The sequence below is a fragment of the Protobothrops mucrosquamatus genome, unplaced genomic scaffold, assembly GCF_001527695.2.
Source record: "Protobothrops mucrosquamatus isolate PMUCROS unplaced genomic scaffold, P.Mucros_1.0 scaffold633, whole genome shotgun sequence".
Lineage (NCBI taxonomy): Eukaryota > Metazoa > Chordata > Lepidosauria > Squamata > Viperidae > Protobothrops > Protobothrops mucrosquamatus.
The window spans coordinates 297683-441861 of record NW_015386925.1 but is presented as its reverse complement, the minus strand read 5'-3'; the positions used below and the strand labels follow the sequence as shown (position 1 = coordinate 441861).

Genomic DNA, 144179 nt, shown 5'->3' with positions numbered 1-144179 from the left:
TAACAAGTATCATGTGGGCACTAGCATCGGCCCATTTGCATTGCACATGTGCTCGCGGCTCAGTTCGCATGTGCATGAACATAAAATGCTTCCCCCTCCTTTTCCCTCCGGTCCGCCAACCGAGAAAATCTGGTGATCTCTGCCTTATACCATTTCAGACAAATGGCTGTCCAGTCTCTTCTTAAAACTCTCCAGTGATGGAGCATCCACAATTTCTGGAGGTAAGCTGTTGTACAGAATCAAGGCAATGCTGTAAAGAAAACTGCTTCCTTGGAGTGAGAAGCAGAATATCCTTGAGCTTCCAAGCTGTGGGATTTTGATGACCTGAAAGAGCTATATTTTTTAAGTTCAAGAAAGTCAATCTTTTTGGTCCATGCATTCTAATGGAGCAAAACAAGAAATGGCTCAACATTCTAGTAAATATTGACAGCTTTGTATTATGTTGGTCCATGCAATTCGATGCCTCTTTTAAAGCAATCTGTATATTCTGCTACCCCTTGCTTCCCCAGATTCTTCTTTCATTTACCTTTGCAGGAGGTCTCACATTTCACATTGTGGAAGCATTTGTCTTACATGCTGAATATTGTGGTTTGTATTTCCAATTAAGTGAGGAAAAATTGATTGGAAAAACTTATTTCTTTCTGAGATAGAAAATTGTTTCTTGTCCACAGGGCTCCAAGTGCAACTTCTTAAGGTCTGATGTAACTGAGCAGGGAGTTTTGGAAGATGTGAACTAAAATATCTTCTTCTACCAAAAAACCATGACCAACACCAAATCACTGCTCTAGAAACTGCTACGTTAAGCAGGATGGAAAAGTAATGTAGGTAATAAGAATAAGCTAGATATTTTACAGATACTATAGGTATTGGGTCCTTATGTAAAAGAACCCACTGGATTTTACTGAAAATGGAACATCCCCCCCCCCCCCATTATTGATAGAGAAATCGTATACAAATTGTTCTAAGGGATCCTGAGTACTGTAGTGCTGAAATGCTCTTTAATTAGAAGACTCCTGACTCACAACTGTAAATTGATACAGTAAGCTTTCCTCAGATCTTCACATGGCAATGGGGAGACTCTCTTCCTAAGGGCACATCCAGTTACTAGACAGATGTGCTGGTGACTCATGTCCCTCTAAGCAGGAACCCGTTATTGGCTAGGCTAGGGTCAATATGTTCTACTATTTAAATCATGGTTAAGAGCTTTTTCTCAATTGGCTCTGAGCCCTGGTGGCACAATGGTTAGAATGCAGACTAACTCTGCCCACAACCAGGAGTTTGATTCTGACGGGCTTAAGGTTAACTCAGCCTTCCATCTTTCCAAGGTTAGTAAAATGAGGACTCAAATTATCCCAAAGGGGCTTTTTCATGAGGCAACTGGACTTTCCTGTTTTTCTTTGAAGACATTTTGCTTCTCATCCAAGAAGCTTCTTCAGCTCTGACTAGATGGTGGGGAATGGAAGGATTTATACTCTTTGAAGACAGCTGATCATTTGCATTCTTTTAGAGAGTCATTGAGGCCACCTGGAGGTTTATCTGTGTCATCAGGGTCACCTGAATAGTGCAAATGGGTGTGGAGCCTCCTTGGAACTGCTGAAAGGACTGTGTTTGTAGACTGGAGATAGATGATGTCGTATCCCCCCCCCTCTGTTGAGAGAGGGATGTTCAATTTTGACATGGCCTCTTTGACCCTTCTTTCAAACCAGTGGTCCTCTCTGTCCAAAATGTGGACTTTGCTATCTTCAAAAGAATGCCCTTTGTCTTTGAAATGCAGATGGACCTCATGAAAAAGCACCTTTGGGATAACTATGACCTGGATGACTGAGAATCTCCGTAGACATTTAGCGAGGACTCAAACTGTTGGGGGCGATATGCTCAAACTGTTGGGGGCGATATGCTGACCGCTCAGAGAGTTCTGTAAAGCACTATGGAGCAGTACAGAAATCTAAGTGCTATTGCGATTCAGTACAATAGACTTCTATCAGACTTACTTGGAATCAAATTATTCAGAATTTTAAAAAAAGCACCAACATGTTTCCTTTTCAGGGTCTCCAAACAGCAGTTTAAAAATAAATTATTAACTGTCTGAATCTAAAAAAGGTTATTATTATACTATATGCTATGGATGTTTTATATTAAAATATCTTTATATTATGGTATTATAATTAATTGCAATGTATTACTGTTTCAATTGATATTTCATTCTTTGCACTATATTTCATTATAAGTGCACAATAAATAAAACTACTAGTACTACTGCAAGATGTGGAATATCCACTTCTTATCCAACTTGGGGTTCTCCAGGCATTATCCGGCGACAGGAAGTGACATATGTATTTATTAGAAATGTGTGTTGTACTCCAGCATCTCTGGAAGGCAAGATGTCACTTCACCAGATGTACATTAAGAAGCAGCCCACTCATCTGCTAAATTCAGGAAGTATTTATGATTGAACTATAGTAAACTTATAGAAGTGTATGGAAATGCCTGTCTACAAAACAAAATGTTTTAAAAACAATTGTCTATTTGAATGTTGTAAGTTGATCTATGGAGTGGTGCTATTTAGGATTTCAGTCATTCTGTTCTAATAAGGTCATGATTTCTTGGGCCCCATTGCTACATTAGGGAGTCAATAGTATATGTATTTTCTCATTTCATTTAACATTATCAGTTATGACTGAGTATTTTAGGGCAACTTCCCTTGCAGATACTTCATATTTCTTTAAAATTTGTGATTTTATAAAGCATGAGAAACTAATCTATTGAGCTATTTGTCTGATGTTGTCGTAAGCAACAACAATCAGGCCACCACATTGGAAACTAAAAAATATATCACCCTTATTTGGTTGCTGTTCTACAACTAGCTTATGGGACTTTTCCCTCCCCAGAATGTTAAGAAGATTATGCAACAGTTGACTTTTTCCATGGCTGCCTATAAATTGAAGATCCGAGCCCAATGAAACTTAAGTAGGCTTCTTTGAATCATAGAGGATGCTTGTCCAAGTTCTTCACAGTACAGAGACAAAAGGGCATGAAGCAAACAGTGAAGCACTAAAAGAATCTGGTTTCTCAATATTTTAAGGCAGAGACTACTAGAGTTTTGTCTAAGAAAGGGCATGCAAGCTCATCCTTGAGGCAGAGAAGATGTGCAAGTTGACTTTAGCACAGGGCAATGGACTACATAGCAGCTGCCCTAATCAACTGGTCCTATATTTGCCTAGCCAGCCAACAGACTTTGTATGGCAAATAAATGAGGCTGTCATGGTTCCGACAGATGACACCAATCAAATCAGAATTCCGAGGCTAGAGATTTCCTCAAAGAACATGTTTATTGGTTACATACTATAGTATTGGCACGGTCAAAAGTGAAAACAAGTCTGAAATTCCCTCCAAAGAGTTACACTATTACACAGTTAAACTTCCCACCCCAGTGCTATGCTATCAGCTATGTTTCTCAATAGAATANCCCCGCTTTTGGGGTGGGGGAGAATTGAGAGAGAGAGAGACAAACACACACACACACACAAAGAGGAGAGGGGAGCCGGCCGGCCCACCCGTTTTCCCCTTTCCCTGCGCGAGCGTGTGTGGATTTCCCCCCCTTTTTTTTCTGCCCGCCCGGTTCCAGCTTCTCACTATCCAGGCATTTCTGCAAAGCGGGAGGGGTCAAGCGAGGGGGGGCGGTTGGTGGGAAAAGAAAAGATGGAGCAGCAGCCAAGGATTTATAAAGCAAGCGGCGGAGTCCTGCAGCTCAGAGGCGACACGGGGGGAGGGAATCGGAGCTAACCGAGGAAGGAGGCTGCTGTTTCTGCTGCCACCGCCGCCAGCCGGGGCATAATACGGTAAATAAATACGAGCATGGGGATCCACGTGTGAACGAAGCCCCACTCCCCCTCCCCTTTTGCTTTCGCTCTCGAGCCGGCGCTTTTTTTTTCTTGAAATTTCCCTCTTAAAATGAAGGTGCGTGTTATACGCCTGTGCGCGTTATACGCCGATAAATACGGTAGTTTGGCGGGCTTTCTACCCAATTGATCCCCCTCCCAATCCAACCGGCAGAAATGACCTTGGTTCCCATGGGAGAGTGAATTGTTTAGACTAGCAGAATTTCTCCGCACCCCCTCCCATGTTTGTGGCAACCTAGAATGAGCAAGATGGCTGCAGTCAGGTTCATTGTAGAGTCGACAGAGGCAAAGTAGAGCTTTATTCAATGATAAAAAAGTGAATCCATACGCCAAATGAAATAAATTATTCCTGCATTGGTTACATCACACTGTAATGCACTTATGGTGCATCTGTCTGATAATTTAAATGCTTATGGTCTGGTCATTAGTAGCCTCTACTATCCTGGATTTTCCTCTGAAGGGTTATGCAGTTGATTGTATTATTCTTCCCTTTGGATTTGAACTACTGTATATAATTTCGTATTAAATAGTTTTATTTTTATGGCATATCCTGCTTTTAATATTTTAGTTCTGGACTAAAATTTTATTAAATAAATAAATTGCATTTCTAAATAAAAGTTTATGAGCACTGAGGGTCATATATTATTATTATTATCATTATCATTATTATTATTATTATTATTATTATTATTATTATTATTATTATTTATATCAAATACTATTACATATGAGAGTTAATGGTTGAGGACTAATACATAATAATTAAATACTATTACATGGGGAAATGCAATGAATTTTTTTTTACTATAGAATGTAATTGCCAAACTGAAATCCATTGCTTTCAAACTCAGCCTGCATATATATGAAGGCTGAGCTTGAAAGCAATGGTGACCCTGCCTAATGTTTATGCTGAGGATGACAACATTTTTTAGTATTTTTAGTATTCAGTCTGTTGTGCATTGCAGTTCATAATTGGAAAGAAATCTGAATTTCCTTTATAAACTGCCCTGATCCTGGTATCATTGAAATGTCTGATTGTTTTATGATGCTTTTCCCTGCCTGGAGTGAAAATCCTTTCATCATTTACTTGGACCTTCATTTGATCATATTTTTCTCTCTCTTTTAGAACTTTTGCAATTAGTCAAGGCTTGTCTTCTACTCCTAACCCTAAAGGGGTTTGGGATAAGGAAATAGGAAACTGCTAGAAAGACTTTTGTGCTATTGGAGACAGAAAGTTATTAGTTATTCCATTGCTCACATGCCATGAGGGGAACATCTTGGGCAAGGACAAATATTAATTGGCTAATTTATAGGATAGCAATAGCTATCATTATTTAGTTGGGTCAGCCAACAATCCAACATTCCTTACTCAATGAACTGTTTAGAGAAGAGTATTGCTGTTGGCATAGCTTCAAAGCTACAACTTTTCAAAGCTGACCCAGTGATTTTTTATATCACATTAAGAGGCATTAGATAATGGTATTGGATTGCATGAAACATATCAGGGGCTCACAAAATACTCAAAAAGTTCATTATTTGAAACCTGAGAAGAGCAGCAGAAATACAAACAAAGTTATCAGAGCAATTTAAAAGCTTTTTGTAAGAAGTTGATGCAGCCAAATCTCTGAAAATTGATAGAAAAGACATGAGGTTCTATAGGAAGAAAATTGTACAGATCTGATGCTGCCATGGAGAAGGCTTTGCAGTGAATAGTCCCTTTTCTTCCTTCAGAGAGTGGCATAGGGAGTAAACAGAGCTGGCTTTCAGGCTTTAATGCATGGATAAGTCCATGTGAGACTTATTATAATGGCCAGATCCCTTTGTGGATACCAAATACATCCATATCCATCTCTGGTTCGGTTCACATAGAATGTTCAATCCAGCCAATGTGATGCTATCACCATATAACTCTTTCCATCAGGGCAAGACTTCATTGCATCACATTGCATTGCCCCCTTTTCATTGGCAGAAGTAAGAGTGCCTTGATTATTGCAGCCACCTATTTAGGCAGTGTATTTGTTGTGGTTAAGCTTTCATATGAAGACCAAATGGGGAATGGGGAAGCCAGTTGATTTAGCTGCTGTATACAACCAGATCTTCCTTGGAGCTTTGGCTGAATAAAGTTTACAAATGTTACCATTTTTACTAGATTATGAAGTTTGCACAACTTGGCGGGTCAGATGAGGTTACTTTAATTTCAGACAAACCTTACATCTCACTTTCTTGTCACCTATCTCAATGTTTTCCAAGTTAGAACTGTACAAGATACTTATTCCATCATTCCATTACTGTCCTCCATTAAAGCATTTGACAAAGTAGATCACAATCTACTTCTTAGTAAGCTAGGAAAATGTGGGATAGGCAGCACCATCACCAAATGGATTTATAACTGGCTGACATACACAATGCGTAGTCCTTAATAGTACTACATCTACATAGAGGGAAGTAAACAGTGGGGTACCCCAGGGTTTTGTTTTAGGCCCAGTATTCTTCAATATCTTCATAAATGATCTAGATGAGGGAATAGAAGGGGAATTCATCAAGCCAGCAGGAATAGCCAACACGCCAGAAGATAAACTTAAAATCCTGATGATCTCAACAGACTCAAACACTGGGCCCTATCTAACAAAACAAAATTCAGTGGAGAGAAAAGTAAGGTTCTAAGGCAAGAAAAACCAAATGTACAGGTGCAGATTAGGTGAAACTTGACTCAATAGCAGTAACTGTGAGAAGGATCTTGGAGTCCTAGTAAACAATCATTTAAATATGAGCCAGCAGTGTGCAGCAGCCGCCAAAAATGCCAATGTAATCCTAGGCTGCATTAACAAAAGGATAGAATCAAGATCATATGAAGTATTAGTACTGCTTTATAAAGTTTAGTAAAACCATACACTTTGAATACACATCCAGTTTTGGTCAGCCCATATAAAAAAGATGTTGTGATTTTGGAAAGAGTGCAGAGAAGAGCAACATAAATGATTAGGGTCCTGGAGGCTAAAACATGTAAAGAATAGTTGCAGGAACTGAGTTTGTCTAGTCTAGTGAAAAGAAAAACTAGGGGTGACATGATAGTAGTGTTCCAATATCTGAGGGGCTGTTTCAAAGAGGAGGGGGTTAACCTATTTTCTAAAATACCAGAAGGCAAGACAAGAAACAATGGATGGAAACTAATTAAGGAGAGAAGCAACCTAGAACTAAGGAAAAATTTCCTAACAGTGTGAACAATTAACCAGTGGAACAGCTTGCCTTCAGAAGTTGTAGGTGCTTCATCACCGGAGGCTTTTAAGAAGAGAATGGACAACCATTTGTCTGAAATGGTATAGGGTCTCCTGCTTAAGCATGGGGTTGGACTAGAAGTCCTCTAAGGTCTCTTCCAATTATGTTATTCTGTCCTAGCAAAGCATATTGTATAAACAGGATCACTTACTTACAAAGATAACGCAGGTCTATTGTCCCAATAAGCCACCACTCCTAATTCTTGCAGAAACATAGTACCAAATACACATTATGAACATGTAATAAATGACCTGGTTTTGTTTTCAAGTCTTGTCAATTTTGGATTGACTATCATCACATATACCACATATAGGGCATAGAAGCAGTAATTCTATGGCTTTGGATTCAAAATTATTTGATTCTTTAACATTGTAAGAACATTATGTGGAGAGTAAAGAGAATGACTTTGATGGATAGAGGGAAGATTTGTAAGGCAACAAGTAGGTTTAAACCTACGTGCAGCCTGTTTCTTGATCTAGTCTATCCCATAGGGCTGAGGCATATGATTGCAAATATGAATATTTGTCACATTCTTGGGATTGGAGATGGGATGGCAATGTAGTTTGGTTGCTGCCTAATCATGCATACCACAGAGGCTCAGCAAATATGAATTAATTAACTCAATCAATATAAATTTGAATTAAGAAAATATTTATATTCAGTGGATTAAAGTCAGAGCTCGCTATCCATATGATGAGCCCAGCAGAGGAAAAAAAAACACAGAACTTTTAACACAGATGAAATACATATGACTGATCAGATCCGGGATCACATGATATGGTTTACTATGTCATTTAATTGCCAACTAATTGCATTTGAATATGCTAAGCTTAGTTAGTATTGACCTTGGTTAAAGGTTTTGAGTGTGTTGTGTAAAATGAACCAATTGATTAATCTATGATTTAATGTGGCATGCAGCCCCAGAAAATTGGGCTTATCTAATAATCAAATTATAAGGGCGTGGTGGTCTAGTGGTTAAGACACTAGGCTTGTCAACTGGAAGGTTGGCAGTATGAGACCCAAGTATCACATGACAGGGTGAGTTCTTGCTCTTGTTCTTGCCCCAGCTCCTGCCCACCTAGCAGTTTGAAAACATGAAAGGGAACTAGGGGATCAGCCATATTGGACTTAATTATCACTAACAGAGATGAAGTGATAGAAGGTGTTAAAGTTACAGGGACTGATCATGTAATATTGGAATTCAACATTATGGAAGCACAAGCAATAGAACACAGTCAAACTAGAGTCTTGGACTTTAAGAGAGCTAATTTCAATACACTTAGAGAGGGCTTGGGAAGGATTCCATGGATAAGAATCCTCAAGGGGAAAACAACTCAAGAAGCTTGGGAAATTTTGAAAAGTGAGATTATAAAAACCCAGTCTAGCACAATACCAATGAAGAAGAAAAATAATGGCTCTCGAAAGAAACCAGCATGGCTGCATAAAGAACTCTCTGATAAATTGAAAAACAAAAAGAACAAGTATAAAAAGTGGAAAGAGAGGCACATAATTAAGGCAGAATATCAGCAAATAGCCCGAGCCTCCAAAGATGAAGTGAGGGAAGCTAAGGCTCAAAATGAACTAAGGCTTGCAACAAAAGTAGAAAATAACAAAAAAAGCTTCTTTCAACATGTAAAAAACAAGAAAAAGGTTAAGGAAATGATTGGCCCATTAGTTGGAGAAAGTTGCAAGAAGGTGGCAAGCAACAGGGAGAAAGCAGAACTACCCAACTCATTTTTTGCGTCCGTCTTTACACAAAGGGAAGAAACAGTCCAACCTATCAAAAACAGTACCATAAAAAACAAATTAGAAACACAAGTTAAAATAGGCAAGAAAATGGTAAGTGATCACCTGTCTACCCTAGATGAGTTCAAATCACCAGGACCAGATGAATCACATCCCAAGGTTCTGAAGGGACTGGCAGATGTAATCTCAGAACCTATATAAACTATATCTTTCAAAGATCCTGGAACACTGGGGAACTACCAGAGGATTGAAAAAGAGCTGATGTAGTTCCCATCTTCAAAAAAGGGGAAAAAATAGATCCAGGAAAATACAGACATATCAGCCTGACCTCAATACCTGGAAAGATTCTGGAAAAGATAATCAAACAACAAATGAGTGAACACCTAGAAGCAAACAAAGTCATAACCAAAAGCCAACATGGGTTTGTCAAAAACAGATCATGCCAGACAAATCTTATTACATTCTTTGACCAGGTGACAAAATTAGTGGATCAGAGGAATGCTGTGGATATAATTTAATTGGACTTCAGTAAAGCATTTGATAAAGTGGACCACAACCTACTACTTGATAAGATAGAAAAATGTAGGTTAGACAGCATCACCACCAGATGGATTTGTAGCTGGCTGACCGGCCGTACTCAGCATGTGGTCCTCAATGGAACTGCATCTACATGGAGGGAAGTGTGTAGTGGGGGTGCCCCTGGGCTCTGTTTTGGGCCCAGTGCTCTTCAACATCTTAATCAATGATTTGGATGAGGGGATAGATGGGGAACTCATCAAATATGGAGACGACACCAAGCTGGCTAGAATAACCAACACTCCAGAAGATAGGCTTAAGATACAGAAGGATCTTGACCGACTTGAACATTGGGCGCTATCTAACAAAATGAAATTCAGTGGTGAAAAAATTAAGGTTCTACATTTAGGCAAGAAAAACCATATGCACAAGTACAGTATAGGTGGTATCTTGCTTAATAGTAGTAACTGTGAGAGGGATCTTGGAGTCCTAGTGGACAATCACTTACATATGAGCCACCAGTGTGCTGCAGCTGCCAAAAAAGCCAACACAGTGCTGGGCTGCATTAACAGAGGGATAAAATCAACATCACATGAAGTGTTAATACCACTTTATAATGTCTTGGTAAGGCCACACTTGGAATACTGCCTCCAGTTTTGGTCACCACGATGTAAAAAAGATGTTGAGACTCTAGAAAGAATACAGAGAAGAACAACAAAGATGATCAGAGGACTGGAGGCTAAAACATATAAAGAACAGTTGCTGGAATTGAGTATGTCTAGTTTAATGAAGAGAAGGACTAGGGGTGACATGATAGCAGTGTTCCAATATCTCAGGGGTTGCCACAAAGAAGAAGTTATTCTCCAAAGCACCTGAAGGCAGGACAAGAAGCAATGGATGGAAACTAAGCAAGGAGAGAAGCAACCTAGAACTAAGGAGAAATTTCCTGACAGCTAGAACAATTAAACAGTGGAAAAACCTGCTTCCAGAAGTTGTGAATGCTCCAACACTGGAAGTTTTAAGGAGAGACTGGACAACCATTTGTCTGAAGTGGTATAGGGTTTCCTGCCTGAGCAGGGGGTTGGACTAGAAGACCTCCAAGGTCCCTTCCAACTCTATTATTATTATTATTATTATTATTATTATTATTATTATTATTATTATTATTATTATTGTTGTTGTTGTTGTTGTTGTTGTTGTTGTTGTTGTTGTTGTTATTCCACTTCAGTGGGCAGGTAACAACATTCCAAGCACCTTGATGTATAGTCATGCTGGCCACATGACCACAAAAACTTTCTCAGACAATGTTGATTCCCTCAGTTAGGAAACAGAGATGAGCACCAACCCCTAGAGTCAGACACAACTGGGCAGGGGAAACACTTTTCTTTTTTCTTTTTGAAATAACCAAGTTAATTTTCAGGGTTTTTACAGGACTTTCTACAGCTGAATACCAATCTTTCTGCCCCTAATAGTTATTTAAATGCCAAGATTTTTTTTTAAATGTTTATCTCTTGTTCCTTTTTTGCCCACCACTAGTATTAAAATTTCAAGTTTTTCTTCACTGAGGACATAAGCAGTTAGTGTGATGTCCTTGTTTTGATTACAGTGTGGGTACCTAAATTTGTAAAGCTAACTATCCACTATCAAATCTAATGCTAACTTAAAATTTGGCAGGGAAAAAAGCATGACACCCAAAATAAGCAAAGGTAATTGGCATGTGAAACTCACTGGCAGGCAAACACTTTCCGGTGGACAATAAAAGGAACAAAAGCTTTCTAGAATAAACATTTGGAATAATATTTTGCATTTTATTTGTAAGTTTAAAAAAATGCTCTGCTCCTTGATAATTATCCTGGTCTATTAAAAAATGACTGTGTGGAGGCCTAGTTAGCTAGATTGCAGCTAACTGCCTGGAAATTGAGTTCATCTGTTCTGAACTGAGTAACAATTCTTCTGAGAGCAATAGCCAAGAACCTTTTGTCCCCATGTCTCAGTGGGATTGGAGCAACAGGCTACAAGGTGATAAATGACTCTTGAGCATTTAAGCAAACCAGCACCAGATGTTGCTTTAATAAAACCCTCATCTTGCTGCTTTAAACTGTGTTACAAATTAAGGTCTGGATTCTAGGAACTGCTCAGGAGATAACAACAGATGCCTTGTAGTGAGAGAGTCATGTGAACTTCTCAGTTTGACAGCTTCTAATGTTCCTGAATGCATCATTTTCTCATCTTCCCTTTGTGAAAGGAGTAAAAACTGTCCAAAGGCAGAACCATGTCCATCCTAAGAATTTTGGTAAGGTTTCCTTAAGCAAACTTTTTTTCTTTTTTCAATACTTTTATAAGATAAAACTTAAAGAAGCCTAATGCAAGAATCTATCTCAAAATGTGGGGAAAATCCCCCCCAAATAAAGTTAAAAAGAAAAATACAAAAAAATTAAAGATCTTACAAAGCTGAAAAAAATGTAGTTTCCTTTCTTTTGAATGGATGGAAGAGAATCTCACCAAGTGGCCTATAGTTCCAAAGGTTTTTTAAATGTTAAAGAAGCAGTACAGCAAAATAAACTCTAAAGTGATTAAAAAGATGAGATTTGGATAAGTTTTGATTCCATAAAGGCTGCTTTTACAGCTCAGAGCATGATGGAACTTACAATTCCCAGCTGATTGCAAGTAATTACAAAAATGAATTTCTGTTGCCTGCTCACAAAGATCAGCTGTCCAGAAGTACATGTGGGCAATCTCCAGATCTCTTTTCTTCCAGAGAGACAATCTGGATCTCACATCCAGCTGCCTTTTCAGCCAAAAAGGGCCTTCCAACCCAGGTGGAGCAGAGAAGATGCGGGCACTAATTTGCCTCACCTCACCAGAAACCCTCATCAAGCAAAAGTGCTCCCCCCCCCAAAAAAAAGACAACTGGACTGTTTTTGAGGAAGATGTTTCACTTCTCATCCAAAAGGCTTCATCAGTTGTGACTGGATGGTGGGAGGGATGGAAGGCTAGGTACTTCCATCTTCTTCTTCCTCAAAAACAGTTTAGTTGCCTTTTGGGAAAAAAGCATCTTTGAGACAACTATGACTTGGATAACTGAGAATCTCCATAGACCTCATAAGCAAACTTTCTGGAGGATCATGACTCAGATCCAAGAAGATGCAATTCCAGAATAGTTACAAATTGTCCTTGTTTAGCAACTGACTCATTCAGTGATTATTTGCAATTACAACAGTAATGAAAAAATAACTTTGTGACCAACCTCACATTTATGACTTTTGCAAGTCTATAAAGCTAAGGGAAGCTGACGTAAGATCCTAAGCATAGGTCATGGTTTCACTTAGAGAATGCTTCACTTAATAACTGAATTGCTGATCCCAGTTATGGTTGCTAAATGAGGACTATCTGTATTTTCACATCAAGTTAAATGAAGAACTACAATTGGATTCCTTCCAGACAGAAATTACCCATATGGCCATTAAAGAAGCAGTCCTTCTGCTTTACATTAGCTATCAATGAAATCACTCCTTGTAAAATTGGATTGCCTACAAAAATATAGTACATGATCTCTGATCGGCTGAGAACATAGTATTAAAAAAAACAGATTTAGTGCCAAATAATGATACAGGAGTCAGAGAAAAGGAATAATGGGCAGAGAACATAATAATCATCACCATCACCATCTATTCTGTCATCTCTTGGATAGGTTTTCCAGGAAATGTTTCAGAATCACTGAAAACATGACTTTTGCTTTCCAAAACCAAAGTGAGTGAACTTCTGTGCTGTTACTGTTTGTAAGAGTGCACAGTTCTTGAGATTTACCAGCAAATAACATGAAAGTATATAACAAAGTTTGATTTTGACATTTTCTAGTTTATCATGAAACTATTAAAAACTTTCATGACATTTTATCAATACTTACAGAATCTGTGTTTTTATTTCTCAGGAATAGGACAAATTAAAATATACTTGGTTGCAATAGTTCCATAATTCACTTGAAAATCAATTTTTGTTCTTCTTTGGCTTCTGTTATTCTTAAACCTGAAGCCAGGCCAGAAAAGACGGAGCAGGATCTATTGGAAACAGCGGGGTCTCTCAAGTAGGCATGTACAGCCAGTAGCAAAATTATGGAGAGCCATCAGATGGCAGCAAAGAGGTACAAGCATTCTATTTATTGTCATCTGATGTTGTCTGGATCATTGCAACCCAGATAATGATAGCCTTACCCAAGCCATTGTTGCCAAACATGTACCCATATCCCAGGCAATCTGAAACTGTCACAGCTGATTAGAACATGGATCTGTTCTGTCATCAGCAGCTATATTTTAGACCTTGCCTATCTTCAGGACTAAAACATTTAGCCAACAGATGCAGCTGACTAGAGATCAGATTGCAAACAAATGGACCCTTTAGTTAAGAGCCAGTTAGGATGCTTAGGAACACTGGCAGTAGCTAACAATATTTAATCAACAGCGATACTTGTCAACGGGACTGCAATATGTACTAACTTGGCTTGCTGAAATGAACTTTGGACCAGGCCCAAATGATCACCATTCAGTAAAGGTAATTTGGGAGCAGCAATTATTTTTGTTTGTGTCCGTTTATTGTGCCCAGACCCATCTTGTTTGGGTTTGCATTGGCTTTTGTGGTATTATATTGTGAGCTTCCCAGAGTCAGCTGGTGTTGGGCAGTGCCCCAATGGAAATTAAATAAAAAAGTAAACCATGTGAACATGAAAGACCAGAAGTGGATGGTACGCATTATGTAGAAAATAGAATGCAAGAGCAACCATCTGCTTCTGGTACATAGATAATCAGCAGTTACTTGTCTTATTAATTAATTTGCCAACAGGAGCCCTCTAGTCTTGATGGATTTCATATCCCATAATCCTCAGGAGAGCAATTTTGAAAGGAGAGGGGAGACCTAGCTTGGCAGTAGTTTATATGAACTTGGCTACTGTAGTAAATCACATGCAGAACATGAGCCAACAGTGTGAAGCAGAGGCTAAAAGGCAAATGCTATTTTCAGCCATCTGAACCTGAGCATAGAATTCAGAACTTGGGAAATGATTGATCTATTCTACTCTGCCTAGATTAGGCTCCACTACTGTGTCCCATTCCTAAAAAGAGCATTGACAAAGGGGAAATATGATAGCAATCCTAGATTGGATAGCAAATAAATGAAATGAAATGAAAGCTTTGCTATATAGGAGAGGGATAACATGCCCAATGTTGCCTTGGAGTGCAGATCAGAAGCAAAGCAAGTAGACTGAGGTTGAAGTTTAGGAAGAATTTCCAGAGGGTGAAAACTGTCACTCGGTGAAATAGTTTCTTTGGTAAAGTAGCATTTTCCCCTTCACTGAAGATCTTCAAACAGAAGCTGAATAACCAGCCATCAAAAAGGTATTAGCAGACCTGGCACTGAGCAGGATTGGACTAGATGACTTCTGAAGTAATTCCAAATACGATTTTGTGATTCTGTAATGATATCATTCAGTGCTTTCAGACTGCCTTTGTCTAGTGTATAAATGATAAATGCAAGCTATTGAGGAATTTAAAGTCCCCTATGCAGATGCTCTATCACTTGGGCCTATATTAGATGACTATTGGATAGTATGCATTTCATGTCCTGTGTGGGTTTTGTGATAAGGCCGAATAGGACCTTTAGTGGGGCGATCATACTTTTTCCTAGGGCAGTTACGTGCAGATATGTCCAAAGAAATGGAAGGACATGTGGCAAGACAAGGGAATTATAAATATAATCAATAAAGTTGATATGCACAGTCTGTAATTCTTATTCTGTACATAACATCTGTAACAAACCACAATGACATCAAAATGGCAACCTGTGTGGTGACATTACGCAAATGCCACCTTTATGTACTTGTATCCTGATGTCTGATGAAACATATACATTTTAACATTTGCATGAATTACAGTATTACTGAGTTAAAATACATCCTTTTGTTTCTCCTCCATTGATTTCCAATCCCATTTCAGCCTCAGTTTCTTTATTTAGTATGAAAAGCACTAAGTTAATTTTCAATTTATCCCAAATCTGCAGCATCTAAAGGGCATAAACAAAACTTGGCTTCAGGACATGTACTGTATTTCTACTGCTACTCTTAATTGATAGGACCTTCGGGAGTATAGGCCAACCTTTCACTACTTTGACACCCTCCATATGTCCAGATGAATCTCAACCTCCTGAATGGTAATAATATCCATTGCTTATCTGGAGATAGAAGTTCACATGTCTGGAAAATATCCAACTTGATGATGGTTTGCCTTTCCTTTCCACGTTCCCCATTGTAGAACTGGAACTGAAGCTGTCCAGTGAGTATTTTCTTGTTTTCCCTTTTAGGATGAATAAAGCATAACAAGTAGCCTTATTCAAGATCAGATTATGGTTCCATCTGGTCCAATATTATTTACATCCAATATTATTGACTTTCTTCTAGTATGGCAGCATTGGTTTAGCTCATTTGCAAATCCAACCCATTTTGTTAATTTATGGTGCAAAGTATTGTAAAACTGGGCTTGCCAAATAAATGAGTTGTATGAACACACCCAAAGATGGTTCTGCAGATTTCAAACAAGGTTGTGTTGCCCATCCCCACCCAACTACATCTGGGTTCTATAGATTCCAAATATGTAGGTTTTTTTTTTAAATGGAGCTCAGGTGCTTTCTTTTAGATCAGAAAACAAAAGGTAAAATATTAACTCTCTCCATTTGAACTTCACCACCCACTTCTCTTGTTAAAAGATTGATGGATTGGACATGGTGAGTCAGGTTCATCATCATCATCATCATCATCATCATCATCATCATCATCATCATTATTATTATTATTATTATTATTATTATTATTATTATTATTATTGATCATCGCACAGTCAGCCAGATGTTCAGACTGGATTTGGCATTTTTGTTCTACCTATTGAGTCCTTCCCAAGTACCTGGGATAGGCAGATGTGGATGTTTGATGGTATTACAGATATCGTTGCAGGATGGAAACAGTTCCTAGTAAGGCCGCCTTTTGCAATTGACTAATGGCGAATTTGTCAATGCCAATGGTGTTCAAGTGGTGCTCCAGTTGTTTTGGGATTGCACCCAAAGTGCCTATTACTATTGGTACTACCCTTGCTTGCCTTTGCCACAGTCTTTGCCTCCAAGGTCCATTCCAACTTTATTATTATTATTATTATTATTATTATTATTATTATTATTATTATTATTATTATTATTATTATTATTATTATTATTATTATTATTATTATTATTATTATTATTATTATTATTATTATTATTATTATCTTGTCTTTTTTTCCTTGTTCTGATTTTATTATTTTTTGTGAGCTGCCCAGAATTATGTTTTACAGAGTGAGTGCCGACATATATTCAATTAATCAATCATAGAAATAGGATTGTGGCTATCTAATCCACTAATGTAGTTGACACTTCTCACCAATGCTACAATAAGCAGATATTGACACAATGCCACAATAATTACATCACAATCCTGATGACAGCTATTGATGTTTTTGAAAATGGAAACAAGTCCAATATTAAATACTGCTTTTGTGGCCATTTTCAGATATTGTGTTGAAGTAAAAGTCAATGCTTAAATAGATAGAAACTGTTATTCATGATCACTGATCAACACAAAGCTAACCTATTCTGGAGCTCACCCATTTTATTTGAAGTATCCTGGGTCCTGAACTATTACTGTATCTTCTGCCTGATCCTTCTAATTAGAACTGAAGTCCTATCGCCCTGTTTTATTCATCTGACTGATGGCATCTTCTGTTATTTGGACAATATACTACATGACAGCAGCCTATCTTAAACAAACAAACAAACAAAAAATAAAAATAAAAATTCAGACATCTGATTTCATTTTATGCAAAATTTAAAGTAATCAAGGTGACTTGCAGTGATGTAGCACTCAAATGACATTAGACAAGAAGACAGTACAAATGAATAGCATTCTCCAAGTGGAATTGTTGATTAGATTGTTCTAATTCTTCAGAGAAACATATTCCATAGGAATCAACCCTACTACTTTATTAGAGATACACTGATCTTCGATTGCTCTGAAGGCTCTTGCAGAATAGTGGGTCATTATTGCTCGTAACAACTGTCATCTTTGTTTTTGTTCCTACATTGTGAAAGTTGGAGAGAGTTCTTGGAGGCATCATATACTGTATTTCTGTTTTCACTGTTGATGAGCCTGGGTTGCTAACACTAGACCTTGAGATCCTGATCAGAAAAGAAGCAATGCCCCATTGCAAGGAGGTAACACTTCTGGCATGGAATGTTCTTACAGATTCAAGCAAAATACTCTACCTTGGGGAATGTTCTACCTTTTTTCATTTATTTATTAAATCAGAATAAAATTAAAACCCTGTAAAAGAAGTGTGAAACTCAGAGAAGGAACAGAGGCTTGAAAAGTTTTGTTCTAATCATCTATTGCAACTAGATTAATAATAAATAAAATAATGCACTGACATCATACTCTTCTCTTATGTTTCCTTCCTGTTAACCCTGTTGTAGAGGGCTACAATATAAGAATTCAGGTGAATTTAGATGACAGCAAAAAGATAAATAAAAATCTAACTTTACCATCCTCTAGTGGTCATCTGGATCTTTACAGACCAGATATAGTTGTCGTACAATAAAGTACCAATTTTGTCTAATTTGTGTACAAAAAAGAAGATAAAATCAACTCATGATATTTTTATGCAGATGTCTGCAATACCTTTTCTTAATCTAGTATCCACCAGGAATGGTAAACAACAATTCCCATAATTCCCAAGACTACAGGAATTGTAAATTTTAATTATTGTTGCCAAAAACAAAAGGTTGAAGATCTATAAGATACAAATTGAGACATCTATTCATCGTCCTTTCAAATTTTTCTATACAATTTTGGTATCTATGCTATAAAGGCTCTTTAGGTTCACAACTCATAGAACACAAGTTATTTCTCTATCTGTTTTCAGATATGGAAGATCCCTTAGGCCAGTGATGGCAAACCTTTTAGAGACTGAGTGCCCAAACTGCAACCCAAAACCCACTTATGCATTGTCGAGTGCCGGGTGGATGTGGCCCATTGGGTGGGTGTGGCCCATTGGGTGGGTGTGGCCCATTGGGTGGGCGTGGCTGCAGTGGTAACGGCAGACTGGGTGGGACTAAAAAGTTCAATCAATCAATTCCAACTTTGCAAGATCTTTTTTTTTCCCGCGAGAAGTTGAAATTGACTGATTGAACCTTTTTTTTTCCCACATGGTGGCGGAGGCCTAAAGTGAAAAGGTTTTATAAAATCCATCTGAAGGCCTAAGACTGGGGCGATGGCCCCCGTGCCCACAGAGAGGGCTCTGGATGCTGCCTCCACTGCCTTAGGCGCTACAGTAAAATTCTGTGTATTTAGACATGTGTATATGTGTGTGTGTGTGTCTGTGTGTTTATATGCTACATCACCTCAAATATATGTATGGATCTCAATAGCTATATCTGGATATTATTTTAAGTAAGGGAGAATAATTTTGGCTGCTTTCTCTCTTTCTTGGGTGGTATTTTCTCCCTCTGGTTGACTGAATATGATCTCTTCCCTCTGGCTTATTCAGCTTTCCTGGTATTTCATCTGCAGCATGTGGAATAATCCTTAGCTGCACGTATTCCTCCTTTATTGAAGTCTTTACCAGAGTGCCCGCTCACCTCCACTTCAAGAGCCTTCCTCCAGGCTGTCCTGTGACCAGCAAGAATTCTTCAGCAGCCATTGTTTCTAGAATGCATTCTGCTTTACCAGCTATTACTCCTCCTCCTCCTTCTCCAAAGCCTTCCCTTTCAATTTCCACCTTCCTCCTTTCAAACACAACAGTACTCCCCTATTCTTATTGAAATATGCTGTCTCTTCTACTCTCAGGGTCTGCTATTAGCTTTTTTTTTAAAAAAAAAAACCATGTCCATCTAGGATTGCAGAGAATCATGTGTGACTGGTGCTATGACACACTCCCTTTATTAAGATTTGAGTTGGTTTTCCACAAGTCTTCTACTGGTCATACTGATATCTGCACAGCAGTTTGAGATACCTGAAATATTTCTTCAGCTAGATAGGAAAATCTGCAGGCTAGTGCTAATAATTTGGTACCATACACTGAACTACAATAAAGTAATCAAGACTAAAGTTAATCAAGCTGAATTATGCAAATTCAACGATTAGCGCTTTCAGTGACCTGGTTAGGCATTAGCTATGTGACCCTAGCTTCCGTGACTTGGTGCAAGAGGAATCTTGAGATATTTACAATCTCAGTTCCACAAAGGAAAACTGTAAAGACCAAAAGCATCTTTAGCATTTTAAAACCTAACCTATTTATTATGGCGTGAGTTTTTAAAAGTTCATTAAGCTTTAAAAATAGATTACAGTTAACATTAAAAAACATTATATGTAATGTGATAAACTAAATAGCAAAAACTATGATATAAAAGATAAAATACTTTATTATAGGGGGGAAAGGAGAAAGAAAATAACCCCTCTTCTAAGCTACGGAGAAGTGGGAGCAGGGTAAAGAGAGGAAAAATACACAAAACTTCTAGAATGTAATTCATCACATATTTTAACCAAGGAGTGGAATCATATTGTCAAAGACTAGAATTCTGGAATTCCACATACAAAGAAAGGAAGATGGGGCTGAAATGAGAGGAAGTAGTCCCATCTGGGTAACTTTGGACCAGTCACCCTCTCTCAATCTAATACCCCACAGGATTGGTGTTATGGGGCAAATAGAGGAGAAATGGATAATAGGTGTGTTTGCTGCCTTCAACTATCTATCAAAATAATAAAGGTACAAATCGTGCTCGCTTAATAAATAAAATAAAATAAAATAAAATAAAATAAAATAAAATAAAATAAAATAAAATAAAATAAATAAAATAAAATAAAATAAAATAAAATAAAATAAAATAAAATAAAATAAAATAAAAATAAAATAAAATAAAATAAAATAATAAAATAAAATAAAATAAAATAAAATAAAATAATAAAATAAAATAAAATAAATAATAAAATAATAAAATAAAATAAAATAAAATAAATAAAATAAATAAAATAAATAAAATAAATAAAATAAATAAAATAAATAAAATAAATAAAATAAATAAAATAAAATAATAAAATAAAATAAATAAAATAAAATAAAATAATAAAAATAAAATAAAATAATAAAATATGCTAAGTGAGAGGTTGAAGCCCAGAAATGCGTGGAGATTAATATGATGAGCCAAAGACTTCATAGGATTTGTAGGAAGGACTTGTCCATACCCATTGCACTATTCCCTTTTAGAATAAGCCATTTATTCAGAGCACCAAGCAGGAGAAAGAACAATAAGATGTGAGGTAAGGAAAATAAAATGAAACTGTTAAAATTATTTTACATTGTCAAGGGAAAAAATACCATGCAGTTTCTTCTCGCTTCTATTTCTCTGCAAGGCTACCTAGGAGGAAAAGGAGCTTTTTAAAATAATTCAGTTGTTTAAAACAGGGCCATTCCTTAAGTTGGCTTGCTGGACTGGAGGAATGATGCTAGCTTTCAAAGTGTTACAAGAACAGAAGAAATGAAGTTAAAGAGAAAAAAATGGGGGGAGGGAGCAAAAAGAGGAAAACTGGAGGAGTAAGTTTGGAAACAAAAGAAAGAGAGGTGTCCCAAAATGTTCTGGGCAAGAGGAGCCGGCAACATCTAAGTATGTGTGTATGGTACAAAGTGCTGAAGAATTCCTCTGAGGCAAAGGTGGGGAGGAAAGACAGGTCTTGACAGTCAGAGTGGCGATTCCAACTGTGGGAGACCCAACCAAAGTTGGAGAATAGAGGTGGTGGGTGATGTCAGGGTACATCTTGTGGTGGAAGTTCCCTGGAAGTCATAGGGCAACAAAAATATAGTAGTGGGAGGCTGTGGTCCTAAAGAATCCACCAGCCTAGAAGAAGAAGGAAGACAAAGGAAAGTGGTTAGCATAGCAATAGCACTTAGACTTACAGTATATATCACTTCACAGTGCTTTACTGCACTCTCTAAGTGGTTTACAGAGTCAGCATATTGCCCCCCAAAATCTGAGTCCTCATTTTACTGACCTTGGAAGGATGGAAGCTTGAGTCAACCTTGAGCCAGTCAGGATCAAACTCCTGGCAATGGGCAGAGTTAGCCTGCAATACTGCATTCTGACCACTACTCCACCACAGCTCCTACATTCCCTACCCTTAGGAGTGCCAAGTAACCAAGGGAGAAGTACTTGGTGGTATGTAGGACTGGGGCATCATGAAAGAGCTGAATCTAGCATGGAGAATAAAAGTCAGGTTGAGAAGAATAGTAAAGCAGAAGACAGAATAAGGTTAAAGAAAATAAACTAGAGTTTATAAGATTAAAATAACCTTTAGAAATATTAGAATTAGGATAAAATGGAAATTGGAAGATGACAAGTGGTCCTTTTTTGCAACGAGAAGCATTTTTACTAGTAAAACGTTTTTTTAATTAATTAATTAATTAATTCAGAATGAAAACCAAATGGAATTGATGTAGAGATCTTGAGATCTGTATCATCCTGATCCCATACATACATCATTATCTCTCTCCATACTTTTCTGTCAAAATGGTATAGGGTTTCCTGCCTTAGCAGGGGGTTGGACTAGATGACCTCCAAGGTCCCTTCCAACTTTACTACTACTACTACTACTACTATTATTATTATTATTATTATTATTATTATTATTATTATTACTAATTGATAAAATATGAGCCTTTAAGTCATTGCTAGCTCTTAGCGACCACATAGATTTTCCCCATGACCATCTTCCCCTAATCTGGTCTCCAGGTCTTCCAATAGTGTATACACCTCCACTATAAAAATCTATTTTAATTATCTCATTAACTGTATCCAATATTTTTTATTTTCCCTTTGCTTTCAGTCCATCCATCCATCCATTCTTTATTTGTTTTGCAATTCAGTTTTCATCTATTGAGCCCATATGTCCAAACCATCTCAATATAATTTTATTTTATTTTAATAAAATGTATCAAATAGAATAAAAGATAAGTAAATAAACATACTTCTTTTATACTGATTGCTTAGTGTTTTATTCAATTCATATTCATCACATATTCAGTCTCTTGTTTTAACTCAGACACATTTTAAGTACATACACCTTCTGTAAGCAAACCACTTTGTCATGTTAATATTTCTCTGGTTACACCATTTACAGAGGCAACCTTATAATACTTCCATATTTTCACAGCATGCATTATTTTCTTTTCATCAATTTTCTTGGACAGTAACATTTACAGTGTTCATTTCAGTTCCATTCATCAACATATAACTATATTCCTCATATAAATGTCTAAAATACTCCTTCCATAATTTCCTTGCTTCAGTTTCTTCCCAAATAATGTAATCATTTTTATTTTTAATTCAATTTGCTTTTCTGAAAGCTTTTTGTTTTGCCCTCTTCCGAATAAATGTTTCTTTTCATCGAAATCACTATGCACTTTCTTGGTCTCTTTTAATCTTAACCATTTCTTGTAATTTCTTTTTGCAAATAGATTTTCCCCTCCCTAGACATTAAATAATACCTTTCTCTCACCTCCATGTTTTTACTGCAATCATCCTGTTATATGTATTTTTTTCCTTTAGCCACTGCCCCTTTGACTTTATTATTCCACAACGTATTCTTTTTCATATTTCTCATACTTCATCTACTCCTGTAGCACTCTGTAAAAAAATTCTTTTCATTAGTTCCAAGTAGTTTCCACCTATTTTCTCTATATCTACTTTTCATTAATTCTGTTGGGAGATTAACTTATCATCTAATACTTTTTCATATATGACTCATGCATTCTCTTTTTGCTAGCATGTTACTTTCATTCTAATTTTGTCCCCCCTCCTTTTTCTTATGTCCCCTCTTGACACTACCAAAGTATGATCTTTCCCATATTCAAAATCTCTCCTATTTTTCTCAACTTTTTCTCATAAATATCATGTTTTTAGATTTACACTTATTCCTTTGCCACTAGATTTAAGTTTGACTGATGTATTTAATTTGTACACTCATCAATAACGATTCTCATCCATTTTGTTTTTTTGAATCACCCATTTTTTTGTGTATTTTCTTGTGCTGTTTTCACTCATCCATTCATATTACCTAGCTGACCAGCCCTGATTGTGTTCATTCAGAATGTTGCAGTTTTTCTCCTAATTCATCTCTGCTTTTTCCAGTGTCACCATTCACTGAAGTCTAACATGTAATGTGTAATTGTAACCAGGCTATGGATTCTTATTTTTATACATACCCTGAACAACCTAGATGACAGCAATTTATATTTTCTTACATATGGTTTAATTCTTTATTCATAATTAAAGCCAACTCTTCATTTTCCTGCAAGTATTACCTTTATTTCACACAGTCAGACTATCTTCATTTAGAACTACCTTTCTCTTTTTCTTAGTTTCGCAGACATAGAACATATATTTTTTTCTTTCATTCATTAATAAATTATATTTGTTTTTTCATTTCATTTATTTTTTGGATTTTGTGAACACTTATTCCAAAATAACTTTGGGTGGTTAGAGTCTTCTTATATCTCAAATTGCACTCTTTCTTATAATATAGATGTTACCATATGGGCCCGCAGAAATTGGTATTAATCAACCAAGATCAATTTTATAATTTTTAGTAAGGCAGAGAAGTAGGCCAGGTTAGAAATTTCAGTCATACCTATGCCACATGCAGTACTGCCAATAGTTTGACATTATTGCCCATATGCCATAACTTCATCCAAAGTCTAATTTTAGTTGAAGCACACTCATGCTGTTTTATGCAGGTTAAGATCTCTAGTTTAGGGCCAACACATTGCCCCTTACTAGGAGGTATATGCAATATACTCGTGTAAACTCAAGATACTTTCACAGTCCAGAGAGAAACAAGGAAAGTGATGGTCTGCAGGATTTTTGGAACCCAGTTTCAACCATAGAGTAATAAGTGAGAATAAGAATATTTTATGGAAGCAGGAATTAGAGGTTGATTAGGGAGGGCAATCACACTACAAGCACTGGAGTACAAGGCAAGTGAGGTGGGGTGAGTTGTAGCAGCAGCAAGGAAGAAAAAAAAAAAAGGCAACGGTGCTAGAATAGGAGACAGAGTAACAGGATAAAGGGACTTAGATGGTACCACTGGTATATACTAGGAGAGCGGAGAAGGGAGAAAGAAATCTCAAACAGGACCCTAGTGGGAATCTGGAAGTTCAAAGGCGAATCTGTGGGAGCCCGCCATCCAGCCTCCCCGGCCAGCCCAGTACAGTAGTCCTTATAAGGGAAGGCGGCGGCGGCGGCGGTTGTGGCGGTGGTGGTGGTGGCGGCGGCGGCGGCGACGGAGGTGCAGGGTTGCGACGGAGGTGGTGCTGAAAGGACAGCTCCCGTCCCTCCCCTTCTCCCTCCCCCTTTGGAGCTGAGCGGCGGGTGCTGCCTGCAGAACGCACCGCCTTGCCCAGCACAGCCGCCGCGGGAGCCTCAGCAGCGGCAGCAGGAGCAGGAGCAGCAGCCATGAGCCAGGCAACCGCCGCCTCTCTTTCAGCAGCAGAAGTAGCCGCCGCGTCCGCTCCCGCCTCCCGCGGGGCTCCCCAGCAGCCGTCCGCTGCCGCCGCCGCCCGCGTCTCTCCCTGCTCTGCGGGACCATGAAGCGGCAAAACGTCCGGACTCTGGCCCTGATCATCTGCACCTTCACCTACCTGCTGGTGGGCGCCGCCGTCTTCGACGCCCTGGAGTCCGAGGCGGAGACTGCCGACCGGACTAAGCTGGAGCAGAAGCAGCTGGAGCTCAAGAGCAAGTACAACCTCTCCGAGGCCAACTACTGCGAGCTTGAAGGGGTGGTGCTGAAGCTGAAGCCCCACAAGGCTGGCGTCCAGTGGAAGTTCGCCGGCTCCTTTTACTTCGCCATCACCGTCATCACCACCATAGGTAAGGCGGAGGGCAGCTGGGCTCCGGCAGCGCCTTTCGCTGAGGCCTCAGCCGGAGTGATCGCCGGCTTAGATTCCGCCCCCTCCTCCCCAGTCCAACATGCACCCACATCTTCCGCTTTCCCATTTGCAGTTCGTCTCCTGCTTTTTTGCGTGCCGGACCTTTTGGTTGGTTTAGGAGTCCCTTACTTTTCTCACGACCAGGCTGGAGCGGACCGACAACTTTATTCTGGGGAAAGAGATTTCCCAAGAATAGAGAGTGGACCTCCTTGTTCTCAGATAGGTGCGGCAGAGGCGCTATATCTTGCTTCCTTCTAGCCTTCCCAAAGCTGGCTTACTACTGTCCCATCAACCCAGCACACAGCCGCTCTTTTACTCTCTGGGTGTGATGGGCGTTTTAGTCCTAGAGTACGCCGCCTGTGAATAATTTTCTCTAGGTAGCTCTTAAGCTCCTGACTATATTATACCTCCTTTCCTGCTCTACCCCGCACTCTCCCCTCTGGTTTTCTTCCCTTGCTTTTGCGCTTTTCCCTCGGGGAGGCGCACTCGGGAAGGCATCCCGTTCCTCGGCGGTGCCTGGGCACCTGAGATTCTCGCTCTCGTGCTCTTTAAGTCAAGCCGTTACCCGCGAATGGCCTTGGGGCTTCCCCCCCCTCTTCTCGAGGCTCCCCAGCCTGGCTGTGGAAGAGTATGCGCGTGTGTGAAGCCTGCAGTGCATGCTAAAGCAGGGGGAACAATGGAGACAAAAGATTTTCAACCGAAAGCAGAGCCTTTCTCTCTTCTTTCCTCCACCCCGAATTTGTTTAGCCCGAGAGCGTGTGCGCAATATCTGAAGGCGTGTTGTGGATTTCCAGTTGCACTCTCCGTATATAATCCGTTGTAGCAGCTGCCAGTTGTGGGGCGTGGGGGGGAGGAGGAGGAGGAGGAGGAGGAGGAGAGCACTTGTGGGTGAAATTATCTAAAGGGTTCCAAGTAAGGAGCAAAGCTCAGCTGCCCCCCCCCCCGCGAAAAAACCTTCTTGGGCTGGGTAACTCTTTGGGCTAGATGAGAAGAATCACTGCATTTCAACCACATCCCTAAACTAGGCCCAATGAAACTCTTCTGAGTAAATATGTGCACAAGTGAGCTGCTAAAATATCTATTTTGGACATGTGCTTGAGAAATTAGAACATTCTTTGCCTGTTTGAATAAACAGACTTACTTGAAGTAAACTCCACTATATTTAATAGATTTCCTTCCTATGTGATTCTGTCCAGGACTACAGCCCTAAAGAGTTGTAGAATAGTTTCATTCTTTCCCTGCCCAACAAGGTTTCCCCTCCCTGCCTCTTGCTTACCAACCAACCCACTACTCCTGTCCCTCCCTTTCATACAGGTCCCTTAGAATTATTTAGATGTCCAAATATCCTCCCCCCTTTTTTTTTTAAAGGGAGAAGAGATTGCTTCCTGGTTCTCAGTTGTTGTAAAAGCATATGGGTTGTTTCGGGAAGGAACTCACCTTGACTTTTGAACAATGTCTGAATTGTTCAAAATGAGCAATATGGATAAAGCAAGAGCATCTTCTGACTCTGCCTGCAATGTATACATTCTCAATCTTTTACATACCATCCTGATGGGAATGGAGGGGGATTCCCTTGATGAGAAGAGAATCAGGAATCATGTTTCCACTCTGTTGCATAGCAAGCTCAAAAAGTCTTAGAAGAATATCTTCTATTAAGAGGAGCGATCTTCCAACCTTTTATAGGAGAGCAAGTTTCAGTGTGTGGAATGGCACTTATTGCTGAGTAAGCACACTCAGGATTTCACCCGTAGACCTCACCTGCCTTATCAGGTAGGGCATTACTTTTGGTATGATAAAGGAGCCGGTTATAGCAAGATTGTTTCTATTTTGTAGGTGAAAATTGCAAAGGGGAAGGAGCTTGCTCAGTGCCCATTAGTGGAGAACTTAGAAAACTCAGTCACTTCAATGCAGAATTATGCCATTGTTGGATACTGGCAAAGTTTTTCTTTATTTGCTGATAACTTTATTTGCTGATAATCCATGCAGTCTCAGCTTGGGGGTGAGGGGTTATGAGAAAAAAACCCATTAGATTGCCCCAAAGTTCATTAGTAAAACAGACTCTTTGTGGGGAATGGATAAGGGGCAGTACTGATGGTAACTGACAATTTTTTTTAACAAGATTTCACTTTTCTACTCTATTCGCAAATGAGTTCAATTTCACAGTAAATATTACTGTTGCATCTAAACAATTGTATTCATATCTACTTTAAAGTGAGTTCTGTTGAACTCAGTAGAGTTTACTATTAAGTAAACATCTACTCATGTCATCTGTAGAGTGAACACTATGTTCTCTTTATTTTTGTTCCAACATTTCTGTTCTTAACAGGACAAAATGCTTTTCTTTGATGCTTTTAAAAATAAACGTTATACATTTTGCAACATATTAAGCCTGCTTCAGATAGAGCATTTTTAAGGACAAACAAATGCAACTGGGTACAGTGTGACATGTAGGGGAAGAGATCAATTTAAGCTCCTAATTCTTGCTTGCAATCAGATTAATTCCTGATTTATGTTGCGGCTACATAACAGAGTGGAATTCTAGCCAAAGCCTCACAGAGACCAGACAGCCTTGAAACAGCTTTCAATGAGTCCAAATTATTTTTTGAATCTCTGGCTCTTGAAGCATTTCTCTACACCCTGTCCTTCTAAGACAGCTCTTCCTGCTCTCAATCATTGTGTCTTATTTTTAGAACATACTCTTTGCTTTGGATCATTTCTTCTAAAAGTGCAAATCTTTATAGACTATCTTTCTCTTCGTGTTCACAAAACTCTTTAAGAGGGACCATCTCCTGTCCTGCCTAATATAAGTAAAGTTCACCCTTCATTCAAAAGAATGAAATAGCACTACAGAAACAGCCATAAAATGATTAACGCCCACTAACTGATAAATGCAATTGCTGTCACCAATAACCAAAAGCTGAAATACCCTTTGAGCTTGCATCTTCTCTGAAAAAGTAGAGCAGTTGCAGGTCATACAGATGAGCATCCTTCTGCCACCCCGAGGCAATCAGAAGAAGGTCTTGTGACTTGATCCACAGACCTTTACATAGTATAGGCAGTAGCTCCCAATTTCAGGAAGAAAAACACGTAGGGCAAAAATATCTCTAAAGTTAGGAGATGCCAAACTAGGAAGAGTTGGAGGGTCATAACAAAGGTTCTGAAACTGCCCTCTGAAATGGATTGATAGCTAGTGGAATATTCCCATATTTAGCCAAACAAATCCCTGGAATTTGGACTTTAGCAACAGATGATCATTGTACTGCTATAACTTTCTGTGGGACAGGGGGAGTGACGTCACATGTGTCATGATATCACTGTTCCCTTGCCATCATGGGGGCTTAGATGCTTATGCCTCTGCTGGGTGAAGTGTCCCAGTCACTCTTAAGGACTATTTAGTAATGCAGTCTCTCTTCAAAGATGCAAAAGTATGGATCATTTGATGCCTGATTGAGTTCACGTCCCCACTGCCCTTTCAGCTTATGTTCTTGGGCCTTACTGGAATTCCGCATGCTTTGAAGTTGCAAATGTACCTTCTGCTAAAAATATTCCCCTTTGGAGGCTTGTGCTTGAATTTGATAAAACTGAATTTGTCAACAAACCATGGCGGGTTCATGTGTAATGCAAGAAAGGTATGCTTTACTAATTACAGTAATTAAGTTTAGTACTCTTGACCTTGAAAGAAACAAAGCAGATTTTGGTTTAACAAGAAATGTGCACCCAGCCAAAGACTTTATGAAAGCTTCCGTCTGAGATAACATAGGTTTCTGGTACAAGTGACGATGATTTCACATGCACCATGACAATAACACTTATGTAAATTACATAATTTGCATGATAATATCATGATGCACACAATACATATGTCTTTTTCTCTCTTCCTTCATGCCCTTGATCTTGCTGTTGCCACTTCTCATAGAAAGTAAAGAAAAAATATGAGCAGGAAAGTCATAATAGTTGCATTAACACAACATACTTCACCTGAAACCTGAGCTAACAAAAGTAAAGTATAAGATGCTATACTTTCATACATGCAAGTGTCCCGGATTTGAATCTCAGAACGGTATGGCTAGCTGATGAAAGCTAAATAGCTCGAAATATACTAGTCTCCCTTTATACTAGTCTCCCTTTAATTCTTTGTTGGTAAATTTAAATTTAACACACAAGTAGTCTGTTGTAGAAGTGACCTAGATTGGGGCTGAAAGGTGAAAGCGGAAGCAATATGCTCTGTCCCATATTGGGGGTAGACCAGGTTGCCCTGATAGACTGGACTCACCTGAAAACACTATAAGATGCTATGTTCAAAGAAACCATATTAACACTTACTGGTCATATTTTATACTGAACCCCCCCCTTCCCATCTTAATTAGTTTATTGTTCTGCAAACTTCCAGGGCAGATTTCAAAGGCAATATTAGCTGAGCAGCTGTCAGTGAAAGATTATTCTAGGATTTTTTGCAAAATTAGTGAAAATACTGAGGAACACCACTGGAGTTATCTGAAATTATTTGGGGGCAGTGACAGAAATGGGGGGGCAATCTTTATGTAAAGTAATTTTAGCCAGTTTTTAAAATAAATGTGGGCTATCAAGAAAGGTAGCAATTAAGCCAAAATCCACTACATCTGAAAGTAGGAAGCATGCTAAACTAATAATCTGAATCAGAGAATTTCAGGGGCTTTGCTGGAAGCGTTCTGTTCCCCTTCCCCAGTCAATAGAAAGGGGCTACAGAAGAACTGACTTTCTGCAAGTGGGTCAGTAAGAAGAGGAAGTGGGTCTTAGGTACAAAACTTGTAACACATGCTGGGGTGGAGACTGAGGCATGCAGAAAAGAGATGAAACAGTTAGTCAGTCACCACTCTATTTCTTTCCACAAGTAGGAAAACATTGCAGAGAGGCTAAGGGTAGACTGAAGTGAGATTGCTAAACGCAGGGTGGTTCAGCATTTTGTGGGAATCCAAATACACTCTTAGTATATTGCATGAACCAGGGCCTTAAACCATACCGGTATTATGGTTTCTTCAACATAGCACATGACCCTTGCTTACTCAGATTTAAGATTTAGCACGTTATGTGAATCTAGCAACTTCCATTTTTGCAAATCCTCTGTGCTGCTTACTTACCTCCAGTGAAGAGTGTGGCTATATGCAGATAATTCAGGCTCTCAAACTAAGACAGAAATCAGCCTTGGTTTGACTCGGGTTACAACTACATTCATACAATCTAAAGAGAAGGGATGGTCCTGGGTCAATGGCACAGCTTCTACTACAAAGTGCCAATTTCATTCCTCTTCTAACTTGCTCTTTTGGGGATATGCTGGGATCACAGCTGTCAGCTGAAGTGATAGGAATCATCCAGCACATCTGGAGGACCCTATACAGGGAGGGGGGTGGCAGAGAGGGAAGAGGTTGTTTCTAAAGAAGTTTGTGACTCTTCAGTAAAGTTCATTAATTGTTGCTAATGGTGATGTTGATGCATTAATGATCAGTTGTATGGTGTTACCCCAATTGCTCTTAGATATTTTATAAAGAATCAAGATCGAAATCTAATGATAGCAATCACAGCAACAATATTACAGCTTCTACTGCTACTACTAACTTTCAGCACTTCCAAAGGATCTGCCTTTGATGGCAGAGCTAATAATAATTCTGGGAAAATTCTCAAGTTGCTGTGACTGTGTTGAGCTTGGCTCCTGATGGAATATGCTTCTGTTTAAAGTATGATTTTTATAAGAAAGTGAACTCCACCGAGAAATGATTTTTAGATAAACATGTTAGGTTGAAGCTAGCTATACATTATGCATAAATTCACTTTTTAAAAAGAAAGGGAATGTTAAAGAATTTGAGAAGCAACGTGAAGTGAGTGCAAATGGCTAAGACTGATTGATCTTTATCATGTATAGAGAGAATTAAGGGTAATCCAAGTAGAGAGTCAGGAAGGAAGGAAGGAAGGAAGGAAGGAAGGAAGAAAGGAAGGAAGGAAGGAAGGAAGGAAGGAAGGAAGGGCTTTCCCACAGATTCTCTACTCTTTTTTTTTACTTTTTAAAAGTAATTTATGGGCATCCTTCTATGAATTTGTGCATATACATTGCTTCTTTTCTCCCACTGTAAATTCTCAAACTTAGCAACTTTAAGATGTGTGGACTTCAACTTCCAGGATTCCCCAGCCAGCCATGCTAGAGTGTTAGCTCCTAAAAATAGAGACCATATAGAATCCTGGCAAGATCAACATTTACTCAGGACTTCTATTCAGACCAACCAGAAAAGGATGTTATGCATATTTCATATTTCACAAAGTCACTGTGTGTGAGTTGGGTGGCCATATAAATCTATTTAATAAATAAATATCTCTGAACAATAATAAATTCTAGAGGGTACAGATTTAACTCCCTCTATAAGAAGATCAGTGGCATTCTGTAACCTTTTTGGCATATATGCAGGTGGAGCTAAAGTAGAGACAGAGTTTGAAATAAAAGTCTTATTTGGGCATTTATTTATTCACAGATTTCTATACTGCTTCCTATGTCAAAAGACATTTCATATTTTCAAGTTATTGATAGCTTCAGTTATTAAGAGTCATTTGCATATAATTTCCTTAATAAAGTGGAGGCTTGCCTGGGCCATCCAAGTATTCTGCTTATATCCTAGCTTTACAGGCATAGGAGGGTCACTAGCAAAGAGAACTGGAGTAGAAGGAACTGTAAGCTGAATGCTTAATCACTAAATCTTTTAGCAGCTGTTTTATTCCAGCAACTGGACCTCCTTTTGCAGAAACTTGTCTTTTCTTTCTTCTTTGCTGGGTTTCAGCCCAGGCTTCAAAAAGCTTGTTGGTCATTTACCCAACTCTAAATTCTATAAACACAGATTTATCCCCCATTTGAAATAAAATGTGAAGAAAAATAACAATAGAAGAGAATATTTGTAGCCCAAGATGGAACCATGAGTCTCTGGTGCTCTCTCTTTTCTTGCAGATGTTTCATTACCCAACTTGGTAACATCACCAGTGATATTACCTAGTTGATTAATGAAACATCTGCAAGAAAATAACCCAGCTCAGAGAGCACCAAGGACCCCCTGAAGAAAGACGGAGATACGAAGATCATTAGCAAAGAGAACATTGAAGGATAGCAACCAAACAGAGAAACAGAAAACTTGCAGAGTGAATAAAAGCAAAGCTTCTCTTTTCAAGAGAGGACCCGAAACTGATTTCCAACAGAGTTTCACCTTTAACTTTTAAACTCAAGAACAAAAATATGTCAACACAGTCCATTAATTTTGAGTGACATATTTATATCGGGCAGAACAGTCTTTCTCGCATTAAGGGACTTCGCCTTGACCTTTGAGAGATAGACTGGCACAAAGATGGGGGGGGGGGTTTCAAAAAAAATATCGTACACATGTAATTAAAGTTTAAATAAATACAGCTCATGCAATTAGACTCCATGCATTTAATAATTTATCCCCCCATCAACATTAAAAATTACAATTGCTCAGTACCATCAGGCAGGCTGCACTTTCATTCAACAAAACCTCTACATTTGGTTTCAAGGAACTTCCCCTCTGCCTGTTTCGATTTATTATTGATGTCATTTGTAGACTACATTCCCACATGAAATGGTGCTCAAGGGGACCAGTAATACATTATGATACAATAACATTTAGAAAAACATCATTTGCAATCAAGAGGAGTGCCCACCAACAGGCAAACATTCACATTTTATCAACACAATTGCTTAAACAGACCAAGTCTGTCTAGATAAAAATGAGTTTGTCTGCTTGGGAGAGCGACAGAAATGAAGTTAGCCTGATCTCCTTTTTCAGCTAAGTCCAAGAACTCTTTGGACTGCTTGTGGCCCTTGACTAGTACTCCTGCCTTGCATACATATGTTGGCAGAAGGAATTCCAAATAATAAGAATGGCAGGGAGGCCCCTGCATGGTGTCTGAAGAATGACATGGTGGAAGAGCCCCTGGGAGCAGGGTAGCCTGTCCAACTCTCCCTGTTCTCATCCCCATCCCGAGGACAGAATGTACATTATCTATGGCATTTCTGCCCTGGCCTTGACTGATCAGCACCACTCTACTGCCTGTTCAAAATTGCCCTTGGCTTCACTCTTTGGCCCTGCTTATCTCCTCAGTCATTTCCTGAATTGATTTTTGGATGGTCAAGGAAATCTTTAGTGGAAGGATGACTCTCTAGCTAAGTCTCTGTGGCTATTCTTTGGCCCCAAACTGTAATTCAACTTGTCAAAGACTTTGGCATAAGAGATGCTTACACGGATCCCCACTGTGCTTGCTCTGGTGAAGCTTAATTGGCCGAGAGGTAGTTGTTTTCATGTTAAGCCTGCACAGATTTTGGAAGGGGGTTTTCTCTTAAAAGCTTTCTCTGTGTTGCAAGGCATTATGTGAGCAAAAATCTACAATATTCAGATGGGGAAAAATCTATTTTGTAGTCAGCATGACTTTCTCTCATTTGGGGATGTTATTCATGTTCCAGTGTTCCTAACAACCCACCACTTTTCACCTGTAGATGCTATCTTTATTCTACTGATTGTAAAACTAGACCTAAACTATAATGTAAATAATTAAATCTGCAGCCTCATATCAGAAATGAATAGAAAGAGCAGGACTGCTTAAGCAATTGGTAATAGAAAAGTCATGTGCTTTTCTGTATAGCTGTATATCAGTCAGAGAGCAAGAAAAAGTGCCACATGTCACAGAACTGTGCAGTGTTTCAGATTTGATTTCAAAAAAGTTCTTTGGAGCAAGTGGTGGCACAAATGTAGCCCTTGCCTGCAACTCCTTAAGGCAACTGCCTTTTCTGGAAAGAGAACTGGGGGGAAAAATTGGAACTCTGATTTTATATATGGTGACGGCAGCAAGATTGATCGATGCACAAAAGTGGAAGGATGCCTCGATTCCTACCATGGACAAATGGTTACAAAAGCTGATGGAATTAGCAGAGATGGCCAAACTGACTGTGTTGATAAAAGAAAACAACATAAGTACTTTTGTGTCTAGTTGGAAACTGCTTCTGGACTTTGTGCTTGAGGTGGAAAAAAATGATATTATGATTTTGGGTTTGACTGATTAGACTGATTTGCTAATACAGAATTGGCTAGTGCATATTACTATATAAATGTAAAAAGTTGAGATTTTATTTTAATGTCTGATTTTACTGCAACAGAGAGAGTAGGAAGTCAATGCCTTTTGTTTATTCCCCTCCCCTTCTTCACACCTTTTTTGTTTCCCCTTTTTCTACTGTTATTCCCTACTATTTGCTTTTGTATTTTCACATTTTATGTTATAAATTAATAATAATAATAATAATAATAATAATAATAATAATAATAATAATAATAATAATAATAATAATAATAATAATAATAATAATAATAATAATAATAATAATAATAATAATGCAAGCAGCTTAAGGCAACTGCCTTTTCCTGGAATTTCCTGGAATTACAGTCCTGGTCTCTTAAAGGACCAGAGGTCTCATTTTGTGTAGGGGTTATGAGAGATTGTGGGGAAGCTGAGAAAAGATTGGAAGGGAGACTGGACATCAACAATCAAGACCTAGAATCCATTGGCAGATTATTGTCTAAATATGTCAGCCCGGGTATTGAGAAACCTGGGGGAAAGAGTTTCAAATCACTCAAAGTGATTCTGCTTTAATCATCTCCTATAAATGAGAGTTGGAATTTTCTCTTGCCATTGCTAAGATTCTGTATTTACTTTCAGACAAGAATGAAAGATACCTTATTGGAATCCATGTGGTTCTAGCTATCTTGATCTTGCCCAGCTGATCAGGGTTAAATTAACTCTAAGAAATATGGAATCAATTTAGGAGTAAAGTTAACCTCCTGGCAGCAAACTGACTTGATCACTTGATTCCTTGATACTGTTCCACAACTTAAGTCTCACCAAGTCAGTGAAGTGGATTGTGCGATACACTTTATTGTGGAAGACATTATTTTTTCCTGGTATTGTATCTGGATCTGGCAATGTCATACAAAGAGTTCCTCTATTCCATCTGCCAGACCATGGAGCAAATGTTTATTGTCCAAGTAAGACCCTGGAATTTCTTTCACACAAATTGAGGGTTCTCTTCTTTTTGCCAAAATTTAGTTCAATTTGCCAAATGATGCTTTGCCACAAAGTGATCATTATGACCACCTTGCATTTGTACATTTCCTTCCTTGTTTACCACGAAAGGCTAGGGATTTCTCTACTTTTGTCTGAGAATGAAAATATTGCTTCATTAGACCAGGGCTTTTCAACCTTTTCATCCATTGTACCACTTTTAGGATATGGCAATATCCGAGTACCACCAGTCGCCTAGCAAGGTGTCAAAAACCTGATGACACCCCCCCAAAGGAAAAAAGTGATAAAGTACAGGTAGTCCTTGACTTACAACAGTTCACTTAGTGACTGTTCAAAGTTACAATAGCACTGAAAAAAGTGCCCCCAAAGCACAGCCGAACAAGACATCTGCCTGCCCACCCGGCGGTGCTCTTCCTCCTGTCCGAGGTTTTCATTGTGAGCATTTCTGTTGAGGATTGGCAGCAGGGGTGGGGTGGGGGGTGTTTGGTTTTTATTCCCCCCGTCTTCTGGGTGGTTGCAGCAGGTTTTGGTCACTTCACATGACCCTGGGACACTGTGACCGTCATAAATATGAATCAGTTGCCAAGCATCTGAATGTAAATCACAAGACCCTGGAGATGCTGCAACATTCCAGCTGATCGGAGCTTCTTCTGGGCTCAGCTGGAGCCTGGCACTGATCCTGGCGCTTCCGCTGAGCCCTGACAGCCCTGCAGCTCCAGCCGTCTATCGCTCAGGCTTGTGTGATGTTGCCACCAGTTCAGTTCATTCCCCTCCTCCGCTACCACTTTTCTAGGATGGTCGCGTACCACCTGCCAGGTGCCAATGTACCACAGGTGGTACCCGTACTACTGGTTGAAAAGCCCTGCATTAGACAAAGCACAGATTACTGATTGCTAGATAGGGAGAAGATCCAAGGAGAAACAGCGTGAAGCAGAATTTTTTTATAAGTTCAAATCTCAGTTCTGTGAATAATCATAATTAAAGCAGAAGCTGCCTTGAGGAAGGCCCAGATTCAGTAGCAAAATACATGCTTTACAAGTTTACATCTATGATGTGGCAGCTTCTCCGGATTCTGAAGAAGATATACAATGGTATATCTTTCTTTCTTTCTTTCTTTCTTTCTTTCTTTCTTTCTTTCTTTCTTTCTTTCTTTCTTTCTTTCTTTCTTTCTTTCTTTCTTTCTTTCTTTCTTTTCCACCCATCTTGTATTCAATGGCTCTGGGCAGCTTACAACATAAAATTCAGATGGATTTGACTCCATTTAAGGCAGCTCTATGTATAAGATGCTTACCTGATATATTAAGTGTGTGTGAACTCTTAGGAAGGGACTCTCAAAGCAAGGTTTTTGATTATCAAGACCAGATTTCTTCCTATTGCATTTACCACCATTAAGAAATGTCTGATCAGGCTCTATAAGGCACTCTTCTAATGTCCTGTATAAACCACTATTCTGATGTTCTATCCAACACTTCTTTCATTTTGCGGCCTGAGGCAAGGTTATCATCCTGCGGGGCAGTCTTGCCAGAGGTGAGAATCTTGTTCGGTGATGGTGCTTCCATTCTACACAAGCCTCAGTGGAAGTACTTCATTGTCTAGACACGTTAGTTTGACAGGAAGCAGACCGTAAAGTTCTTGGATTCTCAGCTACGGAGTGATTTAAAGGTCAAAAACAGTAGCTTGAGTTGGGTTTTGAAACAAAACAGGATCGGCTTTTCTAAATTGGCAAGACATACACTTAATAACATTTTCAAGCCTAAACCCCACCCCTCACATTTGGAACCAGTTGACTTCATGGGTAGATTCACACATAACATAATTCAATAGTCAGACTGAAATTTTATCAAAACATATGTTATATCTGCACATGAAAGTTCTTGGTTGCTTTACCCACCTGGTACAAATCTGTTATACTACAATGGACATTTGTAGCTTATATCACAAACCTGAGTCACATTTTCATCCTAGTCTTTCAAAGAGAATGTAGTTCCACACTAAATGTAATTCCTCTTCCCAATGCACATACATATTGCCTCTTTTATCCGGATTTAGATTCCGTTTATTGACCTCCTCCAGTCCATAACCAAGTTCAGGTACTGATTCAGACGGCAAGGAGAAATATGGAGTGTCAACACTGTATTGATGGGATTTAGCACATCATAAACATGTTTTTAAAATATCATGAAGCATCCTAACACATGGTATAATTTTCAGTAGAGGTTTCAAAGCAGATAGTATAAAGAGGAGCAGAGAATTCACTCCACCATATCTTTAATTTATGTTACTGGTCCAGGAGCTATAATGATGGTATGATTTAAGCATGTAGATAAAGCAAATGTGGCCTCCAATGCTAAGCAACGCATTCATTAAGTGAGTCCCACTTAATTTGCCTGGTTGCCAAGCACCCAAATTTTGATTACCGTAAGTGACTCCAGGGACACTGCAATGGTTGTAAGTGCAAGGACCAGTTGTAAATCTTTTTTTTCAACACCATCATAACTTCAAATTATCATAGACTACCTATGCACTGTTAATTTGCAGTACCCATTCCTTACATTAATAATGTTCTAATTTCTCTATGACTCCTGGTAGATGCAGTTGCTACATCCCCTAACCTTTAGTATTCTTATAGGGATACTAAATATAAACATTGCTTCATATGACAAGATAGACCTAACTGGAACAAGAATCTTTTCCTAACAACAAACTTCGATTGTTGTCCTCTAGTTTGCTGGTCAAAAGCTGTTCCACATGATTGAGTTTCCTGGAAAGATTACCAACACTCCAGTTCTGCCTGAATGTTCATAATTAGAAAGAAACTCACCTTCGGGTGGATATATTATCAAGATGAATTGGGCAGACAATGACCTCTGGAGTGCACATAAGAAACTTGGTCGGCCTCCTATTGTAATGAAGTAACATGAGTGGGTGTGGTATTAACTGGCTATTAGACTAATAACCTCAACAGTTCCTTTAGCAATTGCAAATTATTTATAAGAGGCTGTCACATGCTGTCTATCCATCTGGTAATCAATATATGGCTCTTTTGCTTTAGTGACACTGTTGCTGTTTGCTGATTCAGGAGCTGTCTTTCCTAGGATTTTAATGTTATTAATGGTGGTTGGATTTATTGTTGTTTTAGAAGGCATTTCAGTTCTTTTGTCTCTCTGTGTGGGGCTTTTGGTAATGTTTTCTTTTCTAAAAAAATAAGAATTGCTTGATATAAATAAACAGGAATGGGTTTGCTGTGGGCTGCCAAATCACAGAAAAGGAGTAATGCTCAATTCAGTGATGGATGGCCACCAGGAATCTAATGGGTTGCCCAAACAGTAGGAGTTGGCAGGTGGACAGGTCAATCAGCTTATTTTTTAGAGGCAAAGAATAGAAGGCAAACAAGTCCTTCCCTTCCCCAGACAACAGAATTTCCTCTCCCTCAGTGGACATATGACACCCCAATCTATTAGTAGTGAGATTGGCTGGAATATAGCTCAGTGCATTGCTGGGCCCAAAAAGGAAGAATTTGCCTTTCAAAACATCCTATTCAAAAAGCAAGAACACTATGTTAAAAACAACAATAAAATATAAGAAATACACTCCACCACACTATTGTTGTTTAACCATAAAAAATCTGCAAAAACTTTATCAGAAACAACTGCCTATCCAAGGCCTCTGTGACAAATTGGGATAATGAAAAAAAAAATTGGACCTCAAAGAGGTCGCAATGACAATGGGAATTTCTTTCTCATCATACTGCAAGGCCACATTCCAAATGTGTTTTCAACAATGGTCAGGACCAGGCAACCAGGCCTCATAAATCACCTCTGACATGTCCCAGCAAAGGTCCAGAGGTCACAGAAGCTTGTAATGCAGTATTGCCAAACCATTTTATCCCCACCACTCCCCAAACATTTCTTGTTGTCTTACACAACTGTGATCAGGAACACTTGTGGAAAAGACAACTGACTTTCACTCCTGGAATTAAGGAGCACATGTTATCTGGAATGTAAGTGGTCTCTTTCCAAAAACAGAAATTCTCTTTATTATTGGAAGCTCAAATGACCTCTTTGGTGAAAAGCACTTCTTAACAGCTTTGGCTGTTCCAATGACTACAGCTTCTCTGCTACACTGTTCGTGCTGTGGTAGCACATACATTCATAAGGATTTTTGGGGTTCCCCTTGAGAACAGTTTGGGGACTCTAACTAGTGCAGAAGCTGGGCTGGAAAATCTGCCCTGGCTGATAATTGCTATGAACCAATGACAAGTTATTGTTGGTTTATAAAGTCCCAAATTTCTCAAGATCAAATTATCTTAGGAACTGTCTATATTTTTATAATCCTATATGATCTTCATACTCTGATGTTGATATAGCAGTTTTCTAATATGCATCTGTAGTGCAGTAGTAGATCCCCCTCCAATGTGGAAGGAACATCTAATGGAAATTGAAATAACCCCTTCTCCCCCCACTTAAAAAATTATCTACCTTCTTTTCTTTTTTTCATTATCTCTTATTTATTGTTATTTATTTCTTGTTCAGTGTAAGGAACCCAGCCATCATTTTAGATCATCAAGTTAAGATACATAATAGTTTATTGTGTGGAAGTGTGTGTGTATCTGTGTGTATGTGTGGGGAGCAGAACACTGTGATTTGAACACAGGTATTATGTTAAACTGTGTTTAGGATTAAATATGTCTTTGGTGGTATGTCACCACTTGGGGATGCTTAATGTATTTTCAGTAGCATAACCAGAGTCTGTGATTAAGGCTCTAGTGTAGAAGAGGGTTCAGCAGCAGAAATTGTTATGCTAGACCAAGGAGAACAGAGTGTCTCAACATTTTTCTCTTGAACCCATGAGTTAAATGAAAGGGACTCCATCATTCTCCAAGGATTTTGGCCTGTGTTGAGTGTTTTAGGTGGTAGTTACTCATGTGCAGACTTCAGAATGTATGTTATAAAACAGTAACTATGTCCTGCCCAGCCTCATCTGAAATATAACAAAATAATAGAGTTGGAAGGGACCTTGGAGGTTTTCTAGTCCAACCCCCTGCTCAGGCAGGAAACCCTATACCATTTTAGACAAATGGTTAACCAATATTTTCTTAAAAACTTCCAGTATTGGTGCAGCCACAACTTCTGGAGGAAAGTCATCCCACTGATTAATTGTTCTAAATGTCAGGAAATTTCTCCTTAGTTCTAGGTTGGTTCTCTCCTTGTTTAGTTTTCATCCGTTGTTTCATATATTGCTGTCAGGTGCTTTGGAGAATAGCTTGACTCCCTCTTCTTTGTGGCAACCCCTGAGATATTGGAACACTGCTATCATGTCACCCCTAGTCCTCCTTTTCATTAAACTAGATATACCCAATTCCAGCAACCGTTCCTTATATGTTTTAGCCTCCAGTCCCCTAATCATCTCTTCTCTGCATTCTTTTTAGAGCAGGGGTGTCAAACTGGCGGTCCGCGAGCCGGATGCGTCATGCACAGGCCACGCCCACCCTGGCTCTGCAAAGGCAAAAAACATCGTAATATGTCATGATATGTCATGTGACACGATCGAGTTTGACACCCATGTGCTAGGGTCACAACATCTTTTTTATATCATAGTGACCAAAACTGGATGCATATTCCAAGTGTGGTCGTACCAAAGCATTATAAAGTGGTATTAACACTTCCATTAAATATTTTCAGTTGTGCCTTGCCTCGCCCTATTACAAAGACCTTTGAAAAAAATGCTGGCTTGGTATTTATGCTTTTATTATGATCTGCTCCCAGGAACTGCAGCTTGTCTTACAACACATGACCAAATCGACACCCAATGTGTATACGTATATAGATTTGGGAAAGCCTACATTAGTTCTGGTTTCTTTTTTTTCCCTGAGGTTGAATTGGGAATTTTTTCCTTATGTGTCTGGGACCTCAGGTGGTGTTGCATAAGTTCATAGAGTTTGTACTACTAATAATAAACCACATTGTGAAACTGCCTGGATCTGGAGTGTGCTAGTTGGGGAGCAAAAGGGAGGGGTGGGGGAGACAAACAGAGGAGTTGTGGGGACCAAACATTCAAGATATGGTGCTATCAAAGCTGCCATCTTGATTCTTAAAGTCACTTTGTGGATGCCCCTGATTGCAAGAAACCTTACTATTGCCCTTTCCCTGCCTGAGTAGAGTTACAAGTGAACTTTGCCCTCATAGCTACCAAGACATAGATTTTCCCTTGAACAAATTATACAGTGTAGGAAAGGGTAGACCATTTTGCAGCTCCTTCTGAATTAAATCGCATTAGAAACTCAGAAAAGGGGAGAAAATGGAAACAAAGATTACAATTACATCTGCACATTATAAAAATGGGAATACAGACTTATTGTACTTCTGCACTGTACAGCACAAAAAGTTATAGAAATCTATAACAATCTCCCTAATATCTATGTGAAACCTGCAAAGAAGACTAACAAGGTCATGGGTATTTACAAATTGTTACGAGCCTAGGAGAAATCCTATTTTTGAGCTGTTCCAGTATGGCAACTTTCTGATAATGAACCAGGAGGGATAAACTGTTTTTTGGTCACAATGTACAGAGAAAAATTTAAGCATTGTGAAGTTGGGGCTGTATAAATCGCAATGCTCAGAAACAAAATTGCCTGCATACTCAAAGCAAACTTCTTAGATAGCCATAAATTAGCCCTAAGTGCAAGCAGCTGGTATCTATGGGGCAAAGACTTATCAGGCTCCAGTAATAGCAGTAGATGTGAAAACTAAACTCTTTGTTATTTTTCAAATGTACCTAAACCCCCTTCAATAAGGGAAAAAAGACTTGGGGACAAATTTTTGCAATGGATGGTCTGGTAACTACAAATTACAACCTTTGTGGGAGATGTTGTGTGCCTACAAGCCTACACATTGCCCGCCTTTTGGTGAAATCTGCTACTTAATGTTCAGTGAGGAAGAATTTTGCTAAAATGTTCAACGCATAACTTGACCATTCTCATTTCATCACAGACATTAATGCCCTGTTTTGGGAAGCAAAGACTAGAACCATGAACAAAACATACACATTTATTGCTGTAACACAGACATAATTGAGTCTTTGCAGTTGGCTTCCCATTTGCTTTTAAATTGAATATTGGAGCTGATGCCAACAAAGTTCCCCAGCAAATTACAAATTACCTGCAAGATGATGTGCATAAATCAAAAGTGAATTTTCCTTTGGAAGAGTAAAGGTTTTTTCCTTAGAGGAGGATGAGGAAGAGGAGGAGATATAGGAATGAGAAAATTGAAGTACCCATTTGGACCATGGACTCAGGTTAAGTAAAAAAAAAAAGGGGGGGGAGAAGTACTCCCTGAAACATCTCTCAAATGCAGCTCTGATCCCTACACTATGTCACAATTGCCAAATGAAGAAATAGAAGGTTGAACAGCACAGCTGGGTTGGATTTCTGGGAAAGAGAGACTTCTATGGAGTAAGAACCATGATGAGTACTAGCTGAGCCCAGGCAACGCCAGTTACTGAAAATTTTATAAGGCTAAGGCTGTTGCGGAAGATAACATTCAGTTTAGCTCATTTGAACATTCAGAACATTTGACTATGAATAGTTTCTATGGATATCTCGACCTTCATCTGGATCACTGTTGTAGCTTGACCTATCTTGAGTCTCTTACCATATTTCTTAGATTTGGGCTTGCAGATGGGTTTGAAAAATCCTTTGGCTTTATAGCCTCAATTAAGATTGATTTACTAGCTTGTTACATCAGCTATCTAACTATTTGCTCACATGCTCCCTGTATCTTCACGGGACAGAACTAACAGTCAGAGCAAGAAATTGCTGCCATTGTAATGTGGCTTAAATGGTCTCCGTGCACATAACCTACAGTAATTTCATATGTCACAAATATTGGCGATCCACCATTTCCTGACCATATCATCCTATACAGTCCTTGACTTGATCTATACATAACCCTGAGTAAATTAACGAACACAAGAATTTTTCAAATGTTATCTTGATGTTATGGCTGTTTTCCAGCTATATGTCACATTTATATGGGCCCCAAAATGGTATCAATGGTGAAAAAATTCCATAAAGATCCTAATTGTGGTATTTGTTCCCTGAAGTCAGTTCTGAGAGAGCCTGAAGCAAAGTCACCAGTAGACTGACTGAACTGTCATGCAGCTTTAGCACAATGTAGGTAGCACCATTTCAGAAGATTGTCCTTTGGCAGCCAATGAAGCTTTTTGACAAAAAAAAAAATCATGAGTACTTTGGTGACATTCCAAGTGCCGATGTCTTAATTTAGCCTGAGAATGACCTCCTTTGGTTTGATGCTGGGAAATTATTTCCAGTTACTGTATAGGGATCAGCCTTAGATATTAGGCAAAAGAGAGATCTCTGAGTAATACGTTCCTAGGATTGGAATTGAATATGGTGCTGAAGCTTCTAGGAAAACAGATAAATCTCAATCTATGGCTTCTTCCGAGAGAAACTATCCTATTATCTTATATGAATTGGGTACTCATGAAAGGGGGAACATATTATAATTAATCAGTTCAAATACAACCGAAAGACTTATTTCAGCATTATGTTTCCCCACACTTCCCTTTATTGGCCCAATGGCTTCAATCAACCATCAGAGAAGACGATAGGATGCAGAGAGAAGTAATAATGGCCATGCAGGGTGAGGAGCCCAAATGAATATTTTTTTTCATGGAACTCTGCAACATCTTGAAAAGGATTGGCACAAATACATAATTCCAGAACCTGCTTTTCGAACATTAGATACAATTACCAGATAGTCTACTTGAGCACTTCATGCATCCTAGTTCTTTTGACCTCATTTTGGGAGTAGAGCTCCCAGGTCTTGGAGGGAGGACCATTTAAAAATGTTTTTGAGCCTCGGACATCACCTTTGCTGAAAATATAAGTTCCAAGGTGAGGGTTGTATGTCTGATGGTGGGCAGTGTTCTTTGATCCCAGCTGCAGAGCACTCTGCCAAGTGGTCTGCCCGCTGGGTTTAATTTTAGCTCTACCTTCAACTGCAGCACAGAAAGGAACATCCGGCTGGTGTCATTAGCTCAGCTGGCATGGACCAGATGACAGCTGCTGCTGTCCATCAAAGGCCGGATCTTGGGGCTTTAGTGGCATTCAAATCCTATCCTCTTTGCCGAATTACACCAAATGATTCCAAGCTGTCATGATCTCTAGGACTGTTAACAAAGGCCAAGAATTAAAGCCAACAAAGGACTCCAATGGGACTATGTAGCCTGACGGCAGGCCAAAACTTTCCAGTGATTCCCTTTTCAGTCCTAAGAGCCAATGAGGAAGCTGCCTTCTATGGAATTGGGATTTAGAAGCCCCTCAGATTGACAGAATGGATTCCAAGTTGTATAAGATACCTGGAATGATTAAAGATTGGCTCTAGGATTTTATCTATGCAAAGTAGGTTCTTTGCCACAGAGTGGGGCTCCATTGGTCTGTGTGCTCATCCTGCTGTCCTCCAGTGTCATCACGGGGCAGGAGAGGTTTGCTATGAGTTTTATTTTCTCTGAGAGTATCTCATTGTTGTGTTATGAATGTTACTGATTTATATAGGAGAAGGCAACTTATCTCTGGCCTCATGCAACCGTTGGCCAATTTCATCCAGTCCTTGTTTTAATTTTAAAATTTATCTATATTGCCAGAGAGATGAGGAAGTCAACCTATTCTCCAAAGCACCTGAGGCAGGACAAGAAGTAACAGATGCAACTTATTCAAGAGAGAGCCAACCTAGAAGTAATGAGAAATTTCCTGACAGTGAGAACAATTGATCAGTGGAACAGTTTACCTTCACAAGTTGTGGGTGCTCCATCACTGGACGTTTTTAAGAAGAGATTAGACAGTCATTTTCCCAGAAAGGTGTAGGATCTCTTGCTTGAACAAGGTGTTGGACTAGAAGATCTCCAAGATCCCTTCCAACTCTGTTATACTGTTAGTGTTATACTATTAGATTAGTTCAATCTCTACTAAGAGCTCCTTCCCAGTAGCTGCTCTTTGGATGAAAGAGAAGAGGATAGCAGAGGGGCAAAGGGAAGAGAGAAAGGAAGAGTGGTGTTAGAAAGAACAAAAAGAAGGCCCACTACTTTGGCTTTGAATCCCATCCACTACTTGCTTTATCCTATTTACTGAGATTGTTTTTCAGAAGAGAAAAGAGTATTTTCATCTGTGGCTGTGACATTGTGATAGGTTCAGAGAAGGACCATGAAGATGATCCTGGAATTAAAACTGACCCCCAAAAGGGATTAAAGGGATACATATATTCAGCCTTGCAAAAAAAAAAAAAATAAGGTCAGGATAACATAGCACTTTTCCACTCCTTGAAAGATGTCATGCAGAAGGACATTAGGGCCTGGGTTTTTTTTTATTCCACAGTGTAGGACACAGAAATACAGGTATAAGCCAAGGGAGGCATGTTCTGGTTGAATGTTAGAAAAAACATTTAAACAGTAAGAACAGTTTGACAGTAGAATCAATTATCAGAGAACAAGCGAGTTTCCTTTCATTGGAAGTGTTCAAGCTGAGCCCAGGTAAATCTCTGGGTGGGAAGCTTTAAATTGGATTCCAGCTTTGAACAAAAGGCAAAAACTGATGATTTGAATGAACTCATCCAGCTTTGGGAGTTCATATGAGCTTAAACTTTGTGAGTTTGTCCGACGCAGAAGCTCATGCCTTTAAATAAAGGTTGGTAGTCTATAAGGTGCTATCAAGCTCCTTTATATTTGCACAAGTTGCTTAACTTAGGTAAACAAAGATAGCATGTGATGCAAAGACAATGCTCATGTGAGTTAGTTTTAAGCCTGGGTTGCTTTGGATTGTCATGTTGAATGGTTAACAGAAATGAGAATCAGGAGAAGCCGTGGACCAAGGGGCTGTTCTACGCATTCTGTGTCTCTCTTGTGGTGTTCTCTGCCTCAAGGTTCTGTAGGTAAATAACAGAGCTGCTTAAATCATTTATGCAGCCAAGCCAGCAGCATAATAATCTTTATGCCATGACATCTTTCACTGCACAGCTTCATTACGCCTTCCTCTTTTCTGATCTCTGCGCTTGCAGATTTTTCTCTTCAGAATCTCATTCAGTGATTTCTGTTAGAATTTGAAAGAGCTTATTTGTTTTACTTAAACCATTTGAATACCCACCCATCCTAAAAACCAACTCTGCGTAGCTTTCACCCAAGATAAGCAATATATGCAGCATTAGAACAAACCATACATTAAAAAAAATAATGAATTGCTTTTTTTTTTTGTTTTTTTTGCAGTCTCTCTCTCTCTATCTTTTCCTTTTCATACAGCTGGATTTCTTCTAGTTCAGTGTTTCCCAACCTTAGCAACTTTAAGATGTGTGGACTTTAACCTCCCATGCTGGCTGGGGAATTCTGGGAGTTGAAATCCAGACATCTTAAAGTTGCTAAATTTGAGAAACACTGCTGTAGTTGATAAAACGTTTGATCTTCTTTTGTCTCATACCTTCTGTCCCCTCTTCTTTCTCCCCCTCCCCCACCACATGTCCTCTATGTTGTTATTGTCCCTTGATAGCCTTCATCTTCTTCTGGTCTTTGGATAATTCCCAATAATTTCCTTCTGCCCAGTTCAACTCAGGTTTACTGGATCACATTGAGTGGAACATTTAATTGCAAGCCATTTCCTTCTAATACCATCCTCTTCCACTCTTTCTATTTTATGTGAGAACATAATTAGCTTCTTCATTTCCCTTTCACCTTCCCTGTCTCTCTTGACACTAATACTGTAATTTCAAATACTCTTTAGCCTGGCTTTTCTGTCTCTTCTCTGGACACTCAAGTTTTTTGCTTCAAGTTTTTCCATCTATCTCATCAGTTCCACTTTCCTAATACAATTGCAAAACCTGCCTTACAATTTCTCAAAAATTTTCTTCCCTTTTTTATTCACTTGAGAATTTATTTCAAACTTTTCTTACTACATTTGACTTTGCTTAGTTGTAGGAGCTGGCGGCTCTTTCTAAAGCTTCCTGGTTGCCCATAATTGGATTACAACTTTCCTCTATAGGAGAATCCCCTCTTTTAATGGAAACAATGAAAACTCTGGGAGAAACAGTACAGTGAAAGACAGGATGTTTACTCACAACTCTGTGAGCCACCACATGACTAGATCAGCACAAGAACCCAGTAGGCTATTAATGAGAATAAAAACTCTTCTCCTTTTAAAGACATTTCAGAAGCAATTGCTGTTTCATTAGCTTGAGTGAAGTCCAGTTGGAAACGGAAGAATGTTGATAGCACTAGGGCTGTGCACAAAACAGAAGAAGTGTTTCATACATGAAACAAAACAGTGTGTCTTGAAAGTTCATCCCAAATGGTCTGGCCAGGTTTCAATTCAGGCAAATCTGAAATAGGGAAATGAGGGCTAATGAAGGCTTTGATTAAGGTGCTGATTAGGGCCAGGGAAGAACAGGTTCCAGTTTGCTCTCAGCCATGGAAATTTACTTGGTCACTCTGGGCCATTTCAGTTTGTCTCAGCCCAATCTACATCGTAGGAACTATTATGGAGAAAAACTGGAGTAGCAAGTGCTTTGTATGCCATCTTGAATTCCTGGTGTAAAGGCAGGATTTAAATCTAAAATTATAAATTGTTCGGTTAATTATTTTTATTTTCTTTATTCAACTTCTATAGCTGCCCATCTCAGTCAATGACTCTGGGTGGCTTACAATTCAAAAAATGTATTACAATTATTACACTAAAGCAGTGGTTCTCAACATTTTCTTCACCACAGACTCCCTTTAAATACCTTTTGTGGCCATGGACCAAGGCCATGGACCCCCAAGACTTAAGATTTAAATTATAATATTTCTTTAAGCCTTCACAGACTCCCTGTGATGACACTGTGGCCCCCCAGGGTCCACGGACCACGGGTTGAGAATCACTCCACTAAAACATTTTAAACAATACAAAAAAATAAAACATCCAAAATAAATAAATATACGCAGCAGCCGAGATCCTTGGCCAGTTAGCAATACAAGCAGGAAATGAGGTCCTTAACACATTCAGCATCCCAGGCTCAGGAACATATCCAGGTTTTTAGTGCCTTACGAGAAGCAATGGGTGGAAACTGATCAAGGAGAGAAGCAACTTAGAACTAAGGAGAAACTTCCTGACAGTTAGAACAATTAACCAGTGGAACAACCTGCCTCCAGAAGTGGTGAATGCTCCAACACTGGAAGTTTTTAAGAAGCGACTGGACAGCCGTTTGTCTGAAATGGTGTAGGGTTCCTGCTTGGGCAGGGGGTTGGACTCGATGACCTCCAAGGTCCCTTCCAACTTTTATTATTACTATTAGTATTATTATTATTATTTTTATTATTATTATTATTATTATGGCCATTCTAATCTCCAAAGGGAGGGTGTTTCAAAGAGCAGGGGCCACTGCAGAAAAAGCCAGTCTTCTAATCCCCTCCAGCCAACACTCTTTGCTGGTAATTAATAAAGACAATCACACTTATTTTTAAAAAGCGCAGTGTCATCTAAATGTTGTCTAAAATACGCCTACTACAGAAGGCCACATTATAAGATTTTCCCCCACCCCCGGAAAGCTTATGAATTGTCTTTTTATGTTTTGGTGCCAGATAAAACCCCAACACACACTATTTTAGCAATTCAAAGTATTAATTGCAGTTGTGAAAATGGGGGACATTGGTGCACACTCCTTTTTCCTCAGGGAATAGAATAGAATAGAATAGAATAGAATAGAATAGAATAGGTTTATTGGCCAACTGTGATAGACACACAAGGAATTTGTGTCTCAGTATACATGCAAAATAACAAAGTAATAATAATGAAATGCATTTCAATGAAGTGAAATGGTGTTATATATTCACACAGGCAAGGAAGTGGGCTCTAAAGCAGCATTTTTCAAACTTAAAACCTTAAGATGTGTGGACCTCAACTCCCAGAACACCCCAGTTAGCATGCTGGCTAGGGAATTTGGAGCATTGAAGTCCATACATTTTAAAGTGGCCATGTTTGAAAAACACTGCTCTAGAGTATCCAGGCACATCTGGAAAACTATGCAGCTGTTTTAATGATCAAAACAAACCAAGCCTTTGCAGATTCTAAGGCACATTTTTTGCAGAGTATTTGTACTGCCCGCAATTTTTAAATAATTGCTTCTTTTTATTGGTGTTTTTGCTTACGGTTATTGGTGTCTTACTGTACTTTCAAACTCTTATTTATTTATAAATAAGTAAAATCTTTTCCTAGAAGGTGGGTAATAAATCTGACAGAAAAAGATAAATGATGAAGGCAGACAGCTTTTGCCTGCTTACAGGCTAACTAATGTGGTATATCTGAGGCTGTTCTTGTTGCAACATAGAAATAGCATTAATATTAGTCCCTTCCACGAGATGGGTGGCATAGATGGCTCATAATACAAATTAACATTTTTGAAACAGATAATATTCTGCTGCAATATTTTAAATTACATTGTAGTGGGAAATGGGAGAGAACGTTCATTTCTATTCTGCTATTTTGAATTTGCACAGGAAACTAATGTCTCATACAAATATATCTCTCTCTCTCTCTCTCTCTCTCTCTCTCTCTCTCTCTCTCTCTCTCTCTCTCTCTCTCTCTCTCTCTCTCTCTCTCTCTCTCTCTCTCTCTCTCTCTCTCTCTCTCTCTCTCTCTGTGTGTGTGTGTGTGTGTGTGTGTGTGTGTAAAGGAACAACCACTATACTATAATGGAAATACCTATTTTCTTATGGTTTAAGTTTTTAACATTTATTTATCATTTACCAATGATAGGAAAGCAGTTCTTGAATGGGAAATATCTTGGGGGTGAATGTGAATTTTCATCCCAATGATATATTACTGACCAAGCATTTTCTAGCAAGTCCTCTGCCCAGGTTTTTGCTCACATTCACTTTTCATTAGGCCTGCACTTGCGGGGAATGCTCTTTCTGTCCCTAAACATATTTTCTCCTTGGGTATAGCTGTTAATGCTGCTGACATCAGCAGGGATTTTGGCCTGAAGCAATTTTAAGAGAGATTGGTACTCCAGTATTAAGCCAGATGGGCGTTAACTCTCCTCTAGTTTCATGAGTGTGTTAGGTTTTATAAGGGAGGAGATTTCACTTCCCTACCCCACCATTCAATGTGTTGATTTGCAACTATGTTAAAGGCTGTCTATTTAAATAGCTGTGAATTGGAGGAATACAAGGTGGGTTTTTGAAGAATGAAATGGAGTCAAAGAATCCTTATTCATGGATCTCTTTGCTTTACATCCTGAAAATGAGTATTCAGATGATCAGCTTTTAAACTTAAGTCTTCTAGGCAAATGCTTTCAAATTTACATCATTCTGAATTGTTCAGTTTCTTCCATCTCTAAACTATGTGTGCTACATGGAGTTATATCTGATCTAAGTGAATTCTGATCTAAACCTGTGTTTCTCAAACTTGACAACTTTTAAGATATGTAGATTCAGCTCCCAGAATTCCTAGTCAGAGAGAGCAGGCTGGCTGGGGAATTCTGAGCATTAAAGTCCACACATCTTAAATTTGCCAAGACTGAGAAACAATTGATCTAAACAACTAATCATGTGATGATCTTCCTTTAGTTCTTCATCCATGTAGTCCAGTAGACTTGACTAGAGTCCAGCTCAAATTCAGACTTTTTTCCCTTCTCCGCTTCCTTTATTATCCCCAACTGGGTGCCTTCCAGATGTGTTGAGGCTATAATTCCCAGAATTCTTAGTCATATAGACATTCTGTTCCAGAGCTATTTCAGGGCATTATGTTGGAGAAAGCATAACACATGGTTCAGTACAATTAAAGAGAGTACCTAGTTTGTTCGGATCCTACTGTAACAATAAACTTAAATAAGAATTTGTCTCCTATGAATAGGATCTTGCCAAGATACCAGCAAAGTGCTTATCTCAGCCAGGCTGTTATGGGAAGGGAGGATTCTCACATACAGCCAAATATGACAATTTCCCATCCCCCCCAACCCACACACTCTTTCTCCTCTCACTTTTTATGTAAGTGGAAACAGACATGGGTATATTTTTCATCAACAATAATACAGACTACTAAAATATGGAGCTAGATGTTCTGCATCAGTCACCCCAAGGACTCATCCACACACACAGCTCACTAATCATTGGCTCAATCCTGTCCCCATAACATAGTTTCCATCTCATCACCTGCTACTGAGGCCCCCTCAAGTTGGCATGAAAATAGTGCTTTTCTGATTCTGCGTCACAAGTCTTCCCTTATTCATCCGGAAGAGAAGACTCTGGAGATTACCAATTAGCTGTACTCCACTTGGATAGCAAGATGGAATAGTGAACAGAGGAGAGGAAAAAGGACCATTGCAAAAGAAACACCTTAGCCCAGGGGAGGAAGAAGAGTGAGAAAGAGAGCAATCCCAACTTAATTGCACTACATATAAGTTGAGCAGGACAATTGCTTTGACAGACTATACTATTCTACTAGCAATAAAGATCTTCCCAGTGGTTTTTGTTTCCTGAATTTACTAGCCCCACACGGTTTGCCACCTGGCAGGTCTGCCTTGGGACTGTTCCTCCTGTCTGGTTGTTGTGCTCTGTGACTCATTTGGGGTCCAGTTGGGAGAAAGACCAGACACCTTGCATCCATAGCTATATTCTTCTTTTCAGTGGCAATGTGTGAGGTGGAAATATGAGCTTGCAGGAAGATCAAATGAAGGTTCATCGAGGTGTCAACAAGCCAAACCTTGCTGGTTTCTATGATCATGGGTATTAATTAAGCTGTAATGATCCTTGACACTAATACATTGTTTGCTCTACTTTGGAGGAAGAAACTCCATTGCTTTCCTTCTCCAAACAGTGCTCCTGGATTTTAAAAAGGTTATCATGGATGAAATGAAAGGCTGGATATTTGTCTTTTAAACTAGTATACTGCTGGAATGAAGATGTGATTAATCATTCTTTGTTTAATCAGTGGAAATTGACAAGAATTCCATCAATTTTTCTTTATAGTAACAAGAAAACTGATCCTCCCTCCCTTCCTGAAAGATTTCTGCCAGTTTCTCCTTCGGCTGTAGTTTGTTTAGTGAAAAATTACCATTGTTACTACTTTGTGTTGATGATGGTGCGCCAGACAGGAAGTCCCAAAGGTGCTTTTTTTCCAAAAGGCAACTGGACGGTTTTGACTTTTTCTTTGAAAGTTTCACTTATCCTTCAAGAAGCTTCTTCAATTCAGTTCAGAACTGAAGAAGGTTCTTGGATGAGAAGCCAAAGGTTTTCAACAAAAAAACCCAAGAGTTCAGTTATCTTTTGGAAAAAGCACCTTTAGGACAACTATGATCTGGATGATTGAGAATCTCCATAGACACCAGAGAGGAAGATGTCAGATAGGGAAAGAAGGGGGCTTATGTAAAGGGTCTATTGGTAGAAACCACATGCCCTCAAAGGCTCATCCATGCAGAGGAAAGGGGCTGGTGCTTGTTTTTCTAGCTTGGGATGGGAAGGAGAGGGAGTACAGCGATGGAAGAAGTGACAAAACAGGGACAATGATAAGTACAGGTCAGAGTACCATAGCCATCACATGAACCAAGCAAAATAAGATCTGTAATCTTGAAAGAGATTTCTCAAGCAGGCTTAGTGTCCAGGCAGTTTTCGCACGGCAGTTCAGCAATGTAGAAAAGTCCTTAAAGGATGTTTTAAATGGCCAAGCAAAGACTAGTAGACTGTATTTTTATATGGCTTGTATTATGAGTTGCCCAAAATCAGTTTGGAGTCATGCTGCACCTAAATTGAACAAATGAAGAAGTAAGTAAATGAAATTTCCTGTTTAGCCTTTCTGCATACAATTTAGCTTCTGGTTTCCTGATCATCTGTGTTGTTCTTTCATGAACCTGTTCTTCATCCTCTGAAATTTTCCTAAAGTGGGTTGCCCAGAAATGAATATAATATTCAAGCTGGGGTTTAGTCAGTGCAGAATAAATAGAATGATTATTTCCTGTGATTTAGAAAATACAGTTCTGCTGATGCAGCCTAAAACCATATTTGCCTTTCTTTGGATATCAACTGCCAACACATATTCAGTTTGTAATCAACTACCATTCTAAGATTTATTTTTTTAAAAAAAAATACTGTTGCAAACCAGCTATGCCTTTGCGTTTGATTTCTTTTTCCAAAGTCAATGACTTTGGGTATTCAATTTCATTCTGCTATTTTCAGCTCATTTCTCTAACCTCAAGATCATTCTGAACTGCATTTCAGTAAGAGTGATAAGATTAATAATGACCACACTCACAGCAACTATGTTCACACAACACTTTAAACATCTTAGTAACAATCTTAGCAGGCTCCCTTGCACAACATTATAGGTTTAGCATTTTACTTTGTTGGCAGTTGTAACTCTCCTTTGAGCATAACATTTTGGACTCCCCAATTTTTCTTTCTGGCTGTGGGCCTGGCAAATTTCATTAGTATTTCCTTTGTATGTTGGATTACATTAAGGGTGGGCAAATTGGAGGTGAGGAATAAAAGACACTGTAGAAGTGATGATGCATATCATACCATTTTCTTTTGCATGAGATCAAATTTGCTGCAGTGGTTTGAGACACAAGGCTAAAAATGGAAAGTTTGTGAATTGTAGTCCTGCCTTAGGGAGAAATCAGATGGGAGACTTTGGGCCAATCTTTCTCTCTCAGATCTGAAAAGATAGCAATAGTACATCTGAAAATGTTGCCAAGAAATCTTGAGGGACAAGTTCAGGCAGATGCCGGGAGTTAGGATGATTTGAAGCCATCCTAATACACACACACACAATTGCATATGGTTGGGCTAGAATTTTCTGTTGACCTCTGTGGTTTGTGGAAAAAAAAATAGGGTTTTAAAGTGGCTTTAAAAAATATTGGATCAATGTATGGCCTCCCTTTTTAGCAGATGTCTTCCACCTGCATGTCTGCCAGAGACATGGACTACACACAATACACACATACACACACATACACACACATACACAGAGAGAGAGAGAGAGAGAGAGAGAGAAGGAAAAAAGAAAGAAGAAAAAAGAAAGAAAGAAAGAAAGAAAGAAAGAAAGAAAGAAAGAAAGAAAGAAAGAAAGAAAGAAAGAAAGAAAGAAAGAAAGAAAATTTACAGCAATGGCTATATTGGTTGAGAAATTCTGGAGTCCTTTGTTCCTTGTTTTTGGTACTTTCTGCCTCAAAGTTTGGAAATTCTACTACTAATTTCCACCACACTTGTTTCTGGAGATGAATCCGTGGACACTACAAAGAAGATGGTGACAGACTTGCAGCTCTGAGGCCTTGAGTTGTTCACCCTTGGCAGGCTTGTAGGGCGTATTTTCATTGAAAATGGACATGCACAATGGAGTATGTTTTCTCTCTTTACATGCCAGGTCAGAAGGCAGATTTACTCCCTTTTGGCTGATTCCACAAAACTAAGTAAGGCTAGGTGATATTGTATCTGACACAATCAGAAAAACTTAGGGATGTAGTAGATGGGGCAATTGAAAAAGAAGAAGGCAATTTCCATGCAAAAAATGGAAAGAGTACAAAATGCAGAGAAGAGCAACAAAAATGATTAGGGGGCTGGAGGCTACAACATACGAAGAATGATTATAGGAATTGGATATGATTAGTTTAATGAAAAGAAGGACTAGGGGGGACATTATAGCAATGTTCCAATGTTTGAGGGGCTCCTACAAAGATGAGGGGATCAAACTATTTTCCAAAGCACCAAAAGGCAAGACAAGAAACAATGGATGGAAACTAACCAAGGAGAGAAGCAGCCTAGAACTAAGGAGAAATTTCCTAATGATGAAAGTGATTAACCAATGGAATAGCTTACCTTCAGATGTTGTGGATGCTCCATCATTGTCGGCTTTCAGAAAAGAGACTGGACAACCATTTATCTGAAATGATATACGGTCTCCTGCTTGAGAGGGAGTTGGGCTAGAAGACCTCCAAGGTCCTTTCCAACTCTATTATTCTATGTTTTATGTTTCAACAATTTTCATTCTATCAGCAAAGCTACATGGAAGAGTCCATATAGTTATTAGGAGCCCAGCCCCTAGCTTCTATGAACTTTTTTATGTTAAATCAGCCCTGAAGGATGCCTGACATCAGTCAGGAATGTGACTCTGTTGTTTGTAAAACAGAAGCTTTTACTAGCATGTGTGTATATATGAATGTGAGAAAATACTGTATGTCTTTTTTGGTGATATATAGTTAGACCTGTTGAATGAGTTTAAGAGGGAAGACACAACAAGAAAAGAAAGACAGTCTGTTAGAAAGAATCAGGCTCCAAGGCAAAAAAGAAAGAGACCATATTGTTATGATGGGAATGTATATTACCATATTAACAGTAATTCAAGAGTGGGTGGGATTGGCTTTGAATGTGATGGACGGATGACAGAGGAAAAAGGTTGAGGATATTCAGAACTCTTTCTATATGTGTATGACACATTCTCTTTTCTCTCCCCCCCCCAGTGGAAAATTATCTGCTGGTGACCTTCTCCCCAATTGCCTAGCAAGGGCCAAATGGAACAGCTGCAACAGAAACACCCCTCCCAAACTCTGTTACCCTCCCTATAGCTCTTGGGAGGGAAGAGCATTTTTATCTGTTGTTCTAGCCAGGCTTCTATACTTTCAACACCCAGGGCTACATGGAACAGCTAAACAGCTGCAGCATTTCCCACTTCTCGATCACCACAGCAGATGTGGGCTGGGCTTCACATGCTAAATGTGCAACAGTTAAAGAATGGCAAGACATCTCCTTTCTGCATCATTCCAGCAAAGGGCTTCATCCATTGACTTTTTGCTTCTCAGATGGCTTTCAAAGCCCTTTTGGAGCGCAACTAAATATCCCGCCTCTGCCATCTTTGTGGATGTACACAGGTTGGTTGTGGGAACCCTTTGCTTTTCAAAGCAAATGAAAACATCCCACTTGCAAAGGGATTTACTTGACAGCATTAGCAAAAATTATTATTATGGATGAAACTACAGTTCTCAAGTTTATTGCCTCCACTTAGGCTTTCATATCAAACTATGGCTGCTTCACTATTGTGAGCAAAATATGCATGTGTGATCATATCCAGCAAAGAAGACTGTAGCATGATACCTTAGATCAGTGTTTCTCAACCTTGGCCACTTGAACATGTGTGGACTTCAACTCCCAAAATTTCTCAGCCTGCCAAGCAACATTGATTTTAAATTTTAGAGCTGAGATACTATTAAATTTCCAAAACTTGCTATACTGCCAACCATTGGGAGGTTATAGCATTATTGAAGCCCCGTGGGAAAGTTTGCAAAGTTTCAAACTTATTGCACAAAGTCTCCCAAGTTTTTGGGATAAGAATTCTAAAATCCCATGAGATTTTGGGCAATTTTGACAAGCGCATGCAATGACCTCAGGGCCCCAAAAGAATGCCAGTTCCTAGAGTATATAAAAGCCAGGGATGAATACCATTTGCCAAATTCCTTTGCTGCATTTAAATTATTTTTAAAAAAGATAAGCAACTGTGTGCGAAGATCTTTTATATAAATCAGCAAGTGGATTACAAATGCTGATGGAGTCAGTCCGGCTGATCACCATTCCAGCTTCTGAGTATATAATTAGCAAGCAGCTCTGACTTCCCCAACATCGTGGGTGGCATCTTCTCATCTCAAAGGATATATTTTCCACTCCAGCAACTGTATTTTTGAGTACTGTAATCAAGGGATTTTATGATGATCCTGTGAGACCCTAATATTAAATGAAGGTAAGGATGACAAGGGATGGCCATGTTTAAAAAACAGTGGGGGAAAAAGAATATCATAAGATTTCTCCAAGAAGGAAGGGGTGGGGTGGAGGAAGGAAGACCAGTAGGAGTTTGCAAAGTTCATAAACTTACTTATGAGTTCAATTGCAAAGAATACCTAATTGGTCATTATTTCACAATTCTTTGTTTACAAAGGGTTCATGAAGCAAATCATGGAGGTGGGACTTCTTTTATTTCTCTCATGCATACTGCTTCTGAAGCATTATCACAGCTAATAGCCATTCTTATATTGTTCTCTGTCTACACTGGCAGCCACTACCATATCTAGTGGGAATGCATTCCATTGCAGTGTTTTTCTCCAGCAAAATTTTCTAATTTTTCTTCTCAGCCCTGGCAGGGAGCTGCTCAAATGAGGCTTTGTTATTACAATGTGATGACAAATAGGCCCTGGCTGCTACACCAAGTCAGGAACTGGTCATGCTTGTATCCAGTAACATAATGGAAAGAGGGAAAGTCCATTGGTCTGCAAGCAACATTAATAGCAATAGCACTTAGACTTATATACCACTTCATAGTGCTTTACAGCCCTTTCTAAGCAATTTACAGAGTCGGCATATTGCTCCCAGCAATCTGCATCCTCATTTTACCTACCTCAGAAGGATAGAAGGCTGAGTCAACCTTGAGCAGATCAGGATTGAACTGCTGGCAATTGGCAGATTTAGTCTGTAGTACTGTATTCTAACCACTGCAAGACCATCTTCCCTTGGTGTAGTCTTTCCAAAATGAGAGGGGGGCTTACTTCCAAGTAATCATGTCTAAAGCTGAACTCATTTTGTTTGTATTGAGGAGTTAAAACAAGGCAACAAAGAACACAAAAATCTTGTGAGGTACTATACATTATGATGGGAAGGAGCAATTGGCTCAACATAATCACCAGTGGACTTCATAACTGAGGGAAGCATTATACAGTATTTGGAAATTCCCAGGCCCAGACTAGCTTTCCTAGATTATACCATACTAACTGCCCTTTCCGTTCCCAAAAGAAAACAACAAAGCTACAGCCAATTTAGGCTATTCCTGGGGGGAGGGGGAGGAGAATCACTGCTCCTGCTTAGGATCAAATATGCCACCTCCTTGCTTGTCCATTCAAATCTGAATGGCGAGTGGAGTCTTGTGGGGCTTTGATGTTTTATGGATGAAGCCAATTAAATGTTTATTAAATGGAGTGACCTTGTCTGTCTACATTTCAGCAAGGTGTTGGCTCTGCCAATGAATCTTTCATGGGGTCAGTGGAGTGGGAAGTGACATTTTGCCAATGGGAAATGGAGGGAACAGAAGGAAAGCAACTGAGGAACATCAAACATGATCCTTTTTTGTGAAGGTCATGGACCTAGAACTAATCCCTTATCTCTGAGTCAGTTCTCTCTCTCTCATACACACAACTACCATGTTTGCTTTGCCTTAGTTTTCCATGTCTTTTGAGATTCAGAAGGTGAAGCTTTCTCAAGATCTGGGGTGGGCAACCTTTTTCAAATGTAAGACTGCACTTTGTACTTTTCTCCCTGGATTTGGATAATGTGGAACGGTGTTTATTTAAGGCCTGGTGTCTACCTTCTCACACCCTATGAAATTTAACATTGTTAGAGTTTTGTGTTTGTATGTTGTATGTGTATGTCTCAGAATAGTGTGGAAATTAAGTCTGATTCATTAATGCTTCAGGTTTTTCTTTTTCTTTTTTTTCTGTAAACCTAGAAATGAATTAATTCAATAAGGTGATTCAGTGCATTATGCACACCCAGCAATGACTTGCTGGAGTTAAGTCAAAAAATGGATCGGGAGGAGGGAGGGAGGGGGAGAGGGAGATCTGCATAAAAAAAAATAGACCAACCACACTCCTACACCAGCATTTAAACAGTTATCTTTTCTTAACATTTTTAAACATCAAGATTACTTTGAAGTTTCTGGTGTTTCTGTTGGGGCTTTGTAGCTTGGAACTCCTGTAAGATCTTCCAAAGATCTTGTACAGCCCCAGAGCTCCAATCCTTGCTATCAAAAATCACAAGCAGGATTTATCACCACAAACAGCAAGGCATGGCCCACCTACAGCCGAGAGAGAATCCCTGGAATGGAAAGAGCTGCACTCATAAAGGCTTGTTGGCAGTGCAGCTCTAAGCACTCCTCCACACTGCCCCAGCCCTTATTCCCATTGCAGTCATTGGTTGCCCTTATTAAAGTGGCTGCTTTGTATTCTTGTCTAAAGATTTCTTTTTCACCTTTAAATGTGCTGCTGAACCAAGACAAAAAGCTTAAAATTCTCTCGGTCATTTTCTGATTTCCTTCCCCAAATTCTCTTCATTTGCTCCTTTATCTGTCGGCAAGAGTGAATCCATTTCCAGGTGTATTTTGCAATTTGGTTGGCAATGAGCCAACATTTAAATCCTGATTAGCTCATTTAGTTATCAGTCTATTGGAGCTTGGAATGACTGTTTTCCACATAACATTATAGGGTCTGCAATTCCAATCTGGTTGCACTCAGTTGTTCTGTTTTTCAGGCACTGGTGGTGAAGATGGATGCTCTCCCTTCCTGGTTTATCAAACAGCTGACACGTCATGGGTTCATAGCCAAGCCATATTTGATCCCTAGGAAGCTTTATGATCATAGCTTTCATGCTTAGCCATTAGGCTATCCTTGTCTCAAAAGATTCTGAAAGGCATTAGAGAGTATGTTTTTACCTATGGATGTTTTAATGTAGTGCTTCTTAATCATGGCAACTTTAGTGTGAAGCCTTGCTGGGGAATTCTGGGACCCTTGCTATAATTCTGATTCTGTAATTTAGTAAGAGCTTTTTCTTGGGATTCAAGTAATTTGCCCTTGAGGTTTTATTCTATGTGCTTGATTTCACTTAAAGTTTTTCCTATAGTATGCTTTTCTATTTTTAAAAGAAGTCATCAAAGCACTGCATATTATATATGACCCTTTGCTATATGCTGTAGATTTTATATGCGTGTTTGCCCACAAAATTGCAGGTTGGCAGTTGCTAAGCTCTTGTTTAAGTGCCCAGTCATATTTTTATTTGATTAATTATCTGCACACGAGAGAGAAAATATTTGCCAATTGACCTCCCTGGAGGGATATGATGATTAATGTTTGCTAAATACACTGTCTGAAAGGAAATGTGCTTAGGAACTGATGGGCTTACTAATTCTGTATAGCAAGGATGGCATTTCAGAAATGGTTGAATGAAAGGCCCTCTCTGACTTCAGAAGCAACAGCACAAAACCTGAATGAAGAATGGAGCACAGCTAGGGAGTGTCTTCCTGACATTTTAATTGAAGGGAAAAATACCTCAGAATATGGCTATGTTGAAAGAAAGGCTATACATATGGTTTTGGGTGAACCTTTAAACCTGTTACTTTTTTATGGATATTGAATATTGATATTAAAAAATCCAAGGACAAGTTATTATTCAAATGTGCAATGGTCATAATTGATAAGGGCGAATACATCTATGATTAAATTTGACTCATTTGAAATGAGGGTGGAATTTATGACCTTTTGCCAAAGATATTCAGTAGAAACTGAGCAATAGGGAGACCGGGGTGTAAGTTTGAAAATTTCAAATACTTTTTTAAATTAACATGTCAAATGGAACACAAATATCCTTTAATTTTTGCACATTGGTCAAAACTAGTGAACAATATTAAATAGACAATGGGGTTATGTTAGGAGAAAGTGCTTGCTCAAATATATATATATATATATTAAGGGAAATTGCATATAAAAATACATTCAAACGGTTGTATGCATGAAAAAGCCTGTGAAGTTTTGTGCAGACTTAAACTAACAATAATCACAAACTCTTGAAGAAACAAGAAATAATAAACTTCATCCATCCACTATCCCCAAAGCCCCAATTATATTACATCCTTGTGTGATCCATGAACTTAAGAAGAGAGAAAATGAGAGAGAGAGAAAGAGAGAGAGAGAGAGAGAGAGAGAGAGAGAGAGANACTCATAAAGGCTTGTTGGCAGTGCAGCTCTAAGCACTCCTCCACACTGCCCCAGCCCTTATTCCCATTGCAGTCATTGGTTGCCCTTATTAAAGTGGCTGCTTTGTATTCTTGTCTAAAGATTTCTTTTTCACCTTTAAATGTGCTGCTGAACCAAGACAAAAAGCTTAAAATTCTCTCGGTCATTTTCTGATTTCCTCCCCCAAATTCTCTTCATTTGCTCCTTTATCTGTCGGCAAGAGTGAATCCATTTCCAGGTGTATTTTGCAATTTGGTTGGCAATGAGCCAACATTTAAATCCTGATTAGCTCATTTAGTTATCAGTCTATTGGAGCTTGGAATGACTGTTTTCCACATAACATTATAGGGTCTGCAATTCCAATCTGGTTGCACTCAGTTGTTCTGTTTTTCAGGCACTGGTGGTGAAGATGGATGCTCTCCCTTCCTGGTTTATCAAACAGCTGACACGTCATGGGTTCATAGCCAAGGCATATTTGATCCCTAGGAAGCTTTATGATCATAGCTTTCATGCTTAGCCATTAGGCTATCCTTGTCTCAAAAGATTCTGAAAGGCATTAGAGAGTATGTTTTTACCTATGGATGTTTTAATGTAGTGCTTCTTAATCATGGCAACTTTAAGATGTGTGAAGCCTTGCTGGGGAATTCTGGGACCCTTGCTATAATTCTGATTCTGTAATTTAGTAAGAGCTTTTTCTTGGGATTCAAGTAATTTGCCCTTGGGGTTTTATTCTATGTGCTTGATTTCACTTAAAGTTTTTCCTATAGTATGCTTTTCTATTTTTAAAAGAAGTCATCAAAGCACTGCATATTATATATGACCCTTTGCTATATGCTGTAGATTTTATATGCGTGTTTGCCCACAAAATTGCAGGCTGGCAGTTGCTAAGCTCTTGTTTAAGTGCCCAGTCATATTTTTATTTGATTAATTATCTGCACACGAGAGAGAAAATATTTGCCAATTGACCTCCCTGGAGGGATATGATGATTAATGTTTGCTAAATACACTGTCTGAAAGGAAATGTGCTTAGGAACTGATGGGCTTACTAATTCTGTATAGCAAGGATGGCATTTCAGAAATGGTTGAATGAAAGGCCCTCTCTGACCAGAAGCAACAGCACAAAACCTGAATGAAGAATGGAGCACAGCTAGGGAGTGTCTTCCTGACATTTTAATTGAAGGGAAAAATACCTCAGAATATGGCTATGTTGAAAGAAAGGCTATACATATGGTTTTGGGTGAACCTTTAAACCTGTTATTTTTTTATGGATATTGAATATTGATATTAAAAAATCCAAGGACAAGTTATTATTCAAATGTGCAATGGTCATAATTGATAAGGGCGAATACATCTATGATTAAATTTGACTCATTTGAAATGAGGGTGGAATTTATGACCTTTTGCCAAAGATATTCAGTAGAAACTGAGCAATAAGGAGACGGGGTGGAAGTTTGAAAATTTCAAATACTTTTTTAAATTAACATGTGAAATGGAACACAAATATCCTTTAATTTTTGCACATTGGTCAAAACTAGTGAACAATATTAAATAGACAATGGGGTTATGTTAGGAGAAAGTGCTTGCTCAAATATATATATATATATATATTAAGGGAAATTGCATGTAAAAATACATTCAAACGGTTGTATGCATGAAAAAGCCTGTGAAGTTTTGTACAGACTTAAACTAACAATAATCACAAACTCTTGAAGAAACAAGAAATAATAAACTTCATCCATCCACTATCCCCAAAGCCCCAATTATATTACATCCTTGTGTGATCCATGAACTTAAGAAGAGAGAAAATGAGAGAGAGAGAAAGAGAGAGAGAGAGAGAGAGAGAGAGAGAGAGAGAGAGAGAGAGAGAGAGAGAGAGAGAGAGAGAGAGAGAGAGAATGTGGTGTCAGATTGGCATGGAATTTTGCATGTTTCAAAGCAAATATTCCATATATGGACAAAAACAGTAATGGATGAGCATCTCTGGGTGCAAACGTTGTAAAAGTAAGATTTCCTTAGTACTGGCAAGAGGGAATCTGTGAAGACAGAAATGCTAAGGACGTAGAGGACCCAAGCAGAGTAGAAAGAAGATGAAAGCAGCTTGGTGATGAAGAACTACTGTAGTTGCAAACTATTTGCAACAGATGTTCAAAGAGGAAATGTTTGCAGACCATTTTTTTAAAAAAAAAAAATCATGTAAGCATATTATAAATTAAAAGGAGCAAATGAGTAACATATTGCTAGTAAGTTTCCGTTTATAAATACTAGCTGGAGAAGTTGTTCCCCATCCTGAAAATCTCCATATCTTATCCATCAAGGCCACTGTAACTAAGGGAATTAGGTTGGGAAACATTAATGTAAGCATGAGGAACCAGATCTGGACTGTGAAATTCCACACCAATATTAGATGACAGCAAAGAGATACGGATAATGCTAACTTTCCATTTAAGTGATTGTCAGTGTTTTTGCAGCACAATATAGTAAAATAGAATCTATTACCAGGAAAGATCATTGACCAATATTCTATCTCTCTTTCTGCTCATCTAATAGCAGGAATTAAAGCAATGTCCAAGAATTAAAACAGGCTAACGATCCAAGTAACAAATACTGAAGGTCACAAAAATAAACCCTAACTTAAAATACACACACACACAAACAAACAAACAATAGAACCAATTAACCAGCAGATCTCACATAGCCTCCTGGCCTAAATGCTTGAGAGAGCAGACAGGTCTTTAGTGCCTTGGGAAAGGCAAGCAGGGTCAGTTAAGGCCATCTGAAAGTTCAGGTTCTCCAGAGAAGTCCTGTTCCATAGAACATGATTTGCCCAAATAACATGTAACATTTAACTGTTACCTTGTTTAATGACCATTTGCAGTTACAACAGTGATTAAAAATAAATAAATTTGCAAGCAAACCCCACATATACAATCTTTACAGGTCTTTAAAGCAAAGAAGAGCTGAAGTACAGGAGGTCCTTGACTTACAACAGTTTGTTTAGTGACCATTCAAAGTTACAACAGCACTGGAAAAAGTGACTTATGACCGTTTTTCACAGTTATGGCCTTTGCAGCATCCCCATGAGCATGTGATCAAAATTAAGATGCTTGGCAACTGGTTCATATTTACAATCGTTGCTGTGTCCCAAGGTCCTGTGATCCCCTTTTGCGACCTTTTCACAAGCAAAGTCAATGGAGAAGCCAGGTTCATTTAACAACCAGGTTACTAACTTATCAACTGCAGAGATTCATTTAATAACTGTGGTAAGAAAAGTTGTAAAATGGGGCAAAACTCACTTAACAAACGTCTCACTTAACAACAGAAATTTTGGGCTCAATTGTGGTCGTAAGTTGAGGACTACCTGTACAGTAAAATCATAAGCACAGTCATTGTTTCACTTAGCAATCTCTTTGCTAATGTCTGGATTGCTGATCCCAAAAAAGGACTATCTGTAATTGAATCAGCCACTGTAGCCTGGATTAACATGCCATTTTAAACCATAAGCCACTGTTTGCAAACTGCGAATGGCTAAGTTCCTACATGCTAAACCATAAACATGAGAACTGTGATGTGTTGTGTGAACTCAAGAATAAAGTGGCAGAGTATCAAAAGAACAACTAAGTTCTAAAGGTAAGAAATTCCAGGGGCAGAATTTCACAGATAATAGTACAAGTGTGACTTCAGATTGTATAATTGAATGTGTTTCTGCAGGAAATTTGAAACTCTGTTGAGGCAACTCATAAATTCTTAAAAAGAAACCGCTTTTGATAAGATCTGAGTAGACAAATGTTTCTTTTTCATGCCAGCTCTCCCTCTTCTTTTCTTTTGCCATATAAACACAGCAATGCTCTGCTATGTTTCTCTTTTAAAATGCAGTAGTCCTTCCACTGGTTCTGTGAATGAGCAACTTTTGCTGACTTGGAAATGTTTTCTTTAACCTTGCTTTGGGAACATATAAGCAGCCCCTTTTTCCTATTATCCACAATGCTCAAGATAATCAAGGTTATGAAATCCCTCAGTGGTTTCATCTGACTGTTTTGTGTTCTGACTCATGTTTGAACCTAACTGGAGCAAAATCAAGGTTGAGAGAAGAAATTGGATTAGAAAACTGATCTTTTCCTGTTGCAGAATTTGATATTTTGTCCTTTATGTTTAACTTAAGTGCTTCTTGGGTAGTGTTTTTGGCTGCTAAGACCAACTGTTTTGTAAAAATGAGATGCTGGTTAGATCAAGGCAGAACACTTTGCAAGACAATTTAGTTTGTTTGCATGCCAATTAAACCTGTGCAGCAGTTCAGCTTCTTCATTTAATTAGCTTAGATAAAGCATCTAGCCATTCAGCTTCTTTTTTTTAATTAGCTTACATAGAGCTCTAGTCCTTTTGTAAAGTGATACAACCAAGTGGTTGTACAAGGGGGCTTAAATCAGTGCTCTTTACATGGTTTCAGCTCCTTTTTCAAACCAATTAAAAGAATCTGCTAAATCCATGCAAATACAGTAGTTAGAGCAAGAACTTAGCTGCCCTTTGATTAATGCGGCATTTATTTAACATGAGTGACAGTTTGGATTTAAATGATCCAGCAAAACTACCCTAAACATTTAATAGTTTGGGTAGTTCTATTATTTTGCTTTTGGTATGTACTTAGGCCTGTGAAACAAAACCACTGAGACTTTTTTTGATTCCCAAAATAATTTTAAAAACCCAATGAAAACCTAAGCAGGATATAGATATTTGATAGAAAATCACCTTAGGTCTCCATATGTCATGTATTTTTTCATGGTCAAGTAGAATGAAGGACAGTTGTATCCACATATAAACCACCTTGACTTCAAGTAGACACTCCTAAAATACTATCAGGGTCATCTTATTCATGTTTATTTAGAAATATTTCTGTCCATTTAGTTTCACTGGGCTTCTCTCTATGTAAATGATATCCACCTATTTTCAAATATTGTTGCCATGATAGGATGGCTTTGTGTATTTATCTTGATTTATATAGCTGCCCCTCTCACAAGTGCACCTCTGGGTGGCTGACAAGAATAATAAATACAATATATATAATTTCCAAGCCCAGCAACACAAAATGACTTCTGGATGTACTATTGACCCGTAATGAGACCGCAATTACTCTGCTGGCCTTACTGCCTGGGAAAACAGCCAGTTCTTCAAGGCTTTCTGAAAGGTGAGCAGAGTCAGGCCCAGCTGAAACTCAGGCAAGATGATCTTCAGAGGGCAGGTGCAGTCACAGAAAAAGCCCACTTTGTGCAGATGACAATCCAGACACTTGGATGGAACCTGGAACATACTCCACCTACTCAGTAGGAAGGGTAGAATATGGCTTTTCAAATACTCTGGTCTGTACAATGTAGGGATTTATAAATAATAACCAGCACCTTGAATTGCACCTGAAGGCAAGTGGTGAACCAGTGCAGTTCATGGAGGAAAGGTTTGTAACATGGACATAACAAGACACACCTGTATTAGCCTGCACTGCTGCATTCTGGATCAATTGATACTTCCAATGTTTGTCAAGGACAGGACCATTACAGCACATTGCCATAACTGACTCAGGAGGAGACCAAAGTATGAGTGACATGTGTGGAGTTTCCTGGTACAGGAAGGGAAGCAACTGGTGCACGACACCAAGTACAGCGGGAAGCCAAATGTGCATGTGCTATTTTTTAGCTTAGTGGCTTGTACAAATGTAGCCATGGCGGATGTGTTTATTGCTTAACAGTTTCTATAAGCCCATCAATTATGGCCAATTTGGTAAGCCATGTTTAAGTTAATCATGACTTAGCACGATATGGGAAACTACTTATATTTTCATCTAAAAAGAAAAAGAAGCAGAATATTGCATTATGAGCATTAAAATTTTCCTTTTTTAAGGGAAAAACTGGTTGGAGAATTGTGGTGTGTGGTTATGAGTGGGGAATGTCATGCTCGCTTGTGTATTCCCAGCAGAAAAACATGGGATCTTACTCCAGGATCACCTTGCTAGCACACATGTGCTCCTGCTTATGGTGTTTATTATCCTTTTGCTCTGCCAGATGACAGAACAAGTCAACAGCATGGAGCCTTAAATATGTCGTCTCTGCTTCGGAGAATGTAAAATGAAACCCAGAGAAAAAGAGAAGGAGACAAAAGGTGTCCAGATTTAAGCCTAGATTCTCTTCACTGAGAATGACCTTGGCATTAGCATCTGCTCCAATGCAGTAGGATTATCCCCCTCTCACACACACACCGACAAGTGATAAAACAAATGGAAATAGCCATTTCATGCATTTCATGCATTCTAGTGATATCTCTCACCATTCTCATTGAGCTATGGGCTATGGGAGTTGTAGTCCTGAGAGCAATAGACTGGAAAAATCCGTTCAGTATTAGTAGATTCATGCCCATCTTATTTTGTCTGCCAATGTGCTGGTGGTATAGTAGGATAAAGCACTTCTATTCCATGCAAGATCCAGAAAAGAGCAAAGATCCAAGACAGTTCTTTTATTCCTTCTTCCATATTTTCACACCTTCTAGTCCAAGGATGTGGATAGAGCAGTTTTTCCATGTAAGATATCGATGTAGTTTCTGGCATGTGCTGATTGACTGGAAAGATTTGTGCTGGGAGTCCAGACAGTGCCTGTAAGCCAGTGCTAACAATACTGAGTTAGATAGGCTCATGTTATCTAAGGCAGGGCTCACACAGCTGTAACATGGTTTCTTTGCCTTTTGACATAGTCTGTCATCTAAATTCAGTGTGATTTGCAAACTAGCAAATCACTTAGCATGAAGTGATGAACCCTATCAGTTATGATTTATTTGGAATGAAGGCAAAGCATCTTTATTGTATCAGCACCTTTACTGTACCTGCCTCAGTTTTTTGAACCCTGTTAAACTACATTGAGACAGGTTTAAAAAAAAAATCAAACATCAGATTAGCTGGCAATGGCTGTTCTCTGCCCCTCGATTCTACCTCCTTCAAAATTTTCTGCTGAAGAAAAGCTAAAACTAAAGTTGAAGCTGAAGGTTATTTCAAAAATAGATGGCTGTAAATGGAGAGAAACATTCATGCAGCCTTCCAGCTGAACTGGAATATAACTCCAATTCCCAGGGGTGTTGAGTTGGGTAAGGTTAAAAAAAAGTCAAGATGGCAGCCTTAACTATGCAACTGAAGTCTCACCACTTTTGAATATGCGTCATGATGCATGTAATGAAGAGGTGGGCTTTGATTGTATACTGGTAGAACCATCTTCACCTTTTTCACTCCCCCCCCCCGGTCTCCAGTTATCTTTGGCGCAATACATTTGGTGCATTTCATATGAATGAAAGCTGAAATGAATTGTTTTAATACTTCACTCAAAGTAACAATAAGAGGCAGGAACATAGGCTGGCTTAAATGGCCTAGGTAGAGAAATAGAGGTACATATTTCAATGGCTGTTAGCCAGGATTTTAATATATATAAATCAGGGGTGTCAAACTGCTGGATGTGTCATGCCAAAACCGCATCCACCCCATTGCCGGCAATGGAAAAAAAGTCGTGATACGTCGCGACACTTCACGTGACGTTGTGAGTTTGACACCCCTGATATAAATGAAACCTCCATGTTCAGGAACAGTGTATCTCTATCAGAAACTGGAGGGGTAAACAGTAACTCTTGACTTCTCATCTTTTTTCTTCAAACACCAGTTTAGTTGTTTTAGAGCCAAAAGGATTGCTAGAGGGAGCAATGGGATCCAAAAATATTTTGGCATTTAGCCCCCCCCTTTTTTTCTCAAATCAAGGTAGTCTCCTTACTTGATTAAATTGACTTGTTCCATTTCATAGTATTTCAACAATTGATCTCCTGTCATTTTTGCATCGCATGCCTGATAAATAACAGAATGATAACTTCGAAAATATAGCTATAAAAACATAAAAACACTGCTAATGATAATGGCTAGAGTCATTTGTCTGGATTTTCAATTATGTAAAAAGGTTCTATTCACGCTCCCATGAATAGACTAGAAGCTGCTGACAGATTTCTTCTCTCGATATGGAAAAGTTGGAGCTGTTAGCAATGTAATTGATGCTCATGTAACAGTTGGAGATAAAGCAAGTGTGCCCAGCTCTGTTGTTCTTGCTTATGTCCATGGCTCTTTTTCAGGCACACTAGAAAGTCAGGATATTATAATACAGGTAACCCTCAACTTATAACCATAATTGGAACCAAAATTATCATTGCTAAGCTAGGTGGTTCATGTCCACTTTGTTTGCCACATTTATTAAGCACTGCAGTTGTTAAGTGAATCACACGGTCATTAAACAAATCCAGTTTCCCCCATTGACTCTGCTTATCAGAAGCTGGCTGGCAGCGATGGTCAGAAACGGTGATCATGTGATCCAGGGACACTCAACCATGCCAATTGCCAAGCACCTGAAATCTGATCTGTGGACCAAGGGGATGCTCTGGTGGTTTTGGGGCATCAGAGCACACGGTGGCAGAACCTGAAGATCAGAGGTCACAAATAGGCAGTAGTCCAGCCATGGTTGGGCTTTTGGGGGTGAGGTCTTATGCTCCATAGCTAGAAGGCAGTTCACTGTGCAGAGAAGCGATAGTGAAAAAGAGGCCTGGTGCCATAACACCATCATCTTTCTGTCCATCACAATGGAAATAATAATCCCTTTGGTCTAAATTAGCTAGTGCTCCTCTGAGGTCAGGCATGTACTGAGATATATAGCCCCTAAATACTATCAAGCAAGTGCCTGAATTAAATTATTATTATTATTATTATTATTATTATTATTATTATTATTATTATTATTATTATTATTATTATTATTATTATTATTATTATTATTATTATTATTATTAGTTGGAAGGGACCTTGGAGGTCATCGAGTCCAACCCCCTGCTCAGGCAGGAAACCCTACACCATTTCGGACAGATGGCTGTCCAGTCTCTTCTTAAAAATGTTCCAGTGTTGGAACATTCACCGCTTCTGGAGGCAGGTTGTTGCATTGGTTAATTGTTCTAACTGTCAGGAAGTTTCTCCTTAGTTCTAGGTTGCTTCTCTCAAATGTTTATTTACTAAAGCTTTAGTGATGTTGAGTGGGCTATTAATATTTAGGTCAGGCTTTGAGTTCTTTCTGTGGCATGTGCACACACCCAGAGACACACACACCACACAAACACAGGCTACTTGCAATGCTGGGAATGGCCTAGGATTTGCACAAGCTGTGCAGTAGGATGTGTTAATGACATGATGTCATTGGATGGGAAAGATGGGATGATCTTCTCTAGAAGGAGAGATTAACAACTTCATGCTGATCTAAACAAGTTAGTCCCAGAACCACAGAATTAAATTCAGGAAGGATAAATAAAATCCTATAGCGCACAAAAAGGAGAAACAAGGATGGATATTATGGAGTGGAAGGGCTATAATTAGAGATGGATTGATAACTTTGGAATTACTACTCCATTATATGAGAAGAGCAGATCTAGAAGGAAACAGTTTCTTATATTCTGGATGTAAATGGCTTCTGTATCTGGAGGTTCTTCCATAGGGATCATACTGTTAAACAAATTCTTCCTTCTTTGTCATTTATCTCATCTCTGTTACTTTCAGAACTGCTGTGGAAATACTGAATTCCTCAAATTAGAGGTCTGCAGTCCTTTCAGGCAGCAGATGATACCACATGATTTTGTGTAATGTTGTGGGACACAATAAAATATCATGTCTAGTTTAATGAAAAGAAGGACGAGGGGTGTCATGATAATGTGTTCCAATATCTCAGGGGTTGCCACAAAGAAGAAGGGGTCAAGCTATTCTCCAAAGCACCTGAGGGCAGGATAAGAAGCAATGGATGGAGACTAAACAAGGAGAGAAGCTATCTAGAACTAAGGAGAAATTTCCTGACAGAACAATTAATCAGTGGAACGACTTGCCTCCAGAAGTTGTGAATGCTCCAACACTGGAGGTTTTTAAGAAGAGATTGGACAACCATTTGTCTGAAATGGTATAGGGTTTCCCGCCTGAGCAGAGGGTTGGAATAGAAGACCTCCAAGGTGCCTTCCAACTCTGTTATTCTGTTCTGTTCTGTTTTGCTCTAGTATGAGTGCAGGGAACTTGCAAGATTTCACTATCTTGTGAGGTTTGGCCCATTTTTATTTCTAAAAAATTAAGAAGGTACCAGGTACCAGCGTGCAATGCTTGGGCACTGAAGCGCCCCTTGTTGCCAACTTTCTCCTTAGATTTATATGGGTATATGAGGAATCTGTCTTTATATGTTTACAAAATGAATGAATCTGGTAGTGGCTTGTGTGAGAGATGGAAAGGCAGCTGGGGAAATAAAATGGGTAAGGAAAAGAGATACAAGGAGTTCTTGTTTAGCAACTGCCTCATACAGTGACTATTTCACAGTTACAACAGGGAAGAAGTAACCTTGTGACCAGTTCTTGCATTTACAACCAATGCCAAGTCTGTAAAGCAAAGGAAAGCTGAAATAAGATAAGCTCAGCTGCAGTTTCACTTAGTGACAGCTTCACTTAGCAACCAAGTTGCCAGTCTCAATTGTAGTCTTAAAAAAGATTAACTGTACGTAGTTGGCCTACGAAGGACTTTGGTAAGTGTGGAAGAGCAGGTTGCTTAAAAAAAAAATAGGGAGGAATTTCCTGCCAATGAGAATGATTAGTCAATGGAGTAGCTTAACTCTGGGAGTTGGGGGTGCTCCATTGCTGGAGGTTTTTAATAGAAGATTGGATAAATATTTGTCTAGGATGGAATAAGGACTCCTGCCTTAGGTACGGGGTTGGACTAGAAGACCATCAAGGTCGCTTCCATCCCTATGATTCTATGATTCTTTACCAGACATAGTATCATATTTTACAAGCATTTGTGAGTAAACATAATGGGAATAACCATTTGAGAGCTAGCATAAGGAAAGTAGAAAGATGAGAACCACCCATGAGTTTTCTGAAGACAAGGAGATGGTTCACAAATAGTTGCAAAAGATGGATGAAAGTTTCCTTTGAATCAGGAAAACCATGCCTTTTTCCGTAGGATTGTTTTCCAATGTTTGATGTTTGTGCAGAAGTTACTTTTTTCTTAGAATGCAGAGGGATGTTCATGCTTGAGCTTTTTTAAAAGAAGTATTATAGTTCATGTGGACCTAATAATGACAGGCAATTCCTGGAAAAAAGAGGTTATCAATGGCTACTGCTTAGAGAGATGATAAAGTACTTTCAGAATGGGAAGTGTTTCTATTCCATCTGGTGGGGATTACAAGCAGGATGGTGCTCCAGACTCATTATGCTGCTTTGTGGGTTTTATTTCTAGCACAGATTATAGAGAGAGGGAGATCACCCATTCCTGCCTTTGATTAATTGTAGAGGGAAGAAAGGCTATCTTTGCCTGTCACCCGTGCTTTCTTAATGCTCCATGAACATTTTAGTTGTCACTGTTTTTGTTCAGATACTATGAATCTATGGCAGCCTCCTTATTGCTCAGTTCATAGAAATCTGATTAAAAATGTCCAGATAGTTGATCAGTTCCAAACCAATGAAGATATAAAGAGGAACAAAAGATAGGAAGAGCTTCCCTCCATCTGAGAACGTAGAGTTGTTACTGCTTAGAACAGTGATGGCGAACCTTTTAGAGACCGAGTGCCCAAACTGCAACCCCAAACCCACTTATGTATCATTGGGTGCCGAGTGGGCGTGGCCCATTGGGTAGGTGTGGTCCATTGAGTGAGTGTGGCCAATTGGGTGGGTGTGGCTACGGCGGTAATGGCAGACTGGGTGGGACTAAAACGTTCAATCAATCAATTCCAACTTTGCAAGATCTTCCCCCCCTCTCCCCCCGCAAGAAATTAAAATTGACTGATTGATTGGACCTTTTTTTTTTTTTGCACACAGCGGCAGAGGCCTAAAGCGAAAAGGTTTTATAAAACCCAGCTGAAGGCCTAGGACTGGGGCGACGGCATGTGTGCCCACAGAGAGGGCTCTGAGTGCCGCCTCTGGCACCCGTGCCATAGGTTTGCCACCACTGGCTTAGAAGATGCTAAGAGAAATACTCAACTTCTAACATCCCTGCAGCAAAACCTAGAATTCAGGAATCAGTTTTCCTTGTCTTTCCATAAAAACCAGCACTATACTAGTGGTTGAATTCCTCTTTCAGTTCCTAATGATTCAGGATAGATGCTTGTCTTCCATCAGTTCTGGACATCAGAGTCCAAATTGTACTTAAAATACATTTTTTTTAAAAAAATATGTTATATGTACTTTCTCATTCCCTTTCTTATAATATGTGACTAATGTTACTATAAGAACATAAAGATATTTTGAATGAGAAAGGAGAATTAAAAATGAGAAATACCTTAAAGGAAGAAGGAATTGATCTGGAATGGTGGGCGTATCTTCAAATCCAATCCAAATTTAATAAAGACAAAAAGGAACGGGGTATAAAGCAAGACTCTTCAGAATTAGATAAAATCTTATTTAGTAGGGAAGGCAAGACTATAAGTAAACTATATCGATATTTATTAGAGCAAGATATGATTGAGGAACAGGTGAAAGAAACGATGATAATTTGGTGTAAATATTTTGGGCACAATATTGATTTGGATAATTGGCAAAGTTTATGGGGAAAAAATCTAAAAATTACTCTAGCAATCTCCTATAAGGAAAACCTCTATAAGATGTTTTATAGGTGGCACCTCCCTCCCACAAGATTAGCACGAATGAACAAGGAGAAATCCTCGATATGCTGGAAGTGTGGAGAGACCGTTGGGAATTACTACCACATGTGGTGGCAATGCCCAAAGGCACAAAATTTTTGGAACTTATTAAAGAAATGGCTGGAAGAAATTTTGCTAATAGATATAGAGGCTAAACCGGAATTTTTTTTATTGGGAATTATAGAAAGAAAATATAAGAAAAATACAAATTATTTACTACTGTATATAGTAACAGCAGCACGAATAGCCTTCACTCAAAAATGGAAAGAGAAAGATACTCCAACCGAAGAGGAAATATTACTGAAAATTTTCAATTGCGCTGAAATGGATAGACTTACATGGGAACTCAAGGATAAAAGTGAAACTAAGTACTATAAAATCTGGGAACAATTTTATGATTGGATAGACAATAAGAGGGTAGCCAAGACAAATGTATAGTGTTAGAATAAAATATAAATTATAGACAAATGTATATTTAAAAGATAAATAGATATACAGAAATAAGGGGAAAAGTGTTAATATTATATTATAAATAGTGAGCAAAGCTCAAGAACTTTATGTCTATATGAGTACTAATACTATTGTAAAATGTTGGAAGATGTATGGAACCAGTGACGTCATATCTATGTCCAATGTGTTTTTAATTTTGTATTATTAATAAAAATTAAAAAAAAGAACAGAGTTATATGTTTAAAAACAAAGTTATACGTTTTCCATAATTGTGTTTAAGCATTTTTAAAAATCACTACAATGTAATAAGGGTACTTGGCTGATTCCTGTAATTTAAAAAATGAAATAAAGAAGAGATAAGATAGAAAATAGTCAGCTTAAAGGAGCTATAGGAGAATATGTCAATGGACATGAGAAAATATTCAACATTTAAAATGCCCAAATTAATGCAATTTACTTAAAATACAGCCTTTAAATGAGGGCATACCGTGCAAGAAAATGGACTGATTCAGACATTTATTCATTTAGTTTTTGATAGCCATAGCATTTAGACTTATATACAGCTCCATAGTGCTTTACAGCACTCCCTGAGCAGTTTACAATGTCAGCATGTTGTCCCCAATTATCTGGGTACTCATTTTCCAGATCTTGGAAGGATGGAAAGCTGAGTCACGCTTGAGCCCAACAGAATGGAACTCCAAACTCTGGGCAGAGTTAGCCTGCAATACTGCATTCTCACCACTGCACCACCAGGGCTCTTCATATTCTCAGAGGTATTGGGCTTCAGCCATACTGGGAATTGTAGACACTGAAGTTCAATACATATTATGTATTTCAGGCAGCAGAAGGATATCAATGGAAAACAAGGCAGGCGTTAAAAAAGGCTTCAAAAGACAGCCTACTTGAACTGGTTTCATTATGCAACCAAGCAGCTCACTTTCCTACAAACCAGCTTAAGGAACTGTTTTGAAATCAATGGGTCAATGCCCTTGGCATGCTTACCTGATGGATAAGTCTCGCACTGTATTTGGATAATTATTATTTGTAGTATAGAATGAACCATGAATAGATCTCTCAAACAGCTTATCATCCAAACAAAGAACCAGTTAACAACAATTCATCCATTCCTTTATCTTGAACTGAGATCAAAAGCAAGTCAAGAATTGAGAGCGTTCAGGATCTCATTTATACGGGTAAAAATGTTCCAGCAGCGACATGGATAGCAACAATTATAGCTGTCAGCCTTCCCTGCTCAAATATATTGGATGATTTATATCACCCCACAATCAGCATGGCCAACAGCCACATTGTGACCATTCACAATATGGACAAGAGGTGATAACCCAACACTTCTAGAAGGTATCAGGTTTGAACAGACTAGTTTAATGTTAGGGTGGGCTCCCAACTGAAGGAAAGAGAAAGTATTTACCCTGGACCTGGCTTTAAAAAAAAAGAAGCTGATTCAGTCTCTAAGCTGGAAATAGGAGGTTTTTCCATGTTTTAACTTTCCCACTCTGCCTTTACATCATTTGTTAGTTTCCTTACATATTCAAATGAAAAGGAAACATATAAACTCAAGAAATTAATATTGAGTCCCCACCTCCACACACACTCTTTTGTGGCAATTTAGCCAATGCTTATTTAATATATTAAATAATTCAAAAGGAAAAGCTGCAAGGACAATCCTTATATCACTCATTGCAGTAATCCAGAATATGGATCATCATAATTTGAGTACCTTTGTCTAGACCATTGATGGTGAACCAACCTACTTGATGCCAAAAGCCAACTGGATGTCCAGCAAGATCTAGTTCACCAGGTTGAGAATGTTCCCCCCCAAAGAGCGAGTACAATCTTTCAAACTGAAGTAAACACCATTTTTCTCTGTAGTCATAGCATACTTTTATCTTACCAAGATCATAAAACAGTCCTAAAGGCTTTTCTGCACTTGCTCCAGTGTTTTTCAAACTTAAGATGTGTGGACTTCAGCTCCCAGAATTCCCCAGCCAGAATGAGTTGAAATCCATACATCTTAAAACTGTCAAGTTTGAAAAAATACCCCTCTATACCTTGCACTTGTCAGTAACCAGACTTCAGAAGTCATCTGTATTAGTCAATCTGATCCGATCAATTTAATATTACACTTAAAGTCTGCATAGATTTCAACTAACTTTTCCCACTCATCACTCTCCGTGGGGTTAATTTATGCTTATCGTTCCTGAGGTAGAGAAATTTCTGGCTGAAGTGGCTTTCAGTCCCCACCAGAGGCTCCAAGCACCCCCTACCTCTCTCTTTTACTTGTTTTTACCCAATCTTTACTCTCATCAGGGGAGGGGGTGGGTGGTAGACAGACTTAACTGTATCCAGAGGACGACGAAAATAAAAAAAGGAAAACGTAACTGAGTTCCCCTGACGGAACCTTAGTGATAACAATACAAACGTCCTTTATTTTTCTTTATAAAACCGTAACAGGAGTCTCTAATAGATGGACTCATACTATGGTTTGGGCTGTAGTAACTTAGTCATTGTGAACTGTAAACGTTACTTTCTGGTTCAGGTTTTGTGCAAATCCCATTGTGTGTTTTTTTCCAATAAACAATGGCCTATAACACAAGGGATAAAACCACCTGCCTGGTGAAGAGCAGAAATACCCCTTTGAATATTCTTAAATGAGGTTGTTTGTTGTAATTAGAACTGGATTAGTTTAGATAGGGTGCAAGCTTCCCAGATGATTTGCGTATTGGGTGGCATATAATATATAAGCAGTGAGATGCAGTCACCTCTTCTAATTAAAAAAAAATACAAATTGTCTCCTTAATGCACATGCAGAGTGTTTTCTGCAACAAGCAGTATCGGATTTTTGATCAAAGATGTCCACAGAAGTTTTGATTTCTCTGCAGCTGGACAGATTCAGGCATAAGGATGCAGAATTCCTCTCTGACCGTTTCTTTTTCTCTTTGTGGGTTTTTTTCTCTTTTGCATCTGCCTCTGGCTGACAAAAGCAAGCTGCTGAGGAGGGGAGGAATGAGGTGGAATGAGGGTAGCAGTGGGGCAGCATTCTCCTCTTACCGGAGCTTGTGTGTGTGCGTGTGTGTGTGTGTGTGTGTGTGTGTGTGTGTGAGAGAGAGAGAGAGAGAGAGAGAGAGAGAGAGAGAGAGAGAGAGAGAGAGAGAGAGAGAGAGAATGAGTGTATGTGTATAGGGGTGCAAAGAAATGGCTCGCCATGATCCTCTGCTGCCAAGGGCTCAGAATGACTCTGGGATAGGTCTGGCCAAGAGCCATTGCAAAAAATAGGAGAAAATGTCTGATTCTGTCAGCACAAATGCTCCTTTTGGCCGGCTGCAACATTTTCCATGACACCATCAGCTCTGGCGGAGGGCGCAGGCCCTCCCGTCTGCACACAGAGGGTGAGGGGGGGAAAAGCAAGGATGACAGATTTGACCTGACAGGTCTGAATGTTCAGATGAAGAAGCTGCTTTGCCTTTGTAGATGCATCTGGGGGGAACCAGGGCATAAAAGGAAAGAGGCAGAGTGTAAGAGGCAACGTTTCAATGATTCTTCCACTGAGAACCTGCTCTGGGGTGCCAAAGGTCCCAGGGTAAATACCAAGTATCTTCACTCCAGAATTATACCTTGAAGCAGGTTAGAGGCAAGCCTGTTTCTGTCAGAGCCTCCAGAAAGAGCAGACAAATGTCTGATTCAGTACAAAACAGACTCATCGGAAACATAGAGTCAGAGAGGTCAATCAACACAGAGAAACGGGAGCAAAGCCACTCATAAGGATGCTGCATTACTTTGCCTGCAGATGTGGGAAACTTTGAGATCTCTCCTATAATTCAGGTGGACATACCTCAACTCCGTTATTTTATTCCTCACTTTATGGAAGTGTGAACTTCATAGATCGTATCATGTAGCACTCCCATGTAAGAAATAATACATACAGCTCTATAGAGTTCCACGACCAACCTGTTGGACTACACTAGATCAGTCAATCTGGAAATGGACTAGTTTAGGTGGCCGGGAGAATGGGAGTTTTATTAGTTCAACTCTAAAATCAAGAACTTGGTTTGAGTGACAATTTTGCATAGTGGAGTTCTGGAACATATGAAGCAACAAATTATGTGAAAGAGAGAACCTCATAAAGTTTACAGCATGTAAGTTGTGTTCTAGTTCATGAGCTCTTAGCAATTATCCTTCTATCCTGAGTTTAATGCTGCAAATTACAAAGATATAAGATACATAGCCAAAAAGCATTCGTTTTGATTGTCTTTCCAAATGCCCAGGTTTGCTATAAAAACCTCCATCTTTCCCATCTGGAGCTGTGACAACCTCTCTGAGAAAACTGAGCAGTTATTAAAAAAACAGGTGCTCTACAATATGGATTATGAAATCTATATCTAGAATTTCCCTTTCATGAGATCTCAAACCCCTCCTAGTTGTTCCCATTTTTACTTTAATTTTTATCAGTACAGGTAGTCCTTGACTTACAACCAGAATGGAGCTCAGAATTGCTGTCATAGGTCATGACGGTCATAAGTCAAGGCACCCATGTGACAGATCTGATTTTACAACCTGCGATGCTGGAATCAGTCATAAATGTGGGCCAGTTGCCAATGGCCCAAAATGTGTCCACATGAACACCAGAAGGGACATTGTGACTTTAAATTCGGGTTGTAAGGTACCTTTTTAAGGGTCCATTATAACTTTGAATAGTCACTAAGTGACTGGTCATTAAATGAGGATGACCTGTATCATAAATATTTCATCACACTATTTCTACCAGCTAGTGATGTATAAATAATGTATAAACAGTTCAAGCCGCAGATTCACTCTTTTCCCATGAGGTTTACCAGTGTGATGCTATAGATCACTTAGGGTAGAAATAAGAAAACCATGGGCCATCTGTTGGATGTTGTTCCAGATTTCCATTTCATTTGTGTTCCAATCACACCCAAGTAACACTGCTGAAATTTGACAGCAGAAATACAGCAGTGCAGTTCTTTGCTCAAAATAAAAGACCAAATTATTCTTGCCTTTTAAGATGACCTCAACCCAGTCAAAAAAAAGAAACTGCTTTGCCTTTGATAATATCATTGTGTTACCAAATTCCCCGGAGCCCTTGGGAACAAATAAATAAATACGTTTTTCTACTTCTATAGTTCATAAGTAATGCAACATAGTCAGGGAACATCAACCAGATCTTATCAACATGCGTCATTAAACCATAGTGAACTGGCTTTGGGATAGACAAGCATCTGCCATGTAACCCAGACTTAACAGTTGTCGATAAGAAAGACAAAAAAGTCTGGATAGTGAACATTGCAATACCAGCAGACTGCAGAACAGAAGAGAAAGAAATAGAGAAAAATCACAAAATATAAAGACCGGCAAATAGAACAACTGTAGCAAAAGAAAACAAAAGCAATGCTAATAGTAATAGGCACCTTGGGTGAAATCCTAAAACATCCTGAACTCCCTCAACACTGACAAAATCAGTCAATTGCTAAAGGCACCTGTACTTGGAACAGCTTATATCCTGCGACTATATTTTAATATTATTAAAAAAATAACATTTGCCTATCCCAGTGCTAGGGAAGGATTTGATAGGTGGACAAAAATGGCAAACTCACTCTAAATATCTGGCTGACTGTGCAACTAACCATAATAATAATATATTAAATGTACAAGCTGCCCAACTCTGGGCAGTTCACCAGTAATAATTTGTGGCTTATAAATTATGGGTTCCATTATAAATAATTGTTTATGGCTTAGAAACTTAGCTAATTCTAGTTTATTAAACTGTGTTTAAGCAAAAGATGGCTTAAGGTACAATGTGTGAAAATTATTGATCCTTGACCTCAGGGCTTGGCAATGTCCAGTCATAAGTAAATTAACTGGGTTTTATAGAGTTTCCTAGAAAGGAATATAGAATAACCTTGCTACTGGATTTTTGCTAGGCCAAGAGAAGAGGTAGAAGAAGGTTTCTGGCCATTTGGGGACAGTGTAAAACTAATTCATTGCTTTAATTCATTGCATACTTCTGATGTGTAATTTAAATATCACCTTGAAGTTGTTCTTATTCTAGGAAGTTTCTATGGCACTTTTTGTTTTGTGAGAGATAATAAGAAAACAAAGAGGCCCTTGTCTGGGCATCATTTCCCTGGAGTCTAAATTTTTTTTAAAAAAACACCATCTGATCTTTTTTGGCAGCTGAGTGACCATTGCACAGTTCACAGAAATCATCTTCCTTCAATCTCAAGAATCTCACCAAGCTTTAGATTAGTGCCTTCAATCTTGCAAAGGACGGTGTTTGTATTAGAGAGACAGAAAGCTGGCAGTAGATGTTCATTTTCCCTGTGAATTAATGTGCTGATCCACCATCTGGAATCTGAGCATTAGTGTTCTGGCCTCAGGATAGGGGCCCCAGAGGGGAACAGCTGCCTCCAGGCCTCCCAACAACACGTTAACCCACCCCAAAACTCTCACCTCATTTCACCTTATCTAACATGTTGGGCAAATATCACCCATGGATGCAGGTTTGTGACCTGAGACAACATGGAATCCCTCCATCAAACCTTTTGACACTCTCAGATCATCTCCTTGTCCACTGATTTTCATTAAGTTCATGTAGTTTCAAAATGGAATAAAATGCAAGAGGGTGGTAGAAATCAATATATGAAAGGGCTTAGGAAAAATACATTTTATAATGGATTCACAAACATCTTGATGTGATCACACCCATTTTTATCTCTCCCCAGTGTTGTCCCCATGTGTGGTCCAAAAAGCCATGACAGTGTAATACATATAAAAAACAGGCAAAGATTCAATCACATCATTGTGACCACTATACTGATGGTTTAGAAGGCTATCCCTGACTCTCATCCCCTCACATGTAGCAAACAACCCATTTCATAAGTTATGCAAATGGATCTGAGTTCAGAATCCTTCATGCAGCCTGTTCCAGAGCTGCATCAATGTGTGGATTCAACTTTCAGAATTCTCTAGCCAGAATGCTGACTGGGGAATTCTGGGAGTTGAAGTCCACACATATTAAAATTCTTGGGTTGAAAAGTACTGTTTTACAGCATTCTGGCAAAGAGGATACATTTAACATCCTCTGGCTGGGTGAGGATGCAGAATTTCATAAAAATTATGTCATATAGGAGAGTGAGGATTTTTCAGGGGGTGGGGGCTGGTTTTAAGTTGTGGGTTTTAACTATGGTTTTTTAATGTTGTAGGCCACCCAGAGTCACAATGTGTGAATTGGGCAGCTATGTAAATTTGTTAAATAAATAGGGTATATAAGGATATTAGGGCTTATACTACAAGGCAAAATTCTTATGGGGCAAAAAACCTTTCATTTTTAATTTTTGACATTTGCACAGCCCAGACTCAGTGATATGGCCAGAGTGAGTTCCAGATAGGTCACAGAAGGAGGATTCAGAAGGTGTCTATGGATCTGAGGCCAAAGGTTGCTTACCTTTGTTTCATATGCTGCTTCTCTCAATTAAAATTCACACTAATTAAATCTCAGTTTCCTGAACTGTATAATCTATACAGTATATTAAAATTGAGAAGCTATTGCTGTCCCCCTAACAAAGGAGAGGATCACAAAAAATAAGCAAGGTTTTAGGACGAGGACCCCCAAAATATAGACTATGTGTTATAGGCAACTGACCAGTATCCTCTTTATGGCCCCCCCAAGCCCCAATGGCTGGAAACAAACAGGGGAGATACTGTTTTCATTTTTGGTAGGTGGGAGCCAGGTGCTTTAAACTTTGCAATTTAAAGGACCACTTGATGCCTTAAAACTCCTGAACACTTCCATGGGCATACACGGTGTGTGTGTATGTGTTAAAATGTGAAAATAGTCATTTTTTTGTTCATTTCATTTCCAATGTTACATTTAGTTTTGAAGAAAAGTTGATTAATTATAATGATTGTAATATTATCCAAATCTGTAAATATTGATAAAATATCCCCCCTTTTTTCCTTTAATCTATATTCAACATTCTAAGGCACCTAAATAATAGAATACTAAAAAATCTAAGTATATAATCATTGCATTAAAGTATCATATTGTAGCAAACCTGAGAAGATGGAGCAATAGATGGTCTAAATGATTAGATTTAATAATATGTTAAAGATTGAGCTACTGCTATATTAATTCTTTATGGATAAATTTTTAGTTTCTACAAATGTCACTGATTTAGTCATTATTCTGATATAGGAGTAGTAAGATCGGTAACAGATAGGTGACGTCCTACTTCCGGAGAAGACGTACAAAGGTTGGTTATGCTAGGACTCGAAAGAAAACGGTTCACCTGGGTGGTATGAACGACTACAGTAACTAGGTAGAACAAAATCCAGAGAAAGCACCTGTGAAAAACGGTTCACCCTAGGTAAGATACTGACGAAACCAGTGCCTGCCATCAGTTCTTCTTGCTATGTGACCAGCCCATTTCCATTGCAATTCTTTTACCCTCTTGATGATATCGTATACTTTCATTTGTTCTCTAACCCATATGCAGGTCTTTCTATCTTATCTTGTAAAGCCGAGCATGTATCTTTCCATGGCTCCTTGCGCCACTGGTAGCTTTTGTATCGATTGTGAGGGTCATGTCCATGTTTCACTGGCATATGTTAAAGCAGGTAGCACACACTGATCGAACAGAATAGTGTGTGCTATATTGTATATGCTTTTCTGAATCTATTAGCACTATTATGTTTTTTGGTTGTACTTCTGGTTATTTTTTTTAAATAAAAAATAAATAAAATGTGAAGAAAATTTCTGATTAAAGCAACAATGGCAGCTCAAGCATGGAAACCATCTTCACTTTTTTGACAGATTCTCTGCCTCCCTTGGGTGCAGATGAATCCTTCTAAAACAGATATATGGCTGAATGTACAGGTAGTCCTCAATTTACAACTGAAATTGAGCTCAACATTTCCATTGCTAAGCAAGGCAGTTGTTAAGAGAGTCATGCCCTAGTTTACAATCTTTTTTGTCATGGTCATTAAGTGAATCATGCAGTCGTTAGCATATCTGGCTTCCCCCGTTGACTTTGCTTATCAGAAGCTCCCTAGGAAGGTTGCAAATGACAATCCCAGGATCTCAGGATGCTACAACCTTTGTAAATACATGTCAGTTGCCAAGCAAATTTGAGCGTGTGACTGTGGAATGCTGCAAGGGACATAAGTGTGAGAACTGGTCATAAGTCACTTTTTTCAGTGCCGTTGTAACTTTGAATGTTCATTAAACAAATGGTTGTAAATCGAAGACTACCTGTGTGCCATATAAAAGCTGGACTGGCTCTTGAATAAACTGTTTCAGACGTTTCTCAAGACCTGCATTGATAGGATTTTGTTAATCTTTCTCAGCAGTGTAATCCAGACATCTGGGAGCACTGGAGTCTCTCCCTTCTGCCCTTGGTCCAGTAGTGGGATTCAGCCGGTTCGCACCGATTCGGTAGAACTGGTAGCTAATTTTTTGTTGACTTCAGTGAACCGGCTGATGCCCTAGCCCTTTTTCGCAAGGCCCAGAATGGACCGCCAGAAATGCATGGATGCCACTTCTGGAAGTCCATTCTGAGCCTGGGAGGCCTCTCTGGCCCAGAATGGACTTCTGGAAGTGGCGTCCATGCAGAGAACCGGTTGTTCAGGTATTTGAATCCCATCACTGCCTTGATCAGGTCTCAGTAGCAAACAAGGACTTAAGAACCAGATCTTAATTTATGGATAGGACAATCATGAGCAGAAATACAAACCAGCCACATCTTCCCCAGCCACATCCTCAACTCACCAGGGTTAAAAAACTACCGAGTTAGATAGTTTATCAAAGCCATGTTAAGTATAACTTCAAGAAGATGGAAGAGGACAGAGGGAGATTTGGAAATTATAGTTGTGAACAGTTAAGGTTAAAGAGTTAACGTAACTCTTAAATCAGCAGTAGCTTTTTTTTTTCAGCCTGAAATGAGACAGGATGATTTAATGACTAGCCAAGAGGTTCCATGCTTCACACGAAGTCCAAAAACGATGTTATTTTGCATGGCTTTTGAAATATGCATAGCCTTACTATCAACGATTAATCTATATGTCCCAAGATAGTGTACCCCTTAATTCCAATCACTGGGGAGAGACTAAACAGCAAGAATGTTCCTGCCAAGTCCTGCTCCCTCTCAGTTCCCTTTCCAGAGCCCAGACTTTTCAGACATTGGTGAGTTCGTAGATGCTTGTGGGAACAAACATCCCCATGGACTCTCCAGTAGGGATTATCCCCTGCCTTTTAACTGTTTTATTCCTGAAAATTTTGAAAGTTGGCATGCTTCAAAGCAAAGCCCCCATCTACAGAGTTTTATTTAATTCCAGGAATCTCTCTTCTCTTAGCTCTTAAGCCCCACTGGCATTCTGAAAAAATTAATATGATGAACTGCATTCTGAAATATGCTTACTTTTCCAGAAAAAAAAGGGGGGGGGACCAAATAGAGAATGTCCTGGGGATTTTAGGGGTGGGAGAGAGTGGAAGATACAAGCAAGGCAGTAGCTACTTTTGTGAAGAACCCAGTATTTCCCATATATCTGCTACCTTGTGAGACCCCTTATGACAAAAATGTTTGCATTCCTCATGGCAGAATCCTTGATTAGTTTGGAATAAGAAACACAGCATCTGAGTTCCCTCAACATGTGTAACTAGGTCGGGCACCTGCATTACCCAACATGGTAAACTGGGCTGATACTCACCTTAATTTTCTTATGGTTTTGGTTATCTTATAATTAAGGGTGCAATGCAGGTTAATTCATTGATCAGATTAAGTGTGTTGTGTGAACAGAACTTCTTTCTATTCTCTTAAATGTCTTTTACAGCCAGATGACTGAATTCCCACCCACATCAAGTGCATCCTTGAATTCCTGGTCTTTTCTAGAAGCTGCTCCCCCTTCTCCAAACAGCAGCTTGGCATTTTTCAATGCTTTTGGCACAACAACCTGTTTGTAGTTTCCTCCGTGTCTTCTTAATGCAAAAGAGATATATTTTGTAGCTGATGCTGGAGTGCGATCAGCTGATGGCGTCATGCTGTATGAAGTTTGAGAATCCACTGGCCTCACATTTTTAACATTTCCCTTCTTCCCCCCAAGCAGCATCACCATGTTTATTTTCCACTGGTTCCAGTCTCCAACTGTCACCCTTCATTAACGTTCTTTGCAATGAGATGCTTGCTCTCAAAGTGGCACTGAAAATCTCACAATGCAGAGAAAACAAAATAGAGCATCTGGTATTAATGAGGAATTAGTGGAGGACAGGGGTTATGAGTTAAAAGGCACCCAACCAGGCAGATTCCAGCTATAGCGGATTCAGCACAGACAAGTAGCCTGCAGCCATGCCGGTTTTCTGCTTGGGCAAACATTGGTAGATGTTAATAGCTGCATCGGGGTAGGCTTCCAATCATGACAATCAATATGTTTTAGTGGCTGGTGTTGTCTTCTGTGAAAATGGAGGCAGCTAAGTTGAGGGTGGCCAATGGGCATCTAAAAGACAGCTGCCCGGTTCCTTTGTATTTGGGGATTGTTGATATGTGACAACAACTTTTTATCTCGCAAACGGAAATGGTCAACTATTGCAAGACATCCTACGAAAGTACATATTTCATAGCTAAGACTATTAGGCCAGCATCCATTCTGAGAAATCCAGCAGATGAATAATTTCTTAAGCATTTGCTCAAAGAAAGGGGCTTCAGAAATTGGAGGAACCCAAATGACTGGAAAATATTTTCATTGGAATTGCATCACTTATACCTCTTTGACACTCTTTTAAAGTGGTTTCAGTCTTCCTGTCAGTCCATGTCTCAGAAGGTGATGCTGGGGGCAACTCTTTATTAGAATGTATCCTAAAGTTATTTTAGCTTGGCCCTTCTGATATTTAATAACTTCATGAAGCTGCTAGGAAAGATCATCTGAAAAGATAACAGATCATGGGTCCTGCAGATCACCCCCCCATCTAGTTTTTGGCCTGTGTTTCTCAAACTTGGAAATTTTAAGATGTGTGGATTTCAACTCCAAGAAATCCCCAGCCAGCATGAATTCTACACCTCATAAAGTTAACAGAATAACAGAGTTGGAAGGGACCCTGGAGGTCTTGTAGTCCAACCCCCTGATCAGGAGACCCTATAACATTTTGGACAAATGGCTGTCCAATCTCTTCTTGGAAACCTCCAGTAATGAAGCTCTTACAACTTCTGAAGGCAAGCCATTCCTCTGATTAATTGTTCTAACTGTCAGGAAATTTCTCCTTAGTTCTAGGTTGCTTCTCTCCTTGGTTAGTTTCCATCCATTGTTTCTTGTCCTACCTTGAGGTACTTTGGAGAATAGGTTGACCCCCTCTTCTTTGTGGCAATCCCTTAGACATGGGAACACTGCTATTTTGTCACCCCTAGTCCTTCTTTTCATTAAACTAGATATACCCAATTCCTTTAATTAATTAATTCAAATTAAAGTTGTCAAGTTTGGAAAAAATATTGCTTTAGGCAACCACCTAGATTGCCAAGCCCTATTTCATGATTAGCCTATGAACCTATTAAGAACTTACAAAAAAGCCTCTGTGGCTACTTTCATTTCTAAGTTCTAGTTTCTATTTCTGTTCAGTCTTAAATCACAGCTGTAATTTGTTTTTGTTTTTCCTTTAAGTTTAGGGTTGCTTTATTTATGCTTTCATTTTATGATGATATTGTAACATGTTTCTGTGAGAGTTTTTAAAAATGATATACTGCACAAAAATATTAAAGCACATATCTTTGTGCGATATCGAATTTAGGTCGGTCATCGGGACCAGAGATCTACTCTTTCGAGCTATCAGATCTTTGTATTCAAAAGTTAAATGATTTAATAGCAATCTCTTTAATGATTCCAGGATCTGATTTGGATAGTGCATGGAAGACAATTGCCTGAGATATAATCCAGGAGAGCATATCCAGAAGCTTGGGGCTACATACACACATCCAAAGCCTCCAATGCCTTCCAAAAAATACTTTTGTTCCTGTCCATAACCTATTAATTAGATTTGCATCCTACCTTTTGTGCAGGAACTCAAGGTAGCATTTTATCCACATTTTTCCCCACAGCAACAATGCTGTGAAGTAGACTGAACAGAGAATGAGTTACTGGCTCAAAGTTAACTGGTGAACTTCTGCCAATGAAGGGTGGATTAGAATCTGGGCCTCCCCATTGCCAGTCTAATGCCTTAACTGGTACACCACAGTATAACTGAAAAGGAACATTATTAAATGCATTTATTGTTTTATATTATATCATATCATATTTAGTAGTTTTCTTGGCCATATCAATAATAGTAACAACAACAACAACAATAAAAGGTTGGAAGGGACCCTGGAGGTATTCTAGTCCAACCCCCTGCTCAGGCAGGAAATTCTATACCATTTCAGACAAATGGTTGTCCAATCTCTTCTTAAAAATCTCCAGTGTTGGAGCACCTAACTTCTGGAGGCAAGTTGTTCCACTATTTAATTGTTCTAACTGTCAGGAAATTTCTTCTTCGTTCTAGGTTGCTTCTCTCCTTGATTAGTTACCATCCATTGCTTCTTGTCCTGCCTTAGTTGTCCAACTTTAGCATAATATTTACCACTGAGAAATCATAAAGATGCCGATGTCAACGCTGCAAATACTGTATATTCTTGCTTTGACAATGTGCAGAACTGTCTGGTATTTATATAGTTAAACCAGCAACCAGGAAACGGGGAGGAGCATAAGGATAGCCCGGGAGAAAGAAACCGGAAGTAAATCACATCTTCCAAGTTGATTGGAAGATGTGAACCATGACCCTAAAATAAGGAAGTGGAAAATGGTTGAAATGTTATGCCTAACGGAAGAGAAGCAGATCTAAGCATTCCACCATGCTGTGCTGACGTATTGTAATCTTAATAAATGCTTTTAGGAGAAAACATGCCTGAAAGTCCTTTTAAGTGTTTTGTTACTCAGACACATGACAGCCATATTAGTCTCTTTGGCCTGAAGCAATGGAAGGAACTTCCTTGATTGGCTCTTCCTAATTATTTTATACAAAAATAATGTTAAGCAGGAGAAAGAACTCATTTGAAAAATATGCAATCAGCTAATGGAATTCACTGCTGCAATAAACTATTAGCTTAAGGGGGCAAGGAACTAAATGCTCTATAGATCCATCAGTAATTGTTACTCCCTGAGAGATTTCAAGATGGACTTCTTTGCCTGAGCCAATCTTCCAATGTGAAATGAGCAAGTCCCTGAGTAAGAAGGAGGTGCAATTAAATGGGCAGTTGCTAGGCAGATGCAACTTCATTTCCTGGGAGACTTCAGTGAGAGGCATAGATCTGGATAAAGGTTCACAATAAACTCCACCAATAAGGTGATGCTACATCTGGTGATTGGCATCCTTTCCTGTGTGTTCTCCTTTTTAAGGACAATCTTAATAATAAGACGGTGCCAGTACCCCAAAATTTGGATTTCACCTCCTTGCTGAGAAGCAGAATTTGTGCTCTTAATAGAGGAGCGTACCAGCTCATCTTCTGCCATTTTCCTAATCCCCGTTGTAGCTGAATGCTCACTTGATAAGATGAACTTCAGCCCAAATAATCTTGGTATCCTTGTATCAGTGGCTTTGAAGGGGACGGATGAAAACACGAGGGAGTGGTATGTTTATTTAGTTTTCTATAGTTTGTTTGAAGAGAGGAAAAGATTGTGATAAGAACCTGGGCAGAGGTAAGATAAGACAGTGCAATCAGTATGTGGATGACAGCTGAGCAATGACTGGCTGGCAGAACTTTGTGCTTGGCTATTGGACAAAAATGACCAACTGTGATGAATTGATGGGTTCTTCACGGGTAAATATGCTATGCTGTCTTGTCAGCTCTATTTCTAGAAAGATTTCAAAAGGTCAAAAAAAGCTGGAACATTATGAAGCCAGCTTCAGACAGAATCATAAAGGTTTGGGGACCGGAAGACTGATCATCTGGAAATTCCCTTGGCATATACTACACAAGAGGTTCTGATATACCATAGTAGTGAGATCGTGGTGCTACTTCCAACAAACAGATGGAGGAGAATGACATTTATTGTCCATTTGCTATTACCTAACTTTAACTTTTCCAATGCAGCTTCAAAAATAAAGTAACATGCTATTATTGGGATAATTAATAATAAAGCATTAATAAAATAATCACGTATAAACATTGTCTTCCTCTCACCAATCCCAATTTCTGAGCAACAAAGCCCATTTAAGGGAAGTTTTGAAGGAAGGAAGGAAGGAAGGAAGGAAGGAAGGAAGGAAGGAAGGAAGGAAGGAAGGAAGGAAGGAAGGAGCAAGCCTTTTGGACTTTCTTAACACAGTCATTCATTTATTCATTAGCATGTTACTTTATTTTTAGAGGCTACTTTGGAAAAGACTGATCAACTACAGATAGCAAGCTATCATGGAACCATTATGGAAAAGGTTCCTTTTATATTTAACCAAATTGTTAGGCCACAAAGGTGCACAACAGAAAAAGTCCTTTGTTCCTGATCTTAACATGCAAGAAGGTTGACACAATGAAGGCCTGCCTTTATTAAAACGATTAAAGACATCAAGATGAGCTCTTTGAATTAGGCCCAGTGGCCAATGGCACTACATTCTGCTCCAGCTGAAGTTTCTGGGCTGTTTTAAGTGCCTCAAAACCAGAAGGAATAAGATTTGACCTCAGAGATTCCTCCGTAAATGAATGAATGAATGAATGAATGAATGAATGAATGAATGAATGAATGAATGAATGATCTCCTACTTGGTGGACAGGCATGCTGGTAGCAGCTGCTTTTTCTCAGCAGTTTGTTCTTGGTTGTGATGATGTCCAAATTATTGCCTGTGCACTTTGTAGCTCTGTATTAAGGCCCTGCTGTAAGTCATTTGGCTGCAACAGTTTTTGAATTCTCTCTCCTTTGGGCACATCTATCCTTGGGATTTAAAAAAAACTCTGATAGGTGGCTATAGTATATCTACACTATGCCTTTCATGTCAAACAAACTATTGTTGAAATAAAATGAGGCGTGGCATCCAGTTGGAATTAGGCTGTTTTTGCTTGCAGAAGGCAAGGAACATTATGCTCTTCCATAACAATAACTGAAGAGAGAAATGGGCATGTAGATATCTACCTTGGGTAGGACATGCTAATTAGTGCTTCTGAATATTTTTACATACATTGTATTAAAAGTTTTAAAGAGAGGATAAAAACTAACAGAAACTGATACCGGATGAAGAAAACAAAGAGAAAGAGAAAGAGAGAAATAGAAAAAGAACTTTACAATTTCTTTTGCAACAAACAGAAATATAATTACAAAGTTATCTCTTACTCTATGGTTATAAAAATCTATTTTTTCTAATTTCTATTTTTTTCCTAATCATTAAAACCACAAGTCATAAGTGATTTTGATGAGTAGAAAAAAAACAATTCTGTTTCATGTAAAAAGTCTATCAGGGGTTTTCAGTCAGCAATAAATGTAGATGTTGTCTTTTCTTTAGCAATCTCTTTGCCAACCATTCCTCTGTTGTGGGTAGCATTGTGCCTTTCCAATTTTGAGCACATAATAATCTCACAGCAGTTGTCATATACAAAACCAAAGTCCCATGTATTTTTTTCCAGCTGTTGGTCCATTAGACCCAAAAGCAAAATTGTTGTTTTCAACTTACCTTACCCTTTAGAGCTTCTGAATATTTTGAATGAGAAGGTTTCTTGCAGTTTGGAGAGAAATACAATCTTGGCATTCATGCATGTAGCTGCCAAGTCTTAGGGTGTTATAGAAGATGGAAGAAAGAAAAAGAGATTTGAAATCAAGACAGTGAAGAATAAGAAGCTGAGAGAAAGCTGAGAGTCAGTTGTTCTTTAGTACATTCTGAAGAACTGGATGGTCTTCTCTGAAGACTTCCAGACGCATCCCCATGAAGTTGCTATTCTGTCTTTTGCATTGGTTTAGTTCTCATAACCCCTCAAGAGATACAGTAGTTCCCTGACATGTGTGCCACTCCAAAGCTGCCACTGAATAAGATGATAAATGAGAAAAAATATTAAATGCAGAGGAAGTAAACCCATTATCTGTGATTGTTTTAAACAAATCGTGTTGTCTTTGTTTCCCTATTGTCCTATTCCTGGTCACTTTCTAAAGGGCAGTTCTTGACATTTTAATCAAAAGCTAAGTATGGTTTCATCTCTTACTTTCCTTGAAGCTCACTCTTACTTCCGTGGACATTGTTTCCCCTCCCCCACCCCTTATATGTTCTAGGTTGGGCAAAAAATTCTCTGATATAGTATTGGTGATGGGAAGAAAGAAAGAAAGAAAGAAAGAAAGAAAGAAAGAAAGAAAGAAAGAAAGAAAGAAAGAAAGAAAGAAAGAAAGAAAGAAAGAAAGAAAGAGGGAGGGAGGGAGGGAGGGAGGGAGGGAGGAAGGAAGGAAGGAAGGAAGCTTCCTTCCCGAGAGTCAGATTAGGTCATTTCAACGAAAAAAGGTAAGAACCCAAAACTTGAAATTTCTCACCTACCACTCTACTCTGTATTTTATGACCCTTCTCACTCCGACACTCTTTGGTTAGGAAAAATACCGGTTTCCTTGACGTCACGTGAGGATGTAAAAGTGTCCGTTTGATTGTCTTTCCTTTGGAAGTTTTTTAGAGTAGATGGTTCCCATGACAAAGCAAGAAGCCCTGAGTGATCTTCTATGGCTAATATGCTTGTTTTGATGAGTGTGAGACACTTTAGAGAGGAGGAAATTTATGTTCCAACTAAAACTTATTTATTTACAAGACTTGGGGGAGAGAGGCGAACAAAGGGGAACATGGAAGCTATGCTTTTCTTGGCCAGCTAAGAAACTTTGTCGCATTCTTAATCACTTCTAAGCAGTCATCTTTGGTCTTCTCCTTCCAAAGCCCCTTAGTTCAAAGAATAACAGCCGTTGTCAGTTGGAGGCAGATCAGGTTCCTAGACAGCTGGACACAGCTGCTTTTTATTTTTTGGTTTTACTCCCTAATTCCTGGATGAAGTTGCAATCCATACAACACCACAAACCTTAGTCTTCCATGGTTGTTGGCTAGCCAACATCCCCCTCTTCCAAAAATAAGGTAATTGAAAAATGAGTTACTAGTACTGAATTCTTAAACCAAACACCAATGCTGGATTGTGCAGAGGACAAAAAAAAAAGAGATACGGTGTGTACCCTGGTTATATATTATGTTGATATCCCTAATTTTCAATGTCATAAGGTCAAGTAGGCTGTTTTCTGTTTCAACACAAAATAATGACTTGATTTATATAGTTTATCAGCAAAAATTATGGAGAAGTGCTAGACCAGGGGTGTCAAACTCAATTTCATTGAGGGCCGCATCAGCATTGTGGTTGCCCTTGGGGGGGCCGGGTGGGTGCGGCCTACTGGGTGGGCATGGATGGAGTGGGTGTGGCCTACTGGGTGGGCATGGCCAGCTCTACATCGTTCGTGTCAAGGATGCCTGTGGGGGCCTGGGCAGGAGTGGGACAGATCTGAGGGTCTCTGGCAGAAGGGGGTGGGACCGGGGCAAGCACCAAGGCATGGTCCATTTCTTCATTCCTCACAAAGGGTGACACCTCCCCAGAATGCACCCAGGAGGTGGGGCCGACACAGCAGAGGCTGGTTCCTCGCTGTTTCTAGATGGCCTTGTGGAGCTAAGACTGAATGCGTTTCAACATAGATGGCCACAAAATTGTACATTGGCTCCCGGCCGGCCTGGGCCAGGGCCAAGGCAGCAGGGGCTGTTCCCTCACTGTTTCCAGGATGGCTTCGTGGGCCACATGAAACCACTTTGCGGGCCGCATCTGGCCCCCGGGCCTTGTGTTTGACATGTCTGTGCTAGGCTATCAATATATCATAGCAATGAAAGCCTGTGGTTGACCAGTGAAGAATCATAAAGTCTATAAATTATGGCAAAACAAAGTGATTCTACACAGCTGTACCATTTGAATCATCCCCCTTTGCCTAGTCGGTTGCCAACTAATACAGTTGGATTCATTGAATGTGCAAATCAAATTATTATTTACAAATAACAATAACAATAACTATTTTCTGAAAATAAAATAGCTAGAAACTCTTATAGAGTAAAAACAAGGGCTGTAAAAGCATATGACATAAATAGAATATAGAAATAAACAGTCAAATAGAAATGTAGTTGGATTATCATGTTTCATCATCTGAAGGAACAAGGCATACAGAATAAAATAGCATCTTTTTACTGTGGGTATAACCATTTTTATGCAATGTTATAGCTAAAATCCATGGTATATTTCGCATTGGTTTTTGATTAAGTATGTCTTGCTGGCTTGGATTTTGTTGATTTCTTACTTACTTGTCCGGACAAGAAATGGATACAGGGGATAACCAGAAAGGTCCAAACAGGAACAAATTGGAGTGGAGGTAGGGCAGGAAGAATGTAATGTTGAAGCATGGAAGGCCAAATGGCAAATCCTTGTTCAGTTATGGCTACAGTTTTTCTAGCTGTCATTGAGCACATCTTGTAGGAAATGACCAGGCTGAGCCCAAGGGAGGGGGTCAAACACATCATCAGTCTCCAGTCCCTTCATTCCCTCAAGAGATCTAAGCCCATCCCACCTTGAATTCCATTGACTCTTATCTACCACTTATTTGCTTTGACTGTTAGTAGTTCAGATTCTTGTAGAGAGCATAAGCTTGCAATAAACCTTGATAGTCATTTGAACTACCCGGACTTCCTAATTTTCCCGTGCTTGGCATCTATATCTTTCAAGGTAGCTTATCTCACAAGATTATTGAGAGAATAACTTTTCCTACAAGCTGCTTAAAGGAAGACTAGCAGTCAGTCCACAAGCAGACAGTAGGTTTTCTCTATATAGTCAATTGATTAGTGAGTTATTAATTTCCCCAAATTTGGGGGGGGGGAGGAAAAATCTTTTTCCCAAACTTTGCTAAAAATGTCCTTAAAAACTGCTTTGGGACATTCCTTGTAACCCTACTATCCCCCTATCTTTAGGTCCACATAGGTTTTTTATAGTCTCACCTTTTTAACATTTAAATAAATGTATTTAAATAAATAAATTTAATAAATAATCAAATCTTTTAGAAGAAGAAAAAAGTATCAGCTCTCGTACTGACTGGCCAGAAAAAAAGGTTTTGCATCAAAATGGTCTTTAATGTTGGAGCACATAATGTAGTCCTCAATTTACTTCCACAACTGAGCCCAAAATTTATGTTGCTAAGTGAGACAGTTGTTAAGTGATTTTTGCCCCATTTTACAATCTTGCTTGTCGCAGTTGTTAAATTAGTAACACAGTTGTTAAGTGAATCTGGATTCCCCATTGACTTTGCTTGTCAGAAGGTCACAAAAGGTGATCACAGGACCCTGGGACATTGCAACTGTCATAAATATGAATCAGTGTCCAAGTGTCTGAAATTTGTTCATGTGACCAAGGGGATGCTGCAATTGTTGTAACTGTAAAAAATGGTCATGAGTCAATTTTTTTCAGTGATGTTGTAACTTTGAACGGTCACTAAATGAACTGCTATAAGTTGAGGACTACCTACACCTTATCTTATAAATTACATAGGTAGCAGAGATAGTCTTGTTGGGAAACTGTGCAGCTATTATAACACAGCCTCTATAGACCATGTTCCAAAACCTGGACCTTTGGGGTGGGTGGGTCATGGTTACTCCAAAAGTGCAATAAATTGGTGGATCTGAAATGGGTGTGAAAAAGACTTGAAAGCTCTGCCCTCCAGCTCCTTCCATCCCAACAATTATGTGCTAGGGCACAAAGTGAAACTCTGCTACTGGCCTCACTGCTGTGTAGCAGAGGCCCTTCATCAGTTGCTTACTAGGCTTTTGTTGGGTCTTTTAATTTAGGCTATGCCCCAAGGGAACTTCAATCTGCTTTCTCCTGGTGATAGATCTGAAGCATCTCAGAAGTTCAGAGCCAAGTTCAGGACCTCTCCCAGATTACTGAAAATCTGACTCACATGAGTAGATACAATACTCAACATGGACTATGATGAACACAAAATAAAGTGGGATGAATATTTCCTATGATTTGGAAAATATATTTCTACTGATACAACTGAAAATCTCAGTCATGTAATACTGCTAAACTCGTGTCTAGTTAGTAATCAGTTGCTATTCCAAATTCTTTCTCACAAGGACTACTGCCAGACCAAATACCCTCATTTTATATCTAGGCATTTGAGTTCTTTTTCTTGTGAAACACTTTGCGTGTGTCTCTGTTAAATATCATTCTGCTGTACTCAGCCAAATTTTCTGAACCAGTACTTCTTAAACTTTGCAGAAATGCAACTCCTAAATGAATTTGTGGGACTTCCCATGAGTAAAACTAATAATTTAACTGGAGTTAAAATTGGGCAAGAAATAAATATATTGTTTGCTTTCCATAATTAAGTACACAGATTAAATTACAGGGCTTTGTCATTGTTGCTCACTGACATTTGTAAAGGCAAGATGGGGACTGTAGCTCAAAGGGAGTCCAAACTCCACTGCTATTTTGCCTGTCCAAGACTGACCACATTTAACAATATGTGTGACACTTTTCTTGCCTGAGGGGTACTAATCAATGATTTGAAACCCCTGGTACAATGTGGGAAGATCATTCTGGGTTTTATTCCTGTATTCCGAGATATTAGCTGTTCCATCAGTTTGGTATCATCTGAAGATTTGATAAATATTTCCTTAGTCTATTCAGAACATCAGTAACTATGTAGACTCCAGAATCCAGTACTTTATCTTGTTTCCACTCAATGGGCAAACCATCAAAATGAAGCCTACAAGTATCAGGGCATTTTACAGTTGAATTATATCAAACATGGGCAGGTTAAAAATGTGATTAGTAAAAAATACATCCAAAGAGTGAGAAAGTTGCTAAAGACAAAATGGAAGAGTAGAAATACCATCAAAACCATTAACATGTAGGCCAGTGGTGGTGAACCTATGGCACAGGTGCCAGAGGCGGCACACGGAGCCCTCTTTGTGGGCACAAGCGCCATTGCCCCAGCCTCGCCTCCCCCCGCGACCACCTCCTCTCCAGCAGCCCCCATGAAGGAGAGTTGCCCCTGAGCATGGCCTTCATGGCATCCAGGCAGCATAGACAAGACTCTACCCTCACACCCCATTGTGCACAGTTGATGCTGCAGGGCGTGGGCAGAGGGCATGACTGCCATAGTGCTGCTGGGCTGCCTGGGCGGCCCTGGAGGTGGTGAGTGGCCCTGCGGGCAGGTGGGGCAGGGGATGGGGGGTGGAACGGGGGCAGGGGCAGGGGGTGGAGCGGGGGCAGGGGCAGTTTTTGGGCAGTCGGTCTCTAAAAGGTTCGCCATCACTGATGTAGGCGATGCCTATGATATGATACTGTGCTGGAATTATTAACTGGACACAAGTTGAGTGGACAATTTGGATCCTAAACAAGAAAACGGATGACACTCATGAATAGCAAAACAAAATAATTAAAACATCTGATCCAAATGACTTTAAGAACCTTTTGCAATATTTTTAATTGGTTTTTGTTATCAAACCTACAGTATTGGACAAATGCCATTTTGTTTAATAATATAAAGTCAATTAATTTTGTTGCATGCAGAGTCAAATGTTTCATTTCAGAGTCTAACTCTAAGCTATCCTTCCTCAGAATCATGCCCTCCATAAATGCTGGAAATGTCATCCTGGAAATTCCAGGAGTTACTATCTTAAAATATCTGGAGGGAACCAGGCTGGGGAAGACAGTTGTATTCTAGCTTTGTCTTAAGGTCACCATTCCTATATTGAAGGCAGTTTTATATATTGATCAACAACAGAAGTAGATATAGTGATCATATAGAAATTATTAACTTAGGCTGGGAAATTAATTTGCTAAGTAAAGTGAAGGGGGTAATCAGACAAGATTGTTATCATTATACTTGCCAGCTTCTTGCATCTAAGACAGGTTTATCTCGTGATATGTTGCAGGGATCCCCAGAAAAGTTTGGTTAAACTGCTTTCTACCCCCTACCTACCCTCCTGTCAAGATTTTTTTTTTTAAAAAAAAATAATAGCCCAGGTGCTATCTCCCTCCACATCACCATAACCAGGTTATTTGAAAACTGATCTGGGGACTATTGCTTAAAATATTGTGGAAAATTTTGAACTTTGGTGATGCAGGGAGAATTTTATAAGCTCAAAAATGGAAAGAAGCAGTAACTCCCACAATGGAAGAATGGATTTTAAAAGTGATGGAATTGGCAGAGATGGCAAAGTTAACCAGATTAATTAAAGAAAAGAACATAACTATCTTTTTTTCTACTTGGAAACCATTTCTGGACTTTCTGCTCAAAAGAGATAAAAATGAAATTTTGGTTTTGGGTTTTGATGATTATATAGATAGTTGTTATAGAAATAGCTAATACTTTTTGTCTTTCTATAAGTAAAAAATTGAGTTTATAACCATTATATAATTTACTGCACTGAAAAAACTTAGAAGTCGCTCTTTTTTTTGTTTCTTTTCCTTTCCTTCACTCTAATCCCCTTCCCCGTTTGTTTAACTTTGTTCCCATTGTCTTTATTTTTATTTTTATTTTATATTAAGAAAAAATAATGAAAAAAATTAGAAAAAGAAAAGAAAAATGAACTGGTTAAGGACAATAGGAGGTGGGGATGTGGAGGAGTTTAGACAGAACCACAGATTTGAATGGGAGCGTACATAATGGATACCAAAGCTGCCATCTTCTTACATCAGCAAAAACAAACCCTTCCCAATCAAATGTTTCTTGTATAGGCTGTGCAATTAGCAGAATAACAGAGTTGGAAAGGATCTTGGGGGTCTTGTAGTCCAGCCCCCTACTCAAGCAGGAGACCCTCAACCATTCTGGACAAATGGCTGTCCAGTCTCTTCTTAAAAACCTCCAATGATGGAGCACCCACAACTTCTGGGGGCAAGCAGTCCTGCTTGTTTACTAAAGTAAGCAGTTCACTTACTTTAAAGTAAAATTCTAAACTGAACTGGGTTTGCCTCTGGGAAGGTGTGATCAGTATAGGGACAGGGGGAGAAATAGCTTTTGTTTCCTTCTGTTTTTGTGTTTAAGGGAAGATGATGATATTGCCCAAAGCTGCAAAGACTGCCAGCAAGGCTAGGACTGAGGAGATCCTGCGTGGGCCTGCTAACAATAGAAAGGGATGCTGGAGGCACTGACATTCTGCAGCAGGGGAGGACAATCTTGTTGAGAGTAAAAGCAATATGTTGCACCTTATAATTAGAAATTGCCTGCTGACAGCACAGTGATGCTACACTGATCACCTGAAGGGGTTACGCTAGGATTCTCAACTCATTTACTCAAACCTTGTTTGGGCTTTCTGAGCGGCATTTTATAAGGATGGTTTAAAACTCACCCAAATAAATGCCAACAACTGGAAGTGAGTCAATGATACTTTATTTTCTAAAGCTAGCAGTTATAGTGAGTAACTGCTCTCCTACACCTCACCTTTAAAGCTCTTCATGGCATGGGTCCAGGTTAATTGAGCGACCATCTCACCCCACTGGGATGGGCCCATCCCACTTGTGCCTACAGAGGAGGCATGCAGCGGGTCCCATCGGCCCGATTATTCTGGCTGGTGGGATCCAGGAAGAGGGCCTTCTCTGCTGTTGCTCCTGTCCTCTGGGACATCTTGTCCCCCCCATGTGAGAATGGCCCCAACCCTCCTATCTTTTTGTAAGGGCCTAAAAATGTGGCTCTGCCGATTGGCTTGGGGCCCCAGTGGGGGAACAACACAATGGGGGTGGTTGATTGAATAATAACAGATCCCACCTCCTCCCACTCCACCCCCACTCTCCCCATGTGTCCTTAGATTTTAATGTCTGATTTTAACTTTTTATGTTTTAACTGTATATGTAACTGTAAGCTGTCCAGAGTTATCCTATGGTAAGATAGGCAGCTGGCAGCCAATAAATTTTATAAATAATTAAACAAGAGCTCCAAGGTTACATAGGTCATATACCAGCGATTGATCCAAGATACTTTAAGCATGCCCATACACTAGCAGAAAACCCTATATAATGGCTCTACATCTGATGAGGGCACCGGGTAAGGGAAAGTGATTCACAGGTATCACACTCAGTGTGAAGACACTACAGATACATTTCTTTGAAAGGCAGCAGAGCAGCTTTGAAATACAGTATAGGAAGTTCCAAGGCTCTAATTGTTATTCTAAGAAGCTGACCCTGCATTTTACTGCAGAAGGAGGGAGAGAGATAGAACAACAGCAGTACATATCCTTGAATCTGCAGCCTTTGCTAACAGCATACTGTAAATTCTATAGGTATTTAAATCATTGACAGCATATTGGCACAGTTAGAAAATCCTTACTTAAAGGAACTACCAAAGAAGTGCAGTTCAAGACACATAAGCAATATTGTGACCGTACGCCAATTATTATGGAGAAAACAGGCAATTCAACTTAACATTCTTATTTCAATTCTCCTCAAGAGAACTCCTTTGGTTTAAAATTGCAGCCGCCACCGGTTTTTCAGGGTTTACCCCCCCCCCCGCCCAATGGTCGGCAGTGAAATCCTACTGGGTCTCGTGGCCACAAGAAAAAGTTGGAGGGAATATGACCTGTTGGTTTCCTTTCTAAATAAAATCTGCTGAACATCATGAGCCTGGAATTATCTGCTTCCCTCTCAATAGTATTTGTATTTAATTTGGAGACAGAATGTGGACAGAAGAGGGCTCCATTATCCTCAGGGATGCCTACTAGCTCAGAGTCATACTGTATATCTAGTGGGATGTAGGTGGAGGCTTGGGAACATGAGATCAGGAAAAGTTTGGCTGGCTGTCCTTATGCCAGGGCAAACAAGCTGATTGAATTTACCCATTGTCTTACAGAGAACCATTATGTATATTTCTGCCCTCTCAAGCAGTAGCCTATGATTACATAAAAGTGGTATATGTACCAGCAGCTGATAACACGCCTGCTTTAAATGCTAGCATAAATAGGATAACATTTTAGATACATTTTTCAGCATGACCCGTGGAAGGCCTATAAAGTTGATAAAACATTTATTTCATTTTTAAATATGTATTGCCACATTTTGTTCTTAAATTTGCAAGGAAAAGAGGTAGTGAGGTATTTCAGTATATTCTTATGCATTTGGGAGATATGTTTTTATTCAGAATGACAATGATCAGCATCAACAACTGTTTATATTATATCAACCTGCAATGGTTGCCTGTAGTTGTAAACATGAAGATTTATATGAAATGTTAAGTGAAGATAAAGTAAGGGTTATATAGGGCATGTTCTGCTTTAAACCTGGGTTCCTCATTTCTTCAGTACATCTGCTGCTATATAATGATGATGATAATGATGACCAGAAATGCTGGCTTGTTCAGTTTTCTGAGAATGAACACTGGTTTCTTGTTGTCTACAAATGTTGCATGACTTGTTTGGGAACAATCCAAAAGCAAGGTTTAATGTTAGTAATTTGTTGCTTGTTCAGTACAGTGAGACAGTATAAACCAGTGGTCCCCAACCTTTGTGGCTTGGTGGCCCAGCTGAGGGGAGGGGGGAACGCCCGGTTGAGCTTGAGCAACTCATGTGACTCACATGCAGCTCAACTATTTGAGTTATGCATATACTGGCCCACCACTCATGCAGCCCAGTTCCTATTCCCTCCAGCCATGCAAGCTGCAGTGTACAAGCTCTGAGCACAAGCGCAAACGCGTGCGCCAGCCCACCACTCGCACGAGTCAAGCTGTGAGTGCACATGCATGCTGCCCTGCTGTTCATGTGGCCCAGTTGCAAATAGGCCAAGGCCCAGTAGTGGACCCCTGGTATAAACCATCTATTTGGTGTGAACATACCACTTCCTCTCATATAGTCTCTTCAATAGAGATGGGGTATTTATAGTTCCAGAATAATGATGAATAAAAATTCCCAACATCCTTGACTACACTAGATAATTTAATGGAAGCTTTATATTTGGAAGTCTAGGGTTCTATGCTATGCAGGTTAAGAATAGCAATGAGAAAACATGTTTTTCTGGGGAGGGTCCTTCCCTTTCTAACACATTGAGTATGTTCTCACAACATACTTAACCTGGGAAGTTAAAGCTTTTTCCTAATCTTGGTTAGGGTTACCCACAGAACCACTCACTGGTCTTCAGAATGCTGTGGGACCCAGATTGATTGATCTGGGCAGAGGGTCAAATACAACGGATAGTACCAGAAAAGGAGCCATTTCATAATCAGTTATGTTTTGTGAATCAAGCATTCTACCATTAATCCCAGGTTCTTCCTCACTAGAAAAAAATAACTTCCATCCATTGTGCATAAAATAAATGTTCCCCTTTCCTTCTCCTCTTTCTTCTCTTCCTTGCTCACTTTTTTCTTTCTTTTTTTCAGTTCAGCAATGTGAATAATATTCATGGTATTAAGGAGGAGACAACTTTATTATACTAATACTTTAGTGTCTGTGATATATTGATTGCCGGTGCATACATCACATTAGACTGAGTTAATGATTAGCTTGTGAATTCAGGAAGTTGTGGAAATCCAGCCATAGTCTTACTACGTTGTGTAAAACAGGCTGTAATGTTAAGCCAGAACATGAATTGTCTGAGTTTAGCATGTAGTATGAACTGAGTCAAGGGTCAGTTATTCATATTTGTAAAGGCTTCAATTCCAAATGCCGGGTGTGTATGTCTGTGGGTGTGTGCATCCTTGCAGTAGCTTTTGCACAGAGGATCAGCACTTCATAAACTCTTAAAGACTCCCTTTTATTACTGTTTCTCATTTTCAGAGCTGCAAAATCAGGGCTCTGGAACCTCAGCTCTGTGCTCAACATTCTTTCAACGCTGAATTGGAAGTCACAAGATTTGGATTTCACTCATGGGGGGGGTTTAATATTTAGGGATCACGCTTTCTCTGGATTGGAACCTTTGCAGTGAGGTGGAGGGAAACGGCTGATGCTGAGTCAGACTGAGCAGATGAGCAAAATTACTTATGATCCAGCCTCTTTTTTCTTTTTATAGCCTTCTCCCTTTTCTCTGTGTGCACATTCTTTGCCAAATGAGAGGAGTGTCTCAGATCATTGCACTTCAGCTTGATGACGCTCCCTGAAGACAGGGGTCTCATAAGGACAGGTTGCCAGCAGAACTCAGGGGCCCATTCAGCCATTCCCTGAGGGCCCTTTCTGCCACCCCACAGTGAAGGCTGTCCTTTTTTTCTTTTTTCTTTTCTTTTACACAGAATGGAAGGAGCAGAGGTCTTCTTGGCAAGAACCGGGGGTTCCAGGGAGAAAATCCCATCCCGTAAGGGAGCTGTATGCCTGCATGTTTACTCAAGAAGGTTCAGTTAGCAGAAGTCATTCTCTTCCTGATTCTCCTGCCCTTCCTGTACAATTCAAGACAGGGCAGGAAAAAAGTCATTTAGGTCAGAGATAAACTTTGTGCAGGGGGCACGACCCATACTTATCATTTGTTGTAGAAAAAGCAATGTCTGCCTGGAAACCAAGTCAATGGTACTTTGTGCATAAGCAAACAAATTCATGTATGCCTACATTGTTCACATTTCAACCTGGACCATAGAAACGACTCACACAATTGCTGGACAGATTTTAATACAGAATTAAACCTGGCAATCTAAAACTCAGATTTATGACCACTATATCCAGACATAAGCAAATTCTGTGCCCAACATTTTGGTGACAGATTATAAGAATTAACAAGAATTATATAACTTTGCATCATATGTGCTGATTTGCATAACTTTTGCCAATTTCTTCCTCATCTAAGCATGAAATTGGTGCAGAATCCTCAAATCTGTTTTTGGTCTTAATGTTTGACCACCCCCACCTAGGAGAATTGTTGTCCGGGCACCAGTTTAGTCCCAGCATGACTGACTGTTATGTCAGTGCAGTGATATATGAGCTCAAGCAGTTTTTTGGGGGGAGAAAAAAGCCCTTTTCGTCATTAACTTAAGACATCAACAAATCAATCATAGATCAAAGAGCAGGAATCCAATAATCAAGAGCGGAGAGACAGGAGATTTGGTGGGGTAGACTCCTGAGTTCAAATCCAGCACAACAAGCTAAATGGGACAGAGCGGAGGCTTGAAAAGTTGCTATCAACATCTGCTGCTAGAGATGAATAAATAAATAAATAAATAACTCAACCAAGGTGAGCCTCAATTTACACCTCAGCAATGGCTCTTTTGTTGGCTTGTTTCTTGGCAAGGTGATCCTATCTCGAGAGTTCTGCTCTCTGTTGTCAAATTTTTATCATTGATCTCTGCTTCAGACAGTGTGTGTGTGTGTGTGTGTGGATGGGCAGAATTTCAGAGTCTGCAAAGCTGTACATGAAATTTCTTGGATCTGCCTTCCCTAGAGCAGAGTCATTGGCTCCAATGCTGCTGGAACCATCATGGCCAGGTTAATTGTCACAGATGCTTTATCTCCACTTCCTCCCCATCCTCCTCACCTATTGAAATGCCCAGCAGCAACATTGCATTGCCTTTTTGTAAAAGTTTTCTTTCTTTTTTTTTAATGTTAAGATCAGGGGTGTCTGTGGATCTGTGTGTCAAAAAAAAGACAATTAAAGTTATGCTCCTTTTAATGTGGTTTGCATGCATATCCCACATAAAAAGGGCAAGAGCTTTGATTGCACAGTTTTGACTGTTATCTTAAGGTTGTTGGGTTTTTTTGCCCTTTCCTGCAAATACCTCTAGTTAAGATCAAGAAATTTGTTTTGTAGATTTTTTCTTCTTCTTCTTCTCCTTCTCCATTTCTCCCTTCCTCCCTATCTTTTTAAAATAAATTTAAGATTCTTGAGGGGAAATATGGTTAGCATCTGCCAATCTGCCAATTCTATACTCAGCTTTTCCAGAGTATCCAATCCATTTGTGGCTTATCTGTCAGGACAGTCCTTCTGAAAAGTAGACACAAGGTTCATATTCCCTGTGACAGGATAATTGTTGTCACTTTCATGCAGATTATTATTCGTAGCCTTCGTTAGGAATAATAATCTCTGGATACAAATAAGCCATTCTTAAGGACAATAACAAACACAGATTACAATTGTCCATTCCAAGCAGTTTTCTCCTTCCCCGTCCTGTTTTTTCAGAGCCCTATGAAAATATTAGGCCTACTCCCCATCTGAGGATCAGTTTTAGTACACCAGCTACACATTTTCCAAACCGAAACCCAAAATTACAGTCTTTGCTTTCCCTTGATGTTCCCAGAAATCAGAAAGTAATCCACAATCCAATTTAGTCCATTCAATTTCCTTCTGCCTCAGGGGATATTTTTCTCACTCTCTTAAACTCTTCTCCCCCAAAAAAGAGTGCATGTATGAAGTGGAGAGATGGTAACACAATGCAATGGTTTTGACTGGCAAAAGGAAACCTATAATTTATATCCATGTGCATGAATAAATAGATGCATTTATTACATTTTAAAATATATCACAACTCAGTAGACAAGACCTGATAATCAGAGGGGAATAGATTTAAAAATGATGAAGATCCAATAGAAGGCAATAAACTGTATATAGCTCAGGGTTGAACTGTGGAGTACCAGGTGCTCTCTGACCTTGATTGTTTTCTTGTAGATGTTTCATTGCCCAGCTAAGTAATATCATCAGTGCGAATGTGAGTGGAGTTTGCTGCCTATTTAGATGTAGCAGCTTGCCTTTTCAGTTTTGATGAGTATGTAGTTTTCTTCTTGGTAGTTCTCTGATTAAAGTATTGTTTTTGACGTGATTGTCTGGGCTGATCCTTGCTTATCTGAATGTGAGTTGCTGGAGGGGATGTCTTGTAGTCTTTTTGTTTTCTCTTAGTTTTTCGTAATTGTCTCTTTTAAATGATGCATAAAAGTGGTGTGTAAATGGTGGATATAGCCATGTTCTGAAAACATCTTTGTACCTGAATTTAAGACACTTGAAGGAGTTAAACACAGATTTAGATATTTCTATATCTTAACTGTGGATCTCCTTGGTGTTTCTTGGAAAGTAGAAGTCTGATTTGGATAGGTGATCTTAGCCAGCAGGGCAACTCTATAACACTGTTGGGCACAGATGGCAAAAAAGGAAACTGCCAATGAGGGAATGGCATGAAAGGTCTCCAAAGGTGGGAAAGAGTTACTTCCATACCATTATAATTAACTCTCTAGTCTCCAAGTCCATTATGGAGATGGCGGTATCCAACAAACTCACTGTAAAGCCCATCACAAAGATGGAGTTAATCCTGTGGAAATTTAAAGAATAAGCCCTTTTAACATAATTGAACACATGGTATGGCCATACCCAGCTGCAAGCATGAATCCTTCTATTGTATATCTTTTGTCTGTTTGCATTGCTAAAGCCATCAGGTCTTAGTCTGGTTGGTGCTCGGACGAAGCACTGGCTGGAAGCAGCTCTGAATGTCTGAAATAGTATTGGGAATGAACCATCACTCAGAAGCAACGTTGCCCAAAGTGGAAATCTCCTTAATTTTCTACTTCAAGGCAGAACGCCATGTCTTTCAGTGAACGCATTGTTCCTAAACCAGCGTAAATTGAACAGATAGGGGTTTTTTTTTGAGAGGGGTATCCGTAAAAGAGAACTGTTAATCCTCTCTGTACCAGCAGATTATTCTCTGTAAACAGTGATACTGTTAGGGCTTAACAGACTTAGTGAGGGAGGAGGCACTTCAAATTCTCATGTATACGACAACGGCCTGCTCATTTTGCTGCGTTGGATTCTGCATATCCATCCCAAATTCCAGCCACAACGGCGCCAGTGCTAATGATTGTCATCCTACATTGTAAATTCAGTGTTTGTGTTGCAAACCACTTTTCTACCTTCCTCCTTCTGATTGTAAATGGTAGGAAACTCTAAAAGGCAATGATAACATTTTCCTTGTCAGTCATGTCCGATTCTAGGGCATGGAGCTCATCTCTGTTTCTAGGCTGAGGAAGCCAGCATTGTCAGAAGACAATTTCTGTGGTCATTTGGCCAGCATGGCTAAACTCCAAAAGGGCACAGAATGGTGTTACCAAAGTGGGAAAGTAATCTATTAATCTGCTTGTGTGCATTTGTGTGCTTTTGAACTGCTAGGTGGGTAGGAGCTGGGGCAAGGAACGGGAGCTCACCCTGTTACGTGAAGCTTGGGTCTCCAGCTGACAAGCTTAGCATCTTTAACTGCTGAGCCATTGTTCCCCTGAAATCTAGGGATGGTTAAAACAGCATTTGCTTTATTCTTTCATTTCTATTGATTTTCCCACCTGGAGAAATTTGTTTGCCAAGGTAGGAACCTTTCTGTTTACTGATCATAATTTTCCATAAAGTGCTATGTATGCCAAAGGTGTAATATTGTTCTACTCATCAACACGTGACTCCATCAAACTCATTTTTTTTACACCTTCAGATAAAGGTTGTACTCATACAATAATCTTAAACATGTCACTTACAGACCTAGCAGCTGTATTTGCACATACTGGGTTAACATACGTGCTTGATTAATTGACATCTCCAAGTATCTATGTAAACCTGGAAAATAGACTCCTGTAATAGGTGAATTAAATATACTGTGTGAACACACACACACACACACAATAAATAAATCCAGGCAATAGTAATGAGAAAGATCTAGTGCTAAACTGCAGATCTCTTCCCATCTTTGTGGAATTTCTGAGAGCAGACATCTTTCTTGTAGTGACTCGGGGAACAACGTTGTTTCCCAGAATATTTTATAGGACTGAAGAGAGCAACATGCTGTTTATTGTAGCTTTGCTGCCCTTTAAATGGTCCCATTTTTGTTTTTGTTTTTGTTTTTAAAAAGGGACATGATAATTTTTGCAGCAAATTAACTGACAATTAACCACATGAATTTAGTGAGAATTAAGCATAAGTGTAGAAGGTGTTATCAGAAATGGAATGGATAAGAATTGTTTTGCATGCTCACTCCCTTTTACATGGTTGAGATGGGTCAGAATATTGTTCAACGTGGCCCTGGACCAACAAACTTGTGATGTGGGTGAAAGGAAATCTGTGTTATTTAACACTTAGAATTCACCCAAAATTCTTTCTGATCTCTAAATTTTCTATGATTTAGAGGTTGGTTGTTGCTAAACAGTTTCCACAGGGATAACTGTCTGTTGCAATTATAAACACCAAAGAGGTCTTGGTATCTTAAAACCTAACAGAGAAGTTTTGATGTACTACTTAATAAACATGTTAATAGTTCATCTAATTCAATTTGGCATTAAAAAATTCAAGACTCTTGATTATTTTTTTATTGTATGGCTTTCCTAGTGTCAGTATAAGTAAAATTTCCTTGGGACATATTGGAGCATGTCTCGCAAAGATTAAACATTTTAGTTGGGAGAAACTAAAATAGTGATTTAAAGTTCCTGATTTGTAAAGATAAAGACAAACAAAAAAAAATATTGCTTTTGGTCATGTAAAATTGGAGGAATTTCAAGAGCAGTTAATCTTGATGTCAAACTCACAAATTTTATACCATTGAAGAAAATATACAAGTGCAAACCTGCACAGCTTCCAGTTGCCCTTCCCATTAATAGTAAGAATAACTGCAACATAACAGAGATCAAATACAAGAGCATGATATGATTGATACTATGAGCAACCTTCTACAATCTGTTATAATGTGCAAGGACTACTTTTTGTCCCAGATAATATTTTCTTTTGTTGAGAAAAACACATTTGTTCTGCAGACGATCCCACTACTACACATGTGTGCATTTGCACACACCCACATCATTCCCTTTGTGCATTCTCTCTCTCTTCTGTCTGAGGTCATATTATCCTCTTAGAGTTTAATCTATCTGTAATTATGCCCTGTAATTGCAGAGCCGTTTTAAAGCTGATTTTACTTCCCAGTTTTCATTTTCATGGATCCTATCTATAAGTATATTTCTAATCATCCACCAGGAAGCTATAAGAAGGTCAAGAAACAATCTCCTAGTGGGACACTGCTATACTAGCGATCACTTCTGAGGACCAGCAAGTGGCAGAACACATGCCTTGCATGCAGAAGAAACCAAATTCAATCCTTGGAAGAACCACCAGTTGAATAGACCAGAGTAGAAATCCTGGCTCAGGTGGACACAAAATATCATTTGGTCTCAGAAAACTTCCCTGATTCCAAACAATGTAGTTTTATTCAGCATCTGAGCATGAATAACCTGCAGAAAATAGGTTTTGCTAATAAACCTATAAAGTAATGTAACTACCAGTATTTCAATTACCTTGTTTCTTCTCTCATCGTGAAATTTTAGACTAAATTTGAAAAGTGGATTGGAAAAAAATAATAATAGAGCTTTTTTTTTAATTTTACCTTGGGCTGTAATCAAGATATTTCCAGATTGTAATTATCCTCTGTGAGGAATATATTTATTATTTAAATCAATGTATAGGGTCACTTGTTGTGTCCTGAGCCTGCAAGAGTTGACAGCAGGCTCAGAATTGTTGCAAATGGTCCCAGGCAATCTCAAAAGCTGCCCGGGACCAGACAGAGTGGCGCCAGCCTTGTGCGCATTCACAAGGCGCGAAAAGGGTAAATTCCTATTGGTTCACACTGTCCGGGTTTCAGGCACTATAAAAGGCCTGCATGCCTTTTGCTGCTTGCTTGGTTGTAGGAGTGTGTAATAAAGAGTTTGTTGCTTTCACCATGCGTCTGCGTCACTTGCTAGCGAACCGAAAACACAACATCACTCATCTCATAAATGCAACTATAGGTAGGTAACAACATATAAAAACAATAAAATAAATTAACAAAGAGTAAAAAGCTATCATGGGCACTGAGGATAAACCTCAACAGAACTATCAACAAAAACCTCTCAACAGACCATCTAATTTCCCAACTTCCAAACTCTGGGACACTTCCAGTTCTTCAGTACTTTATAAAAGGCTGGCAAGGTCCAGATCAATCTAATCTTAGGGGATGTAATAAGGTGTTTCAGAAGGCAGGTTTTGCAACAAAAAAGGCATATTTGTGGATGTGAATAATAGAATTAGAAAAACAAGGGATTGAATATTCTGATCTCCATCTGAACTCCATGTATTTGTTGAAAGCTTTGGACAGCCAAGAGGATCACTAGGTCCACACATTCATGTCTACTGATGAGGAGATCAGTGGCCATCTATGAATTCTGTTGAATTCCAATTCAATTATTTTCATATTTATTTCCTTTGTTCAGAAAACTTTCATTTGCTACGCTTTGCATGTTACATTTTAAAGCTACACATGTTGTCTTATTTTAGTACTTTTTCATGTTGAAGAATAAAGCATTCTGCAGAAGGATTCCTCCCATTGGTATCCTATTTGTTTTGCACATTAGCAATCTTTTAAAAATAAGAAAATTGAATAAGTGGCTTTCTTTCCCAAACATAAGAAACAATTTCAGGCAACGGAAATACTTCCTCTCATAAATTCACCCCATTGTACCGTGTTTTCTGCTCTCTGCACTAGAGAAAAGAAGAACTAGAAAATATGAGTCAACATGCTTTATTTTTTTTTAAAAAAAAATATCCACTAAGTATTTAAATAAATAGGTGCTTTAATCCTCTACTTCAAAGGCTTTGTTCCATTAAACAAGCAAATACAGTATAATTCAAATCTAATTATATTTTTATATTTGATGAAACTGCTGTAGATAACTCATATTCTGGCTTCTGAAGGCAGAGAAGTCATGACTATTTTGATTTGCACTATTGACTTTTTATTAATATCCATGGTTTTGTTCATTTGTTGAAATATTGCTTCAAAACCATTTAGCTGGCTATTGCTAATAGGCACTGATATTTTAGAGTACAAAAATTGCAGATGTTTAGTACAGAGTAGAATTCTATAGTGGATGTTGCTCATATTTTAAAGATTAATTTTTCTTACACTCTTAAACCAGCAACTGGTTCCTATGAGAATCAGACCTGGCTAAAATCCTAGCTTGTGGATGTGTTTTTCCACTCTTCAGTGCCCCCTTTATTGTCATTTGACTCCACCGGAGTTTAGGCTTTCTTGAATCATCTTGCTTTAGAATAGCTTTAGCCCTGGTGGACCAAACTGGGAGGAAGGAAAGATTGCATGCATGCTAATCCTCTATTATATCATTGTTTTTCAAATATGGCAATTTTAAGATGTGTCAGCTTCAAATCCCAGAATTCTCCAATAGCATCTGGGGAATTCTAGGATTTGAAGTCCAAACATCTTAAAGATGCCAAGTTTGAAAACCATGCTCTATTACAGGGCTTTTCAATCTTTTCACCCATTGTACTACTTTTAGGATATGGCAAGATCCGAGTACCACCAGTCGCCTACCAAGGTATCAATAACTTGATGACCCCCCCCAAAAAGGAAAAAAGTGATGAAGTACAGGTAGTCCTTGACTTACAACAGTTCGCTTAGTGAGTGTTCGAAGTTACAATGGCACTGAAAAAAGTGCCCCCCAGGCCACAGCCGAGCAAGACACCTGCCTGCCCACCTGGCGGTGCTCTTCCTCCTGTCCGAGGTTTTCATTGTTGTGAGCATTTCTGTTGAGGATTGGCAGTGGGGGTGGGGTGGGGGGTGTTTGGTTTTTATTCCCCCGTCTGCTGGGTGGTTGCAGCAGGTTTTGGTCACTTCACATGACCCTGGGATACTGTGACCATCATAAATATGAATCAATTGCCAAGCATCTGAATGTAAATCACAAGACCCTGGAGATGTTGCAACATTCCAGCTGATCAGCGCTTCTGGGCTCAGCAGAAGCACCAGGATCAGCGACAAGGTCCAGCTGGAGCCTGGCGCTGATCCTGGCGCTTCTGCTGAGCCCTGACAGCCCTGCAGCTCCACCATCTCTCTCTGCAGTGCTGCCACTGGTTCAGTTCATTCCCCTCCCTCGCTACCACTTTTCTAGGATGGTCGCGTACCACCTGCCAGGTACCAATGTACCACAGGTGGTACCCGTACCACTGGTTGAAAAGCCCTGCTCTATTATACAGGGGCAGCCTTGGAGCTTGGAAGAACGGGAAAAACCCTCAAGATGGTGGCCATGCCTTTATGACTGAAACCTCACCACATTTTTACCTGTATTTTATGTGGTCATGGCCACCACCCTGAGTTTCTTGGCACCCCACCCCTGATACTGTCACTCTTTTCCAAGTCATTTCCAGAATTTGTACAAATGGATGAAAGATGTGAAACAGAAAACACTGCCTTAGTTTTTAGATTAATGAAGGAAGGGGTGTCTGTTAAAGCTGAATGTCTCTTAAATTCAGATTTAGATAATTGCCATAATTGATGCCATTTGCGTTAATTAATGTATTTTGCATCATTATATAATTGATATCATACATAATTTGAATCATTATATAATTGATATTGTACATAATTTGCATCACCATGTAACTGCAAACACTTTGATGCAAATGACATGCATTATGTTAATTGTCCAGACTGCCTCAGAAATAATAGCCTATCTATTATTTGAAGTCCACACTTATTTTTTTTCCTTGGTACATCTGAAATCTAAATAAAATCAAAGTTTTACTATAGTTTTACTGGTAGACAATGCACTGCCAGGTTCCTTAGCAATTCCCTTCACATCTGGGAACTCCAATCTATTTTTCTGTCAGATTTTGACTAGATTTCCTCAGAAAAGACATATTTCATAAAACTAGTCCTCAAGGAAAACTGTATTCTGTTTAACCAGATGCTGCTTTGTATGACTGCCATCACAACATTGCTAATATAGTAGAATTCTGGCAAGATTGGCAGTCATTCCTAAGCATTCTTATAGGAATAGAAGCTGAAAAACAGCTTATATAGCTTTAAGGTTTGGTCCATTATTGGTCTATCCAATAAAATGGTAATTACTTGCTTATTTTTCCATAAATGAAATTGATGTGTTGGGCTACAGCTATTATAATCCCCAGCCAATCACATTAAGATTTGTTGGCCTGATGTTTGTATATTTATTGAATGTAGGTTCTTTAATGCAGGTGCAATAAATGAAACAACTTTTTTTATTATCTTATGACTTAGTTTTTTTAATGCTGAAAGGATATAGGTTTCAGATTTGGAAAGAAAGGAAAAAAAATCGTCCTATGATCTTGTACAAATGAAGATTTTTTTCCCTAGAAAAAACAGGTAGCTACTGACCCAGAAAAGTCTGAATTAGTATTGAATTGGTCAAATAAAATGAAATGTTAACTATTTTCAAGGTGTTTGGGAAATGTTTTGAACCTGTAACATATTTGGATTGGATCAAGAATGTCTGAATTCATATCCTACTGATCTATTGTAACCCCAGATTTATCTGGATGATGATGATGACGATGATGATATGAATTTATATGTCACCCAACTCATAGCAATTCTGGGCAATTTCTTGGGGTTATTGTTCTTGTTAATTATTCTTGGAAATAATAGTGAGCTATTTCTGTCAGCATTGGTTGACATCCATATAGTAAAGATCGTGTAAGTAAGTGCTATTCTTTGCTTCTACACATTTCTTTTGCTGATCTGCTAGCTGTGAAGAATAATAACTGCATTTATTCTTATTTTCTTATTTTCAAGTTGCAACCTGCCTCCTCATATGGTTGAAACTCTGTTGTCACATTTTGGTAATCATGTTTTCAGGGGCCTTCAGGGGATGGAAAAAAGGTACTGAAAGCATTGCAGATAACCCAGGGCCATAGGTTATCCAACCTGGCTTTTGAATGTGTTCAAGATTAATCAACTCTTCAGATGTAATATAAATTGTACAGAGTAGCATAGAAATTCTCCTCATTCAGTTTTATATTCTCCTTACTTGGCCATCTCAATGATGCTTTCAATACACATTCTGATCAACTCTCAGATCCTCATATGATTAACTCAGTTGGGAACCCATAATCACTGTTCTTCTTTGTACCATCCCTTTACCATCACTACCCTTCCCTTTAACGTGTGTGTTTCTATGTATGTGTGCGTGTGTGTGTGCATGCGTGCATGCTCCTTGCTTGAATGGAGGCAGCTTCAGCTTGCAAACTTTGGTGGTGTGGCTTTGTGTGCCAAGGTGTGTGCCAAGGTTGTGGGGATAGAGGGTTGTGGGTGCAACATGGTGATGGATTATTGTAGCTTCTCCTGGCTGTTGAACCAAAAGCAGGTGCACATGGACCAGAAGAGGAGGACTTTGGTACAGATTGCTACACCACTGAGTTTGCAGGCCAGAGCAGTATCCCATCCAGCTGCGATTCCTCCCTTTTTTCAATCAACATTTTGAATGAGGAAGTGACACACCCATCACCTATCAAGCCAGAATGAAAACTCTTCCTCTTTTCTCCCATGAAAATGGTATTCATAATCTATGAGGTGCTACTGACCAGGTTGCTTTGTTTTTTTGTTCCACAGGCTATGGACATGCAGCCCCTAGCACTGATGGTGGGAAAGTCTTTTGTATGTTCTATGCGCTGCTGGGAATCCCACTCACCCTGGTCATGTTTCAGAGCCTGGGCGAGAGGATCAACACCTTTGTGAGGTACCTCCTGCACCGCATCAAGAAGTGCCTTGGCATGAGACGGCCAGAAGTATCAATGGCCAATATGGTCACTATTGGATTCTTCTCCTGCATCAGCACCCTTTGCATTGGGGCTGCCGCATTCTCCTACTATGAGAATTGGACCTTCTTCCAGGCCTACTACTACTGCTTTATCACCCTCACCACCATTGGTTTTGGAGATTATGTGGCCCTTCAGAAAGAACATGCCCTCCAGACCAAGCCCCAATATGTGGCCTTCAGCTTTATCTACATTTTAACTGGGCTGACAGTCATTGGGGCCTTTCTCAACTTGGTGGTGCTCCGGTTCATGACCATGAATGCTGAGGATGAAAAGCGGGATGCGGAACACCGGGCACTGCTCACCCGCAATGGACAGGCCAGCAGTGTACATACAACAGACACTACTGCTTCCTCAACAACTGCTGCATTAGGGGGCATAGGGGGTGGTGGAAGCAGCAGCGGTAGAGGAGGACTCCGAAATGTTTATGCTGAAGTTCTCCACTTCCAATCTATGTGCTCCTGCCTCTGGTATAAGAGCCGGGAGAAGCTGCAGTACTCTATCCCCATGATAATCCCCAGAGACCTCTCCACCTCTGATACCTGCATGGAACAGAGCCACTCCTCCCCTGGGCATTACCCAGAGACCCCATCCAACAGATGCTTCTGCAACACTCAGCGTTCAGCCATCAGCTCTGTTTCCACAGGACTTCATAGCCTCTCAGCCTTCCAAGGACTTATGAAGCGCCGAAGTTCTGTGTAGAGACTAGGAGTCCTTTTACAAACTCTCCTTCACTACTGAAAAAAATAAAAGGCAGGCATGAAAACCCAGGTGGATATAAATGACAAAATACAATTTTGAATTTATAAAAATAATTTAACTATAAAAAAGGAAGAAAGAGCATGCACCTAGAGAGTGCACAATAAACTGATGGGTCAATCAGTGGGTTAGTTATGAGGGGCAATCTCCTGGGGAAACTGAACCACCAGTCTCTAGACCAGGAGCTAGTAGTGGATTGTGTTAAGTTCTTCTGATGATGAAGAAGGGAGAAATTCAGGTTGTCCTTCCAAAGGTCTGGCAACATTAAGTTGTCTCTTCTCCCCAAGAAGGAGACTCCGCACTCCTGTTGCTGTGGTGGAAATTTTAAACTTGTTTTGCAGCAACTCCACAAAATGTGAAACTTGAAAATAAGGCTTTGCACCCTTGTAAAAAAATGTGTAGAACAGGGTGAGGTGGCTCTCAAATTGAGTGTACACATCTTAATTTGTGCCAAGGACTGATGGAACAACCTTACATTTTTTTCTCCAGGCCAGTCCAATAAAGTGGGATGAAAGGAGGGGAAATAATGCTAAGTACAGCTCTTTATCCTCCATTTATTTTATTCCATCCATTTCAAAAAGAAAGGAGGGGTCTTTTTGCTGGCTTGTCATTGAAGGGCCATCCATTGGGGGAAACCATTATGTAGGAGAAGTTAGAAATCTTATAGAGGATGAAGAACCTGGTCCTGATTAGTTAATACACAAATGACATCAGTTACAAATGGCACATGTATGTACAAATAGTGGCTTTTGCTACATGGTTGGCCAAATATCAGCAAAAGCTGCTTCTTATTCATTGTATCCCATTCACATTTATGACATTTATTACTCTACCACCCTCCAGAATACAGCACTGTGCAAAGCAGTATCCCATTTGTATTTCTGTGTTTAAATGTACACAACACAAGCTCATATGCTCTTCTGCAAAGCTTTCACACAGGCAAATCCACTCTCAAACTCTTGGCCAACTTCCTTTTCTTACTATCTCTAAATCCCACTGAATAGAATTAAAAAATATCTTCTATATTTTCCCCTTTCTGGTCCTTTCCCCCATCCTCACAGGCTCTGTTATCCCAGAAAGGAATGCTACTACAGTATACTTCCCCCTCAAATCTACCATTTTTGAATATGTGAAAGATTTAACTTCTTCACAAGTGTGATAAGGTTGTATCTCTGGCACTGTCTTGGCTTAGAATCCTTTCGCTATGATGCAGCAAGAGTCTGATGTGAAGTGAAGGCAGGGCCTACTCAAATCTCATCATTTCTCTGTAACCCAAATTTCTATTCTCCTAGGATGTGCAATGTCCTCTAAAAGTTACTGCATTTCTACAAATCAGATGAGGGCTGTGTATCATGGGCCACACTGCACCAAAGGGACACAGCCCCAGTTTGCTAACCTGAATGTTTTATAGCTAACCCGGGAAAGTTGAATTAATTGGAAACCAACCATTCAGCCTTGGATAACTCGTTATGACTTTAAGAATAATCCATATGTTTGCTCATAGGCTAGGCCAGTATTTCTGTCATTAATTGTTCAAGGCAAAACATATGATGACACGATGGAATTGTTTGTTGGACTTCTTCCACCTAGCATGCAGTTGCATCTTTGAATTCATAACAAAACGATGCACAGAGAAAGATTAGTATGGAAAAGATGAATTTTAAATTCTTCTCCTCCTGTGCTCTCTTTCTAGTGTTCAGAGGATTCTTTGACACCATTAGAAGAGTACTTCAATTGCTGGTTGAAATATGTAATCCAGACTTGTTCCCCATCTCTGCCTCTCAGTTTGGTGATTTCTGCCTTGAGGGCATCAGGCTAAGAAAAGCTATTGGGATTCATTGAAGAAGCCCAACATGCTTTTCACCTGTTTCAATTCTCAGTTCATAACCTGGGAAAATTGCTTAAGCAGAGATTTCAAGATCTCAAACTAGTGAATGAACTTTGCTACTCGCACAATCTGGCTATTTTTCCTATGATGGGGAAAAAGGTCTGTGATTCCTTTCATATTTTTTCAAATGCTAGGTCACCCATTCTAAAACCCACTCTTAGGCATCTTTGATGGTCACAGTAATTGAAGATGGGAGCCATAACTAAATATTTGTATTAATTGGATTTTTTCCAGCAGACCCCCAAGAATATACAATAGGATCCTCAAAGCAAGGATACTGCCTCCATGATGATGTATATACAGTATGTTGTTTATCTATAAACACTGATCATTTAAAATTATGTATGACAATAACTAGGCATACTGTAGGATGTTAAAGAGACCCATGCAAAAGGGAATTTAGAGAACTGATAAAGTTAATTGAAGGCTCCCCCCCCCCAAACAAGTTATCTTTAAATAGAAGCATAATTCTAGATTTCCAGGGAAATCTTTGTGTCTATTCCCATTTTGGAGAGGGAGGAGATGTCTTAAATTCAGGACCATCCTTAAAATATATAAATACAGTATGACTGAGTTTGATTCTAGTAAGGGTGGCAGAATGAAAAGCAAACAGATCAGATCCATGAATGCAACAACCTGCCTTCTCTTAGCAGACAGTAAAAATGGGGAAGCTATATGAGAACATTAACCCTTAACTTATGTTCATTTGGCTGCATCAGCAAGAGATAAACAAACATATGTGACTTCAGCTAAAAGTCACTCTCAGTGCTATCCCTGCTCTCTTCCTTCCTGGGACAGATTCTGCTGAGAGGTTCACAAAGCAACTAGGCTTTCTGGCTCAAATGGGCTCATGCATCAGTGAGCAAATTAGGCTAAGCTGGTCTTAAGCTAAAGCTTTTTTATTATCATTCCTGCTCACGTGACCTTAGTATTAGAAGCAACCGGCACAGCATCACATTGACAAAAGTGTGAAACCAGAGCTGGCTGGAGGGCTGACTGGCAGAGTGTCTCCTTAGGAGTTGAGGCTGGTTGAGAAGAGTGTAAGAGGTACTCAAGTTTAGGAAAAGTTCTGAAGGTTCTTGTGATAGAAGAACATGTACTAATATATTTGGATTCAATATAGCCTTGTTTTATTGAAAAAAACTCTCTGACTCATGCACCTGGTTTCAAAATGGAACCAGGATAGAAAACATGAAAAGAAGCTTAATGTTTCTGGGATCACACTACCACATTTTGCTACCAATGATTCTCCAACCAGCCATCAATAGTAGACTGCTGAGAAGAAGGAGACGAGAGGTTAACATTTCTAAAAAGAAGGCACAGAGAATCATTTCTGAAGTTACAATAGAAGACAATATCTGTAGCTCAGGATTGAGCTGTGAAGTCCTTGGTGCTCTCTGAGCTTGATGGCTTGCTTGCAGACATCTCATTGTCCAACTAGGTAACAATTTATTACCTAGATGGGTAATGATATAGTTGCAATCAAACAACCTAACTCAGAAAGCACCAAGGGCTCCACATTTCTGAGGTTAGTTTCTCTATCCCTTAATTCTCAGTCCTTGAGATGTCTTCTTTTTCATCCCAAATCCTAGGCAGAAGGGTTTTGCCAATTCATACCTCAAAGAGTTGTCCTCATTAATTTGTTTTACATTTCTATCACATATTCATTGGTTGAGCTAAGACAAATTAAGCAGGGTCAGACATGGTTAGTATTTGGACTGGAGAACCTCTAAGACATCCCACTAAGCAGGAACTTGAAAAGAATTCAAGAAATGGGCAGTGGCAAGCCCCCTTCTATGAGAAAATTACTTAGAGGTCTCTTTGCATCCACAGGGATCAAACATAACTTGAAAACATTATTTTATGGGGCCTACATGATGCCCAACGTTTTATAAACAGAAGTAACAGAGGCTTCAGGGTATGTTACTTTTCAAATTGAATTTTTTAAATATTTCTTAAGCTTTAAAAAAATAGTAAATTGGATGCTAAGGGAGATCAACCTAGGTATAGCCCATTAGCAGCTTGTTAGCTATTTCTATTTCTTCTCTAAGATTAAGTGGACATAGAAACAAACTCAAAGATGGAGTCACTACTCACTATTGGTAAACAATAGGCCTTATTTTACTCTTGAATATCTGATATTTCATTCTTCTGACAGTTGCTTTTAGAGGCACATTCTGTGTTTACAGAGCCTAATTTATTCCATGCCAAAAAAGGTTGTGTTCAGTTCAGTCCATGCTGGTGTTCTCCCTCATTGTGCAGGGGGCTGTCTGCTACCCATCATAAAGCTGGTAGCATATATTACCTTTTAGGGTGCTTTCCAAAATTAATGTTATGGTGTACACCTAAAATATTATACAGAAACATAGCATATTCTGTATAGATATTGGTAAAACATCTGTATCATGCATGTACATCCATCAAAGAGAAGCCAGGTTCTATGTGTACCTGCTAGCAAACTAGCTTCTATTGCAACCTGAGGTTTGCAACGACATTTCAGTAAGTCTTATGAACAAGATAGGTTGCCAGTAAGAAACTGTGCTTCTGTTCATTAATCTAGGGAAATGTATAGGAACAATGGAGCAAGTTTTGCCTTAACACTGGTGAGAGCACAGGAAGCAGGTGATGTTATCCAGGAGCTGGTCCAGGAAACTCTAGAACATGAATCTTCCACTTAATTTTATTAGCTGTTTTATCTGAAGGATAAAACAATAGGAAGAGTAAATAGTTTATCTCCTTCTCTGTTTTACACACTGCATAATATGTCAAAGGTCAGACCCGCTGACCGAGAGAATATACTTGTCAAATTCTTGTCAGTATTCCCTGCTGTGCCTGCATGTACTAAATCTCATTTCCAGATTATGGAAATGCCTCTTCCTCTTCCCATTGCTGCATGACCTATTTTTTTATTTATTTATTTTGCTTTTCTGCAAAATAAATCAATACATAAACAAACTAAAATATCCCCAGAGATGAATTTGTATAGTCCATTTAATGCATGGAAATGTGCTGCAATGTTGCAAGAATCTACAAATGATATTGGTCCAGTCTGGAAATGCCAGGCTTTCAAACTATTGAGAAAACACTAGTTAAGATCAGGAGATCCAAGAGAACTTTGATCACAAGCCCATGTTTTTCCCCCTTCTTCTCTGCTTTCCAGATAATATGTGGCTATACTGTGTGCAGACTGACTATGGCATAGCCAGCATTTCAGGGGAAGATTTCTCACAAACACAAGCCAATAGAAGTTGGATTTATCTGTATTTCCCATGATTAATGCAGCTGTTCCAACCATGGCTGCATTATCCCACTGCCACAATTCCTTCTCATATCTTGTGCCTTTGCTGTGAGCTGTGCTTTCAACCATGCAACATTTCCCACCAAACCTGGAAAAAGAGGACAGTCATGCCTAGTTATAAGGAACCCTTCTAAACAGATCCCTTCTTGTTATTAAGGATTTATTTAAATCAACTCCCTTTGCTGGCTTGTTTGACTGAGAATTTCCCCTTTCCTTAATGCCATGTGACCCAAAAGCCATTTGAGAGTTCTTCAGGCTCGGGGACATTTTTCTTATTTTGTGCTTTCTCAAAATCTAGTTGACTTTTAGGTGTAGCCCCCATGTCAGATTCCTGGAAACATCTTTCTAGCTACAGCAACTTAATGTAGTATTCCTTTATGAGGAATATGGAAGTAGAAGAGGAGCAAGGCAACATCTCAAATTTGTTTGGTTTTATTTTAATGCAATTCGGTTTAATGTAATTCTTATGGTTGCTTGCTAGCCCCATGTCTAAAAAACTTACCTCCACATTTCATTAAAATTTACAGTTCAACAACAATTTGGGAAGGATCTGCAAGATCTGCAGTTCTAAGACTACTGAATATGTTCCTCTGCAGACTGATATGGTCCAGAAAGTTTTCCTTCTGCCCTTTTGAATGCTGCCAAAATCCATGCAAGGAAGCAATATGATATAAGCTAAATATTTCCAGTGACGTTCATGAGGTCTCTTTCAATCAACTCCATTGTAGAGAGTCATATCTAAGTCTTGTTCAAACTAATAAGTGACAGCTGTTTGTAAGTTCTGTTATTATTGGTAGGATGTACGTTCACACAATAAAATGATCTGAATTAAGGTTTTATTTGGAGTGTTCAGGGCATGTTTTGCTGACAGCCCTTATCAGATAATGCTGTGGTAAGGAATCAGGGTATTTTCAACATACTTTATGCATAATCAGGGTCTTTTTCAAGTTGAGGCTTGTGTCCAGGGAATACTAAATTCCACCAGCTTCTGTATTTTAAAGATAACAGATATATTTTTGTCCCATGCTACAAGATGAAATAAAGGCAAAAGAAGAACTAGTTATCCAGTGGCTTTGTTAAACCAAAAACCATCAATGATTCTCTCACACAGTCAATGAATCATTGGGATGAATCATTTGGACAAGCAAATAAAGAATTAGTAAGCAGTCAAGACTGTGATAACTCTGAATGAAAGATTATGTAAATGGGCCTGGAATCATTTCGCAACCAACCATTCAACAGAAGTGATTCTGTGTAACAAATATGATAAACAGTAGTCATTTTGTGTATAAAAATACTCACATGATTTTAGCATTTTAAAATATCTACCTTGAAACAGGGGCTATTTGTTTCTGCTCTTGTCTGCTAAGAACTTTCTCAGGACATTACGGCCAGGGAAGACAAAGATAAAACCAGGGTGGGAAAAACCAAAATAAAGTATCCCAAATAGGAGCAACAGTAGTATATGATATTTGGAATACTCAATACAGAGTCAATTGTATGAAATGCTTCTCTGATACTTTCGCTTAATACCTACAGTTATATAGTTTTTTCAGCTAGGATGCTGTGGGAAGTGGAGGTGAGGGGACAGATGGCAATCATTAAAGGGGGGAAACGGTTCAGAGAAAGAGAAAAAATTATGACCTGACTGATGCTCTGTTGCTCTGATAGACAACCTGATTTCAGAAGATCCCAAAGAGCAAACCAGTTTGGATCAATGGTTTGTTGTAAACCAAAACCAAAAATTATAAACAACTCATAAAAGTTGTTGGCTTTGTATCTGAATAAATAAGATGCTGTGGGGCAGGGAACAAAGTTAATTAATAGATGGAAAAAGGGAAGCAGGAGAATCTGTGGGGGGAGGGGCATCAAAATAGTCAAAATGGTAGCCACGCCTTTGCAACTGAAGGCCCATCCCTTTTTATGTCTGTTGCAATGCATGTAAAAAGTTGGGGGAGGAGCATCCGTTGTGCAGTTGCAGCCACCCTCTTGACTTTTAAAAATTCCCCTGAGGGCAAACCTGAGCCAGTGGAAGCTTCCCTAGTTAAGTTTCGGACTCACAGCCTCAGGTGTGGGCCCAGCAACACCACTCTGCCTCTCATTTGCCAAAGAGCTGCTCCGCTTTCTGTCTCTGACTGTCGTTGTACATTAGTCTAAAGACAGGACATCAATGGAAGAGATGTATTCTTTTTTTCCTCCAAAGTGTAAGATGTAACAATTTGCAATAGAGGCAACAAGATCTGGAACACCATGAGGGATAGCTGCTGCACTTCTGTGAACGAAGAACCCTTGTACCAAGGACAGTGTTTTCTTCCTATTTATTTTATAGCCATCCATTCTATTTATTTGTAGTAAATTAAATGGGCACTGGAAAAACAGAAAAAATAACAACATTGTACTTTTGCTTAGGAAGTTACAAAGCAGAACTTGTGTTTTGCTATTTTTTAACAGTGACTCTAAAAACACCTATTTCTAATACTTGACATGTATATAAATGTTAGATATGGGATTTTCAAGGAGAGTTATTTAATATAAATGATCTATATATGCGCCATATCTTTATAAATATAGACATACTGTTTGCAAACAGCATTGAAGACGTCTTGCTTTTGAACGATTTGGGAGAATTTTATTCTTAGTTGGGTTTTTTTTCACTTAGAAAAATAGGAAATGGGGGAGGAAGGAGGGGGGAATTGAATAAAATACTCCTAGACAGGTCTTCTCTTTCTCATGCCAAAGCATATTTGTACTGCTCTTTTATTTTCATTTTAGAAACAAAATAAAGTCTGGATTCAACCTCTTATTCTCTTTCTTTCTTCTATGTATTTCTTTTGGTTGTTATCCTAGTAGTAACCACCATTTAAGAACAGTGTGTTTTTCAAAACTGGCCACTTTAAGATATGTGGACTTCAATTCCCAGAATTCCCCAGCTAGAAAACACTGATTTAGAGTTTTAAGCATTATTATATTTTTATTTTGCTTTTATGAACTGAATACAACAAAGAAAGAAAACAAAAATTATACAGAGGTATCATTTGAGTTTAATGGATTATTGCTGAAAAAATCATTCTGGAAAGATGTGGTATCATTTGTGGCAGGTTCCTGAAGTTTTGTTTGAAACAGAAGACCATTCCATAAATCACATTGGTATTCAAACTTTTCCTATGCCAATTCTGAAGGGAATTTGGTTTTTCATAATGGATACTTTTTAGCAAATGTCTGATATTCAACATTAATATTTAGACCAGCATCAGCAAGCGTTATTATCAGAAATGCTCAGTGCACAAATTTCAAAAGATAAAATTAAATCATGTCCGTAAACAACTGAGAAATAATAGTCCTATTTACCATACCATGAATAATACACTTATCAGACATGCTTTTACAATACCAGATATTGGTTGGATCCAGGTTTTCCTTGCTCTGATGGAGTAAACTGTTTTATGATGGACTCAATTTCTTTTGGCTAAATTATACATCTGAGTCAATTTTTGTCTTAAAAAAAACCTCACCCAACTAAAATATCCCTTTCCAAAGATGGTTTTAAAATGTCAGTTTAATCATAGGTCTTCCACCCCAAATTTCCTCTGGGAGATTGGAGAGACTCTGAAACTGTATATGGATGTTGATCCTGAGGGCTGAATAAGATGGTCATTTCCAAAAGTCATTCCCTTCTCCTCTTGGCTGAAGTGTCCTAATTTAAAATTCACTCCAGTATTACTCTCACCAGAGAAATTAATGTTCCAAGCCAATTTTTATAATGATGTCTAAAATCCTAATTATAGTAGTGTCCATGGACCTTCTATGCTTAATCTTAATTCTTCCATTTAAAATAACTTAATACATCAATATAGGATTTCACGAACTTCCATTTATATTTATATAACAAAACATGTTCTTGAAATTCCCAGTTAACTACAGCTATAGACTTGTATTACACAACATAGTTACTTAAAGACCTAACAGCTGCATCAGCATAGTTTATTAAGTCGGATTAATTTTAATCTTGGTTAGGTGTTTTGTTTGTTTGTTTCTGAGCATGGTTCATGACTGGGTTATGGTTCAGTCATGTCATACTGTCATTCACATCATAGGAATTCAGTTACTAAGCTAAGCAAGTTGCACAAAGCCAGAAGAAATGGAAGACAAGATTGAGGAAAACCAAGCTGCAGTCCTAACTGTGCCCTACCTCTAATTTAGTGGGATCTTTCTTTTTTTCTATGGAGGAAACAGTGAACAAGAGTGGCAAATTGGACACAAATTTAGAATTTTGAGGACTAGATGCAGTTGTTAATATTTTCATCAGTCCAAAATTGTAACTGTGTTACCAATGGGTGATTATCTTGGAAATAATTCCATACTGTATAATGGGATGCTGGAGGTTATATCATATTAACCTCACTTAACAGAGAAACTGGGAACAATTTCTTGCTGGAATTTGTTTGAAGCAGTTTGCCTGGTTCCTGAGGGGCTAAGAGATGGGTGGGGAGATGGAGGCCAAGAGGTCCTGAGAACAGAGATGGAAGCCTGCAGACCTCTGAGATATCACAAAGAAAGCTAGGGCTGGGTTATAACCTTTGGGCCTCTCTCCTGCCATGGCTTCAAGGCGTCCCTGATGAATTTGGTAACTATATTTATTTTTCCTTTTGTGAAATATGAAGAGTTGCTAATGAGAAGAGTATGTTCCACTCTCCCTCTGGCAAACAATTCCCATGGAAGGAGGCAAGCCGTTCTGTGTCATTCTACTTCTCCTCAATTCTGCAAGATTCAGTCTTCAATCATCTCTTTATTGAAGCTGCTGGAACTGGAGGTTGACTAAATGGTAAAGCAGATTGACAGCAAATGTGTATGTATGGGTAGTTAGGTTTTTTTTTTTTAGTGGGAGAGGGACACAATTACCTTGAGTTCCATACATGCAGGACCTCCTTGTCCTCCAAAATATGATTCAGTGTTAGATAATCAGATGGACTAATTCTCTTTTGTTCAAGGGAGTCAAATGCAAATCAAAATCCCATTTTAAAATATTATGGGTTTTTTTTCATCTAAAAAGTGATCCAAAGTGTTATTTTGTTCTAGGCATTTCCTTCCATACTGTCATTTGCAGTACCATTGATTTCAATGAAGAAATGGGGGGGGGGGGAGGAAATAAAATGTGTGGGATGTTGTAGGATGAAATGAAAATAAAATGGATCAGGGTCCCAAATGAAGACTATCCCAGAGCCTAAAAGTTGTGTGTGTGTGTGTGTGTGTGTTTGATTTATAATATTAACTTTTTCCAAGGTCTGGTGGCAAGAAAATAACGTTAAGTTTGGATCGGTATTCCCCAACCTCCTGTCCTCCAGCTATATAGGCACTATCCAAAATAGTTCCACAATTCACCTCAGTACAAAAAGTAAAGAAATTGGTATATTTGATTTGAATATTTATAAAAATGTATTTTCTCAATAGATTTGGCTATTAAGAAATCTTTATAATATCAATAACTACACTGTTGTTTCTTCTACCTTAATTTCATTCCAATTTGTAAAAACTCCAGGGGGTTCTTTTTTCTTTCTAAGCTGTACCATTAGAGGGGTTTTTTAAAAAAACAAATCTTCATCATTCCTCATGTTCTTTCCCTATCTAAAAAGCCCAGCATCTTTTTTTCTACAATGGCCAGTGAAATACCTCCAGGAAGACTACGCCTCTCCAGAGATACAGCAATATCCCTTATTTCCCATGTTGATCTGTAGTCTTCCAGCTATTTGAGAATCCACAAAGAGACATTTTTAATTTGGGGAACAACAGATATTCATGTTTTGTGGATACTAAGAGCAGATTCCAGAGCTCATGTTTGGATAAAATGCTAGTTGAATGGATGCACTTGACTACACTTGTGATTGGATGCTTCTAAGCTCTTGCACTTTGCAATTTGTTTAATTAGATTCCTCACTATTGTGATTCAGATTTTTTATACAAAGCAGTGCCAATAACCTGTCCATTCTCAAATTCCCTGGAAATAGATCAGGGAGAAAGGTGGGATGGTGTTTCATCATTTCCTTGATCTCAATTAGCATTTGGTCCATGAGGCAGCCTCCTGTAAAAGATGCTGAATCACCTGCTATTCACAGCAAATATTTGAGATAGTTCCCAGGCTTTTCAAGGGAACATCTGTTTTGTGTTCCATCACAGAGATTACACTACTGATGCTGCATTGTAATGATGTAAGTATAAGAAAAGGTAAGGCTGATTCAAAAGAAAAAAAGGTACATACTACAAAGAAATGGGTGGTTTTTCCAGGTGATTAAAAGAGTTGGGAATTATAGAACATGAGGCTATCAAGTAGCTGTCCATTGCAACTCTTGCCCCCAATCCTTCTACATCCCCACTGTTCGATGTTCATAAGATGCATATATTTATGAAGGAAACCACTAGCATGATTTTGTTATTTTCCTCTTCAATAGTGTTTCTCAACTTCATCAAGTTGAGACTTCAGTTGAACTTCAGCATCTTGCCCCCCTGAGGTGAGATTGACACCCACTCTTCTGGCATTCCAAGAGAGCATTAAGACTCTATCAACTTGCATGGAGATCCAAGAGTAGTATGCAATCTTGGGGGTGGCTGGTACCTTGAAGGTGCTCTCCCTGTCTTTTTATTTTGTTTCTTTTGTATGAAATTTATGGGTTGTTTTTTTACTTGTAAACAGCTCAGAGCCACTTAGGAAGTGAGATGGGGGAGCCAGCATACTCACAAAAGTCTGGGAATTGAAGCGCACACACCTTAAAGTTGTTGAGACTGAGAAACACTGGTCTACAGAATCAAGCACAATAGCATAGCAGGGTGACATTGTGACAGGACCAAAGTTTGGTGGGATGCACATAACAATCAGGTGAGCATGGCATCAGAAACAGAATATGCTCTTCCATATCTGTCTCCTAGTTCCCAAAATTACACTGACAGAAGAAAGTCCAAAACATACAGTTGAACAAAATCTTAAAGGCTAGCCAAAATTCCAAGTAAACAAATAAACAGACTGTCAGTTTCACCAGAATGCTTTATGGGGCAAAAAAAAATTAAAAGCAGGGGATAGGAGAAAAAATAATGTATTAATTCACACAGGAGCTCAGATTTTCTCTCCAGAAAATCTGACAGTTAGACTGAAGATAGAGATGGTGAGCTAAATTGTTATTAGCAGTTAATAAATAAAGCTTAGCCTTTAAGAATGAATAGAAGACAAAGCAATGCTAAAAGATATGCAGCACTATAGTTCTGAAGTCAACACAAGGCTGAAATTCAAATTATCTCTTGTATTGTTTGAGGAAGATGGAATTTACCAAAAGTTGAACCTACTCATATTATGCTGTATAATGGTATATTACTTGCAGTATAGAAAGTTCCTCATTGTTCCAGGTCAGAATTGATTCTAACTTAAGATCCAGATTTAGCAAACAGACAAATAAACAAGCAAACAAAATCCTCACTGTTATCAACACATCTGCTACCTGGTCAAATGTCCAAAATTTGAGTATTAATGCACAAACCAAGGAAGTTCAGTAAAGGCTAGAAAGCCAATTGTAACATTATTGTGCAAACTTAAACAAAAGTTCACTTTTGGGCATTAACCAGTGGTGGGATTCAGCCGGTTTGCACCATTTTGGCAGAACTGGTAGCTAATTTTTTGTTGCCCAGGCCCAGAATGGACTTCCAGAAGCGGCATCCACACCGCTTGTTCACATATTTGAATCCCACTACTGGCATTAACTGTGTAGTGATGGCCTCAATGAAAAAAAAAATCAGGATGCTTTGAGACCACTAACCAGAACAGAGGATAACTGGCAACGTGGAAGATGAATGGTAACATTTTCAAGAAAGCTTTCCATTGTACTTGAGGGAATTGGCTACCATGAAGAAGAAATATCACACTTCCTAAGAGCAGTCAGAACAGATGCCTCTGCTATTATATAACACATTTATATTAATGGATAAAGAAAGGAATAATTTTAAGGTCTTGGTGCAGAAAAGTAAGGCCTCCTTACTTACTGTATATACCGGTAGTTATGTAGAAGATTGCTTTCAGATCATACCTACAAAAGAAGATTGAAGAATTGAATGTATAACATATCTGAAACCAAAGAATGAGTTTTGTGACTTTGGTAAGTTGACAGAATCTTTGATCAAAGATCAAATTGTTCTGGACATAAGAATCAAAAGAGTGAAGAAACATTCAGAGAGATTATTTGCCCTTCAGAAGCACTATGCCAAGCAGCAGAAGTTGCTCACTCGCAACTGAAAGTTATGAAGCATAGCAACAATTATACTTTGCATTTGGCCATCAGCTGTCATAAAACTTTCTGGAAAGGAAGGTTTGGTCCTTACAGTAGTTTTCGTATCGAATCAGGATTCTTCCTTTAACCCTCGTCCACTTTACTGAACCTTTGTCCCACTCCATATACGTTTGTTATGTCGACTACGGCACACTTCGTACGGTTGTTTGTTACGAGTCGGATACCGTCTTTACAGGGTTCGCACCTCCCTTATTGAAACCTCGTTTTTACAGGTTTTGATTAGATAAAGAATTCAGGAAATATACACAGAGTCAAACCGATACAGATCTGGAGAAGATTATTTCTTCAGAGATTCAATCAACATGAAGAGGGCAAGACGTTTGGATTAAAACAATACCCACGGATAAGGATTGTGACTGAAAAGAGCAGCTAAGCACTGTCACCCTGTTGCATGATGTCTCACACACTCAAGTTGTATTTTGAGTTTATCTGGAAAAATATCAAGACTGAAATAGGTAAGGATTTTATACTCACTATTTTTTCATGATCTAAGGCAGCTGAAAGGTGTTGAGATCTGGCAGAAAGAGACAGAGCTGAAGTTTGGGAGATGAGATGAAGAAGATGGCTAGCAAACTAAGCTGGATTTAAGCAATTTCAGCTGCTAAAGAATCATGTGTTCCAGAATGGACTGAAGGCCATTAAATAATTCAGGTTAAAAAGAAGATCCCTAAAGATGGCAGAGGCAGCTTTGAGAGACTGTGTCCACCTAACCAGAGAGGAAGAAAAAGATCTGTAGAAGGTTCAAGAAGATGATGGATATATTTCTAGCAAAGAGAGGTTTCCAGCTAAGTGTTATTAATAATTGATTATTAAAGGGTGAGGGAGACTTCACCCATGGTTATGCATTTAGCTGTATTCCAAAATAAACACATTGATCTTAGAAGAAGAATTACTTTGAAGACAGGGAAATGGTCAATCAATGAAGGTAGAGCAGTTAGAATCGTAAAACAATTTATTGCTTTTTACTGCATTCTGGCCTTGTTATGTCCGTTCAGGAGAAGGGAAAAGGAAATCTGTATATCTACTTAGGCTAAATGCTATTTACATAATTAGCCTTACATAGCTGAAAGAAAAACCAGTGCTTTTCATTTTGCAAAATTACAAATACAGGTAGTCCTTGACTTACATCCATTCATTTAGTAACCGTGCAAAATTACAACAGCATTGAAAAAAGTGACTTATAGCTGTTTTTCACACTTACCACCGTTGCAGCATCCCCATGGCCACATGCTCAACATTCAGACACTTGGCAACTGACTCATATTTATGACAATCATGTGATCACCTTTTGTGGCTTTCTGACAAGCAAAGTCAATGGGGAAGCCAGATTCACTTAACAACCACATTACTAAGTTAACAACTGCAGTGATTCACTTAACAACTGTGGGAAGAAAGGTCACAAAATGGAGCAAAGCTCAGTTAACAATTGTCTTGCTTAGCAACGGAAATTTTGGCTTCAGTTTTGGTCATAAGTCAAGGATAACCTGTAAAGGAAAAAATAATTCACAAGAAGGTAATTGTTTACTAGAGTTTATCGAATTGGATCTTGGGAATCTCAACCCCTACAAGAGGTGACAGATTAAACAAAGAACGTTTCTCAGTATGCATGCTACATATTGTTCAATGCAATAATGTCTATATTAGATTTAATTATACTCACAGACAGGGCTTTTTTTGTCATAGAACACACCAGAACGGAGTTCCGGCACCTCCGGCTCTGTCTGCCTCCTCTAGGAGGAGCCATGAGGCACCGGAGCACCACAGCCAGAGCGTGGCTTGATTGGCTGGGTCGGACCATGTAGTGTGGAAGCCGATGGTGGTAGTGGGAGACACATAAACACGGAGGCCATCTTTCACGAGAGGGTGAGTGAGCTTTTTGCCTTCCCTTACAGAAGGTGGGGTGTGAGGTTAAAAAGAGGCAAAGTGAAAGGAAAGAAAGGCAGCTGGCGTGGAAGGTTGCCTGACAGCAAAACCTTGCTGTTTCGGTTCCTTGGGTAGTTCAAAGGCTAGGATGCCTACAAAAGTCTCTTTTTAGTCTTTTATACTTTATATTCAAACTCCAGAGGAGAAGAATAAGAATAAAACCAATGTCTTGTGATTTGGAGGTGTTATTATTAATAATAATATATATTAATTATGTATTGGTCAGATGTAAAGATAGACCTACAGTATGAGGTTCTATTCAGATCTATTTATTAATTTGGGTTTAACGTAAAGGTAAATTAAAAGTAATCTGTTCACTGACAAAGTTTCAACTTTAATTTGTTTCAAGTCAATATCCATATTAAACTCCAAATGTAAATTTTTCCACCTTGTTTGACAACTTCTTAAAAATAATTCAATCTTTTACAAGCAACCAAGTTTTGTTTTATTGGGCCAATTTCATTGCACATAGAAAACTGACATTTCCACTCATTAAACTAAATGGATATGCCAGTGGTAAATGTCCCAAAAGATTAATAAAATGCCTTCTTGTAATTTAAAGCCACACAGTGCATGGTAATATTAATAGTATTAACTTACCTTGAACAAAATCCTAGTCTTTTAGATATACTAAAAATTGAAGGGTTTTTTTTCAACTACAAAGGTAAATCTTATAGGGTAGGCAAGGCGGGTGGTATGACGTGTGGGAGTTCCGGCACCTTTTTTAAAATTATTATTACAAAAAAAGCACTGTTCACAGATATTCTAAATAATCCTTGCTATCGTCTATTGCTCTTTTTATTATTACCTCACTCTTTACCTCTGCATTTTTTTTCTTCCTTCCCATCATTGGCACTGTGTGTTTATGTAATCCTTCTTTTAAAAATTATAATCTAGATTTCTGATAAAATAGACTGTGATCCATGAGGCTTATAACATATTTGTTAATCAATAAGATACTCTTTATTTTTTATACTACAGATTAACCCTTAATTTTTAAAAAAATTACAGCAGAATAAGTGTCTGGTTTTATTTTTAGCCAGTTACCTGTTCCCCTGTGAAAGATTTTGTTCTTTATTTACCATTACCTTTTCGAAAACATTGCTACATATTTTTCTACTTTCACAAATCCAAGTATAAATAGACAGATAATTTGCATTGCCTTTTATTTACAAGAGAATATAGAAGAGAATATAGAAATTTACATTTCAGAAGCTTCTTGGGGTAATTCCCTAACACAAGGATCCTTTGGAGCACCCCTCCCCAATCTTTTTGGGCACTGGGGACCGGTTCCATGGAGGGTGGTTTCTCCGTGGACCAGGGTGTGTGTGGTTTTGTGCACTGCCAGAATATCACACATGCACAGATGGGGCTTTGTTTACTTGCACAGCCTGGTTCCTGCCAGGCCACAAACCGGTACCAGTCCGCAGCTCGGGGGTTTGGGACTCTTGCTTTGGAGGCTAACAGCTTTATTGAATTTCTGCTTTTGGAAGCATCTGCGAGGCTTGGCTTTCAAAAGCCACTTAATTGTCAAGATTGAATAAAAAAGAGCCACAATAATACCAAAGATAAAACAGCCAGCACTTCCATAACCTAAGTTAAGAAAATGTGTGGCTGTGCTCCTGCTATATATTTATCTGGCCACTTATACATATATTCCTTTATTGGTCTCTGTAACTGCCACTGACTCAGAATAGTAATTTGTGAATATCACTTTTGTTCACTTACTTTATTTCATTTTATAATGCTGAGTTCATTCTGGCATATCAGCTAGCAAAATGGAAAGTGAAATAAAATGATAAAATACTTGTTCTGTATGTTTTCACCTCTGTTTCTCCTAAAATGCCTATTTCCTAATGTACTAATTGTACTTTTCTGCATGTTTCCTCCTTTTGCACATATTTTCCAATAAATGCTTCTTTGTGTTCACTTTTTCTTAATGTTTACTTTTTTTAAAAAAAAAACCTCACAATTGCAAAGTGAAAATTACACATCTGAACACGTAAGTTCAGTTCATATATAGAAGTTATGAACTTTTGCATAAACATTTGGGCTGAATCCATTTGTCCTCCTCCCTTTAAATCTAAAAATCTGTTTCCCCTCATTTATCAATGCTTGCCAAATGAGACTGCTCTCATTCATGTCCTAATTACAGATCTCTTATGAATAGAGGGATAGTGGCATGCTAAATAACCTCTGTAGCATGATTTACGAGGCTCACATCTTCTTTTCTTCCAGCTCTTCTGGATTTCTTGAGGATATCTGGTGCTCTCATTCTGTGTATTTGCTCTGGAAACACTGTGGATTCCATTGACAAGACAATAAATTCTGGTTGTTTATAGGATGCTCTGTTTGAGATAATAGCATTAGACTGTATAGAGAAGAACAGGAAAAAGAGCTTTATTAAGAAACTTAACACCAAGGAAATTTGAAGCTCATCCTGAATGTGGCTGATCTGTCCTAGCCGGATCTATGACAACTCACCATGGCGTACTCACCAAGGCCAACTTGCCATGGCCAGTTCATTGTGAGACAACTCACTATGGCCAACTCACCCCAGGACAACTTGCTGTGGGACAAGAGTTACATTAATATCAAAGAAATGGTGGAATAGAATCATTAAAGAAAGGGTGCATAAGGAGGGACAGAATGAAATGTGAATGGCAAAAGTTAAAATATTTTTTTAATTTATTTTAAATAATTAAATAGAATTGTTAAATTGTCCCACAGTGAGTTATCCCGTGGTGTGTTGGCTGTGGCGAGTTGTCCCATGGCAAGTTGGCTGCAACGAGTTGGCCATGGCAACTTGGCTATGGCAAGTTGTCCCATTCCGGTCCCAGCCTGACTGACAACAAGAAAGGTGATTGACATGCCACTCACTATGTGCAGCGTAAATGGGAGAGACCCCAAACCTTGCTGGCATCCTTCGTTCACCTCTTTGTCACTAGCATATAGAGTCACTAGATTTGTATGGCAAGGGAAAAAATCAAGAATTAAATATAAAGTTTTCCAAGATGCTAAGAAATGAGGAGGATTGGGATTGCAAACTGTATTTTGCAGCTGGGTGTTTGTTTGGGATGAAAGAGTGGGTGCTGCCGAGAAAGAGAAGATTTTTAAAATTAGAAGAGCATAATCTGAGGTTTGGATGACATGGTTTTCTATTGTATGATAAAGGTAAGGTTAATGTAGATTTTTTAAAAAATCATTATGACAGAAGCACCATATTGAAAATATAAAATAATAAACTCAGACTATGTCAGAAAATGCCTCTATGTTTCTTTAGTTTATGGTTCAGCACAAGAAGCATTTTATAGGAAAGAAATAGCAGAATTTGAAGCTGAATTATGTACAAATGATGAATATGTAATTGCCAGAATGTAGAAACTTTGCTGAAATTTGAAATGGAAGATGTACAAGTGAAAGAGATTATGGAAAAAGGAAACTTTGATGTAACCTTAGAGCAAGAGAGGGTAAAATATAAATGGACTTATTGCTATTAAGAAGATTGGAATGCATTTCTTTATTGCTTCTTTTTTCTTTTTCCTTCTTTTCTGTCTCTTCTTTTTTCACCTTTCTATTACTTTTCTCCATTTACCTTTTACTTAAAATTCATATTGCTTTTACTACCGATATATGAAAAAATATTTAATAAGAATCATTATCTATTTATCTGCCAGTGTCTTTCTGTTTTTCTGTCTGTCCATCCCTCTATCTATCTATCTATCTATCTATCTATCTATCTATCTATCTATCTATCTATCTATCTATCTATCTATCTATCTATCTATCTATCTACCTACCTACCTACCTACCTACCTACCTATCATCTATCTATATCATCATATGATACCTACCTATCATCTATATAATCATATGACAACTTCATAGTTGCAATAAAGCAATTCCTCGTGCAATAAAGCTTTAGAATGTTTGTACTTCGAACGACGACCGTTTAATAACCATGTAGAAAGAGTAATATTGTAATATTAAGTACTCTAATAAAGGGAGAATACAACATCCACTAGGAAAGTTGAAGGTCACGGTCTTTAACTTAAAGACGAGAAATTCTTCATAGACTTTAAGACAGTATATGACATAATACACTGTTACATCGTTTTATATGTCGATGTTCAATTTCATGCAGTGCTTTTTTTTTTAATTCTTTGTAGCTACCTGTCGCAGGGTGTGATATCTGTGGTGACCAAGTCCCTTCACCTGATGAATAGAACTATCCTTCACTCTCAGATGTTTAGAAGCAGAAACTCAGCTCCAATTCTTTGTTCTCTGCGGCATCTCTGAATGGCTTCAAGTCAGGAACTCTCACAAAACTTCATTTGTTCCAATATAATGCCTTTTTAATTTAAAGTTTTCATTAGGAGGGGTTTTTTTTAGTCTAGAGGAATAAATAATGCATTATTTAATCATGCATGCCAACTTACACATTTATAAATTGATCAAGACAGAATGGAATGGGGAAAGCGGAAGAGGGGGGAATGGAAGATGATTTTGTGTTCTTGGATGAGTTATGAATTATTACTGGAGACAGACAGAGATGCAGATCATTAGTCCATGTGGTTGGTCTACAGAAGTCAAAATAGATTCAATAGATTCTCTCACTTCCCCCTCTTGCACATTGAGGGGGTGGCAAATTCAATGACCCTGAGCCCATTCTGAAGCTTCTTCTGACCACGCTCACTCTTTGGAAGCTAAAGTGACAATAGTGTACAATCCAACATCAATTAAGCATAGTTTATAAAGAAAATATCCTTTTGAAAACTTTTTTTAAAAATCCAGCCAAAAACAAATTCTATATTTGCCATCAGTTCATATTGTATTATTGTCCCAGTAACTCCAGTCCTACAATACCCCACTATCAAACACAAGAAACCAGGAGCTAGGATAGCAATAGCAAGAGCGATAGCACTTAGACTTATATACAGCTTCACAGTGCTTTACAGCATTCTCTAAGTGGTTTACAGAGTCAGCATATTGCCCCCAACAATCTGGGTCCTCATTTTACTGATCTTGGAAGGATGGAAGGTTGAGTCAACCTTGAGCCAGTAAGGATCAAACTCCTGGCTGTGGGCCGAGTTAGCCTGCAATACTGCATTCTAACCACTGCACCACCACGGCTCTTAGAATAGAGTTCAAAAGCACTAAGAGTTTATTCCATGAAACCTTTATACAAAAATCTGATCTACTAATGGTTAAACTGGCAAAAATGATGTCATATAAGAATGGGAAGCTAGTCTTAGGTCTCTTTTGAAGGTGTAGGGACTCCAGACTTATGATGCACTTGACCCCGTTCTTGGGCTCAGCCTGATCATCTCCTACACTAACCACTGGTCAAACTAAATGAACTACCAAACAGTTCCAGGAATTGAGTCCAACATTTATATTTCTCTTTGTTGATCTTCACATTAAATTCTGTTACCAATAATTGATTGGTGTCTGGAAATTCTGTTTCATAGCTTATTATCAACCAGAACTTTTTGCAGAATATGATTTTAAAAAATCCAAATGGTGACTGTAATAATGGTGTTTGGAGCTCCACCTTGTTCCTGGACCATGTGAAAAGCAGTACTTCAATTGCACTGTCATAGTAGACATCTTGACTTTTTTTTAACCTGAAGAAAGTCCTGGTAACAGCAGTTATAAGGTTGGGTGTCAGAAATTGACTCAATAAGGTTTACTAACAAAACTGGTGAGAGCTTCCCAATCTGTGAGTTAGTCACTGCCTGCAGCATAATTCACAGTGATAGAATTTATTTATTTATTTATTTATTTGTTAGTTCGTTCGTTCATTCATTCATTCATTCATTTTAACAGATTTACATTCTGAGCAGCTCACCAAACAATAAAACCAATAAATAAAACAATCATAAATCCGTAAAAACAGTGAAGTAATAAAACAAACAGAATAAAACAGAATGCTGATTCTATGAAGGCTTCCCTTTCTTCTTCTCTTATGAAAATCACAGATGATTAGACCACCTACACAATCTCAGAGAGTTGGTGATGAATTAAACCACTTGGTGGGCTTGGCTACAAATCAGTGACAAACTTCTGTCCAAGAGTGATGACAAGGTTTTAGATTGGAAAAATAATGATAGAAGGTACAGCATATCAAAAGCAAGAAATATGACCAGCTAGATCTAACTGAACTTCATAGTTCAACTGTCATGGTCATGCCAGCTTGGGATGGCAGGACCTTGTAGCAATATTTAGAGAAGCGCAATTCCACATTATTCTGAGGCATATACGTTTCTTACACCCAATAAGATTAATTTATTTACAGTGACCATAGGTTCCCTTTTAATAAAGGATAATCCTTCGTTTCAGAAAGCTGCCCGTTAGGTTTATTTTTCAAAATGGCCTAGACATTGATATTTGAACATTTTAACATTTATATTTACTGTGTTTTACTAATCTAGCTGAAATGTAAATATATATACAGTATTGCTATTCTATGTATGATATGCCATATGCCAAATACATTTTTGAAAAACTCACTTTTGCCCTTCATTCATACAAGGGATACCAGTTAATGTGCAGTCTTTCACATTCATGTGAAAAAAAATGGAGATTGAAATTTCTTTTTTAAATAAAATTACATATACTATTAGATTTTACACATTTTATTAGAATATGCATTTCTATAAAGCTCTTCTGAGTTTTCCTCCTGAATTTTCCTTTATAAAGCAAAGTTACACGCATTCACATTTTTTTATCCTTATGAACCTTTCAGATTTACCCCTTTTTCAATGAAGTAAGAAAAATAGCTTCCTTAGAGAAACACAGTATAAACAAAAGGCTGAGGTGATAGTTATAGACTGCTGATATCCAAAATTTCTGCATCTTTTTTTCTTTTCTTAACTTGGGTTATTGAAATAAAAAAAAAAACATTAAAGAAAACAGTGTGGTTGGTTGGTTAGTTCATAATTGAGTGCATGAAAATGAATCCAGAAAATGAATTCATTCAGTAAGCAAATTATGTTTAACACAAATTAAGTTAACTATTATTCTGAGCTCAAACTGAGAAGTAATTTCAATTCCATGAGATACGCTATTCTTAATTTATTAAAGCACAACATAATCCCTCTAATGGCAGCACTTAGCTGATCTTAGTTGACCTTGGAAAGCTAAGCAGAGTCAGATTTATCTAAGAGTAAAGTCCAACTTGAAAGTACTACTTTTTGCTTTCTGGACTTTGAAAAAAACAAAGCTGATCTCCAAAACATGGAGTGTATTCATTTCAGTTATAGGCAAAAAGAATGATGAAACATAACCTACCTGATGAAACCAAACCCTTGAAGGAAGCTCAGGAGACTAAATTCAAATTGTATTTTTAATGCAAAACAACCAGAAAATGAGACATTTTTGCAGTACTTAATCCATTTAAATTGTAATTAGGTTTGTTTTTAAATCACAGGTAATCTTTGTTCATATTCCACCACTGTTTTGTCTTAGCATTTCTACTTCTTGGAGCACATTGTACTGCATCCCCCCCTCGGGGTGTCTGCAGTGGGATCAAAATAATCAAAATGGAAGCCTCACCACACAAGTGAAGTCTTACCCCTTTTTCACATCTTCACTGTTTGATCTGCCAAAACCCAAGTCCAGTTGTGTGTCCCTGGTCTACAGAAACTTTATTGAAGAAGTTATTGTACTGATAAAGGAGAATATTTGTGGCTCAGGGTTCAAATGAGGGATCCTTGGTGCTCTCTGAGCTTGGTTGCTTTCTTGCAGACATTTGATTATCCAAACTAGGTAACATCATCAGTGCTCTCATGTCACAAGTTGTTGTGCCCCCCATAAACTTGGTGCTGTGTTTATTAATGATGTATATCTGGTTGCCAAGGGTTACAAGAGGCTTCTGGCTACTGAAATTCCAAGCAGGAGAATGGGCCAATGCACAAGTCACTCCATGAAGAAAGGAGAGTTAGAAGAATATCAGGTAAGAGGCATCCATTCTTCAACTCCAACCATTGGTTCTCATCATTATTCATGCCTTGTCAAAGGCAGACATATAGAACAGTGACCTCCAGTCTTTCGGGTACCAGGGAGCGATTCTGTGGGGGAAAAACTTTCCATGGAGCAGGAGGGCATGGTTTCGTGCATTACCTAGATCCTACACATGCGCAGATGAAGCTTCATTCACTTGCGCCACCCAGTTCATGACAGGCCATGGACTGGTACTGGCTTGCAGCCCAGCGGTTGGGGACCACTGATATAGATCACAAAATCATATTCAGCTGAGTGGTGTCACGTCATCTTGACAAAAACCCAGAACCCATTCCATATCCAATCAGTAGGAAGCCATAACTAGCTATGATGTGATTGAAATGTCTGCCTCACTTGTATGTTCAACTATAGTATTGGTAGGCTGATTGAATTATGATTTCTCCAGAATAAACGAAAATGAGGCCTAGATAAATTAAGGCAGACATGGGCAACTGGTTGACTCAGAACTTGTTCCCATTTTCTCCCTGCTTCAAGGTTTTGGGAAGCAGAATGCCACAGTGCCATTGATTCAGTAGGGTCATCAAGATAGATAGGTCACAGAATATCATGTTTTGAGGCTTATGTAATGCTTTGTTTTCAACCACAAGGAAAGTATCTCTTTGTTTTTCTGTAGCCCAGTTTCTGGAAAGTCTGGGGAAATAAAGGAACATATGCAGTCCGTTGTCTGCAGTTGCCCATCCTACAGTTAGGGATACTCAAATCTATCATGCAGCCTACTGAACAGGATCCTATTCCTCCCTTTCAGGAGGTCACATGACTCTGAATATGAGTAACTGAGGAAGAATAACAAGAATATTGCTATAATGCTATGCTCCTGGGCTTTCCAGACATTCCCAGATAATTAAACAGGATGCTGCAATAGGTAGGCTTTTTATTAATGCAGCTTAAATCTTCTGAGATGGCTCTATCCAGAACAGGGAGATCGTGTTCAGTCCTCCATCTTTATAGCAGAATACTTGTTTTGTTTCTCTTGACACATTGAGGAGAGTCTCCTAAAGCCACATGACTATTCTCTTACCTCTCTGATAAATTCCACACATTTTATGAAAATATTATTTTAACTTTCCTAGGATATCAGAAATAATGGCCAAGGAAAGCTTTTCAAATTTATCTTATATATTCCTATGTGCAAAACCAGGTGATTTCTGCCAACATTGGCTGATAGGCCAAATGTATGGTTGTGTTTGCATTCATTTTTTTGTATCTGTGTGTGTTTAAAAGAAGCAGGTAGGTTCTCTCTATCCCATCACACTGGCAATGAAAATAAGGATGGCTCATTTTGTAGTATGACATCTTTGTCATTTCCTGCAGGTGTTGACATTTCTCACCAAAGGAGAAATACTTCGGTAAGTTGATCTTTAATTTTATTTCGCATAGTCTGAGTCTTGCTATAAGTCAGGGGTAGTCAACCTTGGCTCTTTTATGACTCGTGGACTTCAACACGAGCTGGCTCAGGAATTCTGGGAGTTGAAGTCCACAAGTCATAAAAGAGCCAAGGTTGACTACCCCTGCTATAAGTAAAGAAGACCAATCCAGATCATAACAACAGTGGCTGCAAGAAGCTGACATTAGTATTCTAATTTAATTGGATGCCCAGTTTTTGTTCATAGATGTTAAGGACATCTTTAAAATCAAAGCAGTTTTGCTCTGGGTTAGTGATTTGAGTCATCGTGTAGGGTTATATGGCTCCGGTTTAATGAGAAATAAGAAACTCTTGATCTCACAATACAACTTGGAATCATGCTTTGCTTTTCTGATTTGCCAGGGGGTTGCAAAATTGCAGCCAATTAGCCATGAAGTTACTAGAGGAATATTGGTGTGAAATGTTTGGTCTTTTGTTGTTTGTTTTGAGCAGGGTTTTCAAAGTGTGAAATCAATCCCTTAAACCATTGCAAAACTAGTCATTAATTTTGATCTTCAGGTGCTGAAAACACATAATATTGATATTTTGGCTACATTCCGAGGGAGTGGGGAGGTAGGCAAATACATCTATCATACATACTTCTTGCATGGTGTTAAGTTGCTTGAATTTTAGAAGCTATAATTGCCTTTCATAGTTATCTGTGAAGATCCAATCCATTAATCATGCAAGGGTTATTTACACTCTTAAAGGCCCTATTGATGAATGCAGGTAGCTCAATTTGAAGCCATATACTAGTTAGCACACAGGTTTAGTTCTCAGGCAGAGGATTCACCCAGCTTGAACTAATCTGTGATATAATTGAGGGTCATGGTGTCAGCAGAGGGCTTTCTAACACGTAGACTGATCCAGTAAATTAGGACCTTGGCAAAATTTTCTTAGTTCCGAAATAAGTAACAGCTTATTCAAAACAAACAAACAAACAAACAAGCATTTGATGGCATTCCAGCAAATTAAGTCAGGATAGGCTTATTCCAGAGCAAAAACAGTGCTATTAGAAGATACTGTTTCTAAGTAATATGAAATCAAAGGTTCTTATTTAATTGGGAAGCTGACTAATATTTTTTACCTTTGAATTAATTTTGATTCCTGATGACAATATGTACCAGTCCATTAGGTTTTCCAAGTAATGTTTGTACTACTTACAACATATTTGCCATTGTCTTCTTCCTAAAATTGAGAGAACATGAATGGCCCAAAGTACCTTAATTTGATAGCATGTGTTAAATTTTATGGTTACAATGAAATTATTCAGTTAATAAAGTGGAGGTTTGCAAAAACCAGCTTTTCTGGTTAGTTACTTCCTATTTTCCCTTCTAAAAATACAAAAGAGAAAAAAAAATCTCTTTTCAAATATTCATGAGCTAGCATCAGTAAATGCCTGAGCAAACTCTGAAATAAGAAACTTATTTGGTAGTTTTCGTATCTTGCTTCAGGTATTGGTTTTACTTCTTCGTGTTTCATCAAGACACCCAGATCCTTTGCAAATGTGCTGTTATCCCTTATTGGTCTCCTGCATTTTATACTCATGCTTTTAATGAGTCCTACCCAAATATGGTACTTGTATTTGTCCTTCTGAAATCCCTGTTGTTGGCCTTTGCCCATTCTTTTAAGTGTTCCAGATCTTCCTGAATCTTGATATTGTTCTTTAAGAGATTTGATAAATTAATAATCAGTTTTTGTAATTCTTTATCTAAGTGACTTATAAATATGTTGAACATTACAAGTGCTAAAATGGAATCCCGCATTGTGTCACTTGCCCCTTCCTTCTATCTTGATGCGGAGCCATTGATAAACATTCAATGGGTATAGTTTGTTAAATCAATTCTGCATCCATATAGCGGTAGAATAATTCAGGTCACATTTTGTGATCCTCTTTACAAGGCTCTTAAGAGAGATTTTGTTACATTCTTTGGCAGAGTTAAGGTTATTACAGAATCCAAAAAGTACTTATAAGAACTATCTTTGCAATCAGTTGCTTGCTTTTGATATTCTTCTCTCTTTTCCCAGACTAGATCCTTCACTAGGAAGGAGTGAATAAAACACTAATTATTCCCCCAGCTCCTTCAATCTCCTGGCCTGTTCTTTCTAATATCTTTCAGCATCTTTGAATCTGTAACTATCTATATTATTTGTTCCCAGGTGGATCTGTAGATATTTGTCAAAGGGCTTAAATAATCTTTAGAGCTTTTTTATTACATCTTGAATATGTGCCCAGGAAAGGAACACACTTCTCTTGATCTGGAAGTAATGGAGTAGGCAAAATGGTGTAGCAATAGATAAAATTTAATCCCTACACTATTAATAAAAACAGTATGTCAATGTTCTTATTAGCAGAAGCAGCATAAAAAGTGTTGTTCATTAGTGAAAGAACCAGCAACACAGAGTTAGCAGAATTTATTTCTTTTTCCTTGTTTATATCAACAATCTGTGCCATCCAGAATTGGTGTGTTATGGGTGGGGTAGCAGAAAGGGAGAAACCCTTCAAAAAAAGTGTTAAATCTTTTTTTAAAAAAAATAGGAGTAGGGCTTGTTCAAAAGGAGCATTAAACATGTGTATATAAAAATGGCCCCATGAATCCAATAAGTACTTTGGTCAAGCATCATGAGGCAAAGTATTACATGGCCCCTACACACAAACACACACACACACACACACACACACAAATAGCAGGCAAGAAGATAAAGATCTGGCAATGGTTAAGAGCAGAAAAGTTGAAGAAAGAGACAGAGGGGCTAATTATGGCTGCACAAGACCAAACCTTAAGAACAAATGCATACAAAACTAGAATTTAGAAGACAGCAACAGATAGCAAATGTCATCTCCACAAAGAAGCTGAAGAAACCTAGTTAGCTGCTATAAGAAGATCGCACAGACTAGTCATAAACAACAGCATGACAAAGCAATAACAATAGTGCATTGGAGTAGCTACAAGAAATACCACTTGGCTGAAAAAAAGAATTGGTGGGAAAACAAAATAGACAGATTAATAAAAAATGAAGAAGTGTTATGTGACAAGCGTTTGCCACATAACATCTCAGACTTAACAATTGTCGATAAGAAAGACAAAAATGTCTGTATAGTGGACATGGAAGTATGTGGAGACAGCAGAATAGAAGAGAAAGAACTGGGGGGGGGGGGGAATCAAACAATAGCATTTGCCTATCCCAGGTCCTTAGAAAAGACTCTGTAACTGGATAAAAAGGCCAAATCTAGTATAAACATCTGGCTGACTGTACAACCATAATTAAAACAATAATAGATCCCCAGCAAGGCACTACCTTGATGTGGCTGAGGACTTGTGTGCTCAAGGATGAGAGAGCTATGCCAAGGTTCAGTCATACCGGATAGGTCTCATCAGAGGATAATAATATAATAGTAGTCTGGAAACCCTGGATAGTTTGGGCAGAAAATTAATGACAATGAATCATGCCCTTCATCCAGCCAGCGATGTTGACAGTTTCTCTTTACCAAGGAGCATAATGGGTGTGAAATGTTGCAAGTACCCCAATCAGTTAAGGAAGAAAAAGGGACATTCGAAGAATATCTGAAGAACAGTGAAGAAGATGCGTTGAAGGCAGTACACCAGGAAGGCTTATTGAATACCAGTGAGACCAAACTAGCCTATGAGAAAGATCAGATGAAGAACAGAAAATAAACATGACAAGGCAAAGTATTACATGACAAGTAGACACAAACACAACTAGCAGGCAAAGCTAGTTTTTTTTTAAATATTTTCTTTTCTTAAGTCATACCTTCAATTTCTTTGGTTCACTGTTTCTTCTTTTTCCATCCTCTGTGTAACTGCTTATTGTCAAAAGAATTATGTAAAGGGCATGAATGAACATCTGTGATTTAGTCCTGTTGTTTTATTTGCAGTTTTGATGGCTTCAAATTGTTAGGTAATGTGGTGAATTTTAATATGTTAAATATTCATGTAATTGCTGTTTTAGTTTGATGTTTTTATAAGTAGCCCAAGGGGGGGGAGAGAGCTTTACAAAGCCTTGTGAAAGGAGTTCAGAATTTAAAAATTATAAAATCAACATGCAAAATACAGTTTATGGCAGCCTTGACAGCTAAGGACTTTATCAGCCCACCAACTGTTTTCTTCCATTTGCAGCATCCATGAAACGTTTTGTAGTTCATGCCTCCAAGGAAAAGATTACAGGAAAGAAAAACTCACAGCAGAGCAAGTGTGTAGCTGGCCACAGCTGAAGGTAAGCCTGGACATTTGCCAGCAAAAAAGAAGAATCTATGGACAGTATTCTCTGAATGAGAAGTTAAATTGTTTCTCAGTATAAGGTGAAGGAGAGATATGATGGGTAACTTTTCCTGCTGCCCAGGAAGGCAGAGTCATACAAACCAGATGTTTGATAAATTGTTCTTTTCCTTCTGTTGCCTAGAAAACTTCTACCTG

The 144179-nt window shown here is 38.8% G+C and overlaps 1 protein-coding gene across 1 annotated transcript; it reads left to right on the top strand.

Moving 5' to 3' along the window:
• Window positions 1-25138: 25138 nt before the first annotated feature.
• On the top strand, window positions 25139-114826 carry KCNK3 (potassium two pore domain channel subfamily K member 3). Its single transcript, XM_015817747.1, has 2 exons — window positions 25139-25421; window positions 113919-114826. Exons 1-2 carry the CDS (start codon window positions 25139-25141, stop codon window positions 114824-114826), a joined length of 1191 nt encoding a protein of 396 aa, XP_015673233.1.
• The last annotated feature ends 29353 nt before the right edge of the window (window positions 114827-144179 follow it).

Coding starts and splice junctions, on each gene's coding strand:
- KCNK3 (XM_015817747.1), top strand. CDS start 25,139: ATGAAGCGGCAAAACGTCCGGACTCTGGCCCTGATCATCTGCACCTTC. Junction 25,422..113,918: donor CACCGTCATCACCACCATAG/GTAAGGCGGAGG, acceptor TTTGTTCCACAG/GCTATGGACATGCAGCCCCT.